We start from the raw sequence: 144,179 nt of genomic DNA, 5'->3' as shown, positions 1-144,179 counted from the left end.
TTGTTGGTAACCCATAGGAAGCTCTATGCAAAAGATCTGCAGACAGTACCTTTTTGAATTATGGGTTTCCAATCAACTTCACACATTTTTATTTATCCATTCATGTAAGAAATGTGGTATTTGACATGTAATGGTACACCTATCTGTATGTTATTGGCAGCTTGCCCACTGTTAACAGATATTAGGTTTCCCTTTCAAAAAATGGATTAGCAAATGCTGGTGTTTGCCCAACAAAAAGAGGTTTAGCAGATCATGAGTTTCCCATTGAAGGAAGTGTTTTAGCAGATTGTGGATTTTCCCTTGAAAAGGATGGTTTAAAGGCCATTCATGTTGTTGTTGTTGTTGTTGTTGTTGTTGTTGTTGTTGTTTAATTTCAGAACCGTACACCTTTGCAGGACCAAAAAGGCTTTTTTACAATTCTTCCTTTGGATGGAGGTCAGGATGTTGTGGGATTGCACAAAATCTGCTACAAAGGAGGGGGGCAGTGATGTGAGGGAACATCCAATAGATTGGGAGGAGTTGCCCATATGCCATGTGATCAGTCAAGGGTTCATTATGTAATTAGATATTAATAAGAGAGATCTGGCTTAATGGGGTGGGTATGTATCCAGTATGTATCAAGTCCTCATTCAATCTTCTTAAAACATGTATTGCTTACTTTAATGGTGTTGTTTCCATTGTGTATAATAAGGTTCCTAGTGGAAGTTCTGGAAGCCTACAGGAGATTTCTCTAGACATTTTCTAGGCTCTCCAGACAAATTCTGTTATTCAAAGTTTTCTGTGTATGAACAAAATGATGTTCAATGAGTAATTGTAGTGAGAGGACCTACAGTACAAAACTAAAGTGGACAAAAGTTTAGGGATGTGAAATGTTCTCGGGTTTTGGTTTGCTGTCTTTCTCTGATTCTCACTTGTATTTCTCTCCATTCTCACCTCTTCTGGGGTTGCCTGATTTCAGCATTCCTTTCATAGAGGAATTCATGCACAGTGTATTTTTCATATGTACACTTATCTGTGCCACTAATCTAAATTACACATTTTCCTTTCTGGAATATTTTTTGACAGAGGATTTGCACTTTGTAAAGATCAGATGGTTTTGTGCATATATTCTTTTTCTTCAAAACACTATTTGCCTCATCATTATGTGAATGCTTAATGTGAGGTGCCCTCCTTCTCATTGGTAACCCCAGGACATGAAAATCCTTTTCCCCCCAAGATTTTTGGTATAAATTATTTTCATTCCCTATTGGCCACTGAATTTTACTTAAATGCTAGCATTGGGGCCATATACTTCAAAGAGGCTCAATTTCTGGCATCTCTACACTTCACCATGACCATAATGAAAGTTCTCAGATTTTTCTGTCTTGAACCTGAAATAATGGATTGATAAAGTGTGTGCGTTGGGGGCGGGGGTCAACTTTTGTAAAATTTTCTTATACTTAAGGACTTTTCTCATGTAAATTTCACAAATAGCTTTTTAATAATAAGATTTTTTTTCATCAGATGCTACTTTTACACTGGAACTTTTCCATCATAGTAACACTTGATGATCTGTCAATGTATTTTCTGCAGAAATTTTCTTGAACAATATGTGAAAAATAATTGAAAAAATTGGAAATCTTACCTATGATATGTTGCCTGGATAGCATTTCCAAATACTCCTTAGCTCTGATGTTTATAATAAAAAATAAAACTTTATTTCTAGACCGCCCTCTCTCCCCAAAGGGACTCAGGGCAGTTTACTCCATGGGTAGCTAACTCTGAATTCTTTCACATCGTATTCTAGCACACCACTAAATAAAGTGAGGTGGATATTCACTAGCGATATGGCCTTTTCAGAAATGATCCTCTGATTATGCAGGTACCCTCCCAATGAGAACTGTTTGGCAAGTTTTTTGTAGTCATTTCATCATCAAATGAAAGCTGTCTTAATTTCCCTGTGTCTTTTAAATGATATATCTCTTATCAAGTATGTCTCATAGTTTAAAATCTGCATTTTAATTGTGCTTTGAATTGAATAGGTTATTTGGTTCATCTGATATTTATAATTTGAAAACAATTTGAAGGCAAGCTACAATAATTATTTCAAGTTACTTTGAAATGTTGTAATTGTTTTCCAAGCTCAAATGTGATAAAGCAAATAAACACATATTTTTGTTAGTGTCATTGTTTTCTACTAGTTTTATTTTCTACTTTGATTTGAATCAGATATCTTATGCCTATGTGTGTTAATATGAACTGTTGTATAGATTGCTTAATGTAGCTATAATGTTGACATTATTGGTAACTGATATTTTTAACTGACCTATTGAAAAGGCTGCACAGTCTGCAAAATCTCTTACCAACCCATTTATGAATAATTGTTTTTGAGTTTGGATTAAACCTGAAGACAATCAAGTTCTTTACAATATTCCCTGGGCAAATGTGCATGACTGTTATTAGCACAAAGAGGTTCATGTTGTATTGTCTGCCGTGTTAGCTTTCAAAGATACAGAGTGCACCAGAAAAATGTTTTTTTAAAAAATGCTGATTGTTAATTCTAATTCAGGATCACAAAATGGATCCAATATAATGGGATCAAGATTTTTAAAACCACACCTTAAAAGTCTGGGTGAATAAATCTATCATTTTTGCTATTACATTCATTTAAAGGAGAAGGTGGTATTCGGTCAAAATTGGTAATGAATTGATTTTAAATATAATTTAAGATATTTTAATTTAATATTTTAATTAAAATTATAGTTTAACTTAAAATTGAAATTTAAAAGCCAATGCAAAGATTTAATGGAAAGATTGCATTGTCTGTACAGAGCTTAACATTTCATTTTGGGCTTCCCTGTGTTGAATATTGATTCAAGAGGGTTCCCAAAGGTTCTTGTGCTGAAAAGGAAATAGTGTCTTAACCATTTCAGTTTGGTTTTTATTTTTATTTCAATATTTTTTGGAGAGAAGGAGTGTGCGCATAAAAATCCAACAATCACACACCATTTATGGAGTGTTCATTGGGTTTGAGATATTTGATCCTGGTAAAACATCAAACTTATAGCAGAAGTCAGCTCTATGATCTCTACACTGAAAGTGTAGGTTCAAGGCTAGAAGAACATGGCTTGATTATTTCACCCTATCAATACAAGGTAGAGGAAAGAGATTTTCTAGTGCTTCAGAGATAATTCACTTTATCTCAGATCTGAAAGTGGAAACTGATCCAACAAAAGGTCTTTTAGCACAGTGTCTGAGACCTAGGGGACTTGTCCAGCTTAAAGAACTAATTAGGTGTCTCTGTCTAACAGGAAGATTAGAAATAGCATGCCACTAGAAAGGTGCAAGAAACATCTCTTCATGGTTGAAAAGGAGACTTTATTCTCTGGCCCTTTTTGAAATGTTAGATAGAGGTGTTTATGTATGTATGTACACACGTCTCCTCCTATATGCTACTGCAGGGAATTTCAGCTCTTCAAAGAAAGCTTTATTGCAAATTTGTGAAGTTAGATTGGTAGGCTTTGTCTGTAACAACATCTCAACTGTGAAATTCCCTACCAAAGGAAGTTAAATTGCCCTTATACCTTTTAAGCTTTTAGTATGCTGCCAAAACAATGCTGTTCATCATGGCATTTAAGTTTTGAAAATACTGTTTTAATTGTTTTAAAACTGGATTCTGTTACTGTTTCTAGACTGATTTTAGAGGTTTTTCAATGTGTTTTTAAAATGTGTTTATCTTTGAATTGTTTTAAATTGGTTTTTATCTGTATCTTGCGAGCTTTTGTGTGCTGGAAAGCAATACTATGTTCACGCATGCACAAACATATATAAATGCACATGTGTACATGTAAGAATCATAGAGTTGGAAGAGACCATATGGGCCATCTAGTCCAACCCCATTCTGCCATGCAGGAAAAGTACATTAAAAATACCCCTGACACATGGCCATCCAGCTTCTGTTTAAAAGCCTCCAAGGAAGGAGCTTCCACCACACTCCGAGGCAGGGAGTTCCACTGCTTAACAGCTCTTACAGTCAGGAAGTTCTTCCTCATGTTCAGGTGGAATCTTCTTTCCCATAATTTGGACTTATTGCTCCAAGTCCTAGTCACCAGGCAGTGGATTTTCATAGCTGAGCAGAAATTCAAACCCTGGGCTGCAGAATTGTACCCCAAACCTCAAACCACTACACCACAATTGATAGCTGTGTTACTCATATGCTAACACCAAAATCAAGATAAACTGTAGAGCCAAAATTATTCTTCTGCATCTATTCTTGCAGTGAGACTCTGACAGCAGAGATGTCATCATAGCTCAAAGAAATATTGATGTTGAAATCTGGCATGTAGTTTTATGGAAGGAAGACCTTGTATGTAGTTCACAGTGCAAGATACTGTAATTCTTTGGTGGTTTTATGGACTTGTTCAACGCAGTGCAGTATACTAGTTGACTAAAACACACATTTAATTTTAAATAATAAAAAAGTGCCAGGTAGTCTTTTTGGTTTCCTTTTACAACAGATTTTAGTATGTAATCACAGAAAGATATGGGATGCAGTTAGAGGGGAAAGAATAGAAAAATGTGAAGGTCGATGAAGAACAAAATACTTTGCAGCATGGGAGGAGAACTATTGTGATGTTACCTGGGATGGCTGGTTGAGGAGTTACTATCACAATAAAGTTAGAGAGGATGACACAAGTTTATTGGGAAGCTCCCTTGGGCTGCATCTAGCTGCTATAGAATTTCAGTTCCCTATCCATATTGCAATACTACACCAGCGAAGCATTTTTTCACATGAAGCAGAGAGTGTTTGAGGATCTGGCATTCATTGTGATACCAAGATGCTTTTTTTAAAGCTCTTTTCCTTCCAACTCTAATGTACACTTGTGAAACATGGACCATCTACAAGCATCACTCTCAATTTATGAAATGCTTCCATCAGCATTCAAGCAATGATCCTCCAACGTCAACTTTGCTGGACTGGCCACCATGTATGAAAGCCAAATCACTGCCTCTCAAAACAATTACTTTACTCTCAGCTTAAGAATAGAAAACAGAATGTCAGTGGTCAGTAAAAGAGATTTAAAGTTGAGCTTAAAGCTAATCTAAAAAATGAAGAATAAACACCAAGAACTGGGAAGCCCTGGTACTCGAGTGCAGTAAGAGGAGGTCAGTTGTTACCAATAGTGCTCTGGATTTTGGAGAGGCACAAATCAAGAGCAAAAGGGAGAAATGTGACAAAAGGAAGGTGCATCAAGCAAACCTTTCTCAGGATCGCCTTTCATCTGGAAATACATGTCTTCACTGTGAAAGATCATGCCGATCCAGAATAGGTCTCTACAGTCACTTATGGACCCACTGCCAAGACTATACCTCTCGAAGATAATCATACTCGGCTACAAGAAATAGCCTATGATGACGAGGAGTCCACCAGTATTTTGAGTCTTCTGAAATTCCAAGTGACGGAAAAACTACCTTCCTTATGAGAAAAAAAGACAGAAACTGCCCTGAGTTGCCTGAGGGCTGAGAAGGGCGGTATACAAATACAGTAAGTAAGCAAGTAAGTAAGTAAGTAAGTAAGTAAAGGAATCCAATTGCACCTTTGAGACGAACTAGTCAAAAGTCCAGTTGCAAAGACTTTTCCTCTCTTTTTATCATCTAACAGATGAACAGAGCTATCTCTTCAAATAACACTTATTTTGGTAGGAGTTGGAGTGTGTCAATGAGAAAAATACCCTCTGCAAAATCTCTTAAAGAAAATCTTAAGAACAACCCACCCTAGCCAAAGAAAAAAAAAGTGTAAGATTAATATCCTGTAGTAAGAAATAAGCATAGCCGGTATTATGGCTACTGCATGAGATTCTGGAGAACTGGCAGAGTAACCAGATACACCAGGTATCAAGAAGAGAACAGGACTTACCTGGGCCGGCGAAGCTGGGCCAGAGTAAGGATATTTGCCCCCCTCCCTCGAAGGAGGCTTGGAAAGTAGATCCGGCCGGATCTACTTTCCAGAGGGGGCGGAGCCAAAAGAAGAGGCTGCCGCCCCCTCTCTTTCAGTTTCGAGAAAGACGGCAAAGGAGAAGGACGCCAGGATGAGGTCTGTAGGGTCGGGGGGCGGGGGGTAGGGCAGGGAGAGAAGACTCATCCAGTCTCCCTTAGGTCTCTCTTGCCTCTCCCTCCTTTCCCCCCTTTCCCCCTCCTTTGTTTATCGCCAAGTTTACTGGCGAGCGGTGGCCAGGTTTCGGCGCCGCCGCCGGTCACGCCGTTCTCGGCGCTGCGCGGCGGCGCTTAGGATGGCTTCCCCCCCGAAAACGTTTGACGCTGGCTAGCGGCGTCCGGGCGGCGGCGGGGGTGTTTCTCCGGCCTCCTGCGTCGGTCGGCCCGCCTTCGGCAACTCCTCCATGCGGTAGCGCCCGGTTTGGGCCCCATGGAAACATGCGAGACCCCCCCCCCCCCGCATTGGCTGCAGGCGGCGGGGCGGTGGTTGGGAGCTGCAACGGGGTCGATAGCCTTGGGGGGTTTCACCCGGCAGCCGCGCGGCGGCCTAATTGAGAACACATCAGGTCGTTTGGGACGCTGTGCGGCGGCTGGGGGCGTCACAGGGACTGGGAACTTTATGGCTTTACCCAGCTAGCCATGCGGCGGCCTAAATAGGACCCCATTAGGGGTATTTAAGGCGCGTTTCCAACGCGGCTTATTATAAAGGCCTTGCACTGGGCCCAGAAGAACAAGCCGGGCAGCCATTTTGTGTCAGGCCGAACCTCGTGGCCTACCATTGCGGCGGCCATTTTGTCGATGTTCGGCCATTTTGTTTCCCTCAAGCCCCTGGCTAGATGGATAAAATGAAAAACAACTAAGCTACCAACGCTATGATATCCTGGATACAGGCTCAGCAATACCATATATAGATATATATATAAATGATAGGCTTTAGGGCTAGATACGGAGAAGCTTAGCACAGACTCTTAAACACTTATATTGCTATCCACATTTAAAGAAGTATCGGGGGATAATAATAATAATAATATTAATAATAACAATAATACTTACCCGACTAATATTTACTTTATTTACACACTGCTGTTCCCAGCCAGAAGGTGATTCACAGGGTTTCACAACAAATACTAAAAACAAACTTTAGCGTATGTATGCATATATATGTGCATGTATGTGTGTATATATGTGTATATATGTATATGCGTATGTATGTGTATATATATATGTGTATATGTATTGTGCGTATATTGGTATACATAAATAAGATAGCAACCAACAGAGTGTTATCAGGTCAATTAGGGGCTTGTTTGTCTATTGCCCTCGACACAGATAAAGAAGTCTAATGAGCAGGCTTGCTGGAACAAGTCAACCAGGCACCTCAAGTTTTTCTTTAACCACATCAAGTTTAAATACACAGCACAGCTTAAATTATGGTTGCTAGGAGATTAAAGGCTTTTGCCAGGGGGTCTGGCTCGGCCTCATTTATCCAATCATATGGTAGGTCTGTTTAACATACCAGTCTACCAGTTGACTCTCCTACTTCAATTCTGAACATGCCTTCTAACCTCCAATGCCTATATCACTACTAACTATTATCTACTAAAATTTGCCTTACAGCCATATGCCGAGGAAGAACGTGGGCGGTATCAAGGGCAAGGGGCCAGCGAAGAAAACACCGGCGAAGCGGCCGCCTCCCGCCAGCACTCCTTCATCTGAAGACGATGAGACCACTACAGAAACTTTGAATGCCCTTTTGTCCCGTGTTTCGGCCCTTGAGGGGAATAAGGGAGCTCCAGCCTCAACTGCTGGTCAAAGGCCCGTGCGTTTGGCCAGTAAGGCCCTGTTATTAAAATCTCTTTCCTCTCGTATTTCCGCTCTAGAGGCAGGACGGAAAGGGGGAGCCCAGGAGGTCGTCGCCCAGACATGCAGCCATCCACCAGTGCACTCTGAACTGGCTACGACAGCTCCGGGGACAATGGAGGCCCAAATTCAACCTCTGCCTAATGCCACCTCATCATCCAATACAGGTAATACAAAAAATGCAATATGGCCTTGGGGACACACGACCGCACAAGACACCCAGGAAGGACATAATACAGCCACGTTGCCACATATTATAGATATTACCAGCAACGCTATCACTCAGCCTATGGTAGCTACAGCCACTGCATCTCCACCACCATTGGATGCAGTTACGACAACCACTCAGGCAGCGTTAGCTGTGACCACCCAAGAAACGGGACCTGTCTCTAGTGAGGTTGCTCACCAATTCTGGGGCACAGCTAGCTGGCCACTGCCAGCTCCACGCCGCACGAATACCACCACTTTGGGTTCCCATTTGGCACAAAAGACAATAGACAAAATATTAAAGAACGAATATGTGGATATCTTCACACTATATTACAGAGAACTAGACAAAAAGGAAAGGGAGGAGCTGGATGATGAGCAAAAGGAAAAACTCAAAAAGAGAAAGGTCGACCAAAATTGGGCGAATTGGTTCACCTGCTATTTAATTTATGCAGGAGTGTTAGCCGAAGCTTATCCTGTAAGGGCTCACTCGCTTTTTCAATATTTGAATACCATCTACTCTGCATATGTCAACTTTACGGGCAATGCATGGCTTCTCTATGATAAGCGATTCCGCTTTGACGCAGCGCGTTTCCCGGCGCTAAGATGGGACCGCATTGACGAACAGCTCTGGATGGAAGTAATGACCCCTGCCAGAGCTGTATACGGGGAAAAGGCTGATAGCGGCCACACGGTCCAAAATTTTAAACCAGGTCAGGCCTTTCGGCAGCCTACAACACAGCAGATTCAGCAACCGCAGCAGCAGCAACAGCGAGCTGTTTGCTGGGAGTTCGCAACACAGGGCTCCTGCTCCAAAAAAGGCTGCAGATTTCACCACTTTTGCGCCATATGTAATGGAACACATGCCACAAAAAATTGTAACAAGGGAAAGGCCTTTAAACCCGGCCAGTTCCCCAGAAAAAACACATCGGTTGCCCCTCTTCCAAAAGGGACCCAGCCCAATTAGAATAGGACAACTAGAAGTTTGGTTAAAGGAATACCCTGATATTGATGCAGCTAGCTACTTACGTAGCGGTTTTAGACATGGTTTTCGAATTCCAGCTATAGGCCCTAGACGCCCAACACGTGCTCCCAATTTACAATCCATAATTGGCTTTGAGCACGTGGTTAGGGAAAAGATTGCAAAGGAAGTAAAAGAGGGTAGAGTTTTGGGCCCCTTTGACACACCCCCAACTCCATTTCTTAGGGTATCTCCTTTAGGGATTGTTCCAAAAAAGAACCCAGGTGAATTTCGCCTCATTCATCATTTGTCATACCCAAAAGGCGGATCGGTGAATGACGCAATTCCCGAAGCTTTATGTTCTGTACATTACACATCTTTTGATGCGGCAATAAAAAAAGTTAGGTCCGGTGGGCGGGGGGCAGAGTTGGCAAAGTGCGACATCAAGTCTGCCTTTCGCCTTCTCCCAGTGCACCCCCTAGACTTTGAATTGTTAGGTTTCCAATTCGAGGGATTCTTCTATATGGATCGGGCATTGCCAATGGGCTGTTCGGTGTCTTGTTCAGCATTCGAGACCTTTAGCACTTTTCTCGAATGGACAGTCAAATTTAACACTGGTTTGCCTGGGATAGTACACTATTTGGACGATTTCCTTTTTATTGGCAAACCCACTTCAGGAGAGTGTAGTTTCCTCATGAAGGCTTTTCAACACCAGATGCAACAGCTGGGAGTACCATTAGCGGAGGAGAAGACCGAGGGCCCTGTCACCAAATTGACTTTTCTAGGTATAGAAATTGATACAATACACCAATACTCTAGACTCCCAGCGGATAAGATCACCAGTATGACAAGTCGATTAACTCTTTTCTTGAGCTGCAAGAAGGCAACACTACGCGAATTCCAGGAGCTCATAGGACACCTGAATTTTGCATGTAGGGTTGTTGCGCCGGGGCGGGCATTTTTACGAAGGTTGTGCGATGCAATATCAGGGGCTACCGCACCACATCATCACATTAGGATAACGAGATCAATCAAAAGCGACTTGCTTATATGGCTGCAATTTCTGTCCAAATTTAACGGCGTGTCTTTCTGGCGACAAGAGCTCTTAATAAAAGACGCATTGCAGATAGCATCAGATGCATCTGGGGCCAAGGGATTCGGTGTTTATTTTGCAGGACATTGGTGTGCTGAGCTATGGCCGGAACAGTGGCACGTCAAGGGTATAACAACTGATCTTACCTTTCTTGAGTTTTTTCCCATCATAGTAGCAGTCACGTTGTGGGTTAGGGAGTTTACAAATTCAACCGTACATTTTTGGTGCGATAACGCAGCCACGGTGCAGGTTGTAAACTCGCTAACATCCAGATCCCGGCGGGTTATGCGGGCTCTCAGGACGTTCACCCTTCACTGCCTTAAATTTAACATTCTGTTTCGAGCGTTCCATATTGCCGGGACAGACAACACTATTGCCGATGCTCTGTCCCGTATGCAGATCAATCGATTCAGAATGCTCGCCCCCACCGCAGATCTTCTCCCTCACAGCATGCCGTCCCATCTCTGGCAAATTGGAGCGAAGAGCTAGTTAGGGGCATGAAGCTAGCCTTGGCTCCAAGTTCAAGAAAAGCCTACATTCGAGCAGTTCAGGAGTTTCTCGATTTCAGACAGGTTTACTCGCTTAAGTGTGAATCACCCGTTCCTTATGCCCAGGTAGCTCAATTTGCTATTTTCCTTCAAAAGAAGGGCTTATCTCCCAATTCTATTCGTTCAAAGTTGGCAGCGTTGGCTTTTGGGCTCAAAGCTCAAGGTTTCCCAGACCATACCAGTGAATTTCGGATACGTAAGTGGCTGGATGGATTATCAAGGGAACGCGGTTACCCGCGTGACGCCCGAAAACCTATGTCGCCTGAAATTCTAAAGGGTCTCAAGGATACCTGGCCTCGGATATGTGTGTCACATTACGAAAATTTACTATTCCACGCGGCGGCTTTAACCGCCTTTTTTGGGGCCCTTAGAGTAAGCGAATTAGTGGTGGGGTCAAAAACGGATCAATCACAACGAGCCCTTCTCTTCAATGACATACACCTGTCCCATGAGGTTATTCAAATTAATATAAGGTCATCAAAAGCTGACCAAAAAGCCAAGGGAGCGTTGATCACCCTCTACAAATGTGGAGATAACAACATATGCCCAGTTGCAGCCGTGACAAATTATGTCAATATTAGGGGAACCAGGCCAGGTCCGCTATTTTGTCACCAAGATGGGCTCCCATTAACAAAATACCAATTTTGGGCCGTGACTACAAAAGCGCTTAAATGCATGAATATATTTGACCAGAAATTTGGCACCCATTCTTTTAGAATAGGAGCGGCATCCACAGTGGCTGCTATGGGTTACACCGCAGGCCAAATAAAAGAGTTGGGTAGATGGAAGTCCGGTGCTTACCGGCTATACGTTCGTCCAGTGCATTTATAATTACACTTGTTTGTTTTCTCCTTAGATGCGGTGCGCGAGGCTCGGAAACTACGGGTACTGATCTGCGGCCATAGCTTCGTTTATTGGGCAGAACGTCAGGCTCGTAAGGGTTTCTATGGGCAGCACCTTGGCCTAGCCTCCTCGGCAGCCATAGACTGGAGAGGCAGACGAGGCCTCCGTTGGGAAGGGCTTATCCCTTTATTGTTTGGTTCTGGTTATGTCGGTCATCCGGACATTCTGGTCATTCACCTCGGCGGTAATGACCTGGGCCTGCTAAAGGGCAGGGCTCTGAGTTTACAGGGAATTGCTGATTTTCGCAAAATCAAAGAGCGCTGGCCCCAGACGCGCATTATTTGGTCCGAAATGATTCCACGTTTGAGTTGGCCTGGCGGAGGCGAGGCAAGAAAGATAGATGGGGCCAGAAAAAGAGTTAATAGAGCAATGCGAAAATTTCTGTTGGAAAATGCTGGTGCTTTCATACCTCACCCTCTTATTCTTCACACCAAAGTTGAGTTCTACCGCCATGATGGTATTCATTTGTCCGATATGGGGAACAGGGTCTTCTTGGATGACTTACAAAATGGAATCAGACACAATTTGGAAGGTTTGGTGGGGGATAGGGGCTAAGTAGACCCTTGCCCCTAATCCGTGGCCAAAATTAGAAAAATAAGCACACTTCGGCGTACACCAAGTCAACTTTTGTTAAGTCAGGAGCCGAAACCCTCACTTGTGGTTCCTAAGCCAAGGGGGGCATAAGCAAATGACTTAGTAACGAGATATTCTGACCTCAAACTCCTTGGGGCAGAATGGTCGCTACGTTGACGTTCAAGGTCATCCAGGATTACGTCACCCGGGGACCCGGTGTTATCGCCCTATTGCAGCCGAGGGGTAGGACGGGAAGGAACATTCCCTCGGCTTGATTCCTCACCACATCTTATAGGTCATGTTAGATTGTTAATATTACAAGTTCAAGTTTAATTAGGTAACATTTAATAAAGTTGCCCTAGTTTACCCCATATCGTTGTTGTGTCTCTTATTTCGAGGGTTGGAGGGCAACAGGACTTACCTGGGCCGGCGAAGCTGGGCCAGAGTAAGGATATTTGCCCCCCTCCCTCGAAGGAGGCTTGGAAAGTAGATCCGGCCGGATCTACTTTCCAGAGGGGGCGGAGCCAAAAGAAGAGGCTGCCGCCCTCTCTCTTTCAGTTTCGAGAAAGACGGCAACCCACCCTCCCGCCGCTATACAGTATAATTCAGGTCGCCAATAGCGGCCGGGTAGGAATTTTTTCCCCCCTAGTTGATAGGAGGTTTTTTCGCCTACCCTATACTGTTGACAGGCAGATTGGTTTCGGAGGGTGGTTAAATAGGCACTGGCCAAAATTAGAAAAATAAGCACACTTCGGCATACACCAAGTCAACTTTTGTTAAGTCAGGAGCCGAAACCCTCACTTGTGGTTCCTAAGCCAAGGGGGGCATAAGCAAATGACTTAGTAACGAGATATTCTGACCTCAAACTCCTTGGGGCAGAATGGTCGCTACGTTGACGTTCAAGGTCATCCAGGATTACGTCACCCGGGGACCCGGTGTTATCGCCCTATTGCAGCCGAGGGGTAGGACGGGAAGGAACATTCCCTCGGCTTGATTCCTCACCACATCTTATAGGTCATGTTAGATTGTTAATATTACAAGTTCAAGTTTAATTAGGTAACATTTAATAAAGTTGCCCTAGTTTACCCCATATCATTGTTGTGTCTCTTATTTCGGGGGTTGGAGGGCAAAGCAGATATTATATAGCTCACCCAAAACAGACTTCCCATCTCAGTAACTTTCTCACATGAACACATAATATGAACACATCCTACCACCCCATTTTGAACTGTACAGAAAAATAATATATACCCTAGAACAACAGTTCCCAGTCTTTGGTCCTCCAGGGGTTTTGGACTTCAATTCCCAGAATTCCTGACAGTTGCTGAAACTGACTGGGATTCTGGGAGTTGAAGATCCAAACACTTGGAGGAATCACATTTGAGAAATACTGGCCTAGATGATATAAGGAGATGAAAATTACTCTGTCAGTGATTCCATATGGAGCCCCCGGTGGCGCAGTGGCTTAAAAACCCCTGTGCCGGCAGGACTGAAGGCCAACAGGTCACAGGTTCGAATCCGGGGAGAGGCGGATGAGCTCCCTCTATCAGCTCCAGCTCCTCATGCGGGGACATGAGAGAAACCTCCCACAAGGATGATAAAAACATCAAATCATCAGGGCATCCCCTGGGCAACATCCTTGCAGACGGCCAATTCTCTCACACCAGAAGCGACTTGCAGTTTCTCAGGTCACTCCTGACACAACAAAAAAAGTGATTCCATAAAAGGCGGAAAAATTAAATGGTATCTTCACTTTCTCATGTGCTTCTGACCCTATGGTTCCCTTTCTTTTCCTCATACTTATTCACAAATGACCCCATCAGATAGTCCAGTGTCAGATGGGCACACTGCCCATCCCATGATGTTGCTGCGTTTCCAGCGGATGCACTGCCCCCAACTGGAGTGGAAGCATCGTACAACACTTCCCTCCCAACATAGGAGTCTGCCCATGTTGTGCCGGCTCACACTCAGGCATGGATGTATAACGTGGAAGTATAATGTGGAAGCATTGTCACAAGGGAGTGGTGTGTGGGGTGAAGGATTCACCCAGCTGTCCTTCTGTTTCTACAGTGAAGTCAGGTGAGGCTGGACGCTTCGCGTGGCTTATGTCATATGATTGTAAGTGGGAAAAGGTGCCACAAGGGTAGTTTTGTAGCATCTTCTTCAGGTCAGAAATAAATAGAGAACAAGGCTATTTGTCCTTTTCAGCCTCAGTGAAATTACAGTAGAGATCACAATCTCCCTCAAGAATTTAGGGAGATTTGATATCTTCTAAACATTGAACTTCTTACATAGGTATTCTGATTTTGAGCTGAAAGTTTGAATGTTCCAATTCATTTTATCAGTGAATATCTTCCTGCTCATCCTTACCGATCTGATTCTCCCAATGACATAAAATATCCTGAGCTCATCTATTACTGCCTTACCTCTTGCCTGTCTGATAGATGAAGCTAATGAAATTAAAATCAGCTCTAGTTCTTATTCCTAGCACTGAACTGAATGTTCTTTAGATGCAATTTTCTGCTGTTTCCATTTTATGGTAATGTCCAACTTCACTGAAATAGAGAAGGCCCACTCTTTTGTTCCCAACAACTGAGCTAGAGATGGAACTGAGAGAAGGGCCTCTCCTGAAGATCTCAGGGCCCGGGCCAATTTGTACAAGGGGATGCAGTCAGTGAAATAGCCTGATCTATCTAGGGCTTTAAAGGTCATAACCAGCACTCTGAGTTGACCCTGAAAAAGTCTGGCAGTTGGGAGTAGGAGTGGGGTTCCCTATAGCCACCCAGTCCTAATTAGCAACCTGTCTGTAGCTCTTTGGACCAGCTGAAGTTTCCAAACACTCTTCAGAGGCAACATAGAGTGTGTTATAATAATCCAGATGAGATGTAACTAAAGCATGTACCACCATGACCAAATCTGGCTTCTCAAGGAATGGGCACAGTTGGCAACAAGTTTTAATCATGCAAAGGCCCTCCCAGCCACTGCCGATACCTGGGCTTTCAGGTTCAGTGCCAAGTCCAGGAGGACCCCCTAACTGCAGACCTGTGTGTTCAGGGGGAGTGCATTCCCATCCAGCATGGGTTGGATCCCTATTCCCTGATTTGCCTTGTTCCAAGGAGGCATTGACCACTACCTTGACCCATTCTGATGCCCTAAAAATGATAGAAAGGGGAGCCTTGTAAGTTCCCCATTGATGCCAATGGGTCAGATCTTCCTGGATCTTTTGGATGCTGAATAGAAAAATGGATTTTTCCCCTAGCCAAATTTGGAGGCTCCCAAAAACCAGATCGGGAGTTGGTCACCAAAATCCGAACACTGAAAATGGCACAGAGTTTAACTGAATTACACACTCCTAGTATTAACACCACAGTTGCCCTTGAAAATTCTTTAAAATAGTTTTTATAAACCAACTGGAAGTAAAAAAAAACAAATTATTCTCCCCCTCTTTCTCTTTCTGAAGCAGAGAGCACTTGTTGGATTTCAATTACTGCTGTAAAAGTATCTCACAATAGATTAAGTTAAATTGATTACCAGAAGTGATAGAAATAGTGATCATAAGCAAAGCTGTAAATTGTTAAAACTGTAAATGACTTTGGCTAATAATAATGAAGTCTATTGAAATTTAAATATAATGCTTTTCCTGGTTCACCAACTAGACAATAAAAGCATTGTGCTTTGCTTTGTTTCTCAATATTAATTTAATGTACCAATAAGTATTCTATTATATATGCTTCTTGAATTACATACCTGTTCTCTCCACTTCACATCACCTTGTTTTTTTTTCTTTGCATGGCCAATGTATAACTTTTTTGCTGCTCACTTTTCATCCTGATCACAAAGTCATGGTGTTCCTCTCTGGAACCGTATATGTTTCCATCTGGAGCTGCTACAAATTGGTCTAAATGGTTTCAATTTGGAATTCAGAAAATCAGTACAGCCCTGCTAAATGATGTCGTAAAGCTAATTCAAAATGCATGTCTAAAATCTGCCCCAAACTGAATTTGAAAACTGAATTCTCTACTCATTTTAGGTCTTCAGAAAAAATATTGGAAATAGGATCTAAAAGCTGAAAAACAATCAGTGAAGGTTACTGTCTTTCTAAAGACAGAGGGAAGAATGCAGACACCCAAAGATCTACAAATCTAGCAATCCACATTGCTTTTCATCATGTATTCCTAAAACTTCATCCAAAAAGTACAGTGGAATAAAATTTTAATTGTAGCTCTATCTGTCATGAAATCCCACTGATTTCACTGTGATTTTTTTCTCACATAGACATGTGTAGGAATTAATTTAAAAGCCTAATTAATTTGAGTTTTTTCCCATGTTTGTGCATGATGTACATTTGCTTCTATAATTCCTTTTTTTCTTGTTCATTTGGAAATCCCAGTAAAAAATAAAGTAGGATTCTTAAGATCAAACAAGATTATAAAAGTTCTCAATATGGCAGAAATGGAAGAGTTATCGTGTTTGATAAATGAAAAGTCAACTGACATTTTTTTTCCAAAGAATGGGAACCATTTGTATCTTTCATAAAGAAAAGAAATGTGAAAATGCTTGTGGACTTTGACAAGTTGGTAAAATATGGATATAGTAAGGTAGAATAGATAAAGTGTTTCAATAAGAAGTTAATGGGATGATAATATTTCCATTGTATTTCTTTAAGGTGGGAGGTAACAAGTTAATTTCAACTTTTTATTTTTTATTTTGTGGTGATTGTGTTTATGTGAGATGGAGATAAGATTTCATGGGTATATTGGTGGTATAAGTGGTGTATTGGGAAATTACTGACTATATGAATTGTATAATTATGCCTATATATTGCCGAAAAACTAATAAATAGATGTATTGAGGAATGAATTACTAGTGATTTCCTTTATAAAAATCTATCTTCTCTATTCTGCATTTTTGCTTGAACAGACTACTGAATCGGAAATAAATGGAGCACCCATGCATACATGTTCATACATTCAAATTCACTCCTTCATCTAATGAAATTGGAAACTCAGTGAGTAACATTCTAAAATCTGGAACGAACCAATGGATTAAAATAATTAATTCCTTTTTCGCAAAACAACAACAACCCTAAATCATAATAACATATGATTACAGTGCAATGAAGGATAACTTCACTCCTTTTCTAGTATAACAAATTTAATTATTTTATATAGTAATTATGCAATTGTATTACTTTTTACTACTCTTTATCTAGCATCACCAGGCAATTGTGTTTTTATCACAGACTGTGGCTTGTTCCATACTTCCACTTTTTTATAATTATAAACATGAACAAAGTTACTTTTGAAAAGCAAGAAATTATAACTATATCAGTTTCTTGGGGACAAATCACTCTATCTGACACCAATTACTTTTTGCAAGTAACTTCCTAAGTTTTATCATAGTTTAAGCCTATCAAGAATATCAGATAGATGCATTACATACATATTCATCCACTGAATTTTATGGAGTGGATCCTTTTCTCCTCTTGGGATGCCAATGTAGCAAGTTCGTAAAGCTACCATAATAATATCTGTGTTTTGGTGCTGCATACCTCATGAACTAAGCTAAAGAAAATATATGCAGTTCTTACTCAAGCAAAACTCTTGCTGACTTAAAGAGAAGTTTCACTCCACTTATTCTCTCTGCATAATTTGACCCTTGGTGATTTAATTGACTTGGTAAGTCTTTTTGATATGCTTTTGGTATAGCACAAGCAAATTTGATTTTATGTTCTTGTTCTTAAAATATTACTAGATAGCTTACTGAGATTATGGAGTACATTGTGTTGTGCCTGCAGCAAACATAATCAACAAAAAATAATAATGGGAAAGTCTTTTTTGGGGGAAAGACCATAGTTCAGTGATAGGGCACATGTTCCATGTGCAAAATACTTTGTTCTATCCTTGGTCCTTCCAGTGAGGACTAGTAGAGATTTCAGCCAAAGTCCCAGAGAGCTGTGCTAATTGAAAAATGCTAGCAGCCAACAATTTGGTGCTCCCTAGATGTTTTAGGCAGTTAAAGTCCATGCTGGACAATAGTCAGGGACTTATTGTTGTGAAAATCTAAAACATTTGAAGACTCTACCTCTGGTGCATGTAGTGTTGAGTTTTGGAAGGAATCAATATTGCTCAATATAAGATGGTTTCTTGTGTTCATTTTCTCTCTCTGGAGCAAGCGATGCTTCTTGACAGAATAAAACTATACACTTTATTTTTAAAAAAAAATCTTATAGTGATATTTTCCCAGATTCGAACCTCTGACCTGTCGGTCTTCCGTCCTGCTGGAACAAGGGTTTAATCCATTGCACTACCAGGGGACCAGCATGGTGTAGTGATATGAGCACTGGACTATATCTCTGGAGGCCAAGGTTCATATCTTTGCTCAGCCATGATGACTCACTGGGTGACCTTGCACAAATAAAACTCTTTCAGCCTCAGAAGAAGGGAAAGGCAAACTCCCTCTGAACAAATCTTGCTTTGCGTAATGGACAAGCCACCCCTGTTTACAACATACAGGCACTTTTCTTATGAATTCACTTACAATAGGATTTTAGTAGTTTCTTTGTGTAAGCAACACAGGGCATCTTTCTTAGTTTCAATGCTCCATACTCCAAAGCATCTCTCTGTTCTTAGAGTTTAATAGGTTTCTAAGCATACTGTTTGCTTCTACTTTCGCTAAGAGTCTAACGGCTTCTACAAACTACAATGGAGTCTTAATCCTGAATGTGTCCAGACCTGATCACATGGTCTGCAGCCCCTGCCACAATAAAGAGGTTAGAAAAAATTGCAAACCAATACGCACATATAATACAGTAAGCAATTATACACATACCGTAGTGGAGGCTTGAGAAGGTTGCTATTTTCAACAGATATTACCACTGTAACACTTAAAGTCCTAATTTTTAAATCATTTTATGTACATGCGGTCCGCCCTTTGTCTTTCTGTCATTATGCTTAGTTCCTATGTTCTGTGTATATTGTTTTATATCTTTGATGTTTTATATCTTAATGTTATGTTGTTTATTTTATTGCAATTTGTATTGTTATATTGTAATTCTTGTTCGGGCTTGGCCCCATGTAAGCTGCTCCGAGTCCCCTTTGGGGAGATGGTGGCGGGGTATAAATAAAGATTATTATTGTTGTTATTATTATCCATATGGTTAGATTAATTGGTTCCTAACTAAATGTCTCCTGACCAAGATTTAATCATCAGTTTACCATAATACTGTGAAAGCACAACATAGAGAAGTGGCTGCCATAATATAGCAGTGCCATGCAAAGGATGCCCAGTTACTTCTGTTAGCGAAGAATCCTGGCTTTCTGTTGCTTTCTCTCCAGTCCTTTTTGGGATATAGCTCATTTGTTGATCATTTGTTGTCAAAACGATCTTGACAGATTAGAGAGATGGGCCAAAACTAACAAAATGAAGTTCAACAGTGACAAATGCAAGATACTCCACTTTGGCAGAAAAAAATGAAATGCAAAGATACAGAATGGGGGACGCCTGGCTTGAGAGCAGTACGTGTGAAAAAGATCTTGGAGTCCTCGTGGACAACAAGTTAAACATGAGCCAACAATGTGATGTGGCAGCAAAAAAAGCCAATGGGATTTTGGCCTACATCAATAGGAGCATAGTGTCTAGATCTAGGGAAGTAATGCTACCCCTCTATTCTGCGTTGGTTAGACCACACCTGGAATATTGTGTCCAATTCTGGGCACCACAATTCAAGAGAGATATTGACAAGCTGGAATGTGTCCAGAGGAGGGCGACTAAAATGATCAAGAGTCTGGAGAACAAACCCTATGAGGAGCGGCTTAAGGAGCTGGCCATGTTTAGCCTGAAGAAGAGAAGGATGAGAGGAGATATGATAGCCATTAGGGCTGGGCGGTTTCGTTTCGTTAATTTGTAATTCGTTAATAATTCGTTATTTTTTTTAATTACAAAACAATAATGAACCATTCTGGAGCAATTTTTTTAAAAAACGAATTTTTAAACACGTTTTGTAAATGCTTCGTATTTCGTTATTGTATTCGTTTCGTTATTGTTCTGAGGTCGTTTCGTTATTATTTCCGCATGTCTGGGGCAAGTTTTTTATTTAATTAGTGAAAAAAAATTATAATATCACACCAACAGTCAGCAACAGAGGGAGAGGGAAGCTTCAGAAGTTTTTGGAGGTTTTTTAGCGTATTTCGCGGTCGCGTCCGCCATTAACGAATCAATTCATTATTGTTTCGGAAATCGATTCGTTAATGTTTTGTAATTTTTTTCACATTTACGAAATTTCGTAAATATCGAACTTTTTAAAAGGAAAATTTTGTAATTCTTTTAAATAACGAAATGCAAAAACCCGCAAAAAACTAATCGATTTTAGAAACAAATTTTTCCGTTGTTACCCAGGCCTAATAGCCATGTATAAATATGTGAGAGGAAGCCACAGGGAGGAGGGAGCAAGCTTGTTTACTGCTTCCATGGAGATTAGGACAAGGAACAATGGCTTCAAACTACAAGAAAGGAGATTCCATCTGAACATCAGGAAGAACTTCCTGACTGTGAGAGCCGTTCAGCAGTGGAACTCTCTGCCCCAGAGTGTGGTGGAGGCTCCTTCTTTGAAAGCTTTTAAACAGAGGCTTGATGGCCATCTGTCAGGGGTGATTTGAATGCAAAATTCCTGCTTCTTGGCAGGGGGTTGGACTGGATGGCCCAGGAGGTCTCCTCCCACTCTTTGATTCTATGATTCTATGATTCATTTACGGCCATTCCAAAATTCTTGTGGCATCATAATAGCCTATATTGTCTTGGCTTCAATCTCCAGTGCCAAAGCAATATTTTTAGGTTGAGAGCATGTACATGGTCTATACTTTGTCTTACCATTCATCATGCTTGTTTTCTATTTGCAAGTACAGAATCAGCCTCTGCACCAGAACTCACATTCACACCAGATTCTCTTAGAAGATGAATGGCTGATCCATTGCTTAAATGTCCCCAATAGAGTTCAATGCATCTCATTTTCTTTTAGAAAAGTGGGTGCATTTCATTTCTCTCTTTCCTTTGAATTTCCAATCAATCATAGTGGCGTTTCTCGTCCATCTCCTCCCTGGTTGCTACATGGCCAGAATAGATTGATCTGTCACTTGCTAGAGGCTCATGCAGCCTGCTAATGCCAATTAGTACCAGAGAAACGTGGCCTCATCAATGCCAGTGGCACATGGTCACTAAATGGGGGCATGCACACCTAGTGTGACTGATCCAAAATGTGGGTCAATTCAGTTGACATCTGGGTTATGTGACTTCCTTTTGTTCAAGATTCACTTCTCTTTTGCACTCTTGTTTTTCAAGAGGCAGTTAAAATAAATGTATTTATACATGCTTTCGGGAAACAAGCAAGTATCAGATAGCTCTTTGCTGTTTTGCTATTCCTTTTACTATATTTTGGTATACCACTTGCATCCTATTAATATAGAAATTTGGTGCTTGTGGGTTTAAGAGTAGCTTATTATGTAGCTTATTATCCATTCTGAGCTCCTATAGGGAAAGCTGGAAAATATATCAACGTCTTTCTTATCCTCCAGAAAATATAGGGGGACTGCAAAATAACAACAATCATAACAATACATTATGGTTTCCAGAAGTAGTTTCTGTGCATAAGCTTATTCGGGACCTTCAATAACTAATGACAAAACTCTAGATACTTCAATTTATTGTCCCAAATTGCCCTCTGGGATGTGGAGGGCATTTTCACCATTTCGGATTTCCATAGGCCTTTTCTTGATGATGATGGTGGTGATGGTGATGATGATGGTGATGATGATGATGATGTCAATGGGCAGGACTTGATTCCAGAGATAATACTACCAATTTCAGAAGTTCTATTTGAAGCAGCCACCTCCCCACCACAATAACAAAAATATCCATCTCCCCTCCATTTTGACCATCAGGAGAAGGTTGAACATTGAAATGGCAGAATTTCCCAACCAGAATCAGATTTCCAATTCATAAGCCAAGTAGAAGGAGTTTGAGTGACAAAACTAGAGAGCTAACCCTCATTGTTGCTGCGTCTTTGCTGTGGTGCTCTATGAGACAGATAATGCAAGAGATGTGAAAAAGTATGACTTCAGTCATACAAGGTATGTATGAAGGATGTCATAACGAAAAGGGAGCAAGATTTTTTTTTTTCTGCTGCCCTGGAAACTAGGGGCTCATCCAGACATTACTTTTATCTCAGGAGCTCCCGCAGCAAACACGGGTTTCCAAATGCCGGTCCCTGTAAACATGGAAGCAATCGCTACAAACAGCAAAAAACATGATATTTTCAGGAATATCCCAAATCTTAGCTGAAAATCCACGTCTTTGAATGTCTGCATGTCCATAAACTCGGAAAACACCGTATTTTTTAAAAAAAATAATTAAAGAAGTAATCAGGAACAGACATGTATAATCCGCAATCTGTTGTTTTATGCAATAAGTACACAACCAAATCTGTCTGCACATATGACCAGGCAGGCAGACTCTAAAAAGTGTCAATAATGACAAAGTTCTGTTCCTGGCTTGAAGTGTTTGTTTCTGTTTGATTGTGTAGTGTTGACTTGAACAGAAGTGGTCCTACCCGATTAACTTTGTTTATGTGTCAAAAACTTTATGAAATGTGTAGATTGAAAAGTTTCTGTAGCCATGAAAAAGAACGGAACTTTTGCAATAATTTGCAGCTTTGCATATTTGCATATTCAGTTTCTGTTTTTTTAAAAATGCTGAAGTTTCTGGTGGATGTCCTGCAGAAATCCTGGGACCAACAGGTCTGTATCTGGACATCTTCTCAGGTCTTGAGTTTTGTTTTGTTTTTATTTGTTTTGTTTTGTTTTTTTGCCCCTGACTAAAGCACATGATTTAGTGCTGTTTGGAACCGCCCTAGGAGTCAGAGCAATGGCTTAAAACATGTCAGTTATTTGGAAAGGAGACATCCCCAAGACTTCTGCCTGCCGGCTGAGACTCAAACTTCCTTCCCCTCCTTTCCCACATGATTTATCCTGCTCTTCATCTGTGGTGGCTCATCAATATATCAAGCAGCAAGTCTTCAGTTCAGTTCAGCAGTGCAGCTAATTACTTCATTTACACAAGCATATATACAAGCGTTACTCACATAGCACGATGTCCTATGAAAGAGAGAGTAACTCAGCACATACATGTTAATGTATAGCTTCTCTTACCAGTTTTTTCCCAATCTCCAGATCCCACATCAGCTTGAGGATCACATGTCAGCTTGACCGGAAGGTCCTGTTATAGTATTACAAGTTTCTATGTTTTTAACCCCTTCAGATCTGGTTTATCAACTCATGCTGAAGAATGATTTTTTTTCATCTATATCTATACATATAATAAAGGTGAAAGTTTGTATGTGGAGGACAAAAGTGCGGCGGTGTGGCGGTGTATGTGCCAGCATTATGATTGGCCAGCCTGAAAGTTCCAACATTCGGATTGGCTGCCGCAGTGGTGCTATTTGCATATGGTCTCTGATTGGCCAGCTTCAATAGGAGCCCCTGGTGGAGAAAAGAGTTCATGGCAGAAACGGGGACATGAGAAGGAAATTTGCATATGGTCTCTGATTGGCCAGCCTCAATTCCAAGATTCCGAGATGACTAAGAGAGGAAAGGAAAAGGCCAGAGGGGGCTGAGTCAGACAATTACCAATACAGACTAAGGGGGAAAGATGGCGGAGAGTGAAACACCCTGATAACGTCGCTCCGTGAGTTTATTACTAAGAACTTCTAAAAACTAAAATTAAGAATCCAAAATAGACTGAAGGTCTGGCATATTAACAAGAGAACTTGCCAGATAATTTGACGACTTCTACAAAAAGGGAGTAACAATTTATCTAAGCTATTTTGAAACCCTAAGGGACTCTTTTATCAGAAGACTCGGTGTTTCTTCTGAGTTGTTTTCCTCGGATATCTACTGCAAACTAGCAAACTAACAAGCCAAGAATCCCAAAGCCCGTGGGCTGTGGCATGCAGACAAGATAAGTTCTTGAAAATTGCCACAAAAGGGGTGATAATTTAGCAAACTACTTTGACACACAGAAAAACTATCGGCGTTCTCCTTGAGTTGCACCGACGGGGAGCTGCATCGGAGGAGTCTGGAGGAACGTCGGAGTTGTCAGAAAAGTTGAACCTTGCTTGTTTTAAGGATGGTTCACACAAGAAAAAACTATAATGAGAAAGCCTTGATATTACACTCCCTTATAACGGAGAAGAAACAGAGACAAGCCAAGATGACCCAATTCTTCCCCCTGGAAAAGCCTCACCACCAGGGGCTGCAGGAGGTTGCTGACGAGGAGGTTCCAGGGAACGCGAGGGTGGGCAAAGAGGCCTTGCCTGCGGAAGACCTGATAGACTGGCCGTTAAACATCAAAGGTCCTTTGCTAAGGTGGAGTCATGTTGTGGAGTCAGGGAGCGGAAGAAGCCTGGCAGAGGAGATGGCTGAGTTTGAGAGTCCCAATGTTGCAATGAAACAACACACGAGTTGGGACTCAACATCTGAAAAACTCCCAGGATCATGCTTGGAAAAGGGGCATTTTGATCCCTCTACTACCAGGAATTTCCTACAGCAACTTCCCCACCTGGATTCACAACAAGGAAAGGAAGGGCCTGATGGATACTTACACCTGGAATCCAAGTTTAACGCCTTTTCAAATGATTTGTTGGTAATAAAGAAGTACCTACAAGAAAGTACCGGGCTCTTAAGCACATTAGCAAAATTACTTAAAGCGGAAGAGTCGCCCGGCACCTGTGATTCAAACAAGGCTAAGCTAGCCGCAACCAGGCAGGACTCAGTTTCTTCTAGCCCGAAAGTTAAAATAACAAAACAGTCAAAGCTAAAAAAATCCAAACATGTTACAGTCAGCTGCAAGCACAAAAAAAACCCCAGGAACATTAAAGGAAAGTTGAAACAAAAAACTACCTGTAAACAAACAGGACGCTCTAGGAATTGCAAACGTGGATTAAAAAAACTCTTAACATTAATCCCACCCTCAAGATCTTTAGTAACAAAAAAGAAGGCAAATAAAAAAGATCCTTCAAAGTGGAGCCACAGTGATAGCAAAGTTGGAAAAGTGGATAGACCCAGAAAAATCAATCAAGGCCCCCAAAATATAAATGTAGCAACACAAACTTACTGGGAATCGCAGGCCTTCAATATGATAAGAGAGAAGGATGACAGAAATTCAAAGAAAATAGGGAATGCAGATGGACCTAATTTGCTAAGGACCAACCAACAAAACTGCAGTCAAAAGACCAGCGACAGAGAGTATTCTAGGAACATTTGGAACCTGGTCCTCATTCCAAACAAGATTGTGTTCATTAAAGTTCCCAAGCCAGGAAAACTCGCAAGTCCAGATGATCGCAAAGCCCATGTGATAAGCCTGGTGAATAATGTTTTACCAGGGGGGCTGTATAATACTGATATAGACCAGATTGATTATTTGTATAACGATACACCGTATATTGATGCCACTGTCTCTTTTATAGACCTAAATATAGCTAAGTTCATTATAAGAGCTAAGGACCTATTTGCAAAAAAGGGCATCACAATAACAAGATTTTTCCAGAAGACCCTCAAGCAAGGTTTTCCAGAGGGCAAAATGGAATCTGAAGAACAACAAATAGCGATGAGGGAGAGAAGTGAACAGTTGCGGAGCCCCCTTGTGGTCCAAACTGCCAGCCCCTCAATGGAGGGAAAAGACAACGCCGGCCAGGAAAACCAGTTTTGCCCAGAGGAACAACTACTGGTAGAGACATATGCGAACTTGCCAGGAAAGGAGCAAGGGGCTATTTTAGATAGATTGCAGGCGCTAAGCGGACACTTGAGAGAAATACTCTCCAAAAGGCGGAATCTAAACGATGAAGGACGTATTAGATCAAGGGACGGGCAAAGAGCAGTGCAGGATAACACTGACTGGCTGGAGATGAGATTCCTGAACACAGAGGAAAGAGCAGACCCACCCTGTAATCACTCCCCACTGTCCCCAGAGGTGATAGTGGTGAAACCCCAAATTATTAACCCATGTGTGGTCCACGACAATGATATTACTATAGGTCTATGGGATACTCAAACGGGTACTGAAAAAGAGGACAAGGGGTCAATCACCAAAATAGCATGAAGGACAGATAGGAGGGCTGAAAAGGTAGGGCCCCAGACTCAAACCACAACACCTAGCGGAAAGGGTGGTTTGAAACAGACACCTATTACCCAATTCTTCCCATCTATAGTGTCTAGAAACAAAGAGAAGGTAAAGGCCCTTAAAGAGGAGAACCCTATATATCTACACAAAAATTGGGTCACCCAGCCATATTTAACCAATGCAGGCTCAAACAACCATATAAAAATGAAAACAACAAAGGAGTTAAAGATCCTGTCCTGGAATATCGCGGGATGGTCGGGAAAACTAGTGGACAAAGAGTTCACAGAATATCTACAGGAGTTTTCTATTATTATGTTACAAGAAACTTGGGTGGAGGAAACCACAAATCTTAGTTTACAGGGTTTTAGGAGTTTTGCAGTGGCTGCTTCAAGGCGACATAAGTGGGGGCGCTGTTGTGGGGGCTTAGCAGTTCTTGTTTCAGTCGAGTTAGAAGCCGAATGTCAAATTATGATTAATCATACGAACAAAAGTGTATTAGCAGTAGAGATAAAATTTAGGGATAACCAGGTTTTGTTGTGTATTAATGTTTATGTGCCCCCAGTAAACTCAGCGTATTCTACCAAAGAGGTTTGGCGGCATCTAGACTCAGCCTTAGGAGAGATTACCGCAGGCGTGGAAAACACGAGTATAGTTTTAGGAGGTGATTTTAATGCGAGGATGGGGAAATCAAATGAGGATCTAGCGCAACATTTTGGGCTTTATCTAGAGAACCAGTTCTCGCTTGGCAGAAACTCAAGAGATGTGAAATTTAATAAGAATGGGTTAGAACTATTCTTACTAGTTTATAAGCATCTTTTATTAATTATGAATGGAAGCCATTTAGAGGAGTCATCTGGACTATATACTTATCACTCAGCAAGGCGGGGAAGTGTCCTAGATTATTTTATAATCTCACCTAGGCTGTTACCAGCAGTCAAAACTTTTATAGTGGACATGCGCCCAGAAAGTGACCATTACCCAATCAAATTAGTTATAAAAACAGAAGTAGAGCAGGACAGAGTGCCAAATTATTATCCGCTGGACCTGGTCTGCAGGGGACCCAGACGACTTAAATGGTCAGGGCCCATGAGCGATAAGTTGACAGACCTACTTAATGGATCGACTCTCGAAACTTGCAGAGACAAGATACTCAAAAGCACAATTGACCCAATAGAAGGTTATCAGCAAATTATTACCTCCCTCAAACCTCATCTGATTCACTCAGAGCCAGCTAAAGGCATCAAGCACGGTAAAGAAAGTTGGTTCGATGCAGAATGCAGGAGCCAAAAAAAGACCCTTGCCCTGGCCATCAGAGTAGCCAACAAAACTGGAACCGAACAATCCTATAAAAGTCTGAGTGAAATCCGTTCACAGTATAAATCCTTACTAAAAAGGAAGAAAATTGAATTCAACAGGCAAAACTGGATGAAACTGGAGCTGGCAGTTAGACAAAAGGATGAGGGCAAATTCTGGAACATGGTGCATTCCGGGCTAAGGTCCATGCAACCTCATTTAGATTCCCAAATTTCAGCTCCTACTTGGGAAGCCTATTTTGGAGAGGTTTTTGGAGACCCGGAGGCTGTGGGGGAGGTGTTCAAACATGTTGATGCTCCTGTTTGGCCTCCAGTTTCATTAGAGGAAATGGAAGACCTACTTCAAAAATTAAAATCTGGAAAAGCCCCAGGAGAGGATATGCTTCCCCCAGAATTGTTCAAATGCAACATCACCTGGTGGGCCCCCATCCTGACCAAACTGTTTACATATATCAACCAGACAGGAATCATTCCAAATGGGTGGAAAACTAGTATAATTGTCCCCCTATATAAAAAAGGCAATAGGACGGATCCACACAATTATAGACCAATTAGCCTGATGGATGTAGTATCAAAAATCTATGGTAGGTTTCTGTTAAACAAATTACATAGTTGGGCGGAGGAAAATAATATTATTGCGGAAGAACAGGCGGGATTTCGACATGGCAGAAGCACAATAGACCAATGCTTTGTACTGTCGCACTTAATCCAAAACAGCCTGAGGAAACCAAAGGGTTGCCTATACGCAGCATTTGTGGATTTTACCTCAGCTTTTGATTTAATTGACAGGCAGCGTTTGTGGGCAAAGTTGGCAAAGTCGAATGTGGACAGACGACTGCTGTTATTATTGCACCAGCTATACTCGGGGACGGATCTAAGAGTAAGGTTAGGGCTATCAGGCAAGCTATCGAACAATATTGAAACTAAAAGAGGAGTCAGGCAGGGATGCTTGCTAGCACCTTTTCTGTTTAACTTCTACGTGAACAACCTAGTGGCCGAGTTGAGTTCCCCTGAACACTTTCCGCCATTAGTAGGCAATAGGAGAATCCAGATCCTATTATATGCGGATGACTTGGTGCTCCTGTCATCTACGCAAATAGGTCTCAGGAGACTTTTGAGGTCATTAAGTAGAATTTGTAGACAAGAGAAGCTGTCAATCAATCACTCAAAAACCAAAGTGATGGTATTTTCCAAAAGGAAGCAAAGACACACTTGGAAATTGGATGGTCACTCAATAGAGCAGTGTGATAGCTTTAAATACTTAGGCTTACACTTCTCACATAATGGAAACTGGAAGAACCACATAGAGGCAGCCAAATTATCTGCCTGGAGGTCAGCGAAGTCAATCCTAGCCTTTGGAAAAACAAAGGGAGGTTCCCTGGTATGTCCCACAGTAAAGATTTTTGCCGCTAAAATTTTACCCCAAATGTTATACGGAGCGGAAATTTGGGGGCAAGGTAACACAGAACAGGTTGAACGCATTCAGAACAAGTTCGCAAGAGCTCTTCTAGCTCTTCCCCCCGGGACCCCAGCTGCCCTGTTAAGACTAGAATTAGATCTTCCTTCAATTAAGGCAAGAATGCATAAACTCACCATCTCGTATGGGAAGAGACTGCTAGGAATGGAGGAGGTGAGCATAGCAAAGCAATGCTTGAGGGAGCAGTATAAACGGGGAGGATGGGTGCAATCTTGGCTAGCCTTGCTCCATCAGTATTTTGATGGGTCAATAACAACTCTAATGCAGCTGGACAAGAAGGAGATTAGTGATAAAATCTTTGAGATGGATGCAGCTGGCAATTTGGAGATTAGTAAAAAGCAAGGTTTTTCTACATGGTATCCCAGACTAAAGAGTGACCAATACTGCCAACAATATCTTCAAGATCTAACGTCACCAGTGTTGAGGAAAGCCTTTACAGCCCTGCGCTTCCAAACAATGCCCTCAAACTGGCTAGAAGGGAGATACAAAGGGATCCCCCATGCCCAAAGGCTTTGCATTTGTGGCTCTGGGGTTAAAGAAGATCTAACACACTATCTATTACACTGCCCTCTGTATAATGATCCCAGAAAAAATCTTCTGGGAACACTCCTGGAAGAAAGGGCAGCATGGCATGAATCGGCCGTGATCGGTGACTTGCTGGCAGATTATGACAAAAATGTAACACTAAAAGTAGCCACATTCGCAATTGCAGCCCAAAAGATCAGAGACAGAGTTGCAAAAGCCTCGTTGGAGTCCAGATAGGGAAAGGGAGAAGGTTAAGGAGGACACATACTACTGTTAGGTTTCTGCCAGCAAAATTTTAAAGATCTAGTTTTAAATTTTGAATGGGTTTCGGTTTATATTGGAATGTGTTTATAAAGGTTGTATGTTATGATGTTATGATGTCATGGCCTATGGCTAGTGCAATAAAATTTATTCATTCATTCATTCAATACAGACTACACTTGGCACACAGAGCCTGCAAAACCGACTTGACATCCTACTGCAACCATGGATGATGGGACTTGCAGTACCATAACTCACATTCTGAGACTGCTGTTAACCTCTTCCAATGACTGATCGGGACCAAACTTGGCACATAGGCCTCTCATGGCCCACTTTACGCCTGGTGTGGTTTGGCGGGGGATGGACCATGGATTAAGGGACTTGCAGTACCTTTGCTCAATTCTTGAGACCACTGCAACCCTCATCCAATTACCAATAAAGACCAAACTTGGCACACTGAGTCTCTATGACCCACTCAACATCCTGGTGCGGCTTGGAAGAGGATGCACCATGGATGATGGGACTTGCAATACTTGCACTCCCTTCCTAAAACCATTATAACTGCCAACAATGATGGATCAGGACCACAATTTACACAGAGAGCCTGCATAACCCACTCTACATCCTGGTGCGGTTTGGAAGAATTTGAAAATGGATAATGGGACTTTCAGTCACTTCACTCACTTCCTGAGACCACTGAGACCCTTGCCAATGACTGATCAAGACCAAACTTGGCACACAGAGTCCCCATGACCCACTCTACATCCTGGTGTACTTTCGAGGAGGACAGACCATGGATGATAGGACTTCAAGTACCTCCACTCTCTTCCCAAGACTGCTGCAACCCTCATCTAATGTCCGAACAAAACCAAACTTGGCACACATAGCCCCCATGACCCACTCTACATCCTACTGCAGTTTGAAGTAGGGCATACCATGGATGATGGGACTTGAAGTACCTCAACTCGCTTTCCAAGACTGCTGCGACCCTCAACAATGACTGAACAACACCAAACTTGGCACATAGACCTCTCATGACCCACTTTACGCCATGGTGTGGTTTGACTGTGGATCGAGCATGGATTATGGGACTTGCAGTATCTTTGCTCAATTCCCGAGACCACTGCAACCATCATCCAATTTCCGGTAAGGACCAAACTTGGCACACCGGGTCTCCATGATGCACTCTACATTCTGTTGCGGTTTGGAGGATTATGCACCATGGACGATGGGACTTGCAGTTCCTTCACTCACTTAGTGAAACTACTGAGACCCTCATCCAATGACTGATGAAGACCAAACTTGGCACACAGAACCCCCATGGCCAACTCAACATTCTGGTGAGGTTTGGGGGAGAACAGACTATGGATGATGGGATTTCAAGTACCTCCATACACTTCTGAAGACTGCTGCAACCCTCATCTAATGACCAATCAAGACCAAACTTGGCACACAGAGCCCCCATGAGAGACTCTACATCCTGGTGCTGTTTGGAGGAGGATGGACAATGGATGATGGGACTTGCAGTACCTTCACTCATTTCCTGAAACTACAGTGACATTCATCCAAATACCAATAAAGACCAAACTTGTCACAGAGAGCCCCCATGGCCAACTCAACATTCTGGTGATGTTTGAGGGAGACTATGGATGATGGGACTTGCAGTACCTTAACTCACTTTCTGAGACTGCTGTGACTCTCATCCAATGACTGATCAAGACCAAACTTAGCACACAGAGCCCCCATGACCCTCTCTCCATCCTGGTGCAGTTTGGAAGACGATGGACCACAGATGATGGGACTCACAGTACCTTCAATAACTTCCTGAGACCACTGCGAGCCATATAAATAACTGATAAACACCAACCTTGATATACAATTCCTTTCTCTAATAACCCGGGCAGCGCCGGGTCCCCAAGCTAGTCTATCTATATAATAAAGATGAAAGTTTGTATGCGGTGGACAAAAGTGTGGAGGTGCGATGGGAGGAGTATGTGCCAGCGTTTTGATTGGCCAGCCTGAAAGTTCCAACATTCGGATTGGCTGCCGCTGTGGTGCTATTTGCATATGGTCTCTGATTGGCCAGCTTCAATAGGAGCCCCTGGTGGAGAAAAGAGTTCATGGCAGAAACGGGGACATGAGAAGGAAATTTGCATATGGTCTCTGATTGGCCAGCCTCAATTCCAAGATTCCGAGATGACTAAGAGAGGAAAGGAAAAGGCCAGAGGGGGCGGAGTCAGACAATTACCAATACAGACCAGACTTGGCACACAGAGCGCACAAGACCCACTCGCAATACCTGCACTCCCTTCCTAAGACCATTACAACTGCCAACAATGATGGATCAGGACCACAATTTACACAGAGAGCCCACATGACCCACTCTACATCCTGGTGCGGATTGGAAGAATTTGACAATGGATGATGGGACTTGCAGTCACTTCACTCACTTCCTGAGACCACTGAGACCCTCGCCAATGACTGATCAAGACCAAACTTGGCACACAGAGTCCCCATGACCCACTCTACATTCTGGTGCACTTTCGAGGAGGACAGACCATGGATGATGGGACTTCAAGTACCTCCACTGCCTTCCCAAGACTGCTGCAACCCTTACCAATGTCCGATCAAGACCAAACTTGGCCACCTTGACCCACTCTACATCCCGATGCTGTTTGGAGGAGGACGGACAATGGATGATGGGACTTCAAGTTCCTTCACTCACTTCCTGAAAACAATGCAGCCGTTATCCAATGACCAATAAAGACCAAATTTGGCATACAGAACCGACATTACCCACTTTCTCTAATAACCCGGGCAGCGCCGGGTCCCCAAGCTAGTATATAATAAAAGTCAAAACTTGTATGCGGCGGATGTGTGGCGGTGTATGTGCCGGCTTTCGGATTGGCCAGCCTGAAAGTTCCAAGATTCTGATTGGCTGCCGCTGTGGTGCTATTTGCATATGGTCCCTGATTGGCCTGCTTCAACAGGAGCCCCTGGTGGAGAAAAGGGTTCATGACAGAAACGGGGACATGACAGAAGGAAATTTGCATATGGTCTCTGACTGGCCAGCCTCAATTTCAAGATTCCGAGATGACTAAGAGAGGAAAGGAAAAGGCCAGCGGGGGCTGGGTCAGAAAATTACCAATACAGACCACACTTGGCACACAAAGCCCCCATGACCCACTCAACATCCTACTGCAACCATGGATGATGGGACTTACAGTGCCATCAGTCACATTCTGAGACCGCTGTTAACCTCAGCCAATGACTGATCGGGACCAAACTTGGCACATAGACCTCTCATGACCCACTTTATGTCCTGGTGTGTTTTGGCCGGGGATGGACCATGGATTATGGGACTTGCAGTATCTTTGCTCAATTCCTGAGACCACTGAAACCCTCATCCAATTATTGATAAAGACCAAACTTGACACACTTGAGTCTCTATGATGCACTCTACATCCTGGTGCGGTTTGGGGGAGGATGCACCATGGACAATGGGACTTGCAATACCTGCACTCCCTTGCTGAGACCATTACAATTGCCAACAGTGATGGATCAGGATCACAATTCACACAGAGAGCCCGCATGACCCACTCTACATCCTGGTGCAGTTTGGAAAAATTTGGAAATGGATGATGGGACTTGCAGTCACTTCACTCACTTCCTAAGACCACTGAGACCCTCGCCAATGTCTGATCAAGGCCAAACTTGGCACACAGAGTCCCCATGACCCACTCTACATCCTGGTGCACTTTCGAGGAGGACAGACCATGGATGATGGGACTTCAAGTACCTCCACTCCCTTCCAAAGACTGCTGCAACCCTCATCTAATGTCCGATCAAGACCAAACTTGGCACACAGAGCCCCCATGAACAACTCTACATCCCGATGCTGTTTAGAGGAGGACGGACAATGGATGATGGGACTTCCAGTACCTTCTCTCACTTCCTGAAACCCTTGGCCAACTCAACATTTTGGTGAGGTTTGGGGGAGAACACACTATGGATGATGGGACTTCAAGTACCTCCACTCACATCCCAAGACTTCTGCAACAGTCATCCAATGACCAATTAAGACCAAACCTAGCACACAGATCCCCCATGACCCACTCTGGATCCTGCTGCAGTTTGAAGGAGGATGGACTTTGGATGATGGGACTTGCAGTACCTTCACTACTTACTGAAACCACAGCCACCCTAATCCAATGACTGATAAAGACCAAACTTGGCACACAGAGCCCCCATGACCCACTCTATATCCTGCTGCTGTTTGGAGGAGGGTGGACCATGGATGATGGGACTTCAAGTACCTTGACTCACTTCCTGAAAACAATACAATATATATATTCAAATGAAAGGAGGTTCCATCTGAACTTGAGGAAGAACTTCCGATCTTAAGAGCTGTTCAACTCTCTGACTCAGAGTGTGGTGGAAGCTTTTATTTAGGCTTCTCAATATAGGTTGGATGACCATTTGTCAGGGATGCTTTCATTGTGCTTTTCCTTCATGGGGTTGGACTGGATATCCCTTGTAGTCTCTTCCAACTCTATGATTCTAAGGTAGAACCAATGGCCTGAATCCTCTTGTTAGTTCCAATTGCGTAATTGAATCCCATGGAACTTAAATAAAACTTGACTTCTCATGCCCCCAGTGACTCGGGGTGTCTACTTGTGTTGGAACAGGAAGTTGGTCTATGTGCTTGAAGGCTCATACTGATGCACATGAACATTGAACTTTATGTGCAATATCTGCTTACAGTTCATTGATGTAGAAGCAGAGTCACACATTCATTGCTACTGAGCAAACAGATGCACATAAACAATGAATGTGAAAGTGTATGCATATTGTACATGGACACACACATTTGGCACAAGTCTCCCATTCAATCAAAGGATTTTGTAGTATACTTAATGTGTAACTCTGCATGTGGGTATTTGCGCTTTGTTGCTGTGTGCCTTCAAGTCATTTCTTATGGCAATGCTAAAATGAATCTATTATGGAGTTACTCAGAGAGGGATTGCCTTCCTCTGAGGCTGAAAGGGTATGACTTGCTTAAGGTCACCACAGGTTTCTTTGGCTGAGCAGGTATTCAAACTCTGGTCTCTAATACTTAAACCACTATTGTACACTGAGGAAAAATGAATGTATAACTGCTACACTAATATTCCATATATATTCCCTAATATTCTATATAGTGGTTCTCTTTATTCTATGCAACCTCTATGCATGACGTGTTTTGCCCATATATTTTAAGTCATATTAAACCCTGCTTGCAGCACCAAATGGTATTTTCTTCATGTGGGCAACGTTATTCAGAACCTTTGTTCATGCTGATGCATTTCATAAAGAGCATCTTTTTTCCTTCTTGGCACTGTTAGGCTGCTCATTTTATAATTCCCTTCATTTTGTTGAGTGCTGCAATGATGCATTTCAGTCTGGGTATGACTGTGTAATAATATATAAATCACAATGGACTACATTGCCTATTTCTCTCTTATTAAAAAGAAATTGCTGTCATATCAGGGAGCATGCTGACAAAATAGTTGCACTAACACATCTGGCAGAATAGTTGAGAGAAAATGCTTGCAAGGTCCCGGCACCTTCCTGTGGCTCATAAACAGGAATGGTTTTAATTCACCGAATGCATAGTGATTTCATACTGAAGGAAATGGAGCCTGCATTATTTTATATTAGTGCCAAATGAATGTTGCGTCAGCACTAAGCAGTGCCCTCCCCTCTGCCAAAAAATTATATCATGTCAACATTGCAGTGAAAAATTGTTTTGTTTTTATTGGCTTCCACCTGCATATTTAACCATTTTAGAAAGCATCCTTTGAAGAACAGCCATTATTTTCAATGAACATGCATCACTGCAAAGATTTGCAGATACTATAATTTCTACTAAGCCACTAAAAAATAAAGCTGTCTTAGTATCACTGTGAAGGTGATACTGCTTTCCAGATCACTAATGACTTCTTTCCTATAGGCAGAAAACCTGGCCATAATCAAGTCTTATAAGTTAAAGTTTCTGTGTGTCCCCAATTCTGGGCACCATGATTCAAAAAAGATATTGACAAGCTGAGATATGTCTAGAAAAGAGTATCGAGGATGACTTAGGACCTCATCAGACAGGCGGGGGAAAGTGGGAGAAATGTTGTTCCCTACTATCTTTCCCTGTCTTCTGGGATGGCTGACCATCCCACGTTGTTTTCTCTGCTTTCCCTGTCTCCTTCCTGTTTTCTGCAATTAGGAGTCAGGTACCACTGAGTCTTCTCTCCATTTTCAGATGCTGGCAACATGGATTCCCATGGGCAGCTACCCGAAGTGGCCATGCATCATAGGATGACCTCCGTTGGGCACCCTTTTGTCAACACCTGAAAATAGAGAGAATATGCAGAGAAGACAGCATCTGATAAGGCCCTAAAGGTCTGGAAACCGGCCTTGTTATAAATGACTGATGAAGCTGAGTATGTTTAGCATTCAGAAGAGAAGACTAATACATGACATGATAGCAATCATGTCATGTAGAAGATGGAATACACTTCTTTTCTTCTGCTCCAAAGACTAGGATATGAGTCAATGCATTCAAGCCATAAGAGAAGAACTTCCACCTGAACATTAGGAAGAACTTTACTTTAAGAACTAGTCAACCGTCAAACAGATTGCCTCAAAGTTTTGGTGGATTCTCCATCTGTAGGTTCTTTAAGTAGAAGCTGAATGGATATCTTTCAGGAGTGTTTTAGTGCATGGCAAGAATTTGGAATAGACGGCCCTTGTGTCCCTTTCCAATTCGAAGATTTTATGTATGTATGTATGTATGTATGTATATATGTATGTTCTCCATTGCCTTTTAAAATATACTAACTATTCATGGTCCTTTGTGTATGGCAACCAACATTGAGGATATACTAAGTATTTACTACTGGAGTTTGAGCTTCATTTCTTTTTCCAAATGTTTTTATGTAGCCCCATTGGTCTAGTTATCAAAGAAATACCCTTCTGTTCCAGAAAATCTCCCATAAGAAAAAAACACTGTTTCTTGACTTTGGGGAAAAAACTCTGCCCTTGATTCTGAGTTATTCAACGAGTTTCTGATAATCATTATGCCATAATCTATCCTATAACATGTTTAAGGCCCGAATAGAAAACATTCATCAGATAGCAAAGATTTATTTGCTGAATCACTCCTTTTTTAAAAAAGTGACAAATAATTCTTTAAGAACAACAGTCTTAAGACATATTGTAAATGCTGGGAATCAAGACAGACATGAGGATGGGAAGAATATTCAAAAGCATTCAAATAAGAGTAAGAAATGCATTCCTCAAAAGTTGAGAATCTCAAATGGAAAGAAACCTGAACTGAAGAAAATATTTGGACTTTGGGACCTTTCTGTGCAAAAGTGGCATGTGATTGTTTTGTGCAGAAAATAGTTGTTGTTCATTCGTTCAGTCATCTCCGACTCTTCGTGACCTCATGGACCAGCAGGAAATAGTATCTATGCTGAAATATTTTCTGCACAGAAAATATTGTTCTTCATACAGAAAATGCTACAGGGTGTACACAGCCATTATTTTTGTGCATAAAAAGTGTTAAACTGCTAATAGTTTTTGGGAATCATTCAGTTTTAAAAGGCTCACTTGTGAGTGAATGAAGAGAGAAATGCTAAAATCTCTTATTGCTTCTTTTAGTAAGAAAAGTAGTACTGAATCGCATAGTGAAATGACTAAAGGAAGTCAGCAATGACACTTAACAAAGGTAAGGTTTATCATACTCATGCAACCTGGGCGTTCACTGCTATTTGCAACAAGGGTACTGACATAACAAAATATGCACAAGTTGGGAAAGAACCAGATATTTCATTAGTATAGATAAAGGCACCTAACAGCTTTAAAGACAGACTACTTAAGCATATTGTAGAGAAGCCCCTAACCTCTGTTCAACTAAAGTTATAATGCATGATCTTGAAGCTGATAAGTAAACATGGCATGATTGAGCTAGGGATATATAATGGTCCTTTTGCTAGGATTCTATTGGATGCATAGATAAGTTGGTAGCATATACAATGCCCATGGTTTTGCCACTGTGGTTAGTTTGATGTTGTGCATGGAGGTATCAATGACTTCTTTGTGTAATGATCCACTCCATAATACACTGTAGCTTCACAGTGTCTGGGAGTTCTAACATTAAGAGGTGAATCTATAGTTTAGAATTAATAAAGTCTGACACCATTTTAATTGTCATGGTTCAATGTTATGGAATTATAGGACTTGTAGTTTTGCAAGGTCTTGTCCACCAAATAGCCTTGTCCACCAAATAGTTCTGGTGTCTTGTAAAACTGCAACTCCCAGGACTGCACAGCATTAAGCCAGTGCACATAAAGTGGAGTCAAACTGCATTCATTCTGCATTCATTCTAACAATGCAGATGCACCCTCAGTTTTACTTTAGCAGGCATTGTTGGAACATGACAATAAAAGCAAGCTAAAGTCAGATGATGTTGTTTACATCTTTCTGGAGTAACAAAGCTCAGTGAGATTGCCATTTGAAAAGCAGTGTTCCAGGCTAAATATGAAATGTTTCTCCTCGTGTTTGGCTTTATTTGCAGTCATGGTTTATGTGTACTAAACACAGTTTCTATATTTTTATCCAGCAAAATTGCTCAAAGAGAAAATGATAAAGCCTATCTTCTTCGAAGCACAAGATGCTCAAGAAGACTTTATTTTAAAATATCTGTTCAACTCATTATGACTACATAGTCAAGTAGAACAAAACAAGGTTGACCCTCTTCACACTTTGAACAAAGTAGTGACCTTAATTGTAGTGGGATCCTGTGAACCTTGAGAAATCTGGGCCAGAACAATTGACAGCATTTACCCAGGTGCTTTGTAGATGGTTTATTTATGTACTACAGAAAGGTTTGCTCTCACTGGGCTTGATGACCTCAGTCTTAGGAGACTAGCACATCTTGAGTTTCCTTCCATTAGTCATAAAGTCACAATCTAAAGTAAGCATCTTACACAAAGTACTCCAATATCTTCTCCCATTCACAACCTTTGCCTTTCTCACATGTATTCACAAAATTGCTCAGAGCAAGAAAAAGTCACCGTTCTGGACTACAGCTCATAGCATCTACAATGAACTACGCATTATCCAAAACAGCAGAGTATTCAATGTCTGATTTAGCTACTTAAGGATGCATCTACACTCAAGAATTACTGCAGTTTGGCATCACCTTAATTGTCACAGCACAATGCTATGGAATCCTGAGAGCTGTAGTTTTGCAAGGCCTTGAGCTTTTTCCATCAAACTGCACCTCCCAGCATTGAACCATGGCAGTTAAAGTGGTGTCATACTGCATTAATTCTGCAGTGTAAATGCACCCTAAGTCTATTTAAGTCTTTTAATGTTTTTATTGAAGGCTATTTTCTCCCAATTCATTGCTTAAAGTGAATCAGATATCAAACTGCATTGAATACTTGGTTGTCTGCTTCACAAATGCTATTTTCTCAACTGACAATATAGTTGATAATGTTTTAAATGGATTTTAACCTAATGTTTTACCTACTCTGTAATGTCATGTTGTGTTTTGTATGTGTTGGCATCGAATTTTGGCCACTGTAAGCTGCCCTGGGTCCCCCCTCGGGGGTTGAGAAGGACGGGGTACAAATGTTTGAAATAAATAAATGCTGTCATTGCCATCATCTGTCATTTCAATTCATACCACATAGTTCTTCATACAAACTCAGAGCCATATAGTTTAGAAACATACATATTTCATTTAGACATTTTTTTTACCTAAAGAGACTATCATAGCATTTTACAAATATCAGAAATATGAGTGTCTATATTCATAGGCCTACAGTTGCACGCACAGTGCAACACCCCATCCTCTTGTCCTGAGAACAGATTAAAAGCTACACAGAGGTTGGAAAAACAAATACCACAAGTTGTTTATTGGTTACAGCTGGAAAGACAGAGATGGCAGCTACATATGGTCCTGTATCCCAATATCAGACAGTCCGCCTGCTAGTCCAACAACACTGAGGGAGGAACCTCTGAACGAGATCCAAATGGCTCATCTGTGCCAGGAATGGTACATGCTGTGAGAGGGGCATAGCACAGGCTCCTGTCTATCACTACTCCAGGCCCCCTGCACCACCATGCCTCCATGGAAAACAATAAGCCAAAGTCGTTTCTGAGGGAAGAAAGCCTGAACCTGTTGTAGTTCAGCCTTTGATTGTGGATACACTGGATCTCTCTGGGGATTCTGGGCCTGCCATTCAGCTTGTTGACATGAGGGATTCTGGGTCTGCAAGTCAGCAGGAGCAGCAGGAGGGCCAGTAAGAGATGTTAAGCCCTGGAAATTAGTGGTCTATCTCTGAAGGCCACATTCCAGAAATAATTGAGTTCAAAGAATGAAAATGAAAGTCCAGGTGGACAGACTAATGAGCAGTTAGATAGGAGATTTGCGTTCTGTCATCACAGAGCTTCTCAGGAGAGTCAAGATGCCTATTAGCCAAGAAGTCCTTATCAGTTTCCCAGGGGAGAAGGCATGATTTTCTATCTATATTAGCTAGACCAACAGGGTGTTTTGCCAGTCAAGGCAACATTGGTGTTTGACTACAGAACTTCTGTCAAGTCAAGGGATTTCTAGTTCCATGTTTTGTTTTTGTTCCTGTTTCATATTTTCCAAGTGTTGAGGACTGTTCCTGAATTTGATATTTTGGATTTATTATGCTTTTGTATTCCTGGTTTTTGATGCTACTCATGTACTTAGATTTCTGTGGATTTATCCTGATATTTGGACTTTGATTTTTTAAAATACCATTTTGCTGAATTGCTTTTCACATATTCTTCAATAAACTATTTTGCTATTTTACCTTGTACTGGGGTATGTTAAGTCCAGAGGTAATCCCCAATCTTGGAGTTCAACAGAACCACATCCAGGTGCCATGCCAAACACCCCAGAGTTGTGACATGAAAAGAACCACCAAAATAAACCAAAAACAGCAAAAGGGTGAGGAGGGGGAGAGCTCAGAGGCTACTGGCAAAACAGATGCTGTGGGGCTGAATTTATACCCCACAGGTGAACGAGAGAGGAGAAACTTTACCTTTGGTTCACCTTACAGCAGCCTATCTGATTGAATCTGGAAGTTCCCTCTGATTGACTGGAGCTCCCCACATGTACCAAAGAATGCATGGAGCACAGGGGGCCCTGGGAAAGGGACAGAGCAAAGATGGCAAGTGGAGGGAGCATCTGCCACTGCAACTCCTCCACCCTGTGAGTCGGACCAGGCATTTACAAAGAGAAGAAATTTTTAAAATGGAAAAAAGGCAGAAACAGTAAAGCCACTTTGGTCGGGGGCCCGGTCGACCGGGGCGTCCGGTAGACCGGGAGGAGGGGACTGGAGGGGAGGGGAGGGGTGCCGCCGGGAGGGCAGAAGGTCTCTCGCGATCCAGTTCACTTTGGTGGCTTTATTGTTTGAACTTCTGTTGTAACCCATGCTGCCGAAACTAATGAAACCAGTTATGTACTGACTTTGCATTTCACCAGATGTTGGACTGCATCAAATCTGTTTTATAACATACATTTTGAGATATATATTATATACCTTTTTAAAGTTCATATATTTAAATATGTATCTGAATGCTGATGATGTGTGCCAAAGTTCACCAGACTATGGAGGGCTTCAATGAAGAAAGCTGGCTTAGTACCTTTTCTGCACTCTCTTACAAATTTCACTTCTCTTTCTCTTCATACATAACCTATTTTCCTTTGTCAGTCTATTACAGTTAAATGCCTCCCTCTGGAATAGTTGTGTGTAGCCTTTGAATGGTGGCAAACTCACAAAGCTACTCAGCATGTGTACAATAAATATTCCTACACTGATTCAAAAGCCACGACGTCTTAGCTTTAGGTCTAGAACCTACTTATTTTATTGGATTACTCTTACAATACCATTATGGAGTAGGGCTGTATATTAGAATGACAGATCATGACAATTCAAACACAGTTACACCTGTATGATTTAGACTGTAATCCCAGGCATTGCGCAGATACTGTGCAGCAGCGACGCTCCGGGTATTTTATTTTAAAAGGAAAATACAGCTTCAAAGTAGGGAAATAATAACAAAAAAAAAAAAACCTTGTGGGACATAAGTGATTTTTTAAAAGGTGGAAACATCATTACTATAGATTTTTTGGTTTAAGCAGAGGTGGAAATTGTGAGGTCCTTAAGATACTGTAACTCACAAATATACCCTATTACTAGCTATGCTGATTAAAGCTGCTGGAATCTATAGTTCACTTGAGGCAACAGGCGATTTAATTGCCACTTCTGGTTGAAACTAAAATTGGTGTTTCTAATTTTAATTGTAACCTGTCAATTCATAGGCTTAATCTACACTGTAGAAGTAACATAGTTGGCATCACTTTAACTGTCATGGCTCAATGCTATTGGGTTTTATAGCCCCCAAGAGTTGTAATTTTACATATCAATAAAAATTGTAACTTTACATGGTCTTTTGCTTTTTCTGCCAAATAGTGCTGATGTTTCACTAAACTATAATTCCCATGGGCCTATAGTATTAAGCCATGGCAGCTGAAATGGTGTAAAACTGCATTCATTCTACAGTGTAGCAGCACCCATAGAGTTGGAAGATACTGTAACGACCTCATCACACAAACATAGGAGTCTTCCTGTGTTAGCAGGGAAGCATCCTATGATGCTTCCACTCCAGTTGGGGTTGGGGCTTCAACAGGAAGTCCAGCAATGTCATGTGATGGACAGCATGCACATCCATCACTGGACAGTCCCTTTAGCATCCTACAATGCTAAACAAGGTAAGTGTGATGAAGTCCTAAGTGTTGAAATCTATATAAATAAAAATGTAAATGTTTGTTCAAAATCTTAAATCTCTCAAAATCCTTCACCAATTGTTTTAAAATTATGACACAACATTGCATTTGAATAGGTACATGTTTTTATGTTTTTACATACCTACCTTTATATAGATGTCACACCTGTGACAGATAAAAATATGCTTTTTTGGAAAACAGTTCCATCTGTTGGACATCAAAGCAATACACGCTATACTACATATTTTACGATTCTATTCCAAATGTTTAAATTGAATTTTCATAGATTTCAATTTAGTTTTGTCTTTATGTAATTGTTCCATGTGACATTGTGTTGGAATTGAGATGTATTGTTTACCATAGTGTTCATTTTGTGAGTATAGTTTATTGTGGTCCTTTTTCACTTTGGCACTGCTTCTGCCCTGAAGGGGGTGGGATTGCACAGGGAGCACTTGGTGTTTGCAATCCCCATCAACAAAGCTCAGGGCCAATCTTTAGAATTGTGTGGTTTAGATCTAGATACGGATTGCTTCTCACATGGACAATTATATGTTTTGTGTTCTAGAGTTGGCAAGCCAAACAATCTCTATATCTGCACAGACAATGGAAGAACAAAAAATATTGTACACCCACAAGCATTGTGAAATTACATGTACAGGTATTAGAAACCTGCTCTTTCTCTTTTCTTTCTTTTCCATTTAAGCAGACTGAGCCACAGCAATGTGTGGCTGGGAACAGCTAGTATAAAGTAGAAGCACTCTCAACAGATCACCGTTCAACCCCTCATTCATACACAGAAGCAACATATTCCATTGCTGAGCAGTTCTGATCATCAGGAAGTGCTTACTAATGTTTAGGTGGTATTTCTTAACCTGAATCCTTTGTTCTGTGTCCTAATTTCTATAACAGTGGAAAACACGTTTCCCCCACTTCTCAATGAGTTACCCTTTCAAATATGTAAAAATGGCTTTCACATCTCCTATCAACCTTCGCTTCTGCAGGTTAAACTTATTCAGATCTTTAAGCCACTGCTCATAGGGTTTGGTTTAAAAACTTTTGATCATTGCTGTTCCAGGAGAGAGGGGATAAATGGGGAGGGAAGGGTATGGGTAATGGGAGATACACATTTAAGAAATGTATAAAATGTCATATAAGGTAAAGTGATTTTTGGAATATTGTATATCGAGATAAAACTTGTATGGCGATAGTTTGTTAATTGAATGGATGTATCAAAAAATAAATAAAATAAAACCTTTGATCATTTTAGTTGGCCTTTTTTGGACACATTCCAGCTTGTCAATATCTTTCCTCAACAGTGTCATCTGCCATAACATCAGAAATATCAATCCTACCTGTCTACGACTATCCCTTTAAAAAAACAAGGAAAAAAAAGAGACAAGGAACAAATAGCATAACAAGCAACATCTAACATTACCTATTAGGCAGGTTAATGAGTAATGGAAATGAATCACTTTTAAAATGTGGTGCCACAAGATTTTCAAAACAGCAATAAGGGACAGTCATAATTCACAGTATATAGAGTTGACAGACACAATAAACAAAATGCTATAAAAGCACACAACTGCAAAACATAGGAAATAAATTATATAATTACAAAATCATGATATACAGAAACTAAGGCCACAAAAATGCTCAATAGATACAACAAACACGGACTGAACATAAAATTATATACACAGGTGTAAAAATGAGGAATGTGCAAACAACACCAAAGTATTCTTAATGTGATTCAAAATGCTACAAACACTAACAATTGAAGCAGTAGCAGTACTCAAAAGTTGGCACAGATGTATTAATAATGATAATGATAATGATAATGATAATAATAATTTTATTTCTTATCTTTTTCTCCTCACTGCTCGAGGTGGGTTATAGCATTGCTAAAACACTTAATCAAAACACATAATCATTTAAAAACACACAGCAGAATACACATATTAAAGTATATTTCCATAAAATACTAATTAAATTCCACAAAACAATAATTAAACAAAGAATAAATTTGCCATTAAAATTTGCCATTAAAACTTCCTGGGTAGGTCTTCTGGAAGAAATAGTTCTTCACTGATGTCTTAAATTCTAACAGCTGATTTAGGTCTTTCCACAGTTGTGGAGCAGCTGATGAAAAGTTCTCTAGGTAGTGATTGCCAGTCGGTTTCTGGCAGGATGGAGTAGCCGCCCCCCGAAGACCTCAGGGTTTGGGGCGGATTGTACGAGAGAAGGTGATCCTTTAGGTAACCTAGACCCAAATTCTTCCTGTAAATAGTCAAAAGCACACAATCGTAGCAACATAAATAATCTCATTTATCTCAATTATCAAAATGATAGCATGTTAACAAACCTAAAGAACTATAAAAAGTTTGACAATATAAGCCATGATAGCAGACTAGATCACCTCAAAACAGAATGATCATAGGATCTAATGGAAATCTAAAGGAAATGTTACTCACCAATTATACTGCAGATTAAAAGACACACTCACTCACACATACATGGATTTTGTTTCCAAAAGATAGCAAATCCAAAAAAGAAAAAGAAAAATGAATTATAGGTTGACTAGAAGTAGAATATTATGTACAAATCAAAACTATCAAAATGTATAAAATTCCTTTGGTGAACGGCTTGGAAAAATGCATTTTATAGCAAAGGGGTGCATATTCTAAGGAAGTTTTTTAAAAAAAAATCTGTAAAATTTGTTTAGATGTATTTAATTGCATAATAGTTGCCATTGCATTATAGTTGCACACCTGCCTGCACATTTGCTCTTTGGAGCAGCCCCCATAGCTCCGAGAGGCAGGCATGGAAGCACGTGAGGGCATGAGAGTTAGGAAACATCCTTTGGCTGCCACCATCTGAGAGAGTTGTCTTACTTCTGGCTGGCAGGTGCATGGGCAGGTGTGTCTTTACCTGCCTGCATGCCTACCATGGAGAGCTGTGGGGCTTCCTTTGACTGCTGGCCAGGGGAAGCCCTATTCACCTCTAATAATGCCCTGTCTAATAATTGCACCCCCCTTTCTTGAAGGGGGAAAGGGAGGGGAGGGAAGTGTGACTAAAATGTCGTGAAATATGGTGTATATGCAGAATTCTCAATAAGAAAGTAGCTATCAACAAATTTGTGTTCTACTTAAATATGAAATGATAATAGTAGTGGATTTTTAAGTGGGGCATCCAAACAGCTCTCTTGGGTTTTCCAGGCCGATTCAGCCCAGAATACCTGAGAGGGCTCTAATGCCCTCCTCAAACCCACCAGAAAAGCCTTAAAAAGTAAACATTACTTAGCTGGCTGGCATTTCCCTGCTGCCAGCCCTCTCCTGGAATGTAGAAATGACACACCAGAAGAAAGAGTAGAGGGAAATCGCTTCTGCCCCCCCCCTCCCCAAACCTCTTCCCCTGGTGCATCATTTCTACATGCCAGGAGAGGTCTGGCAGGAGGGAAATACCAGCCAGGTAAGTAATTTTTTTTTTTACTTTTTAAGGCTTTTCTGAGTTTTTTGTTGGTGCCCTTCTGAAAGGTTAGGCAGGGCATCTGGACATGCCTCCAGGAAAGCACGAGCATTCTGGGGTGGTTGTCTACTCTAATCTGTGCCCAATCCGGTTTTTAAAACCTGATTGGGCACAAATTAAAGTCCTGTAAGGAACTGCCATATAAAATCCAGATTATCTGCTTTGAACTGGCTTATATGGCATTGTAGACTCATATAATCCAGTTCAAAGCAGATAATTGGGATTTTATCTGGCAGGGTAGATGGGGCCTTATTTTTCTTTACCTGGTACTTCCAGAAATACTGGACTACTTATTGCATCGTCTGAATAATGGCCAAGTACGGTTAAGACTGCTAGGTTAAAATCTTTTTAGTTCAATTCCATTGGAAGAAGGAGACAAAATTAATTTTCTAAGTGCTTATTCTGACAGGCGGATTTTGAAGTGGAATTTGGCATTGTGTGGAAGTGCCCTAAAGATGAACCTACACTGTAGAATTAATTTTTATCTGGCCTGCCCCAATGTTATAGAATCATAGAAGGTGTCTTTTTACGAGGTCTTAGCCTTCTCTGTCAAAGAGTGTTGGTGTCTCACCAAATTACAATTTCCAGGATTCCATAGCATTGAGCCATGACAATTAAACTGGGATCAAACTGCATTAATTTTACAATTTTACAGCACCTTAGTCTTATTATTTGTTCTATTAATCAACAAATTAACTTGTTAAGCTTTGTTGATGGAAGAGGAGAACTAATTAGTGTATAACTAGATGAATTTAATCAGTTATTTTCAAGCATTGCTTTCTTTACCAAGGAATAAACACATGGAATAGGATTTTTTTTTGAGTAAACAGTGTCCTCACATCTGTTTGTTGAAGATTTCTAGATTGGCTGGGTCCAAACAGCCCACTTTAGAATGAAAGCACTGAATTTAAGTAACCACTCTCAGTCATTGAATTTCTCCTCCTTCCTGCCTGCTTGTATTGACTGTGATCTTTGGCTTCTGAGATAATGCCTATAATCCAGTATTGATTTTTGCCACTAGAAGAACTTGACACTACAGCAGGTCACACAAACAAAGAATTTAAACATTTTCTTTTGGATTCTGGATTGGTAACATTTACTATGCAAGCCAAGAGTTACAAGGCAAAAGCAGCTTTGCACTATAGATCATTATCTTCTATAATATTTTCAGCATATATTTCAGCTGATGTTTATATGCAGACTGAGATATTTGCATGTGCATATATGAGCATCAGCACATAACTGGGTGATTATTTTTTTTAAAAAAACTTCCAGCAGATGGTCCCAGTCTGCCTTCCATTTTATCCCGAGACGCAGAAGAGCTGTGAGGATGGAGGGGGAAGAAAGCCCGGGACGTACAGGTCTGTGTGTGGACCTGCTCTGAGGCCTCAGGTTTTTAAAAATTCCCATTTAAAATCCACATTTTGACATTGTTTGAAAGTGGCCTTAGAGATCCCTAGAAAAGTGTTCTCTTTAGAAATCACCGGGTCTGCAAGCATGACTAAAATATATTGATCATTGAGTCACACTGGAGGACCTAGACCAGGGGTCCCCAAACTAAGGCCTGCAGGCCAGATGCAACCCCCCCCCCCCCTCGAGCATTTACCCAACCCCACCCTAAACTTTAGTCTTAGTGTTGCCCTAAGTCTGAAATGATTTGAAGGCACAAAACAACAATCCTAACTGATTTGACTATCTCATCAGCCAAAAGCTGGTTCACACTTCCCACTGAAATACTAGTAAATATATGTTGCTCAAAATGTTCTTCATTTTACTTATTGTATTTTTCTTTCATTTTTTCCCCACAACAAATGAAATATGTGCGGTGTGCATAGGAATTCATTGATATTTTTTTTCAAACTATAGCCCAGCCCATCAAAAGACTGAGAATCTGTGAGCCCGCCCTCTGCTTAAAAAGTTTTAGGAAATTCCTCAAGAGAACATTTTAATCCAATCTGTGAATAATCAAATCTGCAAAAGTGGAGGGAAGACTATAGTATACATAGCATTAAGTCTCTGTATATGGAGAAAGGAATAAGCAGGCATCCTTTCATATTACATCAACACCATGTTTCCACCTCAATTGCAATAGTTTGATTCTGGGATTTGTAGATTAAGAGCAGGGATTAAAAATTCTCAGACAGAGAGCTCTAGTTTATCACCAATCTGCAAAACCTCAGGTTTCCATAGGAAATTGCTGTGATAGTTAAAATGAAATCATAATTCTATAATTATGTAGTATGTGAGGGCTTATTTGGAAGAAGGCTCAGAAATAAGTAGGACTGGATCACTAAAAAGCTTTTTCCTTTGGCCATACTCAGAGAGAGGGGGGGGGGGGGGAAGAGAGGTTCTAATCTCCAATCAGCAGTGCATTGAAGATAATAGTTTTTCCTTACTGAGCACTGAGAAAAGATACCTTTTTTGGTCCTTGTAGCTTAAACCCTTATCTTTGAATTGATGGTTGGCAATAAGATCTTTTTCTTGCTAGAAGAAGTATAACGGTCTGATGAAGAAGACAATAGTCTGGATAGAGAGTGACTACGGACTGTTTTCACACTTCAAGCAGAGATGTGTTGTAGTAGAGCCTGCAAGTAATGATGCCACCAGTGGTGTGGACACTAGGAGGGGAAAATGGGTTACTCAGGAGCAGGAGTCTGATGAGGAACAACAAAGAAAGAGGATCCGGGATATACTTAATGCTCCCACAGATGAGGAATCATTCTTGGGTTTCTCTAGGGACGATGGGTCAACAAGTGAGGAGGAGGAAGGAAACATCATGGATTGGTCTAAGGGAAGGAAAAGGACTACTCGGGAGCAGGAGTCTGATGAGCAGCGACAAAGGAAGAGGATCCGGGATATACTTACTGCTCCCACAAATGAAGAATCTTTTATGGGTTTCTCTGGGAGTGATGGGTCTGGGAGTGATGAGGATGGGGATGACACATTGGACTGGACTAAGGTGAAAGAGGTACAAGATGTATGTGCAGAGCCGATGTCTAGTGACACGTTTATGGGTTTCTCTGGTAATGAGGATTGGCAAACAGGAAATACATCTGAGTCTTGGGGGGATTTAAGTATTGACAGAAGATGGAGAAGTTGGAGGGATGGGTTCATTCGTTCAGTCGTCTTCGACTCTTCGTGACCTCATGGACCAGCCCACGCCAGAGCTCCCTGTCGGCCGTCACCACCCCCAGCTCCTTCAAAGTCAGTCCAGTCATTTCAAGGATGCCATCCATCCATCTTGCCCTTGGTCGACCCCTCTTCCTTTTACCTTCCACTTTCCCCAGCATAATTGTCTTCTCTAGGCTTTGCTGTCTCCTCATGATGTGGCCAAAGTACTTGTCTCTAGTATCCTTCCCTCCAATGAGCAGTCGGGCTTTATTTCCTGGAGGATGGATTGGTTGGATCTTCTCGCAGTCCAAGGCACTCTCAGAACTTTCCTCCAACAGTTCAAAAGCATTTATCTTCCTTCGCTCAACCTTCCCTAAGGTCCAGCTCTCACATCCGTAGGTCAATACAGGGAATACCATGGCTTTGACTAGGTGGATCTTTGTTGCCAGTGTGATGTCTCTATTCTTTACTATTTCATCAAGATTGGACATTGCTCTCCTCCCAAGAAGTAAGCGTCTTCTGATTTCCTGGCCACAGTCTGCATCTGTAGTAATCTTTGCACCTAGAAATACAAAGTCTGTCACAGCCTCCACATTTTCTCCCTCTATTTCCCAGTTGTCAATCATTCTTGTTGCCATAATCTTGGTTTTTTTTATGTTTAGCTGCAACCCAGCTTTTGCGCTTTCTTCTTTCACCTTGATTAGAAGGCTCTTCAGCTCCTCCTCGCTTTCGGCCATCAGAGTGGTGTCATCTGCATATCTGAGGTTGTTAATGCTTCTTCCAATATATATATATACATACACACACACACACACACACACACATACACACAAAAACATACATACAATATATTATATTATTAGCATAGCACAATATCAGTATTACTATATTGTACCATTATATTGTAATATTATTAGTAATATTACATGTAATATAAAATATATAATTATAATATCATATTATTAGTAGTATTATATTGTATTACATTATAATATTATAAATATTATAGAATATAATATATTATATATAATATAATAATAATATAATAATAATATAATATAATATATTATTATTATATTATTATTATATTATTAGCATAGCACAGGGGACAAGGTGGAACTGTCCCCTGGCCCCCTCTCTCTTCACTCTCGCCCAGAGCGGCAGTTGGTGCTGGGGGGAGGGGTCCGCAACTGATGACATATGCAGGAGACAAGATGGAACTGTCCCCTGCCCCCCCCCCCTTCACTCTGGCCCAGAATGGCGGTTGGTGCTGGGGGGGCTCCCCAATTGGTGACATATGCAGGAGACAAGATGGAACTGTCCCCTGCCCCCCCTCTTCACTCTGGCCCAGAGTGGCGGCTGGTGCTGGGGGAAGGGTCCCCAACTGATGGCATATTCAGGAGACAAGATGGAACTGTCCTCTGGACCCCTCTCTCTTCACTCTGGCCCAGAGCAGCAGTTGGTGCTGGGGGAAGGGTCCCCAACTAATGACATATGCAGGAGACAAGATGGAACTGTCCCCTGCCCCCCCCCCCTTCACTCTGGCCCAGAGTGGCAGTTGGTGCTGGGGGGAGGGGTCCCCAACTGATGACATAAGTTATAGGTAGTTCTCCATTGCAATGCCCAAATATGACACTACCTCAATAGGTGATCCCCATGAAAAGCAATCATTTCCTTCCTGTTAAATGTTTTAGGAATTACACTGTGCCTGATGAGGCATTATGGGCAGTTGCCAGTGGGATCATGGCAGCCACTGTCCAGGCCACCAACCATTGGAAGGTGTTTTTGCCAACACAGCTAATGACAACCATTATTATCCTATAACCTGTCAATGTTTAAATCATCCTCCAAAATGGCTAACAAGAATCTCCCCTCATCAGACAGATCAGTGAAATATTCCATATGAAAGGGGAGATTATTTTCCATCCCCCATGAAAGGCGTGGTAAACATGCAGGCCCTTGCTACTACAAACATATGTAAACATCCACCTTCTTTTCACATTCTTCATGGAATCACTGAAGATCGAGAGGCAAGTTTATATTTCTCTATTCCATATTTCTAGTAACAGATACAATTATACTCCACATTTACTGCTATGTGGAAGAAGTTCCACTTTCACTCTCTCTGCTAAAACCCACTACCTCAACTGTAATCAGTACTTTCTGAGATTCTATGAAATGCATTGGCTTTTCACTCTACCATCAATTCTTCCACAGGATCCCTTTTGGATTGGAATGCCTAGTGAGTGAGGGAAACTATGGCTGCTGCCTGTACATGTGTACAATTTGTTAGAAGTGATTACAATACACAAGTGTTCCCAAGGATGTAATAATCTCGCCATATCTACTTAGCAAACTCCCCAAGCTGTGCTTCAAGAATGTGCAAAATTTGTCAAGGGTAGCTCTACTCCCATTCCGACCCTTCCCTACCCACGAAAGGGCATTTTCCTAGTCAGATTAAGTACTATAATTGTATGATCCCATAGATGGAAATGTAATGTTATTCACCAACACCATAAAGGCATTGCTGAATACATAAAATATAAAAGGCCTGATACGTAATTGCCGTGTCCATATAAAACCAGATTAAATTAAGTCTAAACAACAGACATTATTGAACGTGCAGAAGCAAGGTATGTCTATATGTCAACTTGCCATTACCCAAAGTCTTTCATTGCTTCTGGTGACCCTTGCAACTTTGAACTGGGTCCATCTTTTCAGGGTACAAAGAAGGGGGCAAGTCCTTAAATTATGCAATTTGTGCAGCCTCCCAGACAAATGGCAAATTAATCAGTCACTGAATCCTTGTTTTTTGAAGACTTGTGCATTTTTAAAGAAGATGGAGTAATTGTTTAGTGACTTGGTGCCATTGATTTTCATTATGGATGGTGTTGGCTAGGTCTGTGTCAGGTCATTGGGGAGAGATAGCCTTTGCATAGCTAAATAAAAGAAAGGTAATTCTTGTTCCATATTCACAAGGAGGAAAAAAAACCCTCCAGTTCTTGCAGAAAGTTTTCAGTATGACCTTCCCAGTAAATGAACTTTCCTCACTGAGTCATTGAAACCATAAAGGAGAAAGGGGCCATTTCAGTATCAACCAGACACATAACTTGAAGTGAGAACAAAATTTTCCACCAGAAGAAGTTCCAAATGGAAGGCAAGCTCATGAAAGCAAATTGTTTTAAATATTCTACTGAGCCCTACAGTACATTTGCTTATAGCAGGCCATCAGACTTGGAATGGAGCAATTAAATGAAATTAATTCCATCTGCATGAGAGAAAAAAGAATGGCAAGTTCTTATTGATGTTCATGGCACACAGAAGATAAGAGTCTTCAAGGATCAGTTGCATTCCTTAGATGACTGTCTGTGTTAACCATTCTTTGACTGAGACAGGCTACTTCTGCCACTCTGCAAACAGCACTTCTCCTTCCATAGTTTACAGTATTCTTTCTTATGGGGCAATTCATGTATTTCTAGAACTAGCCCCTTCCCTATGTGACTCTTTCTAAGAAAGAAATTAGAGTTCCTCAATCTCAAGACTTGGTGCTACATCTCCGGACATGGACCCCTATTCTCCTGGTTTTGAAACAAGTGGGGGAGGGGGGTGTCTCGGGGCTTTGAAAAGAAGAACATTGTATTTTCCTGCCCCGGGATTCACTAAATATGGTTTCCTCCTTGTTTTATTGACAACTTCCCAGCTTCTGTTTTCACCTTACTCTACCCTAGACAGCTGATATTACAGCATATTATCATTTCTTCCAAGGCACAATTGCACAATATTGCTGAGGGAAAGTAATGGTGCACATACCTTTCATTTCTGAGTAGGCACTTATCCTGTTTTTTAATTCTCCCTTCTTGTCCTCTTTCTCCTTTTCACCCCCTCCTGGCCCTGCAATTTCTAGTAAAATGGTGCTTCTCCTCTCTTCTGCCCTCTTTCTCTTCCTTCTTCGCAGCAACTCATATTTATCTTCATTTTCCCCTCCCAATTCCCTGGCTGTTGTCTTGCTTGCTTTCTTCACCTTCTTTTTCCCAAAACAAATTCTTGCTAAATGTCCTCTTCCTTCCCTCTCCTTTCCCTCAAATTTTAGGGAGGGTTTACACTGTTTGACCTCACTTTAACTGCCATAACTCAGTGCTATGAAATCATAGGAGTTGTAGTTTTACAAGGCCTTATCTGCCAAAGAGTGCTGGTGCCTCACCAAACTACAATTCCAATGTTTCCATATCATTGAGACATGACAGTTAAGGTGGGGTCAAGCTGCATTGGTTCTACAGTGCTGATGCATCCAAGGGGGGGATCCAGACAGGCCTTTATGCCAGGAGAATCCACGTTTTAAAAATGTGGATTTTCCTGGCGACCTGTCCACACCCACCCCAGCGCACGCTTTCTGGGGTGGGTGTCCAGACATTCTCTTGGGTTAATTGGAGGCCTTACCCTCCTCCCCCCAAGCCCCAGACCACTTAGAAAATCACTCCCCCGCTCTCCTGGTGCGTCATTTCTACACACTGGGAGACCTGGCCAAAGCTTGTAATGGGGTCCGGGTAAGTTTTCATTAGTTTTCTAAGGGGTCTGGGGGCTTGGAGGGGAGGGGGTGAGTTTTCCCACAGTTTACAGGGCTTATTTAGTCCTGTAAACTGTGGGAATACTGTCTACTTAGTGGGAATACTGTCTATTTAGTCCTGTAAACTGTGGGAATACTGCAGTCCAGAACTGGAAATAGTGGGTTTATCTTGCACCTTCCAAGAAGGTGCAGAATAAACCCACTGTCTAATTAATTCGCTTCAATCCAGGGTTTTCCTAGTTTGTAGTGAATTAATTTCGGACTGTCCAGAACATTGTCTGGACAGCCCCTCCTTTATTGCGGTAGATATCACAATAAAGGTACTGTCTGGACGGGCCCCAAGGTTGTTGTCTTCTCCCTCTTTCTTTAGTTCCTTACCTTACTCATACTTTTTCTTTTTCATTCCCTGACCAGTTCTTCTAACCACGCTTGCTTTCTTCCACTTTCCTCATCCTTTATTAAAGTTTTGCTTTAAGTAAGTATAGTAATACAATGGATAATGTACCCTTAACATTTTGTGAGAAAATAGTACCAAGATGTCAACAAAAATATACAAAAACCCCTTTAAGGTCAGCCAATGGAAATAACAGTTTTGAGAATAGTACAAGAATGCATTCACTTTATGTTCTCAGTGTTTATGGCAATCTAAATTGCATAAAGATCTTTGAATCAGGAATGAGCTATGAAGATAAGAAGTGCTTGGTACATGCCTACTCCAAAAACCGATGGCTCTGTTCTCACTACATTCTGTAGACAATTGCATTCCCAATATGGATTGCCAGCAGCTGTGATAATGCAACCTTCAGAAGTCTCATCAGCATGCCCAATTTGAGTTGTAGTCCAACAACCTAAGAAGCAAAGTTTTGGAACTACTATGGAAGAGCCACACTCACAATAAAGCCATACAAATTGTCTCAGTACTTCCATTACAGTCCAGGTTCTGCTTCTTGCTCTGGCAGCTACATTGCCCTTTTCTTGATTCTACTTCATTCAAACTTTCAGCAAATGAAGCATATTTTTGGAGGCCTCAGACTTGAGGCAATTAAGTCTATAATTCAGATGTTTCACAATAGCACTGTTTTTTAACAGGGATGGGGCTAGGTAGAGAGAGAAGAAATCATAGAGTTGTCATGTTATGACGACTCACTAAATTTCTCCTGAGGGAAGAGAAAAAGGCATGACTTTGAAAGGCTTGTTGGCTGAGAGGTATTTTTGATATCTGCCACTGCAAATTCCCACTCATAATGATAACTAAATGATGTGAGTCAGCGAGCCGTTACGCAGTTCAGGAAATAGATAGAAATGGGATTTTGCGGGAATGAGGTATTTTGGCCATTTTAGCCTATGTGGTAATTTGCTGCTAAATATAGTTATCAGGCGATGCTGTTATTTACTTGACCCACTCCAATAAATATGTCAATTAAAGACTTATAAAAACCATTCCCAGATAACAGGAAATGAGCATTGTTAGAGAGCTGTTACAGCATTTTAGAAAGCTTGGCAGGTAATTTGAGGCTACAGTGCTTTTTGATTCATTGACCAAACATTGCTTGTGCAGAGGTTAATCACGGCCTGTTTAGAAGCCTATTAAACATCTTTCATACTTCCTGTGTTTTCAGCATTGCTTTAATAATACCTGCTGAATGCATAATAACCACATTTTATTCCTGGCATTGAGGGTCAGAGGGGAGGAAGGGGAAAATGTGTGTGTGTTTCTTTCCATGTGAATATAAGTAACTATTCAAAATGTTTGCCAGGGCTATGGCACATATACAAAAGTGAAGTTATAAGCATGGCTCTGCATAGAAATGTGCCTTCTCCTAGATACATCCTATTGGATTCAGTGATTTAACAATTTCTTGCTGCCCTGTGCAATTCTGTCACTTTTCCAATATGCAGTTCGATAAGTACATTGTTCCTTACGCCTGATACTCTCTCAGATGGTATCTGTATAGTTCTGGTTCTCTCATTTTCAGATTTCTTACCAAAAAACCACATCTTCCATGATGGTTTTGGTTAATTTCTTACGCATCAACTATCAAAATGAACAGTGTTTGCATGCATTCATGCCAGTACCTTTGGTAAGGAGACTGATAATTTCTCTTATCTGCCCTGAATCCCTTTGGGGAGAAAGAGCAGAATATAAATAAAGCATTATTGTTGTTGTTGTTATTGTTATTATTATTGTTGTTGTTGTTATTATTATTATTATTTCTTCTGTAAAGCACTATTTATATTGTGTTCTTGAAGGCTTTCATGGCCAGAATCACTGGGTTGCTGTGAGTTTTCTGGGCTGTATGGCCATGTTTCAAAGCATTCTTTCCTTACTTTTCACCCACATCTATGGCAGGCATCTCCATAACCTCTGAGGATGCCTGCCATAGATATGGGTGAAACATCAGGAGATAATTCTTCTGGAACATGACCATACAGCCCAGAAAACTCACAGCAACTCACTATATATATTTATCACCATCAGTAGCCACACAATGTTATCAGTGTAAAGAAAATTTATTTATTTATTTATTTGAAACATTTATAGTCCGCCCCTCTCACCCTGAAGGGGACCTCAAGGCAGAGCACAGCATATACATGGCAGACATTTAATGCCGGGACACAGATTCACATACAATACATAAACATTAAAAAAATTCAAAATATTAAAATACACCATTTAAAACCATCCTAGTCATCCGCGTCAAATCTAATTGGCCTGGTCATCTTTCCTATTGCCGCTTTATTACCCTGTCCCAAAAGCTTGGTCCCACAGCCAATTTTTTACCATCCTTCTAAAGGACAGGAGGGAGGGAGGGAGTTCCATAGCCGGGGAGCAATCACAGAGAAGGCCCTGTCTCTCATACCCACCAATCGGGCCTGTGACAATGGTGGGATGGAAAGCAGGGCCTCCCCTGAGGATCTTAATCTCCGCGATTGGGAGAGATGCGTTCAGACAGGTAATTTGGGACGGGGCAGATTAGGGCTTTATAGGCCAAAGCCAGCACTTTGAATTATTATTATTATTATATTATTATTATAACTTTATTTGTACCCCGCTAGCATCTCCCAAGGGATTCGATGCAGCTTACACAAGCCATTTTCAAGGGCAGCCCCACGTAGAGTGCGTTGCAGTAATCCAGTCTAGAGGTGACCAAGGCATGGACCACCCCAGCCAGAATTGTGCCCGGTAGCAAACTGGCAGCCAGTGGAGCTGGCGTAAAATGGGAGTTGTATGCTCTCTGTATGCTGCCCCAGTTATTAACCTGGCTGCCTCCCGTTGGACTATTTGAAGCTTCTGAGCAGTCTTCAAAGGCAACCCCACATAGAGTGCATTGCAGTAGTCTATCCTAGATGTAATGAGAGCGTGGACCACCGTAGCCAAGTCTGACTTCCCAAGGTATGGGCGCAGCTGGTGCACAAGTTTTAATTGTGTGAACGCTCCCCTGGCCACCGCTGCAATCTGGGATTCCAGGTTCAGTGATGAATCCAGGAGAACTCCCAAGCTGCAAACCTGTGCCTTCAAGGGGAGTGTAACCCCATCCAGCACAGGTTGTGACCCTATACCCTGTTCGGCCTTGCGACTGACCAGGAGGACCTCTGACCCCTGTCTTGTCTGGATTCAGCTTCAATTTGTTTGCCCTCATCCAGACCGTCACAGTGGCCAGGCACCGGTTCAGGACTTGGACAGCCTCCTTAGCATCTCGTGGAAATGAGTGATAGAGTTGGATATCATCTGCATACAGATGGCATCGAACTCCAAAACGCTGGATGATCTCACCCAGTGGCTTCATGTAGAAAAGCATTTTAGCTTATTTTATTTTAGTTTTTTAAAATGTCTACTCAGCATTAAGTTCTGTTGTGGCTGAAAGGGCATGACTTGCCTTATAAATCCCATGCACTTTCACATAAATGTGCTTAAATCTCTTGGATTCAAATCTGTGGCTGGCTAACATTGTCTGGATTTTGCTTTTTTGTTAAATTCTATGTAATCACGATGAATCAGTCCTTAAGAAGAAGAAACCACTTTTCTTTTGCCTTGTAGTGTGCTTAGACTTGTGAGTTGGAATTTAGCTCCCTAATGACAGATCACAATCTATCCAGATACACGCAGAAAGAATAACAGAAGGCTCTGAATTTTTGTGGGACATTTCATTTTCCACTGTGCATCAAAAATACAAGCTTGCAGAAATCCAAGTGCTATTAACAACTATGATTTTTAGAGTCTTAAATCTTCTTGGTTCTGAAGACATGGATGGCTAAAGAAGTCGTGATCTCTGAAGAGAGACACAGAAGGTGAGCATGTGTGTTGTTTTGATGCTTATGTGGGTGTTTGTTTTTGCTTGTGCTCTCTCTCAGCACATGGTCTAAGAGGAGAAAACTCTGCTTCAAACAAACTCTGATTTGTTTGAAGGCACAGATGGAAGCCCCTGCTTCTGTATAGCTGCTGCTTTTGTTTTTGGAAATCAGTGTGGGGAATTTATTGGGGATTTTAAGGGGAAAGGTGGTGAGATTGTTGCATTGACCTGCAACATCTGTACCTTTCTTGGAGGCTTTTAAACAGAGGCTGGATAGCTATCTGCCAGGGGTGCTTTGATTGTGTTTTCCTTGCATGATGTGGATTGGACACAATGCCCCTGTGGTCTTCTCCAACTCTATGAATCTATGATTTTAATGATTTTATGTTGGATTTCACTACCATATATACTCTTATATAAGTCAACCTCATGTATAAGTTGGAGATAGGTTTTAAGGCCCAAATTATGGATTTTGATATGTCTTATAGATAAGTTGAGGGTCTTTCTATGGAGAACAGAAAGTGGTAGTGCTGCCCTGGCAGCTGATGCCATTTCCATTCCCAGGCATTAAAAAATTTCAGAAACATCACCATGACGGAGAGAACAGAGGTGATTGGTGCTTCTTTTAGGTCCTTCCAGGATGGACTAAGGTCTTGCCTTTTGCCACTCTACTCAGTGAAGGGAATAGTTTCCTTTTTTTTTTTTTTTTTGGTTAGAGTTAACATAAATTATCACACTGAACAGTGGATAAGTTTTTGGGTTAACTTTGGGTTGATTTTTTTGGCTAACACTTCTAGACATATACATGAATATATAGGCTAGTTATTTTCAAGGACACTGTTTTTGTTACTAAATAATAACATATGGAAAGCTGCCTTGAATCCCCCTGAGTGGTGAGAAAGGTGGGGTAGAACTGAAGTAAAAAAAAAAAAGAGTAAATAAATAAATAGGACTTTTGTTTAGTAAACCGTTTTTTCATATTTGAACAATCACAAGCACACCATTATCTACCTTATATTTCAATGAATGAATGAATGGTTTATTGTACCAGCCATAGGTCATGACAGCACATAATATACAAACTTTAAACATACAAAACAATAAGTACAATAAGCACTCTCCAACATAAATATTAATACTTATTCCATATAATTGCTCTTTAAAATTATAGTAGCAAAGAAGATTCCCAGTCAAAGGACAATCTCCCATGCTATACCTGGAACAAGTGCAAGTTGGTAGCCCTGTTGAAGAAGTTGCAGCAGCTTCAGGCCAGTGTATGTGCACCAAGAGATAAAGGGCTTCTTTTGAAAAGAGTGGAGAAAGCTCTTCTGGAAGTAAAGGGGAATCAAAAATGTATGGTTAACCTGTACTTTGACACCCCCCTCTCGCATTTAGCACCCAAATACAGAAAGGTACATTTTAATACAGGAATACTTTAGTACAGAGAAGACAATAGAGTTTTGTTCCATGATACACAGATTACAATTACTGCTGCCATTACTAGTATTTACTGAAAGATATATATTTAGAAATTAAGTAGCAAAATTGTGATAGACTACAATTTCCACAACCCTTTATCATTAGATATATTGACTAGAACCATTGGATTCTGCCATATTTTTCAACTGCCATATTTTCATTTCTAATTTTGACCCAGTGTAAGATCTGTATAGGATATAATTTCCCAGTTGCAGAAATCTTATTGTGCTTCTTGACATGGCTTACAAAACTGGCTGTAAACAAATATTTAAAGTTCTGTGAACAACACTGTGAATACCGTAATAAATAAATAAAGTAGAGAGTCACTGGTTAAAAGCCAATGTTATATAAGAATAAGAATTCATAGAACATTGTCACATAAAGCCTAATTGTACAATACATCAAATAAATCAAAGATTGGCTCTCCTTAAACAGTGCCCAAAACATACTGTCAGAGGCAGCTGCATGATTCTGTTTCTTTGGCAGGGTCATCCCTGGATGGCAGCAGGTACTCGTGAGCCTCAAATTCTCCTTCTGTACCAACCCAAAGTTTCTCAACAGCTGACGACAGAGCATTAACATTTGACCACCTGCCTACTCAGGTTGAAAAGGGTCACTGATCTCTGAAATGTACCCATATATCACGCTTACAAGAACACCTGTGCTAAATCGCTTGGTGTCAGCATGCTGGGAAGATTTACAGTTTGCTCTTTGTCAATGTGTCTTCTTTATGTCAGAGTTTCAGTCCAGTATCAAATCAGGATTTAAGACTCTGTTAACATCAAGGTTATTTTACTTCCCACATTTTTTGCTAATTATGGATCTAAGCAGCTAAATGTTTCACAAAGGACTTGTATAACCAGAAGCCAGAACAGCTCCACTATTAAGCTGAGGTGGCAGTAGTTGTTGGAGCTGTATGTCATGAATCCTATGCTGTATAGCTATAAGTTACTTTTGCTGCCTATGGGTGAAGTGGAGGAAGGTGTTCCATCACCAACATTGAGAAAATATTAAAAGTTGTGTACATGGAGTGGAAGGTGGTGCCATCTCATTATTTGATCCAGGGGGAAAAATGATCTATTGGGCTAAATCCTTTGGTTCATCCTAACTAAAGTAGAGTCATTGAATTGACTGGATTCACATTTGTGTTGACTCACTATTTAACAATTGGTTCAGTGTGTCTGTTCCAGAAGGAATGGCTATGAACCCCTTTCTTATCCCATATCTACTTACAGTCCACCCCCACTTCCTTTGTTGTTATTTTGTGAAACAAAACATTTCCTCCCTTAAAAAGTTGAAGACATGGATGGTATGAAGTTCTTCATTGGCAAGGACATCTTTATATTGATTTTTGTACACCTTTCCCAAATGTACAATGTTTTCAGGTGCATCCATAGTGGTTCATAAGTGTATGGAGTTTGTCACTCTTATCATTGGTCTATCTGATTTATTGTAGAGTCAGTCCCAAAAGTGTTTAGACAAAAGCACAAAAAAGTCTGATAGAACAAAATCCTCACTCAACTATAATCCATTTATACATATATGCAACCTCAATCTAGACAATAATTATACAACAAAGGTAAGAACATTTTGCCAGCATTCCTCATTTCACTACAATCTTCCCAAGTGATCAGCTGAGCAACAATTTGCGCCAGCTAGTATCTTGGGAGGTCGGACTTGGCCACAGTGGTCCATGCTCTGGTTACATTGCATATAGACTATTGCAACACACTCTATGTGGGGCTGCTTCTGAAGATTGTTCAGAAGCTCCAGCTAGTCCAAAGCATACAACACATACAACCCCCTTGTTATGCCAGCTCCACTGGCTACCTGTTAGCTTCTGAGCACAATTCAAAGTGCTGGCCTTGACCTATAAAACCCTAAATGGCTCTGGCCCAGCTTACCTGTCCGAACGTATCTCCCTTTACAAACACCCAAAGGCCTTAAGATTGTCTGGAGAGACCCTGCTTTCAGTCCCACTACCATCACAATAATGTTTGGTGGGAATGAGAGACAAGGCCTTCTCAGTATTGGCCCCTCGGCTGTGGAATGCCTTCCCCAATGAGATTAAATCTGCCCCCTCCCTCATGGCCTCCCAGAAAAAGTTCAAACCCTGGTTATGGGATCAAGTGTTTGCAGGATATTTGGTTTTAACTGACTGTTTTTTAGTTGATGGCAATAGATTGAAGTTGGTTTTAATGGACTGTTTGAACTGATGGCTATGGATTGATCTGGAGGATGATATGAAGTGGCGTATTGCTTTAATGTGTTTAAGTTAAATGTATTTTATGTTGTATATTATTTGGCACCGAATGGTGCCTGCTGGTAGCCCTCCTGAGTCCCTCTTCGGAGGCAAGAAGGACGGGATAGAAATGCTCTTAATAAATAAATAATAACAATACAGGGTGAGCTGCTCTCCCCAGCACTATTAATTCAAGGTGGTCAAGGATTTTTGTGATAGTAACTCCTTACAATATTACATTCCTTTATCCCCATGAACCTTTGTTTCAGCTTTGGCAGACTAGAAATATAGGTTTCATAGGCTCTTTCTAGTTTGCGAGCTGCAGCTTTCATGCCCCCGCATTCAAACTTTATTTTTCTGACCCCTCTCTTTGTAAAATCATGAATTAAATCTCAGGTTCAATTTTTTTTTTTGCATACTGACACTGAGATAGATACTATATTTAGGTGGATTATCCCTCCTTGCCTTCTGTGTGTTTGTGTATATATAAAAAAGACACATCTTAGAAATATCCTCAGGGGGAAAAATGTCTTCTGAGAAATTTTGACTCATCTCTGCCAGCCCCATGTTTTCATCAAAGTAATGTGTTCTGTTCTCCTCACAGTTCAGCCAAGGTAAATCCAGGGTTCCAAAATGATAAGAGTGAATTTCCCTTTTTTTTGTCTTAGCCACATGAGAAGGTTATGTCACTAACATACTAAGAGGAGATTGTTTTGATGGGTGATTGCATCTAACTTATTTCTCCTTAAATAATTCATTTAGCATCACATTCTCACGCAACCTACCCAAGAACTTCAGCCATGCATTCCCAAAGGTGCTCTTTATTACCAGAGCCTCTGATATTTTGCCTCAGGGTGAATTTCTACTGATGAGAGTGTTTCCTCTCTGAGATAAATTGGTATGTGCAATTGTACTGAAGAAACCCAAAAAGATCTCTCTTTTTTCTGTAATGTAAGACGAGAGATTTAACATACTCCTATGGTGGAGCATTATGAGTTTGTACTTTCACCTGTCTAAATTTGTGGACTGACCTTGTCAAATGCTTAAAGGCTAGCACGACGCTGCATAAAAGTTAAAAATTACTTATCTGGAAGATTCCTGGGGTTAGTTGATTACTTGGCCTTGCATATGTGATCTTATGAGGTCCTACTCCACTCTTTTTCTTTCTTTCTCTGAGCAGTATTTATTCAGAGAGGTAAAATAGCTCTTCAATTCACAGCTCGGAAAACACGGGGCATGGTTTTTTTTTTCATTTTGAATACTCAAATTTGTATGCTGATTATAAAGAAAATTACAAAATAGAGATCTTTCACAGATCCCGTCACTGTCACCAATTTAATAAGAATATGCCCACACACGGTCACTGTAAAGACTTAAGAGGATCCTGGAATAATACCTCTCTAACAGATCCCCTCAGACATACACACACCCACACACGTTCCTTCAGCTGTTAAACATCTCACAGCTGACCACCACTTTGAAAGATCAGGGTACAGAATTTTACTTCTTTAGGTTCTGGCTTAACACTAACACAATCCTGTCACAAAGCACTTCATTGTGTGTTGTGGAAATGTAAGTGTGTAATGGTAGGGTTGCTGTCACCACTCAAACTTGGGTTTGAGAAATTGTCTTGTTGTTATACTTGAGGTAAATCTTCTTATACACCAGCTCCTTCTATTTTAGCTCCCTTCAATTGACTGGATGGTAAAGGTGTTGAAAATTACTGGAACTTATCTTATATAATGAATCAAGGCTGAGGCAATTTAACAGTGAACTAGAGAATAAGTTTATTAAGATCTTTGAAACATACAACTGACTTCTATGAGGTACACAAGCGTATTTTGTTACTAAAGCACAATCTTCTTAAATGGTTTCTTTAAACTGAGTTTCCTTTCTTTAACATGAGCTATTTCCCTCACTCTACTCTATACCTTGTAGCAGTGAGTATCTTTGACAAGCCTCTCTTGGCTGTCCCCCAGAGTATCTAAGTTTCCCTAGACTACTCTGTCCCTAAGAGAATAAATCAACTTGTGTACTAAATCAACACAAGAACACAGGCCTTCCCTTTGACTCTCCTAGTCAAACTCTGTAGAAGCACCTGCCTTAAACTATTCTCTAACAGGCAAACTCTTAGCTAAGAAAATATACCCTCTTCTCCCTGTCAAAAATCCTTCTTCTTCTCTGTCCTAAACCCTTCTCTCTCCTGTCAGAACTGACAGTCTTTTTACACTCTCTCCCTCCAACTCCTCCCCTTGGTCTTAACCAATCAGGAGATAGCTGGACTCCTCCCCTCTGCTTAGCTGCCTCTCCTAAGATGTCTGCTACACTGAGCTGCCTTACCAACATGGAGGCCAGCTCACTGACTTCTAGGCTGTGGCCTACCAAAGGTATGAATCACTACACTGATCAATTAAATAGTACTTTTCTGCATTAGAATGTGCTGGCGAGGAGTATGTGATTTTTGATGGTGGCAGCATCAAAAACTATTTATATAGGGAACTCCAGAAGAGATGGGATGGGGTGGATAATGTTGATAGATTTAGCTTCTAACTTAGATCAGATTTAGTATGGGCAATTCCAAACTGAATTCACCCCAGATCCAATTTGCCTTGAAGTGACTGGCTTGACTCTAAAGGAGCTAGAGGTGGTAACGGCCGACAGGCAGCTCTGGCGTGGGCTGGCCCATGAGGTCATGAAGAGTTGGAAGTGATTGAACAAATAAACAACAACCAATTTGCCAAATTGGATTTTGTTTTAACCAAATTGGGGTCCTCACAGATAGTTCTAGTTCTGATTTTTTTTTTTTTTTGCAATGAAAACTCACTCAGGAATCTGCTAATTTTCTGGAGCAACATTTTCTTATCTATACTGGTATTTTGTCCCAGCCAGACCAATAGCTCTTGAACACTTGTGCTATGCTAGGTTCACAATGATCTTGGAATGTTTTTAAAACTGCCATGAGGAATACTCCATCTTCATGGATTCAAATGATAAGAAAAGAATTCGATGTAAACATTTGTAAGAACTTCACTATAATTACTGCTCGACGGTGCAACACAATGCCTTGAAGGTTTGTGGAGTCTCCTTCTTTGGAAGTTTTTAAATAGAAGTTGAATGGACATCTTTCAGGAGTGATTTGTTTCTATATTCTTGCTTGGCAAGTAGTTAAACTAGATGGTGCTTCTGCTGCTCACCATCTTTAAAATTCAATCATCCTAAAAATATCCAGCCCTACAGACACAAAGAAAGCATGAAGAAAATAAATAAAATTTACATGTTTGTGAATCTCCCCTAATATAAATACCCCTCTTGCAATCATTTGTTTGGTGCTAACAGTCATATCACAAAATGCTTGGATAGAATTTGTCTGCTCAAGAGGATGGTCTGAATTGTAGCAGGAGGATTCACAGAGAAAAAATGCACTTCTGCCATCTCCCTTGCTGCAAACAGGGAGCTGAGACAATTGCATCTGTGATGCTTTTCTGTGAGAAGAATCAAGATGGTGCCAATATGCCATTCTTATCTGAGGGCAGGCTAGAACAACCTGGGGGAATTTCTGCACTGTCAGACCCAATTTGCTCGATGAGAAGAGGCATTTTCCTTACCAGCTGATGAACAATGGGACTTAGGCTTTCCCCGATACCTGCAATGTTAATGAGCAATGAAATGGAGGCTTAAAGATGGTTTCATCATTACTCAGCCTTCACGAGTTGTAGCCATTACACCATTTCAAAGTCTACCCAAAGACTGGAATGTTAGGTTGGAAAATTAATTTAGTAATGTGAAACGACAGATAAAATACTTTAATGAATTATCTTTAGTTAACTAATTGTTGGAAATGTTAGTTTTTGGCAAATCCATAGGATTTAAAGAGAATGTCATGGAGGATGCCATTGTTGTGGGAGTTGAATTTATTACTGGCTCCTTTAAAGTTCCATTCTTTTAACCTGAAAGCTTTTCCTTCCATATGGACTATAAATAATAAGAATATGGACTCAAAATGGTGGGACTTCACCCTCTCAGAGAACTATCAGATTGAGAAAGACTGTACTAAAGCATGATGTTTTACATTTGTTGTGCCCTACGGAGACCCTCACTGTTTTCTCCTAGTTAAGCCCCTTTAAAAGGATTAATATTTTATGTACAGTTTCTGATGAGTCAGTCTACCTCTTTGCATTTGAAACCTCTGTCGCCCTGCCCCTTTAAGAATCCCCTTAGGGATGGAGTCTCTGGCAAGGCACTTCTGGTTCTTGGAGGAGTAAGTCTTTCCGTGACTGGAAGGTGAAGAGAGAAGAAGGCCGGAAGGTCTACAAACTAGCAAGTCCAGTCAGAGCTATATTCAAGTCAGTTAAATATTGAGACCATCTTAGAGCCAGTTGAACGCCATACAAGAAAGAGATTATAAGAAGTAATAAAGACTCAAGAGCCTTAGTTCGGGCAGAACTGTGTCTATCTTTCAAAGACTTTACCTCTCCTCATAAAGACTTTGTAGTGAGACTAAGGAGGTAAGTCTAAAATTCTTGTCAGTTAATAAATTCTTGTTTGATTTAACTATATAGTCTCTGATCTGTTCCCTGCACAACCAGTTCACCTTCCAAATAGTTAAGATAGCATGGGGACAGAACAACATTACTTCTGCAAGTCAGTTTGTGTGTGCAGGGCAATCTCCACAACAAAACCAGTCAAACACAAATGTTAGGATAACAATGGCCACAACTTGTTTATTGGTGACATCTGAAAACAGGATTGACAGTCATACATGTGTCCTGGATTGCATGCTCGGGCAATGGTGCTATCGGACCAGATGCTGTTCCGATAGCACCAAGCAAGCAAGGAGCCTCCAGACAGATCTGAATGGCTCAGGCTAGCAGCACTGACAACAGTTGTGAGGGGGTGTGATAGCAGGTATCTATCCATTGCTGCACTGGGTAACCTGTCCCTCACTGGTCACTTGGATGGTACCACAAAGAATGAAAAACAAGCCAATACCCTTGTAACTGAACCAGGGAAACAACTCTGCAGGTTTAATAGCCAGCAGGAGGACCTGAGTTAAGAGGTTTTCACTCCAGTCTGCCCAATAGAACCAATCAGAGTGAGCCACGAGGCTTGCTCCTGATTGGCTGGGTGGGGCAGGAGGGACTTGTGGCATGCCCAAGTACACAATGCCCCAGAGCTCCCTGGAAGAAGGAGCTCTTGCAACATGGCATTCAAAGGAGAGAGCCCACTGCTGAAACCACCCTGCCCAGTAAGTCGGGCAGGGGACTTATTGACTTCTTTTCCATACTCCCCACACTCTTCAAATACTTTGTATTTTGAGGATTAACAAGGAGTGATTTATTTATGTTAGAGAGTACTGATCCATTACATGTATAGCATTAAATGGACAACTGAAAAAGATCAGTTGCTGAATGAGGAATGGAAAATTCTTAATCTGAAATTTTTGAGAATCACTAAACATATGCAGGGCATTTTCCTTACAAATGAATCACTACATCATTTTTGCCTCTTCACTTGCAGTCAAGTAGTGTGGCATGCAAAGATCATTGGTATTGCAAAGGTTCTATATGCAAAAACCAGGAATTGCAAATTAAGTTGGCAGCATGTTTGTTTTTAATGATGTGGTATCTTACAAGTCCACTATTTTCTGCACCCATATCACCTTAATTGCATAAATTGCATAAATAAAAGTATTAATTCAATTTAATTCTTTTTTTACTGGTTATTATTTTAAATCTGCTCTTATAGGATTTTAGTGGGACTTTATTTGTTACGAGGATTTTTTTAAAAAAGAAGAAAGGTTATTTTATTGGTTTGGTGGTGTTATTGTTGCGGTTTTGCCACTCCGACAGATTTAAAATTAAAATAAATACAGCACTGAATAGGAAAGTTAACAGGGTCTTGCTATCTATCTAACTAGCTAATTCACAGGAGACATCTTGTCTTTCCATGTTCACAGGAGGAGAAGAAACTGGAGCACTCTGAGCCTTGCCATGTGCTCAGATACTATGTATAGAAAGAGGTGTGTCCCTAAGAAGTATCATTCTAACAAACAAAGTAATAAGAGGAGAGAATAGGGAGACAGGCAGATGGAGAGGCCAATGGGGAAGGTATTTTCCCTGCCAACTAACTCATCTGCCTATCTAAGTCCTTGCTGATGACTACAACTTGTGCTGAATGTGGTTGAGTTAATAATAATATAATACTTTATTTGTAACCCACCTCTCCCTATGGCTCAAGGCGGAAGGTTACAGAATAGTCAAAACACATAAACATTGCAAAAACACTGCAAATACACATATTAAAATGTATTTCTATAAAAGCTACATATTAAAATGTATTTGTATAAAGTACATATTAAAATACACAAAATAAAGATTAAACAAACGACACGCATTTAACATTCATGTTTAAAGACTGCCTGGATAGGCTTGCTGGAAGAAATAGGTCTTTACATGGAGTTCCAACACAATGAAATCCAAACTTGGGCATATCTGTACTGACCACTTTGGTTGGTGTGGGGCAGCCAAGCCCCACACAGAATTAATCCAGGGTTATATGAGGTAGGGCCACTTTAATATGGCCTTGCCCCACATTAACCAAAGTCAGGAGACAGGATTCAGACTATCCAAACAACTTAGAGCCTGTTTGAACAGTTGGGCTGGTTCTGGAACAGAACTGGTTTTAACTGTCCACATTGCCCAGGGACATGGGATGAAAGTACTACTATTACAAAGTTGTACTAAGGGTCAAGAACATCTGGCTGCCTACTGTTGTCATCAACCTCACCCAGAATGCCTAATTGTAAGTAATTATTTGTATCACAGACCCAAATCTCTAAAGGGTTAAGAGTTTCTCACATCTGTGGTATAATTATCTTTTTTTCATTCAATGTCTCTGGAGTTGTGTCTCTCAAGTGTGGTGAATAATATCAGCCTTAGGGGAGAGAAAAACGGCTTGTAGAATGGTCTTATGGTGATATAAGTGTGTAACCAAGTTGCTGCATACTCTGATGGATATTTTGCAGAAAAATAGCATATGAGTTGCTATCAATATGCCTTGAGCATAATGTCTTCTTAAATGTAAATTGTATTCTGCAGTATATTGATAAGTGGAAACAGTTTGATTGGAGATGGGAGGGTTATAGAAAAAAGCACTTGGAAAGATTCTACAATTACTAGGTTAATTATATAAATGGCACGATTACATTGATAAATATATTTGTGCTGCCTTCATTTAAGTAAAGAATGCAATTGAGCTGGGAAAAAGAATTGACCTAAATCACATGCATTCCCCTCTTTAGTTATTTTACTTAACAATTCCAGGTTCTCAGAAATTCAGAACATTATTCTATATTCACACTCTTTCTTTTTCTCTAGGGATGTTAAACCTCAGAAGCAAAATTGAGATAATAGGGAAGTGGGCTTCAGAAATCCCATTGGCAAAGCTCGTTGTGAGAAAATGCATTGAAACTGAAGTTAAATATTTTCAATCTGAAAAACATAACTTGGATCCACTTCCTGGTTCCATCTAGGACAGATCTATTGACTCAATGGTATATAAACAGTTATGTAATTTCTATGTAACTTGGAAAAGTGAGGGTTAAGAGGAAACATATAGCCATTTTAAATATTTGAAAGGATGTCACATTTAGGAGGGGGGCAATCTGGTTTTCTGTTGCTGTAGAGACAAGGGAATTCATCCCACAAGGGGGGAAAGCAGGTGGAATTGCAGGGAGCGGTCAACCCTCCTGTTTAAGGAGCTCCACTGGCTGTCGTTCATTTTCCGGTCCCAATTCAATGTTCAGGTTCTTACCTACAAAGCCCTGAATGGTTTGGGACCTGCCTACCTGCGTGACCGCATTTCTGTTTACGAACCCACATGATCCCTTCGATCATCTGGAGAGGCCCTGCTCACGGTCCCACCTCCTTTGCAGGCGCGATTGGTGGGGACGAGGGAGAGGGCCTTCTCGGTGATGGCCCCTTGACTCTGGAATTCACTCCCTAAGGACATCAGACATGCCCCAACGCTGGCAGTCTTTAGGAGGAGCCTGAAAATGTGGTTGTTCCAGTGTGCCTTCCCAGAATAAGGAAAACTCTTAGCAATATGTCCTCAAATGCACTTTAATATTGATTTAGGATTGTCTGCGCGCCCTCATCTTTCTCTGAAAACCCTATCCTAGGTTGCCCTACCTTGTTCATGCCCAGCATTTTTAAATTCTAAATTTTAATTATTGCATTTGGCCCGGCCATAAGTTTTAAATGCTGTATGTTTTTATATAGTTTAATGCTTATTGCCTATTGTGTATTTTCTGTTTTTGAATTTTTTAAACTGTTTTGTATTGACTATTGTTATTGCTTTTGTTTATTGATGTGCTGTGGGCTTGGCCTCATGTAAGCTGCACCGAGTCCCTTGGGGAGATGGTAGCGGGGTACAAATAAAGATTATTATTATTATTGTTATTATTATTATTTGTCTTATTTGTGTGGTATTTCATGTGTTTCTGTCTTTAAAGAAGATGGAGAATTAACTCTCTCCCATCACACAGGATTCCTCCTCCTTTTCCTAGCTCAGCCATTTCAAGGATATCCCCATATATTTTTAGACATGTATCCTTTTTGAATCACCACTTTCCATACTGCAGCACACCAAAATACCTGAGAGGTACTCTGGACCATGCTCTAACTTATAGGAAGCATTGCTTGACTATTAAGCAAAAAAGTGAGTGCTAGAAATAACATTGTAAGAAAACTGATTGGCACAACCTGGGGATGACAAACAGATACAGTGAAGGCATGTGCTTTGCTGCTTTGCTGCTGAATACGCATGCCCAGTGTGCAATACATCTCACCACATTAAAACAGTGGGTGTGGCTCTTAATAATACATGCTGCATTATCACTGGATGTCTACGCCCAACACTGCTGGAGAAATACTGTTTAGCAGGCATTGCACCACCTGATATCCATCGGGAAGTAGTAATGAAAGGACCAAGACATTGACATCTCAGGCCCATCCTCTGTTCGGATATCAACTAGAAAACCAACACCTTAAATGAAGAAATAGTTTCTTAAGATCTACAGAGACACTCGCAGGCACACCTCAGCAAGTGGGAGTCCAAAAGTGGCTTGTGAACTTCAATCAGTGGCTGATACCAGATGAGAGACTCCCTCCTGGGTATACAGAAGATTGAGCAATCTGAATGGGACTATGAGATGCAGAGCCAACCTTAAGAAATGGGGTTACAAAGTGGAGTCCACAACATGTGAGTGTGGAGAAGAGCAAACCAGAGACCACCACAGGCCACAAATTGTCATATTTGCTGTTAGTTGCCTTGAATCCCTATAACAGGAAAAAGCCAGGATAAGATAAAGTAAATAAATAAAATCATAAATGGTCCTTGTGGTCTCTTCCAACTTTATGATTCTAATATTGAGTGATGTGTGAGTTTATACTGGAATCACTAACGTTTTCCTTGCTTGCTTTCATTGTAAGGGCTGTCATACTCCAGTCCCTCAAATTAGGCATCTATTCTGCATATTATGCAAATTGTTCTAATTATGTAAATTATCCCTATTTACATTGTAATTATGCAAATCCAGCACATTAATACTTGCATTTTTCCCATCACTATTTTTTAAAGCCTTGGTACAATTTTTAAAAATAATAATTGCTGTTCTGAGAAAACGAGTAATATTTAAATTGCTGAACAAGGAACTCCATGTTTAAATCTTTGCTTGATTGTGAAATTTGACATGTGACCTTGGTTCATCACTACCTCTCAGACTACCATTACAAAGTTGTTGTGCAGATTAATGGAGTGAAAGAAACTTTGTAAATTGAAAATTTGAAATCTGTACTACAGAACTACTAGGATGTCATCCTCCAGTAAGTTTCTTCTTGAAGTTAGTTACAAGTAGTTTCAGCAATTTGCTTCCTGCTGTGAGAAAGCCTTCAAACATCTTCCTGTGGTGAGAAAGCCTTCAAACAACCCCTGTACATGAAAAACAGGTTTTATTTTGCATAGAAATCATTATTTTCTGCCAAGAAAACACATAGATGTTGATTCCTGCACAGAAAAGACTGTGAAAAATGTGTACATGGTTATTTTAGAAAACATTATTTTTCTGTGCAGAAAATGTTGATTTATGTGCAAAAAAACCCCCCCCAAATCCGAATTTTGTACAGAGATATCCCAATCCGCAAACATTCTTGTCATTATAGGATTCTTTGCATCACAATTTCTGTGTAATCAGAAGACATGTTTTTCAGCCTATTTTTGATCATTTTCAAATAATTAAGGAAAAAGTAGTTGAAGCAAAAAAAGGAAAATAGGATTTTTGCTAACAATACAGATTAAATATTGTAGTTTGAAAATAATCTGACTGAAATCAGTTATGTAAAGATTCCTCTCTAGAGTCATGTGAAAAAGATCTTGGAGCCTTTGTGGACAGCAAGTTAAACATGAGCCGGCAATGTGATTTTGCAGCAAAAAAGCCAATGGGATTTCGGCCTGCATCAATAGGAACATAGTGTCTAGATCTAGGGAAGTAATGCTACCCCTCTATTCCGCTTTGGTTAGACCACACCTGGAATATTGGGTCCAATTCTGGGCACCACAATTCAAATGATCAAGGGTCTGGAGAACAAGCTCTATGAGGAGCGGCATAAGGAGCTGGGCATGTTTAGTCTGAAGAAGAGAAGGCTGAGAGGAGATATGATAGCCATGTATAAATATGTGAGAGGAAGCCACAGGGAGGAGGGAGCAAGCTTGTTTTCTGCTTCCTTGGAGATTAGGATGCAGAACAATGGTTTCAAACTACAAGAAAGGAGATTCTATCTGAACATGAGGAAGAACTTCCTGACTGTGAGAGCCATTCAGCAGTGGAACTCTCTGCCCTGGAGTGTGGTGGAGGCTCCTTCTTTGGAAACTTTTAAACACAGGCTGGATGGCCATCTGTCAGGGGTGATTTGAATGCAATATTTCTGCTTCTTGGCAGGGGGTTAGACTGGATGGCCCATGAGGTCTCTTCCAACTCTTTGTTTCTATGATTCTATGATTCATGTATCCATACAAATGTCAATCATAGATGTGAGGCTATTAATTGCTTATATTCACTAAAGGTCTGCGTACAAACACCATAAACTCCAAATTAGGCCAGAAATCAAATCTGGATGTCCAGATTCTGTCCAGGAATTTCTGGTCCCTATCAGCAGTTATCCTGATGTTACCTCTTATTAGTAGATGTCAAGGAAGCTCCAGAGCATTCCTGAAGCTTGGGGTAGGTTAGAACACCTCAATCAGTTCTAATTTGAAGGGTGTTCGGATAGACTAGACACCCCTTATAATTCATGGTATTTAAAAAAGGGGTTGGTACTTACTTTGCCAGCCTTTTGTTGCCTCAGAAGTGATGACAGTTCTTCAATGTGTCTTTTCCTATGCTGGGTGTCTTTTTGAGGTGAGCAGAAGTCATATGGGCACCTTTGTTTACTTCACAATAGTGCTTGGCAGTGGAAAGGAATTAATCAGAGATACTTTGCAACAAAGGACCAGCATGGTAAGACTTGCTGTCCAGTGGGGCTGAACTGGGTTCAACCATGTTGAATTATGGCAGTCATTAGGAAGAAAAATAATTAGAAACTAATGAAATTAATGAGGAAGTCTTACCTTAAAGGCTTTCTTAAGGTTCGGGGGTAGAATTCTGGTGGAAGGGAAACTAACAGATGGGAAAGGAACTAGAAGGAGCCATATCTTAAGTCAATATTTGAGGAAGCCAAGGCTATGTGCTAAATGCAGAAGGTCAGAGAATTGGCTCTAAAAGTAAATCGATAATTATTGATCCAAAACAAACATCTGAAGATATGGTACTACAGCGCCATCTATCCTCCATCTGATGTAAATAGCAGGTAATTCAGCCCAATGGTATTCTAATAAGAATATAGGAAAATAATGTATTATGATTACAGATGGATTAATAAGGGAAATGCTTGCTTTGAATAAGTTAGAGATACATATATGAAGATAAATGGAGTTGTATATGTGTGAAGAGATATATGAAGTTAAAATTCATCTAGGAACGTGGCTGGTCAGCTGATGAAAGGGGAGCAGTGGAAATTATAGTATCTTGCCAACAAGTGTTCTTGGCCACGATTCCTCGAGGACAAACTGATATTGATTAGATTGTGTAAATGTCAAGAGAGTTATGCGCGTGTGCGAACTAGGTAATTCTGCCTATAAATACTGGATGCTTTTGGGGTAGTGCTCTGTGCCACATCAGCCATTTTGAGAAGCTGGGGCGCCCTTACCCGGGGTAAGCATTAAATTCTGTGAACTTGCAAAAGCTGTCTCTGTCTCTTCCTTCTTCACTGATCTCCTGGAAAATTGGAATTTGGGGACCCTCCCGTAACAGAATGGCCTGACTCCATTCCGGCAGTTTGAGAACAGAGTGTTGTAGTGTGCCTTCAAATTATTTCAGACATATGGCAGCTCTAAGGTGACCCTATCAAGGGTATTTGGGGGGGGGGGGCAAGGATAGTGTACAACTCACCCAGGACGGCCCAGTTTCAAGTCCAGGTGTGGAATTGAACTCTGGTCTTCAGAGTCATAGTCCACACCAGATCTCTCTGGATTTTAAAAGGAAACCTATATCAAAGGAATCAATTGCATAGACTAAACTCATGAATCCTGGCATATTGAATAGTTAGGAGGAATATGTCAAAGCATTAAAAATTAAACCTCTGCCTGGAGGGAGAATGAGTTGAGAAGGAAACAAATTGGTAATAGACTTAAGTCTAGGATCATGAAGGTGATTAGCTATAAGTGAGCATATCCACACTGCATAATTATAGCAGTTTGATACCACTTTTAATGCCATGGCTCCAGCCTGTAGAATCCTGTGATTTGCAATTTGGTGAGGTACTTAGAATTATCAAGTGCAACCCCCTGAATTTTAAGCATCTAGGAAAGAATTAGATGTTAAAGATGTATCAAACTGCTATTATTTTACAGTGCGTGGATAACCCTTAGATATATATAAAAAGAATGTAACCAAGGCTGGGTAGCTACCATAGAATAATGAATCTAGAGAGAAAAGGGTCTTAATGGGAGTAGATAATATATAAATTATGTGAATTGTATTCCAGAAAGAATATATAAAAATAGAATCTGCTTTAAAAGTATATGGTATGGTGAAAGGGGTATGGAGCCTAGAAAAGTCTTTAGCAAAGTAAGAGGAAAGAAAGGTGGGTGAGTTTGGAAAGAGAAATAGAGAGAGAGAGAGAGAGAGAGAGAGATTTGCATATTGCTACCAATCCTGACCTGTAAAAATACACTTGTATAAGATGCTCAATAACACAAGATGACCAGTTCACTAACCAACTATGATCTCTTTTTATGTCACCTATTTCCTATTGAGTGACAAGAGCTTGCCTCTAATTCCTTGTTTAGCTATGGACAGGAAGTTATTTTCCTCCAAAGGTATTTCCTAACAGCATGCACAAAGACTTTTTCAACATGACCTTCCCATTTCAGATGCAAAGGTTGCACCTGTTTTCAAGCTGGCTACCGAGTGAGTTTCTGTTACCTTCTATGGTTCAATTAACACTACTATAATTAAGGAAATCTTGGGGCAACCTGCCACTTGAAAGAAGGGGCTTTCCACACCAACGAAGTTGGTGGGGAGAGCGATTTGCCCCTCCCCCCGAATGGCAGGCACAATGGTAGGTTCCAAAGGAACCTTCTGGAAAGAGGGCGGGTTTCTGAAGAAGACTTCTACCCACCACTCCTGCCCATTGACAGTATATCTGGTTGCCCGTTGGAGCCGGGTAGGAATTTTTTGCCCTTCATGTTCTGGGGTTTTTTTTCGCCCACCCTATACTGTTATTAGGGGCTAGATGGGGTGGTTTAATTAGGCTAGCATAAATAGCTCAGGAAAACACGTTGAGGTATACGCAAGGCACCCCTTAAGGGTGGGGGTCATTGCACAGCAAACACTCACCTTGAGGTCAGCAAATGGGTGAGGGGACATCACTTGGCACAGAAATTAGAGAGGCCGGTATCAATAATTTGATACAGGCTTCTCCAGACTTTTACCTTCAGGTTGCCTGGTTGGGGATCCAGGGCACACAGACATTACACGCTAAATAGCCGAGGACGCTGCCTCAGCTGGCCACCAAGTTCCTAGACACATAGTTTAGTTCAGTTAAAGTTAAATAGGTAACATTCAATAAAGTTGCCCAAATTTGAATCCATACTGTTTGTTGTCTGTGTCGTTATTTCGGGGTCACGGGGCAAGCAGTGAGAGCCCACCACAGGTACGGATGTGATTTCCCTTGGGCTCATCTACAATAACCTGTATTCATTGTGATTTTGATCTTGGCTGTCTTCATGATCTTCTTCCTTTTCTGGTATGCATCATAGAGTAAACCAGATTATTAATCAACTTAGTCCACTGTTGAGTTTGTTTGGAGCAAGTCCACAGCAATGTGGACAGCAGGATTGAGTTATTTGGACCAGTCTGTTGTCCACATGTGGCACTGTCATCATCCTCTTTTTCCCTGAGCTCATCGGTGCTGAGAAAAGGGACATTGCCACTACAATTTTCACTCCCAGGTGGTCACAGAACTCCAGGATTGATCCCCTCCTTCTTTCTGGTCACCCCTGCTGATATCAGTATAAAGTGCTCATGATGGGCACTACACACAAAGCACTATGGCTATCTAGGAATGGCAGTGGTGACATGTAAGGTGATGGTCCAGTGGGGTTGATGTGGTCTCAGTTGAGCTGGATCTCCTGGACTCCAAACTGCAGCAGCTTTGGAACAGTGCACTTGGCCACCTTGGTTCAGAGTATTTTTGCTCTTTTTGTTTGCTAGCTCCTGAAACATATCACCTCTCTGTGCTTCAGTATGCTGTGGTCAAGATAGTTTGCCTCAGTCTAGGAAGGAGCTGCCTTTCAAACTTTTCCCCTCTATATCACAAGAAAGGGTCCCTGCTTCTAATGTGCAATTGACACAAGATGCTTAGAAATGTCTCATAGCAAGAGATATGAGGGTATTGCTGCTCAGAAATGATAATTCAGTGTCACTGTGCTGTAACCAAAGGTTGCATAGCTCCAGGTCACCCTGGAGCAAGTGTTTTAGTCCTTCAGTTTTCATGAGTATCAAATTCACTGCAGCATTTTAAAGGGAATGGAAAGGTGATTCTTTTAACCCCATATACTCTAACATTTCCAAGACGTTCCCTTCACCAGCAATTTATTTCAAAGTTTATTTTCCAGTGGATGTAAAAGGGAAATTATGATATAACTTCATTCCTAGGAAGGTGTGCTGTTGATCTCTAAAAATAGGTACAGATAGATGATGACAAATAAATCTAGGGAATTTAAAATCTGTTATAACCAGTTGTTTCAACAAAATGAACTAGTTGGATTCAAGAGGCTGAAGTGGGAAATGTTTGGCTCTCCAAATCTTTCTGACTTTAGTTCCAATCTCCAACCAGCATGGCTAGCGTACAATAAAGTTTGTTTTGTTTTGTTTTTTTAAAAAAACATATTGGTATATGTATATTGTCAGAAGAAGCAACACTGAGAATTACTCATATAGGGGTTAAAACAGGAGAAAAGGTTCTTTCAGGTCACTGAGGCTGGATCTACACTGCCATATAATCCAGTTCATAGCAGATAATCTGGATTCAGAAACTGGATTATATGGCAGTGTATACGGAGTCCGAGTTTGGTGTGTCCAAGCATATGTAACACAGTCTTTAAAATCAGTGACACTGAATGTAGTCATGAGCAACTTCAATCTCAGTGATTATAGCTCCAGACTAAACTTGGATCTAACCCACTGGGATAAAATTAAGTTTCTAAAAGAAGGGCAAATATGCTTATACTTTTCATTGCTCTTGCCGTTTTGTAAAAGATGAGTGGGAGGTGAATTAAAACGTTTAGGAATTTACTAGCTGCATCTCCACTCAAAAAAAGATGTTGTAATATAACAAGTTTATTGTGTGTAAATTTCAGTTCCGGTCTACATTGAAATACTATCTTAAATTTACTTCCCATCCATGTGTGCACTCTAATTAAAAGAAGAGGTTAACTTCTTAGGATGCTGCACTGCTCCTTGCTGGGTAATAATATACGAGACATGCAGCAGGAAGTGGGGAAGTCAGCATTTTCCTTCTTTCTCCCTGTCAGGGCAAATCAAATGTATCAATAGAGTTTTGTCACAACCAGCAAGCAGGCTTTATTGGAAGATAGATGTAATCAGCATTATGCATTGTAATCAAGCCATTGGGTCAATACAAATTAAATATTGACAGGAGTACCTTGACCATTCTGAGGGCAGATGAAGCCCCTTAAATATTCAGGAAACACCAACATTACACCAATGAGTGTGTGCAAGTACTTATACGTATAATGATGCAGGGCTCGGAAGATCAGGGTTGTGTGTGTGTAAAGGCAAAGATGCCTGGGGCTATGCAGAGAGAGAAAAAACTTGATGGTGGTTTGAGCAGCTACATTAGACAGATAATTTTTAATGAGCAGTCATTTTTAACAACCTTTAACCTACCATAAACCAAGGCATCTGACAAAGTGTTGGATACATTTTGAGAATGCAATGCAAAATTTCAAAGCACACTTGGTTAATGGTAAATTTTCTTGTTGTGGTTTCTGCTCACATTCAGAGGCAGAGATGGACATTTATGACTGCATATTTCAAGGTGTTTTTATTTATTTATTTATTTATTTATTTAGGGTTTATTTCTCCTCCTGGTAATACTGGACTCTTATAGAGTTAGAAAGAATATTTGAAAATATTCAATGATAGAAAAAGATAGCAACTCAATATTGAGAAATCCTGTCAAGATGAATTTCAGACTGACTATAACTTTATCAATTGCGGATTTATTATGTTCAAAATTTGCTTATTGGCGCTTTGCACAAAATAACTATTCCTGCACAGGAAGCAGATTTTTATGTACGAAAGAAACATTTCTGTATGAAAGTATTATTTCTTGCACATAAAAATATGTGTCCTGCACATAAAATGCTGTAATTCAGCACATTCCAGGTAAATTTTGCACTGAAAACAGATTTTTTTTCCTGCATAGGAAATAGCTTTTTCTGCACAAGAAGAAATATTACTTTCTGCAGAGAAAAAGATGTTTCCTGAGTGGAAAATCTTGTTTCCTGTGAAAAACAACCACATGTGAATTTTGTACAATAATTCCCAAATTGTGGATAGTCTTCAAAAATTGTTTCTTGCAGGAAAATTACTCATTCCCTTCATCTAGAAAAAACTTAGTTAAGAATTATATCCTTGGTCTCCTATGACATCTCCTTTATTTAAATCTGGATGGCTGTTCCTAGGAGGATTTTTTTCCAGTCTGAGATCTGTCCTGTTTCAGGGTGGTAAATGCCATGGAAAGTGTATCAGTGGTTTAACAATGGGTTTTCCCCTGACATTAAGTCCAGTCGTGTATGACTCTGGGGATTGGTGTTCATCTCCATTTCTAAGCCAAAGAGCCAGCATTGTCCATAGACACCTCCAAGGTCATGTGGCCAGCATGACTGCATGAAGTGCCGTTACCTTCCCACCGAAGTGGTACCTATTGTTCTACTCACATTTGCATCTTTTTGAACTGCTAGATTGGCAGAAGCTGGGGCTAACAGCAGGAGTTCATGCCGCTCCCTGGATTCGAACCTGCAACCTTTTGGTCAACAAGTTTAACAGCTCAGTGGTTTAACCCACTGTGCCATCAGGGGCTCCTAAGGTGGACTAGAGTGTGTAAAAACAGAAATGAGTCGCTGTGAGTCGCCCTCGGGCTTGAGATACAGCGGTATACAAGAATAATAAATAAATAAATAAATAAATAAATAAATAAATAAATGTGGTCAGAGCAATTCATGTTGTGATCACTGAAAGCGACTCAAGAATATTCAAAATCCAGCTGGGATGATACTGGAAAGAACAATCCAAGAGAAAGCTGTTGAAGACCAGAAAATAAGAGACTAAAGATGACCATGAGATGCCAAACAGAGACCATGGAGGAAAGAGTCTGCCTTGGTTGTGTTTATAGTAGGCTGTAAATCAGCACAGCTAGTCTATTGGTTCAGTATTTCCTGTTTAATACATTTCAAGGCATTTCCCACTCTCTTACTTCAATTTCCATCCATGAGAAGTGTAAAGTATCTTTGACTCTTGCTCTTCAGGTTCTACATGGGATAGTCCTGACTCTGCTTTCAGGACAAGGCTGCCATCCTTCTCTGTTTTCTAAGGGCTGCCAGATACTTTTGCTTTTGATATAAGGCAATCATTCTTACCTTCCACATAAGAAGCAGTCTCTTCCCAGTAGGATATGTTAATTCAAGAGCAAGATGACACCCTACTATTTAATCTGAAGAAGCCAAGTAGAACAGCAGCTGAATCTTTATTTTTGCTGTCAATGATATAGTATCCTTGAGAGGAGTAAACTGGTTTAGTTGATAGGGAATGGTTTGCAAGGGTTAGATAGCAAATGACTGTCAGCATTTTGATAGTGTAACCTGATGACCCTAGCATCTAGCACTGGAAAATGGTTTTCTGTTTAACATCAGTGGACACATACTGGGGATCAGAGAGCATTTTGGACACCTGCAAAATGTGTATTGGTTGCATCACGCCAGTGCAAATGCCACTGCATAACTCAGAGTGATGCTTTAATTCTGGTAAATTTCATTGTCAGGTTTTTTTACCATTGGGGGTTGGCACCACTGATATAACAATGGGACCCTATAGGACAATTACTGATTTTTTTTTCACATTATAGGAGTCTTTGGGGCCAAGGAACACCTAATGATAATTAGCACCTGATAAAAAGGCATACGCTTGCCTTTATGCCTGTAAAACAAGAGAAAATTGCTAGCATGGACTTTATTGTTAAGGGGTTTTTTTTATTTAGTGAATAGAGCTTGGAAAGGTCACTTTTTTGGGGACCACGGCTCCACCTAACCTCAGGGATTCTTGGAAATATAATCTAAGAAAAAGAGGGTTTTCAAAAAATTACCAGGAAGGGTAGGAGAATAGCAGAAGAAGAGACAATGCTGGCCTCAGAGGAATAAATTTAAGAAAATATCCACATAGGTCCTCTAAGGATCATTTAAGTCCTAGGCTGATATACTCCATCCAGGAACAGTCTCACTAACACCCAAGTGGGATTCCTGGGGAATCTCTGAGACCTAATTATCTGCAAAGAATAAAACTACTCTTCTACTCCAGCAACCAAAGGTATCATGTCCTGCTGGCATTACTTGTTGTTATTCATTTGTTATGCTTTGCCAGAGAAACGGTAAATCCACACAGTCCATCAGTTATCATATCCTTTATATTTCTCCCTGGTGGTGAATTGCAAGTATGATTTCTGATCAAAGGTTTTCCCTGTCATATGCAGGATTGCTCATGCTTAGCCATCCATCTTCGTCCTTCCTGGTCCTTTACTGTCCTCATTGCCATATATGCTAGTTGATCTTGAATAGCCTCAATATTTACAATGTGCCCTCCCCCCAAGCTCTCAGATAGCAGTTTTTCAGTGTCAACCTGAGCAGAGAACTCAGTTCACAATATAATGTGTGTCCTTCAAGTAACAGATCAAAGCTTTTTATTTTTTACCCGACTCTTGGTTGGTTTATCTTACTCTTGGTGGAGTCACATAGGACACCTGGCAGGAGTTGGTAACTGCAGGGGTCAATTATTTTCATCCCTCTGGGCTGCCTCCCCATCCCATCTCATATATAGGAAATATAAATATCTTCTTTGTGTTCAGGTAGAATAGATTTTCCTGATGGGGGTATTTTCTGAATTATTTGGAGAAAAGAAAATGCCTTAACATTGTGTCATATATATATATATTAAAAAAATGAATTTGGGCTATTTTGGGGAATAGAGGGCCTCCAGGCTCCACAAAATTTTGGTTCAGAGTTTGCATAAAGTCCAGGAGCAACAAGATGCCCATAGTTTTCCTTGACTGTATCCTATTGTTTTCCAGCACTCTGTACTCTGTCAGCCTTTGGTTGATCTTTTTTTTTTTTTTGAAAGTAACTAATCTAAATCACATCACACTGCTTTGTTTTCTAATAATTGTCCTGTTAGACCCAGCTTATGGTAGTTTGAGAACTGAACTATGATTCTGGAGACCAGGGTTCAAATCCTTGCTCAGATCATCTTCCGCTAATTATTAGTTGGAAACTATCGAATGGCATAGAGCAGCTGAGACAACAAACACCTAATGGTGACTGATCATACACTACATGTATGAGCCACAAAACAAGGAGAAATTTTCCACATGGGATCTCTTCACATGGCCCTTTTGGACCATGCCATTGCACTGCAAAAAGGAATGTGCACAGGGTGTCTTGTGGCACCTTGCACAACCTCCCTCCTCCCCTTATCACATGATTGGGACATGGAGAGGGTGCATTGGCACTCTTTCCCTCCCCACATCAGATGGCAGAAAGGGCAACAATACGCATCGCCCCACCACCCTTTCTGCCATCACATGGCAAAAAGGGGAGGAACTACACTTTCCTCCCCATAATGGAAGAGAAAGTGCCTTTTGGCGCTTCCCCTCCACTTTGGGAGGAATGTGGGTGGGAGCTGCCATGCGTCATGTGATGGGTGATGGCAGACCCTATACGGCCCTATACATAAAAGCGGCAAAAGGGACAAAAATGTCCTATGTCAAGAGCTCCATAAGTATATATATTTTTTTCAAAATAATATATAATTTCCAAATAATGCAGTGTCTTGGATCCAAATAATTATGGAGAGAAGAAGTAAAATGTAAGTGTTCTTCTCTAACCCTTGTACAAAAAGTAATTATTTATTGCAATGCAGGACCACAATGTACTTAAAAAGTCATGTTTAGAGAAGGTTCAGTTGTTGGACCTTTCTGATGCAGTGCATACTATACAACAATATAATTATAATTCTGCTTTAACTTCCATGTGTGTGTCTTCAAGTTGCCTGTAGACTTGTGGCAAACCCATGGATTACACAGGGCTTTCTTGGAGGTGGTTTCCTCAGTTTCTTCCTCTACATATATTCTACAACACTTGTGTTAATGAAAGAACTCATGCAAATAGACTTGGGAGTGTGTTCTTTCATAGAGGGCTCTCCTGCTAAGTTGAAAACATCCTTTCATGGAATAAAGTGCCTTTTGATCCATCTCAGTGTGCATATGAGATTAACAAACGTTAACTACAGAGAAAAAAGATATGTGACTTGCTGGTCATATGCTGGTATATGCTGGTATCTTTTTATGTCTTCAGGGAAATAAACTGATCTTTCACCTTTCACTGATTTATGGACCATTCTGGACAGCCTAAGCATTCTGGCTTTGTATTGTCGAAGGCTTTCATGGCTGGAATCACTGGGTTGTTGTAGGTTTTTTGGGCTATATGGCCATGTTCCAGAGACATCCTCTCCCAACATTTTGCCTGTGTCTATGGCAAGCATCCTCATTAACTAATATACTAAACACTTGCTGTCTAAAACTCAAAGGAGTTCATATCTCTCTCAACTAAACTGTAATGAAAAATCTCTGTTGGTACATGTTGAAATGGTCAATATCAGCTAGTCTAGCGCAATCCAAATTTAAAGGTCCCACATGCCTTACTGTGTTCCTGAAATTATTTTCTGTGGTATTACATAGTTGTAACATAGTGTAATATGTATCTCTGTACAAATGAGATAGGTACAACAATGGGTGTGTGCCCATACATCTGGGTTGCTTTGTTCTTACATCTGAAAAATGAAAAACTACAATTTGTTTTCCTTTGCTTCTAAGTTTTTTTAAAAAAAAAAACATTGAAAGTTATTTGATTTATCATAAAACTAAACAAAAAGCATATAAATAAAAAACCTAAAAGTATGAATGGTAAGGAATGTGCATTCCCCTTATGTGTAGATTTAGTAAATCCAGAAGTTGTAGGGAACCAATTTAGAAATAATCCAGGAGAGGGTAAAAATAATCTCACATGGAATATCATAGGTCTAGGTCAGGGATTCTCAACCTTCGGTTCTCCAGATATTTTTAATTCCGACTCCCAGAATCCCTCACCATTGTTATCTTGGAACTACAAAGGACTACAAATTAGGAAGCAATGCTTTATATGATCAGCCATTTGATAAATGCTTAGGGGGCTCTATAATGCTGTAGTTAAGTCCAATATTAGTCCTAACTAGTAGGTCCTAACTAAGTTGTGTCTAACAAATTCCATTCACCCTATGGGTTTACACTAAACTATGCTAATATTGTCTTTAGTTTCTATCATGTTTGAAGATTGAATTACTTGAGAGCATATAAACATTCAAAGACCATTTGATATTTGAATGATATGAGTATGGAGAAAAATTACATTTGGCCAATGCAAAGACTTTGGTTTATATTTCACATCTGAAACATTAGTGCACACTGGGAAAATTAGACTTAGAATATGCAGTTAAATAGTGAGGTGAAAATAATAGGTTTTACTCATCACTTAGTCTGCTCACCTGAACCCAAATATGATTTTCTTTTTCATAAAATATTAAAGAACTAAGAAAGTAATCATATTCTTGTGAATATGGTTCTTCTTAAGATGCAATACAATTCTTGAATTATGTTTTTAAACATAGGTGAATTTTATGCTTCTCTTAATATTCAAAATATAAAACAAAGCTTTTCAATAAACAAAACCATGCTGTATCTGGTTTTGAAAAACACAAAAGGGTACAGTGTGTTGAACAAAGAACAGAGAGCTAACATTATTATGTTCCTATTTTCTTTCTTCTTTTTTTTTTGTACTTCTCAATACTGATGACTACAGTAGTAGAAGAAAATGTATTTAGATAGCAACCAGACAGTGCTCAAGTCAAGGAGAGGCAAGGCAAAATACTTATTATGGGTAGCATGTAATTGATTTTTGGATGGGCAGAAGTGAATAGGGCTTCAGCAGTGATAAGGTTTCGTGGCTGTTAAGGGTTGGACTCCAGCCAGAAAGCCGGAGACAAATACAATGAAACCCGCATCAAGCCATCTTCCTCTTCCCCTCTTGTGCTGAAGTCGGGGGTTGTGACTAATGAAAACTAAGCTGACTTCATTTTGGCTAATGGGCAATAGAGCATAATTGTCTCAGAGAGGTACATTAGGCTTCTTATCTCTATGAACCTCTTTCTACTCATATCATTATAATAAGACAATTGCACTTACATCGGGCTGAATAATAGACCAAGATGTCCAGCAATGAATAATTGTAATTGATCATAGCTCATTATATTCTGAAATAATTTCAAGCTGCTTTGTTAGTCTGTATCAGAATTGGAGAGCTTCAGCTTGTTGATTGTGACTCGTTTGCTCATTAGTTTAACAGCACTTGTGGGTGCCTTTGCTTCCTTGATCTAAATCTTGATGGTTTATTGCTTGTAAATGTGTTATAGATCCACCAGGTACTGCCTACATGTAGCACCTTAGGTGTGAAAAGGATAAATGGGTGTTGAAAAGAAACAAAAACAAAAAAAAAAACCTTTCCAGTTCAAACTTCTTTCTTCATAAAATCTGCTCCCTAGATCTCTCTTCCAGTCAATTTATGTAACAAGGAGTACAAATACACAACACTGCATAAGATCTGCTTAGGAAGGGGAAATCTATCAACTTTACTTTTCCCTTGCCACATTCAAATGTTTTAAATTTCTAGCTATATCAAAGTTAGCATGCATCTACACTGTGGAATTAATGCAGTTTGACATCACTTTGACTTCGCTCATTGTAATGGAATAATTGAAGTTGCAGTTTTACAGTCTTTAGCCTTCTTTGCCAAGGAGGGCTGGTGCCTCATCAAACTACAAAACCCAAGATCCTGTGGTATTGAGCCATGGCAGCTGAAGTGGTGTCAAACTGCATCAATTCTACAGTGTAGACATACCCCTAGACAGTAACACATCTGTGAAATGTGGTAAATTCTTCAAAAACAAACTGGGATAAATTTCTTCCCTCTTTGTATTGACTGTAACCAATGAGGAGAGAACTATGTTGTCTTTGTCATCCAGTTGTTAAAATATGAAGACAACCTGAAGCTGCAACTAACAAGATTAAATACTCACTCAGTGATTGGTTTCAAACATTTAAGAGTAAATAAATTGAAGTCTGCCCATTCTATTAGTTCCTTTTCTTCTTTATTCCTATTTAGTTTTCATCTTTAAAAAATGAATTCAAATACAAGGCTCCGCCCTCCTTAACAATAAGAGAAAAAGAAATGGTAACCTATTCTTCAAGTAAGTATAAGATATGTCAAAGAACCTTTCAATGTAACAAACAAGTCCCGATTTTCTTTAAGTAAATACAACAGGCAGCCCTAATTTGACCTTCTAGGAAAGTTCCTCTTAACATGTGTATGTACTTTGCTCTGTCTTACACACAATCTAATCCTAATAGCTAACAAAGCTTTGCATAAGAATTCCAATTATAACTTACTCAGTTATAAATAAGTATTAATTTTTAAATTTTGACTGTTATGTATCACACAGCAAGGATTCAAAAGAAACAATTTCCTCATCAAAAGGAAACATTTTAAACTCATGAAATGATGAACTTTTATGTGGAACTAGATTTATATATCCAGTAGATCTGATATATTTGAAGTAATGGAATGTCAATGAAAACAGATTTTTGTAGAGGTGATCTAAAAGCATTCTGAAAGTCAACCAAAATGGAAGATGATAAGAACAAGTGAAGATACTTCAACAAAATCTTTGGCTACAACTTATAGTCAGAGACCTGTTTCTTATTTTATCAGAGAAATAAACATTTTTGGGATCGGAGTCATCAATTTTGAGAAGCAATTTTTCCACATTCTCCATACTTTATTCTTACTAATTAGGTTCAATAAATAAGACTTGCAAAAAGTTTTTAGGCAGAGTTGGGAATGTTATCCTGAAGTCTTGCCCGAGTATGAATAGTATAAGAGGCATTCTGGCAGAGTAGGGAATGATATCTGGATGACATGATTCATTGAAATGTATTTTCATTAGGCTTATTATGTTTTATTTTTTAACTTATGTTTTAACTGATGTTGTATGTTTTAAGGCACTGTGGAAGTGCGATTGTAAGCCAACTTGAGTTCCCCTCGGGGTAGAGGAAGGCAAGATATAAATAAGGTAAACAAATAAATTAATATACTGGATCTGTTGTGTTTTGCCAAGGTCCTGGTTATCAAGGCATAAAGCTTAAACAAATTAACAGCCAGACAGAAACAAGAGTTCATTAATAGAAACACTATCAAGTCCTTTAGCATTCTGCTGGAAAACTTAAATAGAAATCTCAAACAAAGAAGGATGAGCTAACTCCAAAGTCCAAAAGTCAATTGTCAGGAATACGTTAAACAAGCAGGAGTCAAAGTTCCAAAGGCAAACATCAAGTATTTGTAGTCTGAGTTCAAAGGTCAAATGCCAGAGATTTTTACCGCAAACTGGAATCAGTTCATAAATGCCATGCAAGAAGTCAAAGCTAAGAATTTAGGATATAAACAGGGTCCAACACAGGATTACAGTAACCATGGTCAGAGCCACAAAGTCAGGAATACCAGGAGTACTTCAAGACAAAGTGAGGAGCAGCAGAAACAGAGTCCAGAACAAGGATACAAAGGAGCCAAGGTCAGAGACAATGAGTCAGAAATGCCAGGAAACCATGAAGTCAAACTGAGAGGCAGCAGAACCAAGATTTAAACTCAGAATACAGTGGTTGTCTGCTACCAAGACTTATTCTTCTACAAGATCTTTTATCCAAAGGTCTTAGCTGCCATTCATTTCAGCAAGGCTTCACAGGTAATCACTGGAACCTGTGACCCCCTCCAGGTTCCAAAGCTTGGTTAACCCTCCTCAAGTTTGCTAAAATACTGGGAGGAGTCCTCCTCTGCTTTGCTGGTACGGGAGCAGCAAAGTCAGACCAAACAAAATGCTGTCACTGACAGGATACATTAAAAAGTCAAGCCTCATTTTAAAATACACCCTTCCCTCCTTCTCACAAGGAAATGGTCTCATGTGTGTAGCCCCTTCAGCTTAGCTGCCTCTTCTGTTAGACCGCTAAGATTGTATAAGATGTATAAGGCTTTTAGCATCTATTTATTTCCTTTGAGATATTGAATACAGTTCTCTTGGATTTATACTGTTATCTTTTATTTTGCCCTCTCAATAAATAAAATACTGTTTTTGTTTTAAAATCATCTTATCTTGGAACAGATTTTCCTTTTTTTTCTGAGTGATTCTGGTTAATTTTCCATTTTTAAAGCCTTTATCTGCTAACGTCTTGCAGAGTTAGCATCTAGAAGAGCTTTTCTCCCAAACCAGTAACTTTAGCATACTCTCTTATCACCATCTCACATTTATCAGGATGGGTTTCAAGTCTGTGGCATGGCTTTTCATTCATATTGTAATGTATTGTTGTTGGTGATGGTGTTGAGCAAATGGTGAAGAAGGAGAAAACAGGACATTTTTCTTGTTGGATTGTGGGATCTTAAACCTACATGAGCTTGACCAGCACAGTCCTTACTTAAGTTTTAGTTAAATATTCAAATTTCTGTGGTCAATGGCCAATTCTAACACATGCCTTCCAACTAACCTGCATAGAAATTCCAAATGACTGTGACAATTATTTCATCTCATCCTTTAAAATATAATCATTGATCCAAAGGCAGGCCAGTGCTTGAAAAATCTGGGAACTGCAGTCCAAGATTTCCTATCTTTGAGACAGATACACTAAACAGGCTACATTCAAAATCCACCTCACTTCATCAAAGCACCAAACTCTGCCCTTATTTCTTGTTGGAGCAAAATGGGCACTCATCCATAGGAGACATATATCTAATGGCACATGATTGTGCATCAGAGTGAAAATGGTTTAGTGGTTAATGGGTGTCATAAGATCTCATAGGATCAGCCTAGATATGCAGTCTGCTTTTATTATAAGCCTAGGGTTTTCTTGAAAATGTAGCAATATTGTATGTGATGCTGGAATATCTTGACTGTGAAAATAAGTTATTTTCAACTAACTTTTTGTAGTTCCTGTTATGCCATGAAGTAATAAAAGGGAAAAATGCACCTCTATTATATTTTTATGCAAGAGTTAGACATAGAACGATAGCCCTTTTAAACAGCTCATTTAAGTTAAAGTACCGAACCAACTACTTTAATCAGCTAAGAGCCCATACTTAATTATCACTGAATTATGAGTCTTCCTTCTAGTGATTCACATACCTCTCTTCTTGTGCCTATTGTTTAAAGAAGGAAAATGTATCCACGAAATATGAATGCATGTTGGATCTGGATCTGTTTATCTATTCCTGCTCTCTCTCTGTGTTAGCTTTTCTGCATACATTATCTTGAGTTATTTATCCATTTTCTGCTTTTGGCACACAATAGCTGAGAATCCATTGGTTGATGTATGGAGGGCTAGAAGCCATAATCCATTGCACAGTTATAATCACATAATTCAATGGGTGATACTAGTTGATACAAAGAGTTGCATAAGGTAATGTTCTAGTCTTTTCACGTGCCATGATAACAAGATCATAAAATTATGATCTAATGATATATGCTATAGTAATAGATGAAGTACGGCAGTAACAAAGTTCCCTTCATTGTTGTTTCAGGTATCACATATACTTGTGTATAAGTCAATGTTTAATAATTTTAATGACTTATATATGGCTTTGTTTAAATGCCTGTTTAAAAAAATGGCAACAGCAGCAACTGTCAAATCTTTGTTGTAGCCTTTCCCACTGGCCAGAAAAAACAGTGGGAAGAGCTACTTCTCAGGCTTTCTCAGCATAAGTAAGTTAATGAAAGGTTGGTGTTAGGCAGGGGCGGCTCAACCCATTACGCAAAGTAAGCATTTGCAGTATAGTTGATTTTGCCCAGGGGCGCTCTTGAGGCGCTTTTGGGGGAAAATAGACCTTGACATATGCGAGTTCTAGTTACTGGGATGTATAGTTTCACCTATAATCAAAGAGCATTCTGAACTCCACCAATGATGGAATTGAACCAAATATGGCACACAGAACTCCCACGACGAACAGAAAATATATATCAGTGATTGGTTGGGGGGGGGGGGCACCAAAATACTGTTTGCTTACCATTGAAAATTACCTAGGGACGCCTCTGGTGTTAGGTTGAATCATTCCATAGGTGACTGCAAAATGCACAGTAAGCTGATCCGGCTTAATCCGGGGAAAGCCATTGAAGCGGAATTTGTTTTCTATGCTGACATGATGTTTGGAGAGAGAACAAATGTGTCCTTAGCTCTGCTAGGTTTCTGCCTGTTTCCATTTCTTAAAAGGTATAGAAGTGCTGCTCTAGCTACTAGCTAACTTTTAGAAAATTCATTTTCTTCATGTTCTTTCATTGACATCCAACTTTTATTTTCCAAATCCTGCTAGGGAGGTATGGTTGGCCATGTGCTTAGGCTTGCAGAAATGATGCCCTCCTCATGTTCTTCCACTGTGAAAAAATTCAAGGAAATACCTCTTATGTTTTGTTTTTTTAAAAAAATATTTATAAAACATTTCCTAAAAATCAATGGATGATTGAAACATTTTGAAACTTGGAAGACTTACAGTAATAAATGTGACCTATAAGTGTGGAAAGTTTTATCTTCGGTGAGCAACCTGGCAGCCACTCGTTGGAGCTTCCAAACAGTCTTCAAAGGCAACCCCTTGTAGAGTGTGTTGCAGTAGTCTATTCTTGACCACTGTTGCCAAGTCTGATTTCCCAAGGTGCACATGAAACTGGTGCAAAAGTTTTAATTGTGCAAAAACTCCCCTGGGCACTGCTGAAACTTGTGGTTCCAGAATTAGTGATGAGTCCTGGACCACTCCCAAGCTGCAAACTTGTGTCTTCAGGGAGAGTGTAACCCCATCTGATGCAGGCTGTAACCCTATATCCTGTTTGGCCTTACGACTGACCAGGAGTATGTCACTACTAACAGTTTACTAAAGGCTTTTTGCTAAGTAATAACAAGGATCTAAACAATTTTATTTTAGCAATAAAGCAGCCTATACAGCTTAGTTGGGTGTGTTATCTGCTTAATATATAAAACAAAGCCTTAAGTTTGTAACTGTTAGCTCTGTTTAGAGCTGGTAGCTTGTCGGAGCTGGAAGCAGCAGGTGTCTGTTTTGTTGCTGGGAGCTGACATGCAGCATTTGAAAGCTGGAAATCTAGACTACAAATCAAGGGCATCTTATTTTCAACGAAGCAGACAGAAACTGAACTGTGTACTACTTTTGTTTTCTGACATCAAAGAAAGAAGACTCACTGAAGAAGGTGTTTGTTATTATACTGTGGTGAGATCAATTATTCTGATTAGCTTTGTATCATTGTAGAACTATAGCGAATTAACTATTTTCTTTTCTACTTAAAGCCACAACTGATTCATGTGTATTTTTGTGTTCAGGGTCACACTATATTAAAAGGGGCTGAAATATCTTTAACAGGATATGTGCTAGCTTCTGCAATCTGCTGTCCCTACCTACGCAACCACATCTCTGTGTACGAACCCACACGATCTCTTCGTTCATCTGGAGAGGCCCTGCTCACGATCTCAACTGCATCGCAAGTGCGATTGGTGGGGACGAGGGATAGGGCTTTCTCGGTGGTGGCCCCTTGACTCTGGAACTCCCTAAGGACATCAGGCAGGCCCCGTCGCTAGCAATCTTTAGGAGGAGCTTGAAAACATGGTTGTTCCAGTGTGCCTTTCCAGAATAAGGAAACTCCTAGCACTATGTCCCAACACACTTTATCAGAGATTCAGGATATCTGCATGCCCATCCCCCTCCAAACACCCCACCTTGTCATGCCCAGCACTTTTTAATTTTAATTGTTACAATTGGCCTAGCCATTGTTTTTAATTGCGTCATCGGGTGTTCTTAATTGTTATTGCTTTGTTTTTTGAGTTATTGTGTTGTTGTTGCTGCTGCTGTTTTATTGTTGTATTTGGGCTTGGCCTCTTGTAAGCCACACAGAGTCCTTTGGGAGATGGTAGCGGGGTACAAATAAAGGATTATTATTATTATTATTATTATTATTACCAGTCTGACAGAGGGCCTCTGTCTTGTCTGGATTCAATTTCAATTTGTTTGTCCTCATCCAGACTGTCACAATTGCCAAATACAGGTTCAGGACTTGAACCATCTGCCTCTTAGTAGCAGATGGAAAGGCATAATAGAGTTGAACATCATCTGCATACAGATGACGTTGAACTCCAAAACTCTGGATGATCTCATTAAGTGGCTTCATGTAGATATTAAACAACATGGGGGACAATACTGAGCCCTATGGAACCCCACAACACCCAGGATGTGGGGCCGAACAGGTGTCCCCCAGCAACACCTTCTGGGAATAATCCTCCAAGAAAGACCAGAGCCACTGCAAAGCAGTGCCCCAAGCCCATTCCCATGAGGTATCTCATGGTCTATGGTGTCGAAGGCCACTGAGCGGTCCAGGAGAACCAACACACATCCTGGATACTCAGTTTTTATCATTTTAGTAGTGGTGGCAGAAGACAGAGAGGAACCTTGAATGTTGGAGAGCTGAATAACGCGCAACTCTCTTGGTATAGAATGGTGTCCATGAATAGCAAAATTTCTGAGATGCTAGGTTAGAGTGTTTCACATCAATGGGGAAAATTCCCCATAGCTGAATATCTCATAGTCTAGTGTCACTGAGATGTCACTCCCATGTACACATCTCATACAGCTTCTAAAATATTAAGAAATGTACAGTGAAGTGGGCTGTCTTAAGATAGTGCTTTGCCACTGGAAATTAACTCTCTATGGCAGGGGTCTTCAAACTAAGGGCCGTGGAATGGATACAGCCTTCCAAGGTCATTTATCTGGTCTCCACCCTAAAGTTTAGGCTTAGAGTCATCCAAAGTCTGAAACAACTTGAAGGCAACAACAACCCTAATTAACTATCTCATCAGCCAAATTAAGCCCACACTTCTCATTGAAATACTGGTAAGTTTATGTTGGTGAAAAAGTTTGAGGATCTCTGCTCTATGGAATCAAAATTACACTTAGATAACAAAAATGCAAGTAAGGAAAATGCCACATAGAGAAACCCATTTCTTTGAAAGCTCTTGCCCTGTTGAGAGAGAAACAATTTGACTTGAGCATTGTCATTAACATCAGACAACTCCTTTGATATCGGAATGACTGCCAGAGCTTTGAAATTGAATGGTCAAATAGATGTATACAAATTGAACTCTGAGTCTGCTGTTACTGCACCATTATTGCTAGCAATTATATAAAGAACTGACCTTAGAGACCGAGGTGTGGAGAGGAGGAGGCAGAGGTCCACCTTGTTTTAGCAAGCAATCTCAGCAGCAACACATGGAAAGCCAATGGATTTGGCAGGCCCATGAAAAGCTCATTATCCCTGTCCTTATTTATCCTTCTTTAAAAAGTCTATGCTGTGCTGAAGTTTAATGAGTTTAATGAATCAATTCTGGACATCCACAATAAATGGGTGCACAAGTACATTTATGAAAAGTGGCCTTATAGAAAAGGCCAATGCAGCCAACGGGTTATTAATTTTGTCCAGTGCTTTGAGAGAACAGGGAAAATTAAGTATCTCCTATGACACTTGCAGTGATCAACATAACGAATGCTAACACACCTAGCAGCAAATAACCCATGGCAGGAAGTTTTTTTAAAAAATGGTTATGCACCAGTTTCTGGCCCCAATGATGATATTGACCTTCAAAGCTGCAAACTACTCTACCCAAGGTCTCTGAAGCAAAGTTTTTGTCTTGCACTTCAAGACCGTTCGATATAGCTCCAATTTGTGAATGCTTCTCAGAAGTTCAAGGGTGAGGACTGTTTCAGACAAGGAAGAAATTCACTCTATCTTTTATTGTAAAGACAACCCACCACCCACAGTACAATTTCCCCCATGAAATTAGATTGGCCTCCTCCCTCCTGACTGGTACAGGACGTGAGCAGGAAGTTTCAGAATCAAGGGGCAGCCACCAAGAAGGCCCACTCTCTCATTCCGAATATAGGGTATGTTTAGGGGCAAACATTTCTTTTTCAAAAGAATGTTTGATTTCCACAGGGATCCCTCAAGGATGGTTCTGAGATCCACACTTTGCCCAACACAAGTACTATCCTAACAGTCTCAATGATTCCATGAAGTACCTTTTGATCATCTTCCTTGTGATATTTCTAGAGCATTTCATTGACGAATTCTATACCACCTGACCTTAATTTATTAATTTCTTAATGTTTTGTACACATATTATTTTCCACTTGTGTCATTTTACCATAGCAAAAGATAGCAATGTGGCTTCAGGCATCTCTTCCTAGCAATTCCACTGGTTGAGCTATTGCATTATCAGTGTTGTTTCAAGCCACTGAGTAGTGCCTGCCAGTATTCTGGCTGGTTCCTTTCCAGTAGACATTCATGATTCAGTAATTGGCTGAAGTCCATGTTCACATGGAGGGTGCCAAATCCTAATTAACTCTCGTGATAGCATGATTATGACTTTAAATCCAGCAGATTTTTGTTCATTGATAGAGGTGTTATTAGGTCAGGTAAAATATGAGCATTGTCACTGAATCTTTCACCTCAAAGTATAAAGAGTTTCTCCAGATGGTGTCAAAATATCAAAATCATGACAAGTGGCATGTTCCACCAAAGTTAAATTAAAAATATGTAGGTCATGCTTCTAACAAGACATTGGACTTGATAACAACTCTCGTCATGACAATGGACTGAAAATATAGCTCATGAGTAGGCTGCATGTGAATAGGCCAGTCAGCTACTGAGCATAATTCAACGTGCTGGCTTTAGCCTATAAAGCCCTAAATGGTTCCAGCCCAGCTTACATGTCCGAATAGGAGCCACCGGTGATGCAGTGGGTTAAATCCTTGTGCCAGCAGGACTGAAGAACTACAGGTTGGAGGTTCGAATCCAGGGTGAGTGCAGATGAGCTCCCTCTATCAGCTCCAGCTCCCCATATGGACACATGAGAGAAGCCTCCCAAAAAGAAGTTAAAACATCAAAACATCAGGGTATCCCCTGGGCAATGTCCTTGAAGATGGCCAATTCTCTCACACCAGAAGCGACATGTAGTTTCTCAAACCACTCCTGATAGGGAAAAAAACCCATGTCCAAATGTATCTCCCTCTATGAACCATCTCAGATGTTAAGATCTTCTATGGAGGCCCTACTCTTGGTCCCTCTTCCTTCACAGGCATGGCTGGCGGGGACGAGAGACAGGGCATTCTCAGCGGTGGCCCCTCAGTTATGGAGCCCTCTCCCCAATGACATTAGATCAGCTCCACCACCCCCGACATTCAGGAATAAATTAAAAATGTGGATGTGGGACCAAGGCTTTGGACAGTAATTCTTAGTGAAATAAGTGAATATGGAATAGTGCAATTTATAAGTGGAATGGTTTCTGGAATATGCCTCTAGATTATGTGGTTTTAATCATTTGGTTTTAAGATTTGAGATGTTTTTAACTTTCTGGTTTTAACTTATATGTTTTGTTTTATTGTATGTATATGCGGCATCAAATCATGCCTTTTGTAAGCTGCTCTGTGTCTCCTTCGGGGTGACAAGGGCAGGATATAAATACAGTACATAAATAAATAAACTTCAGGTCCATCAATAGGTGCTGAATCGCAACTACCATCAGACTTAGCCAACAGTGCCGAGGGACTAGAACTGAAGCTCAGCAAGATTTGTGGGCCACAAGTTGTCCATCCCATGCTCGATATGTATTTATTTATTATTGCACTTATATACCGCTTTTCTCACCTCTAGAGGGACTCAATGTGGTTTCCAACATAATCAATGGCAAAATTCGATGCCTTATATTTATAAAACAACACATATCAAAACAACAATGACAATAGATTGAACCATTAAAATTACAAAACTATTAAACAATAGTCACACACAATACATAAAACATTTAGGCCTTGCACAATCCCAAGAATATCTTTAACTACTTCCATATTTGCATGTATCTATCATTCACTGAATGCTTTCTAAAATAACCAGGTCTTAAGTTGTTTCCTAAAAGTTAGGAGGGGGGCAATCTGATCTCCCTGGGGAGGAAGTTCCACAGCCAAGGGGCCACCACTGAGACGGCCCTGTCCCTCGTTCATGCCAGTTGCACCTGCGAATGCAGTGGGACTGAGAGCAGGGCTGCTTTGATAGATCTTAGTGTTCTACCTGGCCCATAAGGGAAGATGTGTTCAGACAATAGTGTGAAAAAAGACTGAGGGAAGAAATTAAAATTGAGTTTTATTCTGGGAACTGGAAATTAGAAAGCAAATGTTTAGCATAGAAATGGAACTAAAGATCCGAAAGCTTTGAAAATAATTTTGATTGAATACCTGTGGTGCATATAGTTATCAAATTAGATATCTTGGAGAGAAGACCCAAGTATAAACATGAAATTCATTTAAATTTTATATTAACCCTATAATCTGAAATTCATTTTATACCCAGTATTTTTAAGAATGCTGTACATGAAACAGTTCTTATATATTAACCACCACAAAGCAAAGATATCACCATCTTACCATTCTGTGTGGACAATTTTGAAGTATTTCTGAATTCCGGATAAAGGATGCTCAACCCTTATTGGAATAGGTTTACCTTGCTGAAACATTTTCTAGTACTTTTTGTCTTCAGGAAAATACGTACCCCGTCCATATCCATTCCAGTACACCTTTTCCTTTCTCTCTGTATACAGCATAGTAATTAAATACAAATGGCCATAGGCAGCAGTTTTCTCTTTTCCCCCTTTAGTTACTACCCTCCGGTGCACTGTAATTAACATTCTTGGTGGCACGGAGGTCACTGAGCCTTAAAACACATCCTTAATGCATTTGCACATTTCAAAAACAATTAAGCAGGTAAATGACACAGACTTCTTTCTCCATCATGTCAGAGGGCAAGAGATTGAAATTGTACAGGGGATACATCTTAGCAGAAGCAGAAATCGAACAGAAACTTCAAGACCTCACTCAAATTGCCACTGACTGCTAGCTTTGAATTTCAGGCACTTGGGGGGAAAATAGTAGGGAAACTTGGCAGCCATAAAGTAGCTTGCCCTTTTCACATAGATTTGATTTAGATCTTTTAAAAAGAAAAAGTTATGCTTGATTTTATTTTATTGGACACTTGTTTACATACCCTTCAACTGTTCCAACTTGGCTGGGACAGTCCAAAGTAATCCTCTGTCATTGCACTCCCTCCGCTTCTTTTAAAATAGTCCAGTTTCCTCCTCCTCCTCCTCCTCCTCCTCCTCCTCCTCCTCCTCCTCCTCCTATGTTTCTCCTTTCTTCTCAGCTTAAAGTATTTATTAATTAGATATATACCTTCACCTTTCTCCCCAAACACACACAATTATTAAATGTATATGTGTGTGTGTGTACCTTCAATCAGTTGTAAACCTATGGTGACCTTATACATTTGTCATGGGGGTTTCTTAAATAAGAACTACTACTGAGGTGATTTTGTCAACTCCTTCTTCTGAAATATAGCTTACAGCACATAGTACCTATATGTTAGTGAGTACTTGGATGGACAGGTCTCCCATCCAAGTACTCATCAAATGTTGAGTTTGCTTAGTTTCTAAGATTAGATAGGAACTGGTGTCTTTAGGGCATTTAGGCTGGGTTAACAAATTTGTTTGATGCTTTTTCATAGTACAATTAAAATCATACCAATTAAATTGGAATGTTTTTCATCCAGCTTAACTATCAAAAACCTGAACAGAAATTATATTGGCCTATCTTTGATGACTGCAGATATGGGAGATCAGCATAGCCTTTGTTTATAAGGAGATCGATTGCCTGGGGGTTTCTGCTGAGGTTGGATCTACACTGTCATAAACTGCATTCTGAAACTGCTTTATTTGGCAGCATAGATCCAGTCTGAAACAACCTTCTTCCTTATTGTTCTTGTGTGCCTTCAGGCCATTTCCAAATTATGACTATCCTAAGATGAACCTATCATGGGGTTGTTTTTTTTTTTTTTTTGGCAAAATTTGTTGGGAGAAATGCCATTGCCTTCCTCTGAGGCTGATAGAGCCTGTGTTGCTGTCATAAAAGCAGCATAAAAATGCATTTTAGTGCAAAGGAATAAATAGAAGAAATATGTTTAAAGAGAGTAAGTCCTATTGAATTCAATAGCGTTGACTTATGAGTAAATATAACACAGATTTGTAGCATTCCCCCTCTATACTTATAGTCTGAAGGCAGATCTACACAGCCCCTTTATTGCGGAAACTTCCACAATAAAAAGGGGGCTGTCCAGACAATGTACTGGCCAAACCGGAATTCATCTGCCACAAACCAGGAAGACCCTGCTTTGTGGCAAATTGATTTGATAGTGGGTTCATTCTGTGCCTTCTTGGGAGGTGTAGGATAAACCCACTACTTCCGGTGTCTGGACTGCAAAATACTGCCCCCCCTTTCTCCTGGTGCATCATTTCTACACGCTAAGAGAGCTGCAGCAGCTCTCCAATGGAGGCTGGGTAAGGACTTTTCTTTTTAAATGGGTTTTTAATGGCTTTTGAGAAGGAGTCTTGAGTGTCCTGGTATTGTACTGGGAAGTCCCAGTACACCTGGACACTCACCCCAGAAAGCACACGATTTCTGGGGTGTGTGTGGACAGGACCCCAGGAACATTTGCGTTTTTAAAACACAAATGCTCCTGAAATAAAACATTGTCTGGAAAGGCCCTCAGTTACTTAACTGTGAGTCCTTTACAGTAAGCCACCTTTCTCTGATCAATACTGAGTTGCTCTGTTAAATCTCCAAACAAATTTCTGAGAGGAAGTCATGATTTAAGGAAGGCAAGAAGTGGGGAAGACAAAGATGGATGTTTTATAAAAAAAACTGCTTAGCTGAGCATGACATTTTGCTTTTTAAATATTAATTATCCTGTGGGCTTCTTCCTATTTACATTCCTAAGTGTTTGCTTGAGACATAAATGGCACTAAATTGTCTTGAGGTAGCCACAGAGCAGTATTGTTAGATAAAAACTTCTTGAAGCCTGGTAATTTTTGGCAATTAATATTATGAATGCTAATAGCTTGGGGCCTATGGGAAGAAGCTTATCTCTGTAAAACGGAAGAAAATGTCAAAGTGGTAGGCCTGCTGAGAGCATCACTTCTGGGAGAGAAAGAGGTGGCAAATGTTAAAATTACCATATTTATGGCCAATGTAGAATTTTTAAGGTTTGAATGGGTCGCTGACTTGCTCATAAACAGAGCCTACTGTAAAAACTAAAAGAAGCTTTAAACAAAATTAATACAGTAGCCTTTCCCCCTCAGAGATAACAATTCAGCTTTGCTTTCGGTGGATCTGAAAGAAATGCCAGACACTGTGGGAGAAGATTGGGTTGTGTATATTCAAACAATCCATATTTATTTTCCCCAATGAGCAATGCTTTTCACAATCTCTAAGAGTTGGACTGGAAGAAAGGAAAATTACATTGTTTGAATGGGTGCAATATGTGCTGTACTTTACAGCTCTTGTGCTATGCTGAGGAGGAAAGTTAATAGAGAAATACTCTGGAGCAAAGAAATATTTTCAAGAAACTTGGGCCCACTGATTTTCACTTTGATAGCCACTGCTTATTGGGAAACCAAACTACTGTTGGAAACTCAAGTTGGACCCTTTACACAATTATGCCACGATGTTCCACTTCTTCTGGGAACATCTGATGGACTCATAGGATTTGTAGTGTAGTGAGCCATTACAGCTATCTAACAGAGAGCTCTTTCTGCACCTTTTACAAGCCTCAAGATCCCATAGGATGTTGCCATGGAACTTAAAATGTGATCTATGCAGCAACCCTATACAGTCAGCAAATAATTGCACCTTATAGCAGCTACACTGTAAAAAAGGGCACTAGACTAGTTTCGCTATCCAAGATGGTCAAATAAATCCTTTTGGGCAGAGCTGTCTCTAAAAAAGAGATCCTATCCTTAATCTATAATTTTCTACTAAAAAAAGAAGTTACTGGAGTGGCTAGGTCAGGGCACTATCTTGATAATTAGGAACTGACAAACAATAACTGGGTTGTTGTAGGTTTTTGGGGCTATATGGCCATGTTCTATTTGAAATGATTTTTATTAAGGTGTTTATATAATACAACGAAAGAGTGAGAACATTTAAAGAAGATAGAATAGCAAGGAAAAAGATAGAGAGTACACACAAAGAAAAAAAAATATAACATAAAAAAATATAACATAAAAAAATATAAAAAATATATAAAAAAAAATATAAAAGGGTTTGACTTCCATCTCATCATCAGGTGTAGTAGCTCTAAAATTGTTTCTATTCTTATCCAAACTTTAACTCTTTTTTATTTTTTCTCTTCTTCCTCGTATTTTTCAAAAAATGACCAATCTGTCCTCTTTATTGGGTTTCCGGTATTCTTCTTCAAATAAAAAGTAAGTTCGTCCATTTCCTTTATTTCTCTTATTTTTCCCAACCAATCCTCCTTAGTAGGTATCTTATCTTGTTTCCATACTTTTGCTAATTCAATTCTCGCCGCCGTTGTCATATAAGTAAAAAGTTTATCTTCGTTATCTTGTAGTTGTAATTCACAATCCGTAAAGCCCAACAGATAATATTCAGGTTTCTTCTTGTATGATTTTTTCAAAATTTTTTGAACTTCTTCATGGATTAGAGACCAGTATTTCATTACTTCTTTACAAGTCCACCACATATGATAAAAAGTGCCTATCTGTTGACACCCTTTCCAACATTTATCTGAAGTATTCTTATTTATTAATGATAATTTCTTAGGGGTGGTATACCATCTGTGGAACATTTTTATCCAGTTTTCTTTTAAATCAGTTGCATAAGCATACTTTAATTACTGGGTTGTTTTAGGTTTTTCAGGCTATATGGCCATGTTCTAGAAGCATTCTCTCCTGACATTTCGCCTGCATCTGTGGCAGGCATCCTCAGAGGTTGTGAGTTCCTCACAACCTCTGAGGATGCCTGCCATCATTGCAGGTAAAATGTCAGGAGAGAATGCTTCTAGAACATGGCCATATAGCCTGAAAAACCTAAAACAACCCAGTAATTCCAAACATGAAAGCCTTCAACAATAAATTAATAACCTTCAAATGTCTCAATTTGGTGGTGACAGTCTCTGTCACCTTGTTGTGGGTAGTTTAGAAGGTGAGACTGAGGAGATACTGTTTCAAGTGGCAGCACTAGAGCTGGAGTCCAGCAATGCTCACAGCCAATGGAGGTAGCTCTCTACCACTTCTCAGCCTGCAGAGCAAGTACAAGCAAGCTTCTCCGAGGAAGGGTTAAGTGTTCCAGCTTTTGTGAATTAGCAGAGAAATGAGGTAACACCTGAGAACTTAGAATATAAGAAGCTCAAGTGTGGTACCTTTTTGTTGGCAGCAACATAGTAAGTGTTTGGAGCTGTGATTTCAGACGTTGGCTACCTTGGATTCATGATCTTTGTACTCTTGGCTTCCGGATTATGGATTGACCTTGAACTATAGATGCTGTGGGATTTGGCTTTGAACTTTGGAACAAACTATTGACTTCCCTGCTGTGTTTCTCTGCTGTTGCCTCTCAGCTGGACTCTTTGGCTTGAACTTGGACCATTTGTTCATTTCCCATGTGGAAATGGTGTTGAGACTCATGATACAACCCATAGTTTCAGGCAGTGGGGGCGGTCTCCTTGGATCGCCATTCACGATCCCAGCTGGCAATCCCCACAGCCATCCTGCCTCCCTAGGCCCAGACAGCCTGCGGAGGAGAGATGGAAATGCCAACCTTCTATACCTACACCATCACCCCCCCCCCCCCCCCCCCGGTAGTCCTTAAAAAGAAAGGAAAAGTCTCCCTATGAGGCATGAATTCTTCATTACATTCCACTAAGGAAGGAGATGTAGGCCAGATTCTTTGTTTTGTCATGCTGATTTTTGCCCCTTACAAAATATCAATTTTTGGATTCTTATTTTCATGAACTTCAGCACTTTAATGTTCAATTTTGGAGTCACTCATTGAAACCACAGTCTCATATTGCTTGACCATACATGCCCTGGTTTTCATCAGTGAAATGTTGAGGTCATGCTATCCATGTTGCACACTCTACTAAGCCATTAAACCCAACCACCCTTCTCTGTATCTCCTGTCTTGTTTACATGGTTGCGTGGTTCAAGCAGGTAGAAGATGAGACATGTAAGCTCAATTGAGCTCATTGGAGGAAAAGCATGATACAAATGTGGTAGACAAGGTTGCAGGTGTACAACATAAGGAAAAGAAATAAAAATTAGTCTTCATGACTGAGCTTCATAATTTAGAATGCTTGTTCTATCAAAACAGCTCCATAACATGTACAAAAGTGCTTGGACATAAAACAGAGAAATCCCTGTGTACAACAAGATCAGCATGGGAAATACTTTCTTCATCAGTAGAAAGCAACACACTTGTGTGACTGTTTAGATGTTGTTGGACTCTGGCTCCCAATATCTATGACCATCACCCTCACTCTGTGTGACCAAAAGGATATCTGGACATGTTCAAGAACATCTGGAGGATTGCAGGTTTCTCATTCTTGCACAGTGGATAGGAAGACCTCTTATTATATACATAAATCATATATATTGAATCTCCTCTCTCCTGTTCTATAGTAGGTTCTTTTGCATTGAAGCTCTGTAATATTGCACTGCAGTTCTGTAATATTAGCTCTGGTACAAACAAATCCATTGCAGATTAAACATACACATGATTAAAGGTTTTCCAACCCAGCCAGAAATTCAATTTGAAAGCTTTTGAAAATGGAACAGAATCCTGACAGCACTTGTTCTGTATCTGACATGGCTGCATCAAAGCGTTACATGGTACTGAATTTTAATAGCACATAAAAATAGCTTTTGTTCCTCTGTTCTTCTTCACTGACTAAAACCTTCCTCAGAAAAAAATAATTATAAATGTTGATATATGTTAATTCTAGGGCAATGTTGAAACTGCTCCCAAAGGATCATCTCCTCTACGTGTGCAATCTTCTGTCAGGTATTCAAACTGCTTGTGATTAGTCCCTGAAATTCTTAAATCTTCATAAGACATGTTGCAGCCACTATTGTTTTGGATTCTGTCTTTTTGTGACCAGAATTACATAAAGGAAGCGGCAGTCCAGTCAGGGATAAGAGAGGCAGACTATGTTTAGGGCACCTTTTCTAGCCCCCTCCCCGTGTGGGGTGAGCAGAGTGGATCCTAAAAAGGGCTGCTCAGTCATGGATACAGCTGTTGAACTACTCAACTGCCTCGGACCTTGAGGTAGAACGACTGAGTCTGTATCCACCGCCCATGTGCCAGTCTGTGACTAGGGGCTTCCATATTTCACACTCCTGCCCCCGTCACCACTTGCTGATCGCCATGGGACTTTGGTTGTCTTGTTTTTATTGTTTTTTGTTAGCTTGTTTTTTGTTTTTTGTTTTGATTGGCTTGTCCTACATCCCATGGATTAGGAAAGGACAAAGTGCAGACTTCCAAATATGGGCCTAAATCCAACATCCCCTTAGTGTAGAATAAATATCCACATGTACAAACACTACAGCAGCACTTTACAACTCCCAGATAGAATAGCAACATTATGAAAAACATGTCAATGATTGAGTGCCATTTCACAATGCATAAGCACAATGCACAGTCAAAATGAAAAATGTAAGCTGTATAACCACAATGCATTATCACCATGGAAATGTAGGATGTACAACCACAATGCATAATCTCAGTGCAAAATATAGGATGCACAACCACACCATACAATGCGCAACTTGCAAAGACAGGCTAACATTTTAGTAAGGTCCAGATCTTTGAAGGTATGGGATTTGTGGGAACTGCTTTCTAGGATCGCCATGCATGATCCTAGTGGGCATTCCCCAGTTATCTCTCCTTTGTGGACCCCAGAGCTCCTGGCATCATTGTAAATCAGTACGGGTGGGTATTTGGCAATTACTTGTTGTTGTTCATTCGTTCAGTCATCTCCGATTCTTCGTGACCTCATTGACCAGCCCACGCCAGAGCTTCCTGTCGGCCGTCACCACCCCCAGCTCCTTCAAGGTCAGTCCAGTCACTTCAAGGATGCCATCCATCCATCTTGCCCTTAGTCGGCCGCTCTTCCTTTTGCCTTCCACTTTCCCCAGCATACTTGTCTTCTCTAGGCTTTGCTGTCTCCTCATGATGTGGCCAAAGTACTTCAACTTTGTCTCTAGTATCCTTCCCTCCAATGAGCAGTCAGGCTTTATTTCCTGGAGGATGGACTGGTTGGATCTTCTCGTAGTCCAAGGCACTCTCAGAACTTTCCTCCAACACCACAGTTCAAAAGCATCTATCTTCCATCGCTCAGCCTTCCCTAAGGTCCAGCTCTCACATCCATAGGTTACTATAGGGAATACCATGGCTTTGACTAGGCGGATCTTTGTTGCCAGTCTGATGTCTCTACTCTTTACTATTTTATCGAGACTGGACATTGCTCTCCTCCAAAGAAGTAAGCGTCTTCTGATTTCCTGGCTACAGTCTGCATCTGCAGTAATCTTTGCGCCTAGAAATACAAAGTCTGTCACGGCCTCCACATTTTCTCCCTCTATTTTCCAGTTGTCAATCATTCTTGTTGCCATAATCTTGGTTTTTTTGATGTTTAGCTGCAACCCAGCTTTTGCGCTTTCTTCTTTCACCTTGATTAGAAGGCTCCTCAGCTCCTCCTCGCTTTCGGCCATCAGAGTGGTGTCATCTGCATATCTGAGGTTGTTAATGTTTCTTCCAGCAATTTTCACCCCAGCTTTGCATTCATCAAGCCCCGCACATCGCATGGCAATTACTACCCTGTCAGAAAGGTGGCTTTTCAGCCTCGTGTGGCTTGCAAATGCAGCCATTGGAAATGCCAATTTTACTCGCAATTAGGACAGTGTGGAAGGGCCCTTGCTGACAAACTAGCAGTCTGGCGGTGAAAGCTACAGAGATTTAAAAAATATATCTCCCATAACTCCATATAATTGAGTCAAGGTTATTAAGGTGGTATCAAATTACATTAATTCTACAGTGCAGATGCATCCCTGGAAATTGTAACATGCAATCAACAAGTCAGAAAGAAGTGTCAAAGTGTTGTGCAGTTTTATCAGACAAGGCTGGGCCATTGGGCAGCTTACTTGTGTTAGAAATAATTCAGAGTGTCTGAGGAAAGCATGTATTTGGAAATATGGCTGATCCTTTTATGAAGAATAGAGGTATCAGTTTTCAATATAATTATAAAGGGCAAAAAGCACACTGCCCTCTTTGCTCTTTGTAAATAACTCAGAGTGGATTTACAAAGGAGAACATGATCAACTTTTTGCTGTTGATCAAGTGGTGACAGAATGAATGCCAGCAACTCCTTCTTGAATTATAACTTCTTGCTGCATTGGTGCTGCAGCTAAAGGCAAGGAGAAATTCATACAGCTGAAGGACAAGCAGGGTGCCTGCCCTGCCTGAAGGCCCCTGCTCCAAATTGGTGACACTTTTCTACCATTTTCCACACTGCTTGACATGAATGCATTCTGGGTGCATAGGTGCATGAAACGGCTTTCTCCAGCCCCCGTGGCTAAATAAAGTTAATGAATTGGAAAACTGATGCTGATAGAAATGGCTTGACTTATCTGTGGGATACATCACATCTGAACATCTCAGCAATTTATACTTAACCTGATTAAAGCTAAATCATCCTTACCTTCCATCCTATTGTTTTCCCAACAATACTATAAAATTGGCTTCTTATCGACCGGCTGTCCCAACATTTTCCCAAAGGCCTCCGTTCGGTGGGTAATTTCAATGATAGAAGATTAAAAATACATCCAGTCTCCTGTGAAACCAAATACTCTGTGCAATGTTCGAAAAGCTTTTTTTAAAGTCTACAACAGACAAAAGTTAAGCTTCAAAGGGCATATTTATAATGGGCTGTTATTGTGTTTTTTGTTATTTCCTCACATTTGGAACAGGAGTTCAGTTTTAGTTGAGAAGGGTTATCCGTGGGTTATCCAGTGTGTACCAGTCCTATGGGAGGTCATGCATGATTACTGTGCCCTTGTACTCCTCATTGCAATGGCAAAGGGACAGAGTTGTGTTAATATAACACTTCCTAGAAGTACAGGGAGTTCTGCCAAACTAGTGGGGGAAAATGGCATTAAGGTGAACTGATATCTACATTTCTTGCCCATCTGTGGTTCCTGTGTTGTAGCAGCAGGGCAAAACAGTGTCAATAAGGAAAGACCCATGCCAACAGAATATCCAAGGACAGCAATTTCTTTTTATTTCAGATAACACAGCAAGGCTTCTTTTTTCTACTATAATATTTGGATGGAGAATATTTGCATAAAATAGAATATTTTTCACTACCACTACACCACTTCCATTTCTGTAAAACTCTCCCTAAGAAGTGCCAAAGCTCTTGTCTGTTTTGTGAGTTTTTCATAGAGTTACATCTTCTGCAAACTGAAGGCTGAAATGTTTTGTTGAAGGCTTTCATGGCTGGAATCACTGGGCTGTTATAGGTTTTTCGGGCTGTATGGTCCTGTTCTAGAAGCATGCTCTCTCGATGTTTCACCTGCATCTATGGCAGGCATCTTCAAGGATGAGGATGCCTGCCATAGATGCAGGCAATACATCGGGAGAGAATGCTTCTAGAACAGGGCCATACAACCCGAAAAACCTACAACAACCCAGTGAGGGCTGAAAAGTTGAGTGAACAGAAGAAATCCTTTTAAAAGAGGTTGGATTGTGATTCTGGATTGCATCTCCAAGCTAACATAATTAGCACAGTACAGGCGCAGAACGTGACATGATTCATACCACTGCTTGGTTTGAGCTGTCAGAGGGAACTTACTTGTTTGAAGATGTCTTCAAGGCCACCTAATGCAAGGCCATTTAAACGATAAATGTGACAACAAGGTGTTTGAATGTACAATAATCATTAGGACCTGGACAGAAGACTGAGCAGGTGCACAGTTCACCTAGGGCCCGTCCAGACACTACCTTTATTGTGGTATCTCCTGAATTAATTTGGTACAGACCAGGAAAACCATGGTTTATAGTGAATGAATTAGATAGTGGAATTATTCTGCGCCTTCTTGAAAAGTGTGAGAGAAACCGACTATTTTCAGTTCTGGACTGCAGAATACTGCAGTCCAGACATTATTCCCCCAGTTTTCTGGGCTAAATTAGCCTGGAAAACTGTGGGAATCCCAACCCCCTCCCCCAAGCCCCCCTAAACTGAGTGAAAAAAGAACTCACCCAGCCTCCTTGGGATGGCTGCCGAAGTTCTCCTAGCACATATAAATGATGCATCAGGAGAACTCTGGCAGCTGTCTCAGGGAGTCCAGGTGCGTTCTTTTCTTTTTTTACTCTGTTTAGGGGGGCTTCTGAGGAGAGGGGGGTAGTCTTCTGATGTTGTACTGGGAAGTCCCTGTACAACATCTGGACACCCACCCCAAAAAGTGCATGCTGTGGTGGGTGTAGACAGCCTCCCAGAAGCAACTGATTTTTTTTTAAACACAGATGCTCCTTGGATAAAAGGCTGTCTGGATCTACCCCTAGTCACCTTCTTTCATACTGGTGTATTTCTTTTAATCTATACTTATAGCAGCATAAGTAATGTTCACCATCTTCAGTCACTTTGCAGCTTCCTCTGCATAGTCATGTAACAACAGTTTCTTACTAGACATGGACATGACGGACCTTCCCAATTCTAATTCCTACAGACTCAAGCCTGCTTACAAAGACTCACTCCCTCAATAGAATACAATTAATCAAACAAAATCCCACTTCAATTGTTATAAAAATACCCAAGAACAATGAACAATGAAATGATTTTGCTGTTGTTTCTGATTATATTGAAATTAAAGACGGGCCTTCATTTATCCAAACAGGAATATTAGAGTGAGCTGCTTTCATTGCAAATGTGTTTTATTTGCGTTCACTTGCTATCAAAATGCATCATGGCATTTGTCACCTGATCACAATGCAAATTAGAATTGTAATGTCAATGAAATTTTATGTTCCTCTTATACTTGAGCTGATCTGGTTGAAAAGTAGGAAAGCTGCTTAATATAACTTTAATGGCTTGAGCGAGAACAACTAAAGCTGCATTTTAATCAAAAATTGAGAAAAAAATCTAGCCTATAACACAGCATCACTTTTTGCTTATATACATATGATAACCATCAGGAACTCCTGACTACACATTAGAATACCAGATTGTTATACAAAATTTCTCAGGATCAAGTTATTGCATGACAGTTTCAAAGGGATATCAAATAACAGTGCTCTGAATGACTATAGCATGAGATTATAGGGAACCACCAATCAAAACAAATAATATTGGCCCAGTTGCTCCAATGTATATATGGTCAGCTTCCTATATAGTACAGAGTTCAGTGCGATCATCAGAAAATCCAGAGAACTTAAATCATAGGAATAGGGATGAGAAAAAAAAAACCTAAAAGCTTTCCCTTCCAGTTTATTAGATATTTTTACCATTTTTCAATAGGAATACAATAACATCCCTTCAGTTTTTCACCTTGAACTAAATTTCTCTAACTAAACTTTTTATGAGGTTAGAAAATGTTGCTTACATTTCGTCCCCAGATACTTTTGCAGTTTCTGTTTTGGCCAGAGGTTAAAATGCTGAAGCTTTCACAAGAGTCTCTTACACTAATAGGTGGCAGGTGCCTCCAGCAGAATGAAGAAAGAGAAAAAACACAAAATGCTACTTAACCTGATGGAAAAGGGGGAAATGGCTGGAACATCATGTCAAAGCCTTGCACTAGGGAACCGCAAGACTGGGTAGTCTTGCTTAATTAAAAAGTCACTAGCTTGTTCCATTTTTGGCACTGTCAGTCTGGCACCATAAGCCAAATGGTTATCTGCTTTCCCTCACCCCCCCCCCCTCCCCAATATAAGGATATATGAAAACCATGCTTTGCAAATAATCTCTGAATTTCATCACACTGGAAAGGCTATCCACAAAACTCCCATCCCACAGAGAAGATTGTATTCCCAGGATTATACCACAAGATTATACCACAATAATCTGGAGTTGTAATAATTTTGGAGTGTAATAATAGAAGTTGTAGTTTTACAAGGTCTTTAACATTCTCTCCCGAAGAGTTCTTCACCTGTCTACAACTCCCATGTTTCCATAGCATTGAACCATGGCAGTTAGTGGTGTCAAACTGCATTCCTTCTGCAGTGTAAGTGTACCCCTGGAGGCTCTCCAGACAATAGTTTCACACATTTTAGGGATATCAGGCTTTTCAGCTCTCATTTCTAAAATTTTCCTCTGTGCAATACAGAAGCAATCTGAATAGTGAGGATGTAGCTAAATCTGCATGAGTTTTCACTCTGGCATGCATTCAGCAACATGTTTGGCGGGGGGGGGGGGGGGGGGAGGAGGAGGCATTGCAATATCGATAATACATACTTCGTTTTTTTCCCATGATCGTGAGGTCAGGAGTTATTATTATTATTATTATTACTATTATTATTATTATTATTATTATTATTATTTATACCTCATTTTTTCTCCCCACAAAGGAGACTGCATGGGAGGCTGTCAGTGAGTACTAGATTCTATAGGCTATATTTCAGAGGAAGGTATTTCTTGCCTAAGGAAACCCTATGAAATTCATGGAGTTGTCATAAATGGACAGGCAACTTGAAGTCACATGCATAAACACATGAAAATCTCAGAATTCCATAGGATGGAGACATGGCAATTAAAATGTAATAATGGTGTTATAATTCTGTCATGTGAATGGGAGGCTGGATCCATGGAAGCAATGAACATGGTTACTACTTCTTCATCAAATGAGGGCTCTCCACACAGATAACACACATATAGCAGGCACTGGAGCTCCAGGTGGCGCAGTGGGTTAAACCCGTGTGCTGGCAGGACTGAAGACCAACAGGTTGGAGGTTCGAATCTGGGAAGAATGCGGATGAGCTCCCTCTGTCAGCTCCAGTTCCCCATGCAGGGACATGAGAGAAGCCTCCCACAAGGAAGATAAAACATCAAAACATCTGGGCATCCCCTGGGCAAGTCCTTGCAGATGGCCAATTCTCTCACACCAGAAGCAACTTGCAGTTTCTCAAGTCACTTCTGACATGAAGGGAAAAAAAGCAGGCACCATGCAAATTCCAGTGTGAGAAAGCAACTTGAGCAAGGCTACCAGATAACAATGTCATAATTATGATCACATTATAGAAAATGCATGTTTGCATTGTGTAACTGTTAATCTTCATGTATGACAATCCAACACATCTATTAGCATTCTACTCAAAGTCTTATACCAGGATTATAAAATTAATCTCAGAATTTCATGGCCTAGCAATCTCTTCTGCATTCACATTTCACATTTAAATTTTTGAAAAAGAAAGAAATGGGGAAAAAGTGGGTGGGGGAGAATCCAAGTTGAGCTGCTGATGCAAAACCCTGGTCATTTTCTAATTTAATAAAAAATAAAACACAAAGACGGTAAATATGCCCCTTTGTCTCCAATGCATGTCAGAAAATTGAGCTAAATAGATTTAAAACTCTAGTATTACAGTCAATGAGATTAGAAAGCCATTAGTAGCTCTATGAGTATTGGAGCTCTAAGCACCAAAAGGCTGTTATGGAGAAATTTCTTGACCAGATAAAAACATATTGATACTATCCTTCTTCTATTATTCAATAAAGTGTTTTATTTTGAGCCCTGTTCTTTGTACATTAGCCCTTTGTGTAATGGATCCAATAAAAGAAAACTTTTTAAATTGTGGTGGGGTTTTTTTTTACAACAAAGAAACAAAAACTGTGGTTTCTTTGTTGACATTATTGAACTGCTCTCATAACGTTTGAAGTATGAGGGAAGCAGAAACAACAATAACAACAACAACTGTTGCTTTTTAAGATGCTCTTATATCTGCTAGTCATCTTTTTCCTATCCCTTACTAAAGACCAACTCTCTTTCTGGCTGGATTGTGCTCATGCTGTTAAAAAGAGGCTGATCTTTTTTAGTTATTTACATTAAATGAAGAAAAGGAAATTCTAAGGTTTTACAAAGTTTTTCATTTTCCCTGCCTCACCAAATTTCAGCTTCCATAGCACTGGACCATGGAAGTTCAAGTGGTGACAAATTGCATTAATTCTATAGTGTAGGTGTACTTTTGTGCATTAAGGATATTTAGAAAGAGCACTGAAAATAAAACTGCCAATAAGATCACTCTTTTATACAAATCCATTGGGTGACCACATGTCCAGTTGTACAGCTAAGAATAACATTGTAGAGTTGGAAAAGATGCAGGACATGAGAAATTAGAATGATCAAACCAGGCCCGTAGCCAGGATTTCGTTTCGGGGGGGGGGGGCTGATTTTTTTCAGGGGGGGTTTCGAGGGGGGGGGTGAGTTTCGGGGGGGCTGAGTCTGAGTGAAAGAGGGTCTAGCCTAGCAAACCTTTTGTATCATTACCCGAATACCCCCATGCATATGGGATATATTGAATATGGTGATCAGATCATGATATGAATAAACATAACAGTTTAAATAATGCACCATTAAGGCCTTTTCGTGAACCACCATGAAAATTTCGGGGGGGGGGGGGCTGAAGCCCCCCGAGCCCCCCCCCCCCCCCCCGGCTACATGCCTGGATCAAACTGCCCTTTTAATAAGCGATGCTGCTTAGCTTGGGAAAAAAGGTAAGGGGGAGGTGTATCAAATTATGCATGATATGTAGAAAATAGACAAGGAGAAGCTTTTATTCTCTTAAAAATTAGAACCAAGACTCAAGGGCTGGAACCCTAGGTAGTACGAGATAAAAATATACTTTCCCAACAATACATAAATTGTGCAATTTCAGCTACAAGTTGTAACAATTGCCAATTTAAATTGCTTTAAAGGGGGATTGGCTATATTTATAGAAATGGACCACCCATGTCTGTTTATAATAATTTTCTTCATGTATTTATCTTGTATTTATTCCAAACTTTTGGAAAATGGCATTACATAAAAATGATTATGATGATTTAGCATACTTTGTTTTATGCTTTGTCATTAGGAGTTGAATACATGTTTAGCTGGTTATCATAATTGCTCTAAAAGGTTGTGACAAAAGAAACACACAATCAACAACTCCCTCACTGAATATTTTATTATTTATTATTTATTTAAAGTATTTATATTCTGCCCTTCTCACCTGGAAGGGGACTCAGGGCATAGCACAACATATATGCCGCAAACATTCAATGCTGGAGCATAAAATAAATATACACAAACACTTAAACAATTAACACCACTTAAAAATTATATTGTTTAAAACCAATACAAATGATAACATTGAGCAAAACAGGATAGGATGACAGAGAATAGATGAGATGATTTTTTAAAGTTTGTATTAAACCAACCAATTCTGCGGCAGTGAAACAACCCCCTTAAACAGTTCTCTTTCTCACTGGAAAGAAGCTTTATTTAGGTCAGTCTCTACCCATCAGCCATTGGTTTCAAACTCACTGACTGGACCTTCCTGCTTCTTTTCAAATCCAAAAAAACACAAAGATTTCTGTGAAGATGAAGCAGAAATGGTACCGTTAAAACCTGACATCTAGATGCTCCACAGTGACCTAGTCTACAGCTTCACCTATGGTAAGTCATGGATCACTGTTCTTGTATTTCAATGCAAGTTAAAATTAGTATTTTTGCATTAAGTGTTTTCCTTGTTATCTGAACTCCCTTCTATTTGATATAAGTATCACTTTGCTTGATCGGTTTATACTGATGTGTTTTGTCTTTAGAAGCTTTTATCATTTTTATTGCACCATGGTTATTTTAATGCTAAGCCACATTGAGAACTCTTCAGAATAGAAAGTGTGGATATAAATATTTGAATGAATGAATGAGTAATGATAGATCTTGAGCTATCTTGAGTAGCTACCAAATCGGTTTCCATACTCAAAATCAACCTTATTCACAAATATGGATTGGAGAAAAGCTGAGAAAATAATGAGTAAACTTCATGGAGCCAAATATAGATGGGAATCATAGCAGCTTAAAATTGATCAATCATTTTTTCAGCATACAAATGTGCATGTGAGCATGGCTTCCTGTAGATATGAATGAGTATCTGAACTGCATAGTAATTCATTATTCCCAGCATATCTCCAATGAGAGTGTGATATTGCATTGCTGTATTTAAAAATAATACATTTGGCCTTATTCAAATCTTATTACACAATCCACACCATGGGAACTTTAGTTATGGAAACAAAAGGTTTTTGTATTGTATCCATATCATTTACCATCTGCAAAACTCTGTTTTCAACCTTAAATTTCAAAAAGAATGAAAATTTGCCTTAAAATGATGTTATGACATTATAAAATTATTCAATTTTGAGATGCCACAGTATTATTATCATCACCACCAACACGAACAATTGAAATTATTTAATTGGTTGTGTTTAGATTAGTTATGTTATTAAAATGTTGTTGTGGGGATAGGTCATGGAATTTATGGCTAGGGGATTGTCTTCTTTGATCTTCGGGACACATTTTGCTATTGCCACATTCAAAGATTCCAGTTGCTTAAAACCATGGTATACCAGCTAAACACCTAAAATGTTTGTAGGTTTGTTGTCTGAGCAGTTCCCTGGATGCTCTCTTCTCTGCCAATTTGCTCTCCTTTAGCCCTGATAAACTGAATGAGTCAGTTTTGTATGTGTGCGTTTGTGCATGATTTCTGTAGGGGAAAGCTATTTTGGATATGTTTCCCATGTTTGCACTCTGTATGGTAATATTGCCATCATATTATCAGGAAGATGATAATCCACCCCAGACAAATGACTTGATTTTGAATCTCTTATATATGCAAAATGCTTAAGTTGTTCAGATCACTCAAATATCCAGCTGCAAACTGAGAATGTTAGAAGCTAAATCTGTCTGACTTTTGCTAATTTGGGGTGCATTTTTCAGTGAATGAAAGACAGATGAGCAGTAGGTAGGCTTCCATTTTTATATACCTCTGTCTGAATAACAGATACTGAAGATGACTCAATTATCACAGCTACTGGAAGGTTGTGGAGTGAGTTGGCTGAGACTATGAGTTATGCACTGGAAGGCTTTGTTTCAATTTTTCCCCCAGCTTTAAGTTAGCAAGATAGCCATAGGCAAGCCATTGTCCCTGAGCCTCAGCAATCTATCTTCCGTTTTGAAATAACTACACTGATCTTCTTTAAAGTCTGTTTCTAAGGTTTATTGAGCTGTTATGTACAAAGAACTTTCAATACTTAGAAAATGTTCAAGCAGAAAATAACGAGCAGTGGATTTTACTTTAATACTTTTCTCAGCCCAGTTCTGGAAGTAGAAAAGGGTCCTTTGTCTTTGGACTACAAGTCTCATAATCCCTTGCTGTGGCTCATGATTGTTGGGATGTCTAGGGATTAAGTCCAAAACTCTAGAGGGTCCCTAAACCCTTAGGAAGTTTTTGTTAAGAGAATTGTTATGATGATGATTATTTTTATTTATACCCCACTTTTTCTCTCCAAAAAAGAGACTCAAAGCATCTTACAGTAAATCTGATACAACATAACCTAAAATATACAAACATTAAGTATTAGCAGTATTAAAAATAAATAGATGAAATCCTTAAAACTCATTTAAAACCTATTCATAGCTAAAACCACAGCACCCCCTGACTTGATCTTTAAAGCATTCATACTTAAAAGTCTGCTTGAATAAAAAGGCTTTAGCCTGCTGTCAGAAGGACAGCAGGGAGGAGGGTTGTTCTGGCTTTCCTGGGAAGAAGGAAGTTTAAGAGTCGAGGGGCAGCCATTGAGAAGGCCCAGTCTCTCATTCCAAACAACCTAGCTTGCGATGAAGGTGAGATTGAGAGAAGGGCCTCTCCTGAAAATCTCAGGGCCTGGGCAAGTTCATACAAGGAGATGCAGTCAGCCAAATAGTCTACACCTAAGCCATATAAGGTTTTAAAGGTCATAACCAGCACTTTGAGCCCCCGGTGGCACAGTGAGTTAAACCCCTTACAATTAATATCTTCAAGATACTGACACATTGATGGAAAAGTTTGACATGTGGTATAGAAAATAGGTAAATATTACACCTGTGGAAAAACCAGCAAATGTATTGCAATCATATCTTGTCTGTGGCAGACAGTTTTTTCTGAATGTGAAGAAACTTCTTTGGATTTCTGCAACATTGCCAGTGTCAACAGCTACAAATGAAAGCTGTTTTCAACACTTAAATGTTTGAAAACATACATAAGCACAATGGGGCAAAAAAGACAGGCTGGACTTGCACTCTTGAGTATCCACTGAAGTTTATTGATGGAGCTCAATTTCTGTCAAAGTCTATTGACACAATGTATTGCCGAAGGCTTTCATGGCCGGAATCATTGGGTTGTTGTAGGTTTTTTCGGGCTATATGGCCATGGTCTAGAGGCATTCTCTCCTGACGTTTCGCCTGCATCTATGGCAAGCATCCTATTGACACAGTTTTCAAATTTCAATTCCAGGGAGCAGGTGGTGGTGGTGGTGGTGGTGGTGATGGTGGTAGACTTGAGACATTGAAGTTGGGTTGTGCACAGATTCGGAGTATTTGGTTTCCTTCGGCCAATCTGGTTTGGTCAGATGGCCATCATGGCAAGACCCAACCAGAATGTTTTTTCATCTGTAACAGGACCATGTGGCAGCTGATCATGGTTCCTCCTCCCCTATTTGGTGTCACAGTTGACTCTTTTTTATTTTCCTTGATTTTCCTGTTTTCTTTATTTTTATTTAGTGTGACTGTTTGGGAATTGGGAATGTGCAGAACAGGTGTGTAGGGTGCACATATGCATTTGGGGGCTTGGAGGCAGTCACCCTTTTAGCTTATTTTTCTCCTCCCCTTCCTCCCCTTCAGAAAATACTTCGAAAAGATAATAATAATAATAATAATAATAATAATAATAATAATCCCAGAAAACAAAAATAGAAGCCTCATTTTCAGAAAACTACTACCACCTAGTTACCTCTCCTCTAGAGTAGAAAGTAGAAACAGCTTTAAGGAAGCATTAAACCCAAAGCAGTAAGGAGATTGAGGCATGCCACTCCAGGCAGAGCCTGCAGTAGATAAAAGAGAGGGCTTTTTAATGGAAGCTCAGGGAGGATAGCTCCAGGTGATCACCCTTCCTTCCCTGGAAAGTGGGAGAAGCCTCTTTAAAATGTTTTGGAAAGCTGCATGCATGCTGCAGGGAGAGCGAGAGAGAGAACGTGTGCCTGCCTGCAATTACTGTCTCTTCTAAAGTATAAACAGCTTTAGCCCTGATCTCCTCTACAGAAAGAAAGGAAAGGATCACAGAAAGTGTGGTATCTTAACTCTGATGCTTTTAATCCAGGTCTTAATGAAGGATATAAGGACAAACAATGCCTAAAATGATGGGAAGGAGAACCTGGGAAGTCCCTCCCCACCCCCCAATGGGCCGGACAGAAAACAAAAATTTTGGCTTCCCAGATAGAAAACAAATTTCTGTACTCCCAAATTCGGGAGTCTCCAATAAAATGGATTGGGAACTGCACCGAATTCCAGGACACAGAAGCAGACCATGGTTTACCCAGATTGCACAAGTCTACTTTGTAGCTAAAATAGAAATTGATTTAATTAAGTCTATATAATATACAAAATGAGTAATAGAATTTAAATTATTTTGTGTTATAGACCTACTCTTAATGATTTGTTTAAAAAAGAAAATTGTTTCAACACACACACACACCCATCCCATTTTTTTTTCTGGCTACAGGTCTGCCTTGATGTTACAGGGCATGAAGAGAGAGACCAGAAAGAGGAACTGGCACCATTTCTGTACAGTCTTCAGTTTCACCTCAAACAGATGGTAGTCAGAACATCCAATAATCCAATAACTTTTTGTTCCAGAAAGAAAGGTGAGGGTGGTTGTCCTTTTCATTTTTTAACTCTCTTTAGGACTTTTCAGAGCTGATTCGTTTGTGTGTAACTCTACATAACTATAGTTTTATTGTTTTATATTCACATCATTCCTACGAATTGACAACCTTCCACCATCATCCACTTTCTATCACAAGTTCATTCCCATTTTTCCATTTACAGACAAGCAGAAAAAGCAGAGGTTTTGCTGGAACATCATGTAATGTTAATTTTTACTTGGTGAATCACAACTAGTGCTTGCCTGATTTAACACTTGAATTCTATCACACTCCAACATGCTTACTCAGATGTCCCCTTGCATCTAGTGAAAATCATTCTCTAGACTAGAGTGCATCTACACTGCAGAATCTCATCCTACTTTAATTGTCATGGTTTGATGCTATAATCAGTTGCTGATTTTCTCAATTTTCTCAAGAAAGCCCCAGCACTTTGCCCAGACATAGGGACAGCACATCATAGTTTGGTTTTTTATAAAGCGTCTGGGTGTAATGGCACACTATGCAATGCATTTTGAAGTATTTAACTTCTGTAAACGATTAGAGACAAAGCTAATTGAAAATATGTTTAATACTTTCAAATTAAAATGAGGTCAAAATGTTATATACATGTTTGGTGTGGCATAAATATATACCACAAAGTAGCACTGGATTCCACAATAATACAACTGGTTGCTGAACCTGCCCCACAGCCTTGAGCTTGGCCATTAAGCAACAGCTTAGCTTTCCATCCACCAAGTCAACAAAGAGGGTTGTGAATATGCTTGCAGAACAATTGACTGAACTGGTGACTGCACTTACACAGCCTCTGAAAAATGCACAATTACTTTTACAATGATTTTATGCTAGTATAATGACCCAATAGAATTATAGTCCTGTACATCATTCTCTCTCTTCCTTCTCTTCTGATGTTCATATGAATGAAATTGTGTACTTGAATTAAGAAACTGCATTTGCAATCATGCACTATCTGCTTAGTGGGAAAGCAAGGTAAAACATTAACAATCTTTGCAGCCAGAAAACCCATTGCTTCCCTCTTACTTCTATTTAAATATTCAGTGATGTTCCAAATAATGGAAGAACTTGTAGATAAGTGACAGGGGAAGACAAATAATATCATTTTCAGGCTACTTTTAGTCAAATCTCTCAATAAATGAATTGCCATTCTCAAGCCTGAAGACATCAATGTGTGAGTCCCATTGGCATAATTGATGCTCTAATTATAGTCAAAATAAAATGAGTAAAATGTCTCTCTGCTGTCATATGAATCAGATGACGGAGAAAATGAAAACAAAGGCAGTGTATCTCATGTCAAGGTCATAGAATCACTGCCAGGGAAGTCCATTGCTATATTTATATTAATTTCATCAGATTCAACAAAACCCAGTCAACATGCTTACATGCATTTAGTGTTAGACTAATTGGCAGTTATAATAGCAGACACAAACTGATGTTATAGGTCTTGTCACTGAAGTGATGTTGTGATATGCTATGCCCCCAGCCTCACATATAATACTGTTTGTGGGCTATACAGTAGCATAGAGCAGCAGGGGGTGTTGGCATGCAATTTTTCCCCAGAGGCCTATGCATCATTTTGTGGACCTGAAAGAAGACAGAAAATTGGTGCCCAGAGAAGCATTCATTCCAGTCTGCTAAGGGAACATAAAAGGCAGCCCCAAATCTCTTCATGGCTTGAGGATTTTAACCACCTTCCTTCCCACCCACCCTCTAATTCAAATGTGTAATGTGGCATTTCGCTTGGCTTTGCCTTTATCAGAACTTTGGGAGGGGCTCGTGTGACCCCTTATCATGTCCTTTTAAAGGATTATTGGGATATGGGCACACGGGATCAGGCCCAGAACAGAGAAACAGAGGCCTGCCTCACTTCCAGGTAGCAGGGAAACCAAACAATGGCTATGCACTAACATTGGTTCATTAAATGTGTTTTTGCTGGCTGACCACAAAATAATGAGACACAGGGAGTTTGGGTTGAAATATGGGCCATTTTACCACTTACCTTCATTCCTTGAGATGAGCAAAGGATGGGGGCAACCTAGTGTGGGAGCATCTGAAAAAGCTGATCTCTCCCAGACTTTCTCCACAGCTTCCCCTGGGGAGTCCCAGGGATAGATCACTCCTTGGTTGGCCAACTTCTGGAAGACCAACCTGAAAATCCAACTCTCAAATTGCATGACTAAATATGAGGGCTAAACCCTCAGGCCATGCCAAGGGCAGTCTCTTTCTGTACCCCCAGGTCTCATGACCTGCCAAGGCAGTTTCAGAGACTTATCCTTTACCAAATGGGTTCCATAGGCATTCACTAAACTCATATATTCTACTGCCCAATGCCTGAAAGTGACTGCCTATTTCTTTTATTACAGTAGACCAGTTCTCCAATTCTCCACTGAATGGAATGGAAGAGAATTTATAAATGTTTGCTTCTGTGTGTGTAGAGGGGAGGAGGTGGTCTCAAAATATCAGAAAGATAAAGGGGCATCACAAGCCTTTCTCATATCCTGGTGCCCTGCCATTTAGCAGTCCCAAGTCATTACCACCAAGGTGGATCACCAAAACATTGGGAGGGGCTTTTCTCCTCGAACCAAATCACAGAGGGCATAACCTACCCCAGCAGAAGTCTCTTCACTCCTTTCAATCAACAATGGCCATTGAAATCAAACTTAAGTGTTGGCCAAAATAACTTGTATGGGCCTGCCGCTCTGTCCAATGGATGCAACTGTGACCATGGATCAGCACCTGTCGTCCGAATGCCAGACACTCGGCATCTGAAACAACAGAAAATATTAATATGAGGAAACTGGTTGAATATAAGAACGTTATGTCCCAGACCTCCACCTGCAGAGTGATTGAATAATAGTGAATCATTACCAACGGATGGTCTCGTACTGTACTGGAGGTTGGTATTCTCAAATAATCATGTGCAAAATTTTAAAGTTAAGGCTTGTTTCAGTTTCCCTTTTGAACTTTATCCATGTATAATTAGCTTTGCTCTCCCTGCTTGTTGGGTGCAGAGAGTGATTTGCCTCCCTCCAGCGAAGACACCATATAAATATTTTTCAGGGGCAGAGCTAACTTAGCCAAGTAGCTCTAGGTCATCCTCCTACCCGATGGTCTCATCCATTCTATATGGAGTATAATGTGAGAGTCAAACATGGTTGAACAATGGTACACTGGTCAATTTGTGCTTGAAATAGATATGAATGGAGGAGATTATAGAAGATGTTGTGATCTGTGTGAAAGCTGAGGAACGGAAAATCTAAGTGACTAAGTCTTTAATAACACAGGACAATGCCTCATTTTCCACCAATACTGAATGAAAGCATCTCCCTGTGTTCTTAGGCAAGATTCTTCCCTGTTACTATCTTGAAACCCCTAGTATTAGCTGTCTTCCCCAAGTAACACGACCCAGCATTGTTTAACCTGTGTAAGCATATGAGATTGAGTATGTTCAGGCTAGTAAGGTCCTCAGTTTCCCATGGTTGTTGAATAAACAAATGCACCTATGGTTCAAGGAGGCAAGAAAGGAGGCTCTTACTCAAATTTCTTTGTATCACATGAATAGGTGCATTGTAAATTATGATTTTAGTAGTGCTGAACCAACAGCTTGCACTCTGCTTGAATAGCCAATCACCAAGTACATTTATTGAACTGCAGAGGGGAAAAAAGCATGCCCTACTGAGCTTTCAGTAAAGAGGAGGGTGAATCTGGCTACTGTGTAATTAACTCACAATTATGTGGGCAATAAAGACATAATTTAGGATTATTAATATGCTAAAATTGTAAGAAATTTTCTGGCATTTAATTAACATTTTCCAAGGCAAATTAAATATCAATTAATAAAATAAGTGACATTTAGATAGATATTATATTAGTTGTCACAAGTCTTAACTTGCTATTGCTGGCTTTTTAAATTCTAATTAAGTGTCTAAATATTCCTTACCATTTTTATGTGTCGAAAACCTAATTATATTTGTGTCTTATAAATTTAAACTTGATTACATATCATCTTTCCTATTAACTTTCAATAAATGCTCTTTTAACTGTCAATTGATGCTTAATTGACATAATGGTCTTATATAACGGCAGACATTTCTCTCCTTAAATATAAACACACACATTCCTGAAGATACACTCACAATATTGTCTATGTAGTAAGTGCCAAATTGATAGGCATATTGCTGAGCTGTGCTTTCTAATTTTTTGTTTTTCTAGGTGTGCTACAGTACATATGGTCTGTTACATATGGAGATAGGTTAGTATGCCACCTGCTTGGAGCCCACACTATTCAAATCTGCTTTAAGTAAATGAAGGCAAAAAAGGATGCTATCAATACTTCTGTCACCTTCCCCAAATATAGAGAGCATCCCCTGTGAAGGACTTATTTTGTGGAAACTTCTCTTGTGGTATGTTTATATAGAAAATAGCACATGTGGTAGAAACTGGTCTCTCCACACAGAATAATAATATTGCACAGAATTTCTTTTTCTGATCTCTGCTGCTCCAGAGGGTAGGACCAGGTCAGATGGTTTTGATGTTACAATAGGACAAATTTTGATTGGACATTAAACAGGACTTCTTGAATCATAGAATCATAGAGTTGGAATAGACCTCGTGGGCCATCCAGTCCACCCCCCCCCCCTGCCAAGAAGCAGGAAAATCACATTTAAAGCACTCCCGAGAGATGGCCATCCATCCAAAGAAGGAGCCTCCACCACACTCCAGGGCAGAGAGTTCCACTGCTGAACAGTTCTCATAGTCAGGAAGTTCTTCTTACTGTTCAGATGGAATCTCCTTTCTTGTAGTTTGAAGCCATTGTTCTGCGTCCTAGTCTCCAAGGCAGCAGAAAACAAGCTTGCTCCCTCTTCCCTATGACTTCCTCTTACATACTTATAAATGGCTATCATGTCTCCTCTCAGCCTTCTCCTCTTCAGGCTAAAAATGCCCAGCTCTTTAAGCCTCTCCTCATAGGGCTTGTTCTCCAGACCCTTGATCATTTTAGTCGCTCTCCTCTGGACACATTCCAGCTTGTCAACATCTCCCTTCAACTTTGGTGCCCAGAATTGGACATGGTATTCTAGGTGTGGTCTGACCAAAGCAGAATAGAGGAGTAGCATGACTTCGCTGGATCTAGACACCAGACTCCTATTGATGCAGGCCAAAATCCCATTGGCCTTTTTTATTGGCTCATGTTTAGGTTGTTGTCCACGAAGACTCCAAGATCTTTTTCACACGTACTGATCTTGAGACAGGCATCCCCCATTCTGTATCTTTGTATTTCATTTTTTTCTGCCTAAGTGGAGTATCTTGCATTTGTCACTGTTGAACTTCATTTTGTTAGTTTTGGCCCCTCTTTCTAATCTGTTGAGATTGTTTTGAATTCTGCTCCTATCTTCTGGGGTATTGGCTATCCCTCCCAATTTGGTGTCATCTGCAAACTTGATGATCATGCCTTCTAATCCTTCATCTAAGTCATTAATAAAGATGTTGAACAGGACCGAGCCCAGGACGGAACCTTGTGGCACTTCTTTCCAGGATGAAGAGGAGGCATTGGTGAGCACCCTCTGGGTTCATACGCTTAACCAATTAAGAGTAGTTTAGCAATGTAACCTATTGACTAAAGAGGTGATGGAATCTCCTCCATTAGATGTCTTCAAGAAGAGGCTGAACAAATACCTGCTAGGGATCTTTTATTTGGAGATCCTATATTGAGCTAGGAGTGATACTAGATACTAGTCCATGAACTCTTCCAATTTTGTTAGAGTGGAGGTAAAGCTGCAACATCAAATATAAAAAGCCTCGAAAGCAAATGATGGTGCACACCAGGAACCATTGCCAGAACATCATTATGCCATTTTGGGGGTTGGTGCCATCTTCAGACTCTTCTGAGAATTCCAACTTTACTCTCAGCTTGTTTAGTTAAACAATTTTGCATTTCAAAACAAAACCAGATAAAGAAAGATCTTAAATTATACAGCTAAAAAGAAAGGAAGGAAATAAAGACAATTACAATGGAAAGTCTGGGATACATTGCACTGCTTTCCTTACCATATAAATGGTTATTTAAGGGAAGCATAAGCTAATGTAATTCATAAATGAGGAAACAAAAGCACTATTTTTTTCTGGTGAGTTAAAGACTATAATCATCCCCGTGAAGGATATCTGGGATAAATAAGCAAAGAGAAAGAAATTAGGGTTATTAGACTTCTATGCTGACTACTATGTATCAAGCTCATGAAAGTCAAAACTCACTTTTCTTGAGCATGGATTTTGTAGAAGCTTTTCAGCCGCCTGCAGATAAAAGCTGTAATTATCATGGTTAACTCAGCCCAATCTATCAATCAGGGAGTCCAGGCATACACTGCACAGAGAGTGAAACGGAAACCCAAATCTTGTTCTCCCACTCCTTTGCTGTGCATGCTAAAGGGACTGTGTGTGTGGTGAATGTCTAAGGAAACAGAAGAAAAAAATGGTTTATTATACATGGAACAGCTTCTGCTTTTCTTCAGTGTGCAAGATATTGAGATTGTGTGATGGTTTTAAGAAAGCAGTATGAGCCAGACTGGAGCAGGCCAAAGGCCAGGTACAAATCCAACATTTTGTTCATACGATAGCCAACCAGCATTTTGTGGAATCCCTCTAGCTCAGTGTTTCTCAATCTTGCTAATGCCATGACCCCTTAATACCGTTCCTCATGTTGTGGTGACCCCCAACCATAAAATTATTTTTGTTACTACTTTAATAACTGTAATACTGTTATGAATCGTAATGTAAGTATCTGATATGCAGGATGTATTTTCATTATCTGGACTAAATTTGGCACAAATACCCAATATGCCCAAATTTGAATAATGGTAGGGTGGGTGGGGGGTTGATTTTGTCATTTGGAAGTTGTAGTTGCTGGGATTTATGGTTCACCGGCAATCAAAGAGCATTACGAACTCCACCAACAATGGAACTGAACCAATCTTGGCACACAGAACTCCCAAATACCAACAGAAAATACTGGAAGGGTTTGGTTTGCATTGACCTTGAGTTTTGGAGTTGTAGTTCAGTTACATCCAGAGAGCACTGTGGACTCAAACAATTATGGATCTAGACCAAACTTGGCATGAAAACTCAATATGCCCATATGTGAACACTGGTGGAGTTTGGGGAAAATAAACCTTGACATTTGGGAGTTGTAGTTGCTGCAATTTATAGTTCACCTACAATCAAAGAGCATTCTGAACTCCACCAACAATAGAATTGGGTCAAACTTCCCACATGTAACCCCCATGAGCAACAGAAAATACTGTGTTTCCTGATGGTCGTTGGCAACCTCTCTGATACCCCCTCATGACCCCTCCAGGGGTCCCGACCCCCAGGTTGAGAAACACTGCACTAGCTGGACATGAGTACAATTCAGGGATATAACTACAGAGTAGAAGGCAAAAATGAAGTCATTGCTTCCCAATGAATTTTCCTTCCAGCCAAGAGTGAGACACGAAAGTCATCCAAGCTTAGAACTTTTATACAGGTTGATTATCCCTTTTCTGAATTTCCAAAATGCAAAATACTCCAAAATTGGTATAGTTATAATGATGGTTCAATGTGCACAAGCTTTACTTCATGTAAATTAAAAAAATATTGAGCATAAAATTACCTTTGGGTTATGTGTATAAGATGTATATAAATTTTGTGTTTTAATCTGGGTCCCATCTCAAAGATTTCTGATTATGTGCATGCAAGTATTCCAAAATCTGGAAAAAAAAATCAACATTCAGAATATTTCTTGTCCCAACCATTTCAGGTATGAGATACTCAATTTGTATTTTCTGTATTTGAAATCTCTTGGTAATTCTAGAATTTTTCTTTGAACACTGAAACTGTCCCTCTAAATCAGTGTTTCACAAACTCTGTGCAAATGTTTGGACTTCAGCTCCCAGAAATCCCACCTCGCATACCAGTTGTTAGGAATTGTGGGAGATGAAGTCCAAAACATCTGGAGGAGCACAGTTTGGGAAACTGCTCTAAACACTCACCTGATGTTTAAGCAGTTTCCCAAACAGAAATTAAAAGACAATTTAATTGGGAGTGACAGAATTCCTTTTTCTTGGGGACCTTCATTGCATCCCCAGCTTCAAATCTACACTTTCATACAGTGGGATTCTTCATCTTGTTTTTTATTATTTATTATTTTCACTTTTTCTCATTTTTAGAGGGAAGAAGTGATGTTTACTGGCACTTTCAAAATATATTTATCATATCAGGAGCAAACCAAGGGTACAGTTGTAATGTATTTTAAAATACACAAAGTTTAGAAGCTTAGCATTATATTAAATGTCCTTTGACCAGTAGCTGGCCACATGGAGTGCCTCTGGTGTTGCTATAAGGAGGTCCTCCATTGTGCAGGTAGCAGAGCTCAGGTTACATTTCAGCACGTGGTCTGTAGTTTGCTCTTCTCCAAACTCACATGTTGTGGTCTCCACTTTTTTATTTTCAAAATAAAATAATCTTAATTTTGTTCTGAGGTAATTTGTATAGCCCCTGCAAGAGTTTCACAAAAAGTCATATTTAAATTTTTTAAAAAAAATTAAATACAAGCTCAAGCTTCAAACTCAATCTGTCCAACAGCTTCAATTTCACCTTGTCCATTTAGAGAGTATTGCTCAAAATCTGTTGGAGCACAATACAAAATAATGGAACAAAAGTGGCTAGGGATGAATGAGAGAGTATTCTCATTTTATATAACTTTGTCAGCCAATATTTCATACACTTTGGCATATTGGAAATGCTATTGTATTGAACAAATAGAAATACAAATACATAAATACAGACATTTGCAAGCAGGCAATATTGAATGGTGGGTGTGGTTTTTTTCGTAGAGCAAGGGAAGAAATAATACAATACACTTGCACTTTTTGACATATCACCTAAAGTGGTCAGGCTATAATATTCTTGCAAAATAAATAAATACAGAAATATTATGATTATCTGTTAGCATTTGTTGCTAACTGTAAAATATAAGATCCAAGCATGCACATTTCATTGATAAATCAAAATAGAAATAATAAATTGCAATCATTAAAGTAATGATTTCTTTAAAAAGTAATTCATACAAGACAGATATTGTTCTGTGGTGATATAAATAACTGACACTTGATCAGTCTTGACACAACAGAACTCTTAACTACTAATTAGTAATTCTTTGGAAGACATAAGCTGTTCCTACAATGTTTTCTAGGAATTTACAGGATATGTAGCTGGTTCTTCCAAATTGAGCACAGGGCACAATATTGGTTGCTGTGGGGTTTTTCTTAAATAAAATACACATATTGACTATTTCCTGCAGGTTTAATCAACAGCACCTTAAGAAACGTATTCATCTTTATGTATAAATAATTTCCAAAGGAATGACCTGAAAATCTTGGTGATACTCATAAAAAGGGAAAAAAAGAAAAGAAAATGTGGAGTCCTTGATAGAAATGTTATGTGAGTCTGCTTTTGCCCTAGAAATTTATTGTATTAGGCCACTGCTGTAAATTTCCTCCCTCCAATCCTATAAATTTCCTCTAAATGTTTAATGGTTTATAACTGTAATTATTCTTGTGTGCCAACATTAAACTTTAAAAAGTTTAATTTGGAGACTATTCGGAGAAACTCATCTTTTTTACAGCCTCATAAATAGTTCTTTGATGAAATGAGCAGAGGCTCAGTGTCTGCCCTCAGTGAATACAAATGATATGGTGTCATTTCTCACTTTACAGAAAAGGAGCTAATACTTTGATATCTCAAGTGATCCCTTCTTGCACCAGGCAGCAACGCTAGTTTGAAGTCATGCGTCTGGGTGAGTAAACATGAGAGGCGACAGCGTCAATTCCCAAACAGTGTGTCGGGGGAGAGGATAACGCTGTATTGCCAGAAATAAAGGACATAAATAATAAAAGGCTGCCATGTGGTTGAAAATTTCCGTCTGCGGAAAAGATGGTGTATCTCTTCATTGGAAGCTGTCTTATAGGAAGTCTGACATTTCTTTCCCTGCCGCACACCAGGGCTGGCTACATTTAATTGGCAAGGGCTCTCCAGAATCTCAGGCAGAGAAAGGCTTTGAGATCACCTGCTACCTAATCCTTTTTAAACTGCAGATATTAGGGAACAAGTGTTCAGTTTGGTACTTTTAGACTCTGGATATAACAGGCTTATCCAGGGCTCAGTCTTGACTGAGATATATACTGTGCATTATTTCACTTCAAATAGCCTTATGTGGGCATTTCTTTAGATGAAAATGTCTTACGATGTCAAGCCATCCTGTTCATCTTGTTGTAAGTATGCACTTGTCAGGAATTGGATTTTGGATTTTCTGTGTTTACATTTTATGTGCTTTGTTGCTGAGCTTTGCCCTTTCATCTCTGCATAATTCATTGTTCGGGGATTACCTCCAATAAACTGCACTGACTCCACATTGTAAAATGAATGCTGTTTGATACTACTTTATCTGCCATGGGTCAATGCTATCGAATCATGGGAGTTATGATTTGGTGAAATGCCAGCACAGAGAGCTAATGATCTTGTAAAACTTGAACTCCCTCCATTCCATGGAACTGAGCAATGGCAGTCAAAGTTGTGTCAAATTGCAGTCATTCTACAGTGTAGTTGTGCCCTTTCTCTTTGCTGAGGGCAGTTCCTCCAGCCAGTATTTCTGGCAACGAGAGGAAAGAGACAACTCCAGAAAAGACTGAAACTAAATCTGCTTTTTTTTTCTGTAGAACTTGGATGTGGAACTTTTCGAATTCTAGAAATAGTTTTGGACCATTTACCCAACTTCACCTAAAACAATGGTTCTCAACCTCTGGGTCCCCAGATGTTTTGGCCTTCAACTCCCAGAAATCCTAACAGCTGGTAAACTGGCTGGGATTTCTGGGAGTTGTAGGCCAAAACACCTGGGGACCCACAGGTTGAGAACCATTGACCTAACAGAAGAGATTGTTGGAATTGTAGTGTAAAACTTTTAGAGGGCCAAAGATTCTGATTGGGATTGGTTATTTATAATGGCAGACTGGCCAGGGTGTCAGCTTGGATTATGGCAAGAGGGGCCCCTTAAACATTAGACCATATATTAAAATGTTAATGACCTATTAGTAGCTTGACAATGTAACAGAAGTTCCAATATTATTACTGTATACAACTAAAATTAATGATGCACTACTATTTTAATAATAATGGTGATAATATAACTTTGATGGTATTTTATATTATGAATATAATAAATAGCACTCAAAAATTCTGATTTCGGTTTTGTGAGGCCAACACATATGTTATATAAACTTGGATCTTTATTATTTTTTTACAAGCATTAAATGATAGCCTTTGTCTCTTGGCAACCAATATATTTAGACTCAATTCACTTCTGCTTATCTAGTGAGAACCAGTTGAAAAATATAAATAGGGCAGGAATGAATTTGGACAGCAGGATTGAAAGGAATTCAAGAACAACATGACAAGCAACCTTTCGTGAGGCAATACTGCCTGAATAGGAGACTGTGTATTATGTCACCTTTCTTACATTGCCTCTTCCCTCTTGCTTCCCCTAATTCATCTTTACAATGGAAATTATCAAATCATGTTATTCCTTAATGCAAAGTGCAGTAACATTTCCCATACTACAAAAAGATTGTCCATTGTCACTGCCTTTCATTTGCCTCCTTCCAGTCTTGAGGCAACCAGGGAACAATAGTGCATGCAAGCTAAAGGGGAGTTTCTTAAAACACTTAAAACATTCTAAGAGTGTAAGCAAAAAAAAAATCAAGTTATCAGCAGTTTGGAAAACTTTGTTGTAGTCATCATAAAGCTTAGAATCCATGTTGATTTGAAATTTCTCCATGACAGTCGTATGTCAAGACAGTTATCAAGACAACCATGTCAAAGCCAAGAATTCAAGGCTGACCACCTTTTTAGCAGGAACATTTACTACATATTTCCCAGTGACTAAATCACCCTAATAAATTTTAGGCAGGAATAGTATGGAAAATAAAGTACCATAGAGAAGTGTACTTTGTTGCCTTTTAGATACTGTGTCACAATGCATCTATAAGGAATTTGATTCTGTTTTGATATGAATTCCGGGAATTTGCAGTCTGGTGTGACATGGAAGTGCTCTTAATGTATTCCCTGTCATCAGGCAATAATCACCATACAGATTTCCAATAAAACCTAATAGGAATAGTCCATCAGCCAAGACTTCTATGCACAGTGTGCAGACCATTATAAATGGAGGAAATACAAAAAAGAGAAGCAAAAAAATAATAATACTGGTATATGTAAGAATCAGCAGCGGGTCTGCCCTGGCTGAATATTATATAGCTTGAGAACACTGATTTATAAACTACAGTAATATTTGCAATATTTTTGTTCCCAGATATCTTATCCAAATATTTTACCTATACTGAACAGAAGGGGAAAGGGCAATCTATGAGCTATATGCAACCACAACCACACTTTTGGGGTACACAGGTTCCTCCAAATCTACACCACATTCTCCCAAAATGTATTAGTAGGTGAAAGAACATCCTATAGCATATATGTATTACTGGTTCTCCAAGTCTATTATATGACGTGTGATGTTTATGTGTCTATGATCTCAAGTTGCCCATAGTGGCCCCATGAATTTCATAGGGCTTTCTTAGGCAAGGAATAGAGGTGGTTTGCCGTTTCCTTTGAAATACATGCTATAGCACCTAGCATTCATTGGTGGTCTTCCACCCAAGTGCTAAACAGGACTTGCCGTGCTTAGCTTCCAAGACAGGATCTAGAGCATTTAGGGTGTTAGGCTCCAGACTTCCACTTGCATGGTGGATAAAGGTGTGGGCTCACTAAATGGTGAAGAAGGAAAAATACAAGGTTCAAAGTCTCTAGGAGGGATGGGCTTGTGAACATTATCCCAATGGTCCCCAATACCCCCCCCCCAAAAAAATCCAAATGTAATTTCCAGTTTGCTTTTTCAATTGCAAACTGGAAATTAGGGATAGTGCAGTCTGTCAAGTGTTGCTCACAATAGTGTGAGGGAAATCCTCTCTACCTGAAATTTGCTGTGTTGGTACAACACAGAGTACAATTGTGAATGTCACTACAGCAAAGAAATTCCCACTGTGTTCAGTCATGTGACCTTAAAGTTGTATTTTAGGGACTAAAATTAAATAAAACAACCCTGCCTCAGAGCATCCTCTGAGATGTAATTGGTACCTGGATGAGGAGGCAAATTTGTGAGAAAATAATGTATTTGTTAATTCAGTTTGTCAGGAGCTATATACAACTCTTCAGCTGCGTAATAAAAAAAGTTAATAATTCAAAAAGACAAAAAAAATAGTATAAAATATTTCTAAATCAATATCTTTTCACCTTCTAGCAAAGTAGCCACATGAGCCTGGTATCCCTTGAAGATTTTTCTGATCTTTCAACCATTTTGAGCCTAATATACTGGTCTAACCAACATAGCTGATGGTGAAGAATGTTGGAAGTTGCAGTTCTAAGATGTCAGGAGGGTCACACAATTCCAACCCGTACCATATTAAAACACAATAATGAAGACAATAATTATTGTTAACCAAGATTATTCAATGTTTAGACCATAGGTCTTTCACGTATAAGACAAAGAAATAAATACATGAAAACCAGATTATTAAATACAATATAAAATACACTATTAAAATCCTATATAAATCATTAAAATGCTACATATATCAATGGCAAGATACACCCCTAAAAATACTACATATGAGACTGCATGGACTAATACCTGCATAATGAAAAAACAGGTAAAACCAAGTAAATTAAAACTTAAGCATGGAACACCTTGGATATAAACAGCCACTATTAGTTAAAAGCATCCCCAGCACAGTCCAGTGCAATATCAGACATTTATCATGCCCAGATTTTCTGTGCTGCCAGATCAAAAAGAGACACCTTGTGAGTAACCACAGGGTTAGTGTCAGCCAAAAGTTAGAAAATCTTTTCTGGCACCGTATTGGTTTGAAGGAGATAAAGAGCAGGCTCCAGGATTTTAGTTCTTGGCTCACTAAACAGAAGGCAGGAAAACGAATAGTGAGGCAAAACTTCGATTTCAGGGGTCCCACAAACAGGTAAATGAAGAGCCAGAGGGATGGCTGTGTAATATCTACCATATTTCTCATGCCAGTAAGGTAATGCTCAAGATCCTGCAAGGAAGACTCTAGCAATACATGGAGCGAGAGTTGCCAGACGTTCAAGCTGGGTTTAGAAAAGACAGAGGAACGAGAGGCCAGATTGCCAATATCCGCTGGATAATGGAGAAAGTCAGGGAGTTTCAGAAAAACATCTATTTCCACTTCATTGACTATTCTAAAGCCTTTGACTGTGTGGATCATAATAAATTGTGGCAAGTTCTTGGTGGGATGGGCATACCAAGCCACCTTGTCTCTCTCCTGAGGAATCTGTACAAGGACCAAGTAGCAACAGTAGGAACTGACCACGGAACAACAGACTGGTTCAAGATTGGGAAAGGCGTACGGCAAGGCTGCATCCTCTCACCCAACCTTTTTAACTTGTATGCAGAACACATCATGTGATGTGCGGGGCTTGAAGAAAGCGCAAAAGCTGGGTTGCAGCTAAACGTCAAAAAAACCAAGATTATGGCAACAAGAATGATTGACAACTGGAAAATAGAGGGAGAAAATGTGGAGGCCGTGACAGACTTTGTATTTCTAGGTGTAAAGATTACTGCAGATGCAGACTGTGGCCAGAAAATCAGAAGACGCTTACTTCTTGGGAGGAGAGCAATGTCCAGTCGTAAAGAGTAGAGACATCACACTGGCAACAAAGATCCACCTAGTCAAAGCCATGGTATTCCCCATAGTCACCTACGGATGTGAGAGCTGGACCTTAGGGAAGGCTGAGCGAAGGAAGATAGATGCTTTTGAGCTGTGGTGTTGGAGGAAAGTACTGAGAGTGCCTTGGACTGCGAGAAGATCCAGCCAGTCCATCCTCCAGGAAATAAAGCCCGACTGCTCATTGGAGGGAAGGATACTAGAGACAAAGTTGAAGTACTTTGGCCACATCATGAGGAGACAGCAAAGCCTGGAGAAGACAATTATGCTGGGGAAGGTGGAAGGTAAAAGGAAGAGGGGCCGACCAAGGGCAAGATGGATGGATGGCATCCTTGAAGTGACTGGACTGACCTTGAAGGACTTGGGGGTGGTGACGGCCGACAGGGAGCTCTGGCGTGGGCTGGTCCATGAGGTCACGAAGAGTCGGAGACGACTGAACGAATGAACAACAACAAATCACCACTGTGGGCATACTTTGAAATGAAAGGCTGTGAAGGCTTGCCTAAGTTTTGGAAATGTTAGCCTAGTCAGGTAGATAGCCCTATCGTGGTCAAGTTTGTACAGTCTGAACCAGTGGGAAAATTTGGAGTTATTGGTAGCCTGCCTATCCTAGTGAACATTGTGATTAAAAATATATTCATGGAGCTTCTCTCTTGACTTCAAGATAGAGAGATTATCAGACAGCGTTGAGTCAAATGCAAGCAACTTCAGAAATCTTGCATTCTAGACTTTGCTAGCTGTTCAAAACATTCCTTGAGGAGAACCCTAACCAAGGAATCTTTTACATTTCTCCAAAAATTGAACACATAACGCAGCGGCTTTTGTGCATTATAGTTCTAAAAGCATTTACCAAGCTCTGATAATATCCTTGCACTTGTTCAGTTAGTGCACTGGGACAAAATATGTGTTATGGTAGCAGACAACTTTATGTTCCATTCTTGTAAGAAGGCTTTCATGAAATTTTGAAATTCCTTAGCTGACTTCAGTACTGGATTGCACCCTGAGGTTTTTTGAATCTAAAAATAAGATACCTAAAATTAATGAAATGTGGATTAAAGTTACATCAGTAGAAAAACTATGTAGTGGGAGAAGGAGCCAAGCACATTGTGCAACAGCAAGAAATTGTCGTCTGGTACATTGTAGGATAACTCCCTAGAGAACAGATAACAGAAAGTTCATAGAAGGGAGCAGTCCCCTTTAATTGCCTTTCATTTTGCCCATGATGATCTGAAAAAGGTTTGATTGCTCTCTTATTCCTAATCCCACTTCTTGCTAGCTCCTCTTCCACGCAGAAGATTGTAGGGCTTTTGCAATTGAACAGCACAAAGTGTTGACTGCATCCTGCAGTTTTAGGGCTAAATCCACGTCCTGGGATGTAAGTTTCACTAAAATCAATGGGACTTACTTTCAAATAAATAGGTTTAGTATGGAGTGCCAATATCCTTAAGGTCTGACTTCAATTTTGGAATGAGCCTCCCTCTCCCTTCACAATTCACCCTGCTGTTCCCAGCCGCTTCAGGAGTCATTGAGCAGTGTGTGATCTTACATACCATATGTTCAGCAATAATAAGAGAGCTATATACATGGGGAAAAGTTTTTTCTCAACATGTTACCTTTCCAATAGCTGTGCTGAGGAAGACAGATGCCAATACCTTTCCACAGAAGTTTGACACTAATTATTCCCCTTTAGTTTTTCATGGCAGCACAAAAAACAAAAAAACTTCTTAAAATGCAAATGTTTTTGTTGACCTCAAGAGGAATTTCATAACTGTTCCCCACTTTTCATACATGGATTGGGTAACTGGATTTCAACAGGATCCAGAAACAGAAACACAGGATCCAATTAGGATAAATGAATGACAGCATAGGGCACATCTACACTGATCACTTAATGGGAATTGAAGGTATCTTGAAAATGTAGTGCTTTCATGTTGCACAGTGAGAACATGCACAGGACTGCACCTCAAAGGCCTTAAACCATGATAAATAAAATTGTGAGATACTCCAAAGCAGGCTACATAATACTCATCAGTGTATGTAGGTGTAAAGTACATCCCATGATGAAACTAATTAAGGGATGGGCACTCTTGACAGTCTGCACATGCACAAATGGAGGTGGGGGAAAACAATAAATCCTCCATGGCTGCGAAACCATGGATCTTTGAACTGGATAGGAGGTAAATTCTTCAGTGGATATAAGCATTGCCCAGGTCTTGACCCAGTCCTGTGTTTTAAGTGTGATCAGCAGCACATTCAATCTCGTTCCGCCTCTGCCACTTTCACCCCATATTACTTGGTCATTGATTTACTGATTTACATGATCTGAATTGTAGCAAGGATCTCAGTTTTAAAAATCTTTTTTTGAAAACCCACAGGCTCTCTATTAGGGCTGTGTGCAGATACGTTTTAGCCGTTTTCCTTTAGCCACTCCAGCTTCTTCGGCTTGGTCAGATAGCTGTAACGACAAGAGCCCAGCCACCATGGTTTCCTATCCATAAAGGGACCATGTGGCAGCCAATCACAGCACCTCCTCCCCTTTTTGGGAGCACACTGTGCGTAAAGAGGTTGCCACCATGTGCTCCTCCTCGCACGGGATTTCCCTGTGAACCCTGCCTGTTGGTCAAATCGGAATAGAAGAGTGATGTGTCTTATGCAAGCTGTGTCTGCTTCCTTAACCCAATTGCTGAAACTCAGGCTCCCTTGAAGGGAAGAACAGAAAGAGTCCCAGGAAAGTTGCTTCCTTAAGACCATTGCAGAAACCCAGGCTTCCTTGAAGGGAAAAAAGGAAAGGGTTCCAGGAAGGGTGCTTTCTTAACCTTGTTGCTGAAATCCAGGCTTCATTGAAGAGAAGAAAGGAAAGAGTCCCAGGAATGGAAAGGGGAGCCTCATAAGTTCCTATTGCTGCCAATGGGATGGATATAGCTGTATTTTTCAGGTGTGAATTGAAAAGGGTTGTCCGGCCACCTGCCCGTTTTTGGGAGGTATGCGAAAACAGATATGGGGATCTACTGGAATCTGGCCAGCAGAATCGGATAAAGGTTCAGCTGAAATATACAAGCCTACTCTCTATATACTGAAATCATCAAAATCATTCTAACAGGACAACCTTGGTTTGAGCAGAGAATAAAGCAGCACTTGTGGAGAAATGGTGGAGAGATTGGAAGGAAGAAATAAAGCAGTAGTGTCTGCAGGACTTTATCCCCCTCCTTACTGCCATTCCCATATTCCTTCTCTATTACATCTTATTTAGACTGAAAGCCACCTCGAGAGCCTTTGTGGTTGAAGAGTGGGATATAAATACTTTACGTAAAAAACAAACAAACAAAACAATGGCAATATAATTGAGTTCAAACTACTTTTGCATCTTGTTTGCAGCAACTGAAGTAAATAGAGGACAAAAAGGAAAGATGGAAAGAGGAAATCAACTGGGGCTGTTTTGTTTCCTCCTGATGTTGTTTTTTGTTTCCTCCTGATGGCAGAAATACTGGACCTCATCACATTGATGAGGTCATTCAGATTGATTTGCCAAACCCTGTGGTGAATTGGAGGGCAGTGGGTCAATCCCAGCACCCCGTGCCTCACCTCCCCCTGCTCTAGCCCCGTTATTCCAAATGAAACAAGAGGAGACTCCCATGTTGGCGGTACAGCATCTTAAGACACTTCTTCCCCAGTTGAGCCATGGAATCCCATCAGAAGACAATTTATAATTGTTGTTCTTTAGTGATATTTATGTCTATATTAGTGAATTGGGATTTAGAATATTATATAGAAACAAACAGGGGGAAAAGAACTTAAATGAACAAATGGATGAATTTTCCTTCAGACAGAGTATTTGTGAATAAGTTCTCCAATGTGTTTCCCTTAGCCTTGTATTTCATTAATACCCTGGTTTCACAGTTGCAAATCTATGGAGACTGTGATGCATGATGTTTTGTTTTTCAACAAAGTCAGAGTACTAGACATGCTTTCATAGGAGAGTACCTAACTTTATGAAGCAAAAAAAAAGAGAAGTCCACCTCTCTGCTCTCTAATTTGCATCACCAAGAAAAATAAATTAAAAGGTAATTAGTTCATTTTTGTTAGTGGGGAAATGTAACTTTCCCTTTAATGATTGCACCTATGTAGAAAAAGATAACTAATAGTGACTTGGAAATTGTCTCCATGATGAATTGAAGATACCTGAAATGGCATCATTAGTTTGACAGAGAAATTATGACACAGTTGGCATTTCAGTTCAAATCAGAGAAAAGATATCAGGAGCTTTAGGGTGAATGATTGAAGGTCATCAAGAGTATCCTATTTTTTTCTGTGACCCAAATCTTCCCCTCATCTAATGAAACTACCAAATGCACAGGGCACAGCCCCAAGGCATTTTATTACTTGATGATGAAATGTCACATATGCATCACCCTTTCCATATACAAAAGCTGATGACAGTGATAGCTGAATTATTTGTAGTGTATCACCGGGAATAAGACAATATGGCAAAAAGCAGAGAAGTTTAAGGGGTGCAGAGTGGGCAATAGATCTATTCTCCGGGATTTCACTACTTGTTTCTCTTGTTGTTATGTTCCTTCAGGTCAACTCTTATTTACGTCAACTCTATAGCAAGGATTTTTGGCAAGTTGTACTAACAGGAAGTATAATGTTGTTCCATTCTGTGATTTCCTCTGATTTGAACTGTGTGTGATTTGCCCCAACTCACCCATTGAGTTTGCATAGCTTCACAGCTCATGCATATCCTGAATCAAGACTCAGAAGTAAAATACTTATTTATAACTAATAACCTGCATGTAATCCATTTCCCAATAATTGGGGGCATAACTAATGGTGCATCTACACTGTAGAATGAATTTCACACCACTTTAATTGCCATGGCTCAATGCTATGTAATCATGGCTGTTCTGGAACAGCTGTTCCAGGAGCTCCAGATTTATTTGCTGTGTTTAAATGTTTGTGTGCAATCCCATGCTTGGGATTTTGCAGCAGGGGGTTTCCTGTTATAATGTGCATTTATAGGGTAAGCCACCTGCCAATTATAGTTAGGATCCCTGGTCCTGCCCCCTTTTTGCTTTTTGGAGGGAAGGGACCATTTTTCAGTTAGTCACAGCAAGGGAAGCCAAGGCAGAGGATGCGTACAGACCTTCCTCCTGGGCAAAGGCTTCGTCTTTTAAGACTTCCTGGGGAAGAACAGATTGAAGGCCTCTACAGATTCCCAAAGGGTTCCAGGGAACAGCTTTACAACCCTGAGGATCTCCGGAAGGAATAACAGCTCTTCATCTTCATCTAAGTGATTTCAAGCCTGCTGGTACATTTGTTTGGTTCTGAGACACAGTTCAGCCAGTAGCAGACTCAAATCAGTCAGGTTTAAGTTCACAGCAACCTGGGAGGAGCTTTAAAGGGGATCTTTTTTCTGTTAAACAACGTTTCTTGAAGATAGTGCCTGTTTCCTGTAAACAAGACTGCAAGAGCCAATAGACTATTTAGAAATCTTACAATTCCTGTTTGTTCATCAATAAAGACTGTTGTATTTTAGCTTAAGTCTCCTAAAGCCTGTTTAATAGGGAAAGTTCCTCTAAAGGCTCCTTCTCGGCCCCCCGGCTTCCCGCTGGACGCAAGCCTTGCATCTTCTCTTAGAAGCATTTAATTTTAGCTCCAGCGGCGACAGAACAATGGCAGCTGCCAGCTTTTAAAGTCTTTTGCCTTCTCTGTCAAAATGTTATTGCATTACAAAACTAGAATTCCAAGAATTTCATAGAACTGATACAAGGCAGCAAAAGTAATGCATCCTAAGCCATGCGATTATAATAACTTAGGGTTAGATAAGTTTATTCCTTTTGTAATATAACTTTACTGTTTTGAGCTGTTTTAGTTACACTAATATGTCCCCATCACATGCTAGAGGAGAAATCGTGCATGCTGCTGCTTCATGCTATGTTAATATGTGTCAAGAGTTGGATGGGAGGGAAATGCGCTTTGAATTGGCTTGTAGCTCTCCACGTTTAAGTAGTAACTAAACTAAACAAAACTTTTTAATTCCTTTTGAGACGAACTACTTGTTGACTGGGTGCTATTCCCATTCTAATTACTTGGAATATTAACATTACAACACCATACGCCTGATCACCACAAGGAGCTAGAGATACTTGGTCTGAAAATGCATGAAAACACCCTCATTGTTTCTCCAAGGTTGAATGGAAATGTCTTTTTTCAAGCTCTTATCCAACAGTTCTGCCTTCAAAACCACTGAGAAACTTCTTTGCCTTCTGCTTAGATAGTAGCTGACATCTATTTTAATTTTACTATGTAAAATTTGTATGCCCTCTTCCCTTTACAGCAGGCTGATCAAAAGTCATATCAGCAATTCAAAGGAATTTCAAATAACATTCATCCTGATTATTAAGTAATGCACCAGTTCAGTTTAAGTATATTATTAATAGAGACCAATATATTTTCATGTCTCAGTTTCTGATTTTCTTCCATTCTTTTAGGCACATAGATCAGTCCCATATGGAAACTGGAAACTGAGTGTGCAAGCATATCCTGGGCAGCCAATTTCTCAGTATGATTGTGATCCAAAAGCTGAAGCTAAATCAGAGAATGTTTCAATTCCAAAAAGTTTATCATTGAATAAACAACTATGTGATACTTGCTGAAGAATTCTGGAAAGTTTATATTTTTAAAAGTATTTTTGCACGCTCTGGGCTATATATATGTACATGTTTTTACTATGTCAAAATACATTGATTGGGCACTGCAAGAAACACTTCCCAGATTGTTAGGCTTTGGAGTGGGAAATGTAGCCCTCCAGATATTGTTAATCTGCAATTTGCTACCATTGCCTATACTGGCTAGTAGGCATGGGCAATCTATGGTTTTAAATGGTTCTAAAGTACTTACAAAACTAGGGGACACTGGTGCTTTGCTTCTACAGTGTTGCTAAAGTTCTGGTGGTGAAAATTTCAGAACTCTAACAAAACTTCCAACATTTTATTATAAATGGCAGCTCCTAATTGGTTCTGTCAAAAAAAATGGTCAATAACGAAATAATAATGAAATTATTATTATTATTATTATTATTATTATTATTATTATTATTATTATTATTTGGTTTTGTAAGTACTTTAGAACCATTTAGAACGATGGATTGCCTATGCCTACTGGCTAGGGCTGATGGGAGATCTACATCAAACGTGTCTGAAGAATCGCAAGTCTGTTAACTGTGGTATATAGAAACCATACAGCAATGTCTATAAATCATGAATTTTATATTTTATGTATCACATCAACGGAGATAATGCCCTAGAACAGATTTGGGCAACTAGAAAGAGACAGAGGCATGAAAGCATGCTTAAATACTGATTTAGAGCAAGTGTATGCCTAAGAAACAATCTAGCCTGAATAACAGAAACTTGCCTCTAGTTAAGAGCTTTGTAAATGAAGTCCATCATTCTTTTATGTTACGTTTTCATAGTGAATTGTAAGTACCTTATATTCTGGCGTATAAGACTACTTTTTAACCCAAGAAAATCTTCTCAAAAGTCAGGGCTCGTTTATATGCTGGAACCGTCTTATACGCTGGAGTAGCCTTATGCATGGGAGTCGTGTTATTTGCGGGAGTCATCTTATACGCTGGGAGTTGTCTTATAGACAGATTGGAGAAACTGTGGTTGCTCCATATTGTGGGGGAGCTCAAAAATGGCAGTGGCCGCCTCCCTGCCATATGCAGCAACTGTATGAAAGCATTAAGGGCGACGCTGTACAAGTATGGTAAAAGAAAATCCATTCATCAGGATTTGTGGACTTAATGCGGTCCCAATGGTGAGGTAAAGGGTCGCCTCACTGGGAAGGTGTAAGTGAAGGGCAGAGCAAGCTGCAGGCGTCCGGGGCATCCGGGTATGGAAAAAAGAGATAGAGTGGCTCTGGGCCCAGAAAAACACAACCCTTTTACCTGTCTAGCCCGCCCTTGATCCTATTACCATACCTCCTCCTCTGCCTCTCAGATCTCGCTCCTGAAGACTGCAGTGAAGTGGTGCAGGTGCGCATGTGCGAGATCTGAGAGGCAGAGAAGTAGGTACAGTAATAGGAAAATTACCATATTGAAAACAAATTTTATACTTAAAAAAAAATATTATTTGGTGTGTATTGGAAGAGGGGTAGTCTTATATGGTGAGTATGTCCCAAACTCTATATTTTAACTGGAAAAGTTGGAGATCGTCTTATATGCCCAGTCGTCTTATATGCCAGAATATATGGTACTGTAATCTCACCTGTTATTCTTCTGCATTATCCTCTTTCCATTTTTGACAGTCAAGTATATGACATTGACCAACACACATTTTGGTGCCTCGAATGTTAGCCTTATTTGTAGATATATTTGACCTACTGATCCCAAAAATGGCATCTTTTTGTCCATAGAAAACTATAATGATCACATCTAAGAAACTAGTGCTTATGTGGTCTATCAAATGCAATTTTCTGAATCAGTGCCCCAAATAACCCCTGGGACAGACCTAAAAACCAGGACTCCAAGAAATGTTTTATTTTTGGGCTGTGTGATAGGTATGGTTTATTTGTCTGAAACTGCTCCACATTGGATTGACTCCTGGTAAGTTCAATGATGCATTTTATCACTACTTTATCTGTCATGGTGGCGTCAAACTACATTCATAAAGTGTACATATATTCCACGCTCTAATGATTCACCCTAAGGTATGCCAAACTAATATTTTTATTGTTGTCAGGAAAACAACAACAAAAATTAAGTTATGAAACTAGAACTATATCAGTCACCAATCACTGAATTTATAAAATTATTGCACAATTTTAAAAGTTACAAAAGTAGTCCACATACCAATTAATATGTCATTAAATCTCACTTTTCTAGTGAGACAGGTGTTTTGTGAAGGAGGCAAAACCCACTCATAGTTTTAGTTTTATTTCACTCCTTCTTCTTTACAAAACCAGATGAATTTCAGCAAAAAAATCTTCATCAGCGGCAGGTATATATCTGCAAGTTATCATTTAACCTGGAAAAGAACCTTTAAAAAATAACCTTATGCAGAATAAATTACCAACTCCTCTCTTTCAGTCCCTACAGACTTCATTCTCCACCATGGGATTTTAGTGATATATTTGTTTTGTTATGTTGATTATTTTTGTATCTCTTACCATTGTGTATTAATTTTAGAAATTCATATATTGGTAAAGATTTACTTCCACATCTTATCTTTTTGTTGATCCATTTCCATTGGTATACGTTAGGTTATACTTTCTATTTTTCTGTTGTGGTTCACCTGAATAAGAACCAAGGTTGTTTATTCCCTTCTCTCACACACACACATACAAATGCATGCAAACACCTCTGAAAAATTCCAAGGTGAACAAGAACCCTGTGTCCTTCTTTCTGGGAAAGAAGTGTCACAGGCAAATGTCATCAATGTCATTCCAAAATAAAGTACATGCTTTATAATCCTTTTAGCTCCCTTGTACTAGGGCTATGGGACATTCTAATCAAATACAGTGCCAAGCGGTGAGGAAGGTATCCTGGGGATTGGCTACTACCAAGCATTTCAAAATGATGAAATGTGCTTTCACAGGTGAATTGGGATGGGAATGAGGGAGTGGTGGGTAATGATGCCTTCCTGGACTACGCTAACTTCATTTAAGAATTAGGACACAAAGATTAAAGATGACTGGAGAGACTAATAGCACACAGGTGTGGATCTAGACTACATAATGATTTGATTCCACTGTAAATGCCTAGGCTCCATACAACGGATAATCCGACCTCTGACTACCAACTATATCACTGCCACTGAGTTACACAAGTCAGTCTGAGCAACCACCAGTTAGCCCTCAGAGCCACTCAAAACTGGAGGGAAAACTTGTATATAAAGGGAATTGTCTGTTGTTCAAATAGGCCTCATTATTATGTTCATGCACAGAAAGACACACTGACTGTGGTGAAGTAAAACAAACAGATTTATAAAGGCACAAATGGAGGGAAAAGGGAGAAATGTGTTAAGAGAAAGGCAGATCAAGCCAAACCTGATCAAGATCATCTTCCATTTGAAAATGGATGTCTTCACCGAGGAAGAACATGCAGATCAAGAATAAGTCTCTACAGTCACCTAAGGTCCCACTACCAAGACACTACATTTAGAAGGTCATCATACTCAGACAATGAGGGATCATCTAGAAAGAATATTCTTCTTTCACCATTTAGTGTACTCACATGTATTTAACTATAAAAGTAGCTAAAAGCTACACTTTCAGTGCCTTTTGTGTTGTAAGTTACAAATACAATGCAATACTGCATACCTATATCAATGGAAAATGAATCAAATAATCAGTTACATGTAACTAGTCCTTCCCAAACTCTGAAAATGGCTTTGGTGAACTGCTGTTTTGGTAGCTTTTTTCAGACATATATAGAAGCCATACTTTCCAATTAGGAGAACAAAGCAAGGTGACCACTGGGCTCATATACCACTCTCCTACTGTTCTTGTTTCATGTATCAGACAAGATTGGAAGCTTCTGGTATCAAATTAGACTAATCACAGGTAGCCTCTATGATGTCTTAACTTGGGGACTGTGGTTAATTTAAGCTATGGTCTGAGAACAAGCAAGCCTTTGATCATTCTCTTTGATCCTAAAATGTTCTCCTGAGTTTTAACAAACCATCATTCACTGAGTTCAGGTGTCGGGAGAATACTGTGGTTTAGTTAAAAACAGAGGCTGATGTTTTCTATTTCCCATGAGCATGAAAGAGGAGAATTTGTGAGTCCAAAGATTAGTATGGCCCCTTCAAACAACGGGGAAAAACAGTGGGTTCCTTTTATGTCTAAACCAGGCCAATACAGTCATCTGTAATTTTGTGGATGGAAAGTGAAAAAGGAAAAATATTTTATCTGCTCTGAATGAAGACCTGTAATATATGTGTGCTGTTATTTGAAACATCTACTTCTTTCATGGAGTAGATGTTCTTATAAGATAATTGTAGTTTTGTGTTAGTAATTCTTCTAACAACACTGTAAACGGGATTTCTTTTCGCATATTTCCATACTCAATCTATGCACATGTGGATGTGAATTTGAGTGTATACAAATACATCCTAGCAGACATGAAATCTTTGATACTTTGGGCATCTTGGTTCCTGATTTGTCAGCATTTAAAGAGTAACCACCAATGAATGACCAGCTTCAGCTGCCTTTAGATCACAGCAACCTTTGGCTAGGAACACAGCAGATATACACAGCAGCTTGTAATCATTAAGATCAAACAGCAATGAGAATCTATTAAAAGTTTAGTCAGGTATGTAAAAGAGGAAACTTTCATAGATTGCTTACATCTGCTGTTAGTCTTTCATGCGGAGCCCCTGGTGGCACAGTGGGTTAAACCCCTGTGCCAGCAGAACTGAAGACCAACAGGTCACAGGTTCGAATCTGGGGAGAGGTGGATGAACTCCTTCTATCAACTCCAGCTCCTCATGCGGGGACATGAGAGAAGCCTCCCACAAGGATGATAAAAACATCAAATCATCCGGGTGTCCCCTGGACAACGTCCTTGCAGACGGCCAATTCTCTCATACCAGAAGTGACTTGCAGTTTCTCAAGTCGCTCCTGACACAACAAAAAAAAAGTCATGTTCAGTCTAATGTGTTTTTAGTTTCTCTTTTACTCTGGGCAGACTTTCTGGTCCTGTACAGTGTTCCCTTGCTACTTCGCGGTTTGCTTTTAGCGGACTCGCTGTTTCACAGGTTTTTGAAAATATTAATAAAATATAAAATATTTACGTCCAGTGGAGACCAGGAACCTCGGAAGTGTGGCAGCCTGAGGTGTGGTGGTGAAGGCCTGTATCCCTGGCCTGCTGTTGCCTGCATGGCTCCGGAGGCGCTGCAGGGGTCTGCGGGGGCCAGGGAGGCAAGCAGGTGCCCTTGGGATGGGCTGGGAGATGGGTAAGGAAGCACAGGAAAGAATATAATATATAAAATAATGTATAAATATTAAAATCAATATGGTGTCCCTACTTCGCGGATTTTCATTTATTGCGGGTGGCCCTGGAACAGAACTCCTGCAATAAGTGAGGGAACACTGTATTTAGTTTTCATTGTGGCCTAATGAAATTCAATAGGAAGCCCATTAACAGGATTATCTCATTTCTGTTTCTAGCCATTGGCAATCAAAGGTGCCTCTAATATTCGGAGAAATATATTCCCGCCCCAATACGTAGCCAATGGCAACATTTGCCTCCACAAGTCCCTTTTTTAAAGCTAACACAGAGGGTGGACACAATTGCCCTCTTTCTACTGGCCACTTTTAAAGAGAAAGAATTGAAACTATGGAATTAATCACATTGAAGTCCA

General features: G+C 40.1%; 1 long non-coding RNA gene across 1 annotated transcript; it reads left to right on the top strand.

The window, feature by feature from the left end:
- The first annotated feature begins 64,251 nt into the window (after positions 1–64,251).
- LOC137096429 (uncharacterized) lies at positions 64,252–126,877 on the top strand. The gene is made up of 3 exons (XR_010909463.1): positions 64,252–64,328; positions 112,569–112,655; positions 126,721–126,877. It is a non-coding gene; the product is annotated as an uncharacterized lncRNA (long non-coding RNA).
- Positions 126,878–144,179: the final 17,302 nt, after the last annotated feature.

The sequence above is a fragment of the Anolis sagrei genome, chromosome 2, assembly GCF_037176765.1.
Source record: "Anolis sagrei isolate rAnoSag1 chromosome 2, rAnoSag1.mat, whole genome shotgun sequence".
In the NCBI taxonomy this organism is placed as follows: Eukaryota; Metazoa; Chordata; class Lepidosauria; order Squamata; family Dactyloidae; genus Anolis; species Anolis sagrei.
Note: the sequence above shows the minus strand (reverse complement) of the source record. Positions and strands in the feature narration are given on the sequence as shown.